The sequence below is a fragment of the Solanum dulcamara genome, chromosome 12 (genome assembly GCF_947179165.1).
Source record: "Solanum dulcamara chromosome 12, daSolDulc1.2, whole genome shotgun sequence".
Classification (NCBI taxonomy): domain Eukaryota; kingdom Viridiplantae; phylum Streptophyta; class Magnoliopsida; order Solanales; family Solanaceae; genus Solanum; species Solanum dulcamara.
The window spans coordinates 49,586,706-49,730,884 of NC_077248.1; the positions used below are offsets into that span (position 1 = coordinate 49,586,706).

The 144,179-nt window shown below is 36.8% G+C and overlaps 1 protein-coding gene and 1 non-coding gene across 4 annotated transcripts; both read right to left on the reverse strand.

The window, feature by feature from the left end:
• Positions 1–52,800: 52,800 nt before the first annotated feature.
• On the reverse strand, positions 52,801–97,354 carry LOC129875936 (uncharacterized). 3 transcript variants are annotated; one of them, XM_055951184.1, is made up of 20 exons: positions 97,237–97,354; positions 95,593–95,802; positions 95,439–95,520; positions 95,275–95,352; positions 95,105–95,164; positions 94,916–95,020; positions 94,553–94,663; positions 93,222–93,263; positions 87,092–87,205; positions 86,789–86,973; positions 84,854–84,990; positions 84,673–84,782; positions 84,526–84,568; positions 84,282–84,373; positions 73,726–73,774; positions 73,536–73,606; positions 68,923–69,042; positions 66,309–66,397; positions 56,355–56,400; positions 52,801–53,169 (listed from the first exon to the last, which is right to left on the reverse strand). In XM_055951184.1, exons 2-20 carry the CDS (start codon positions 95,667–95,669, stop codon positions 53,137–53,139), a joined length of 1,644 nt encoding a protein of 547 aa, XP_055807159.1. In that variant the 5' UTR covers positions 95,670–95,802; positions 97,237–97,354; the 3' UTR covers positions 52,801–53,136. The 3 variants fall into 3 exon arrangements, with proteins under 3 accessions (XP_055807159.1, XP_055807160.1, XP_055807161.1); XM_055951185.1 differs by lacking the exons at positions 52,801–53,169; positions 56,355–56,400; positions 66,309–66,397 and adding an exon at positions 68,140–68,242; XM_055951186.1 differs by lacking the exons at positions 52,801–53,169; positions 56,355–56,400; positions 66,309–66,397 and having other exon boundaries at positions 73,532–73,606.
• Positions 80,778–80,886, reverse strand: LOC129877988 (small nucleolar RNA R71). Its single transcript, XR_008763693.1, has one exon. It is a non-coding gene; the product is annotated as a small nucleolar RNA R71 (small nucleolar RNA).
• Positions 97,355–144,179: the final 46,825 nt, after the last annotated feature.

The window sequence follows — 144,179 nt, forward strand, 5'->3', positions numbered from 1 at the left end:
ATTGAGGAAGAATGGAAGCAAAAATAGTGATTCTGTGTAGGCAGGGAAGTCTCCCTCTGCGAACGCGGTCATCATACCTATGAACGTGGAGGTTGGTAAACAATGAGCTGTGAACGCGGTCAATTATTTTGCAAATACGAAGACCCGGTCAGTTAAGGTCCGCGAACGCAACCACCTCATCCGCGAACATGGAGTACAAACTGCAATGATACACGAACGCAGACAGGAAGGCCTCCATGAACTGGGAAATGAAATGTGTAAGGCGTCAGGGACTATTCTGAAACTTTACAAATAAATGTCAATTCATAATATATACTCATGCATAGCCATTTTGGAGATAGGCTGATTATGCTTGGATATTTTTTAGCAGGGGCATAGCTTTGAGAGAAAATTTCCACAACAAACACCATTAAAGTGAAGATTGAGAGCTTAATTTATAATTATTTTTCATCCTTTCTGCAACTTTTTGCTTTGTATTGCTTAAATTCTAAGTGTAGTTATTATGGTGATTTAGATTTTGTGTTAAAAATAAATAATTTATGGGTTATTGATTTTTCATCTTGTGCTATTGTAATTAGTTGAATATTTTCTCATTTATGAAATGGATTTTTGATTATCTAATCAATTTCATGCTTTAAATGCTTTCCTATGGATTTGATCACTCCTTGGACTTACTCATTTACTTTGATTGAGCTTGAAAAAGTTAATTGAGGTTGAAAAAATTATTTAGTGCATAATTTGAGGTGTAGCAACTCATTTATCAGATTTTAGTTAGAAATAGTGACTCCATGCAATGCCTATTATTGAATTAATTGTGTTGTCACTTAATTAGGTTCGAAAGAACTAGTTGAAAAATATTGGCCTATATTCGAGAGAAATAAGTGGATGAATTAAATTCGAAGGCATATATGATCTTACCCATGATTAATTGAGATTGCATGAAGCTAGTATACAATAGATCGTATAGGTGTTGATTGAATTTTCATTCCCAAATCTCATCAGTATCCTTGCTTGAAAAGATTTTGTTCCTTGTTCTTTCCTATTTCCCTTTCTTAAATCATTACCAATATCTTCATATTATAATTGTATCTTTTATTTCGAATTTAAACTAGTAGCTTGTAATTTGTTATTTCTTCAATAGCCTACACATTGTTTTTTGTGGGACTTGACCCTGACCTTATACGTTGGGTTTATATTGCTAACGACCGCCTACACTTCGATTCGTAAAGGTGTAGATGAGCGTTATCAATTTTTCTTTGCTAACAGTTATAGGATCATCTTCTAATCGCATATCAAATTCATGTTCTTGGAGTTAAACAACATAGTCATCCAAAATTGCATTTCTCCTTTCTCTGTTAGATCTTCTTATAGGCACTTCAACTTGAGGTTATTGAACATGGGGTGATATCATTATGCTTTCTACATAATCCTGATTTGCAGGTTGAAAAATATTTGGTAAAGTTACTAGATCATTCTCACTAGCAGAATGAATATTATCAGATTCCTCTTCAAACACAGTTTGTTTGTTTCGATTGCTCCCTCCATAATCAACATCCTCAATAAATTTGCCATTCTCTGTCTCGAAAAAGGATTTGTTTGAGGGGTTATAAAACTTAAAACTTATCTGCCTTTTTGAGTAACCTACAAAGTAGCAACTAACAGTTCTTGAATTCAGTTTCCTTTCATTCGGCTTGTAAGGTTCTACTAGACATCTCCATACATGTAAGTGCCTAATACTATGCTTCTTATCATTCCACAATTCGTATGAGGGCTTAGTTACTCTTTGCTTGAAACTCCGTTTAATATGTAAACTGCAGCTTTTAGTGTTTTCCCCAAAGCGATTCATATCCTTTAGTGTTATCATATCCTTTAGAGATATATTTTTTCTCTTTGATACATTATTTTGACGCGGAGTTCCTAGCATAGTGCATTGAGGTACGATTCCACACTCTATTAAATATTTTGCAAAAGGTCATTGACATTGTTCACCTGATCCATAATATCTACCATAGTATTTTTCTCCATGGTCAACTTTGACAACCTTAATTTTCTTGCCTAATTGAGTTTCAACTTCAATTTTGATAATTTTAAAAATATTCAATAATTGTGACTTCTCATGAATTAAATAGAGATATTCATAACGAGAGTTATCATTTATAATGTTAATAAAATATTGTTGACCATTTCAAGAAGCTGTATGGAAAGGATCGCAAATGTCTGTATGTATCAACTCTAAAGGTTTTTTACTCCTATAAGCTTCTATTTTTCTTACATTTGTTTTTTCCCTTAATTCGTTCTATACAAATTTCAAAATTGATAAATCAGGAAAATTAATAACTTCTTTTGACACAAGCCTTTGTATTTTTTATTTTGAAATATGATCTAATCACTTATGTGATAATTTTGATGAATTTTTATTTATTAATCTGCACTTAGTATCAAAATTACTTGAATGCAGGTCTTCATTGTTGCATTAGGCTTGACTGTCAAATTTATATAATCTATCAATCAGAGTACCAATTTAAATAATATTAGAATTTAGAGAAATATTGCAACTTCCATTTGCAATAGAACAAGTATATCCAGATTTATCCAAACAAGAAATAGAAATTAAGTTTCGTCTAATGACGGTACAACAAAAGTTTCCTCTTATTCTAAATAAAAGCCAGTATCTAATAAAATTCTAAAGACACCAATAGCCTCGATGACTGCTTTATTTCCATTGCCTATATATATGTATTTTTCAGCATCAATTAGCATTCAACTCCTTTGGCAATCCTGCAGAGTGACACTTACATGAGTAGTTGCACCCGATCTATCCACAAAATGTCACTAGGTACCATAGCCAAATTAACTTCTGAACAAACAAAATTGAGAAGTTTACCTTTCTTTTCACCCAAGCAGCATATTTGGAGGACTCTTTCTTTATGTGACCAAGTTTCTTACAGTAGAAACATGGCTTTCGATCCTTAGGCTCCAATGTTCTTTTGTCTGCAAATTCCTTATTCTTACTCCTTTTCTTCTTATGTGAAATGGTTTTACTTTCAGAAGTGGACGTCAAATGAGCACTTTCAATCCTCTCTTGTTTATGTTTGTCCTCTTCTTGCACACATTGAGCTATAAGCTCATTCGATGTCCATTTTTTTCTTTTGAGTATTATATGAAACTTTGAATTGACTAAATTGTGCAGAAAGAGAGATCAGAACAAAGTACACAAGTATGTCATCCTACAATTCAAGCTTAAAGGCCCTGAGTTTTGTCACAAGATTAGCCAACTCCATAATGTACTGTCTTATGTTTCCTTTGCCCTTATATCGCATTGAAACAATCTTATAAATAATAGTACTTTTTTCAACCTTTTCGTTTGTAGCAAATCAGTCTGCAATTTCTTTTAAAAATCCATTGTATCTTCATTCTCTATTATACCACCTCTTAAGGATTCTGGAATCGAGTGTTGCATCATCATCAAGCTCATACGATTTGATCGTTCTCACTTTCATGTGCAGACTTTTGTTATTAGTGCTAGTTTCTTTCAAGTCCGCATGACGATCAAATCTTAATTCATAGTCAAGATCTATGCAACCCGGCACAATCATGGTGTGCTCTTTCCATTTCTTAAAGTTTGTGCCATTAAGTATAGGAATGTTGTTCATATTGGCAGATATAGAAGACACTATAAGATAAAACAAGCAATGCTAACAATTAATCAATCAGATAAATTATGTTATTGTAAAGATAAAGTAAATTAAATAAAACTGAAGTAACAACAATAAAATATATTTATCAAACATACTCACATAAATAAAGGTAGGCCCATCTCAAGATACCTACCACAACATTATCATTTAGTCTTTGGACAGAAATAACAATTTGTAAGTAGTACTCTTATACAAAGTTCATAAATGTTGAATACTAACATGGCCTAGTTATATATCATCCCCGGGAGGGTACCCTAGACGTGACCGGCACTCAAAAGCCATTTCTGGCCTTCAAGCGAACCACCTGACTCAGTCACACTATCATTCAATCACATTCACTCAATGGAGGATTCAATTATAAACACATCATTCACATTATGGGGGCCGAAGGCCAAACACTATTAACTCAACAAAACAAATATAGTAAGACTCCTCAAAATAATAGTCCAACCTCCCCACACTCTAGTCTATGAAGCCTCTATCAAAGTCTAGGAGGTGCCAATGACAAGCCCATGGCTACCAATAATCAAATTAAAGGAAACGACGACAAAACTATACAAGAAAGCTCAACATCCTCCAGAAACTAGGAGGACTCACCAACTGGCTGTGAGTGTATATAGATCTTCAACGGAGCGCCGGTTGATGATCTCAAGTACCTATCACTGCATCATGAAACGATGTAGGCCAAATGACGTCAGTACATAGAATGTACGAGTATGTAAAATGGCCGAATGAAACAACATCAGAAGGAACCAAGTCAACTCGGAATCTCAACTCAAGAGAAATGACAACTCAATCAAGTGTCCTAAGTCTAAACAAGAATATGGTTTAGACAGGACCAACCACATACCATTCAACTCAATCCGACTCAGAGTACTATTAATACCTATATGGGAGTTTCTCTTATCCGACAACCATCACTTATGAGCCAGTAAAAGTATAATAAGCCGACGTTGTTGCCACGTCCGTTCATACTTTGCCAGAGTATGAACGAATCAATCAATCATGGATCCAATCCAACCAAGTCCTATAATGTCAGGACAATAAATTTGGGGAAACATCCGACTTTAATGGTTCAATCCCCTCCTACGTTTGGCTACGTAGTTATTGGGTTTGAGCATGGACTATACTCTTACCCAATTCGGTGCTCAATACTCCTCCCAAGACTCAATGCTCATGAAACTCCATCCAATCAACTCAATCAAAACATATCGACAAGTCTCATTACAACTTTGTCAACTCATCAACTCTATCACAATCAAACCACTCCCAATCATACGATCCGATCAATCTCAATCATATTTTTCAAAGTAAATTTAAATGCACATTTATAGCGACATGCAAACATAACCAAATATTTCCTCTATCCATTTAATCAATCTTTGATACTCAACACCATTTCAAGGCTTTAAATCAACAATTTAAGATAAGCAACGTTATTAGGAAAATAACATTTCTTTATCAAAATCAACATAGTTTGGAAATTTACAATATATGCTAGAAACCTCATCTCAATCAACTCATAACAACATGTAGCATATTACTTTCTTGACTCCACAACATCATCATATAGGGAATTAAAATAATAGATGAAAAAGGACATATTTGGACATACCTCTACAAACTAACTTCATTCTTATGGATAATAAATCAAAAGAAGATGTAGGGCACATAGGTGGACTCAACTCATGTTTTGGTTAGCCTTACATACCTTAGAATAGATTCTTGAACAAACCTTGTTGTTGGGTCTTCAATGGCAACTTGAATCTTGAAGTTTTTGGAACAACTCTTTGTTAGAAATGGAGAAGAAGAAGAAGAGAGAGAGAGACTTCTAGGGCTTTTAGAGAGAGAGAGAGAGGGGGCTGAAAATATGTTCCCAAAACTCAAGGATGATACATATATAATTTAGGACAAATTCCCAAATTGCCCCTTCTCAAAAGTTCTGAAAAATAGGCTAAAACGCTCCTTGTGAGATAGTGGCGCATCGCGTCACTGCAGCACCAAGTCGATTAGGCGTAAAAACCCTGCAACCCAATAGTGGCGCGTCGCGCCAGAGACCAAACTACTGAGGCAATTTTGTGGCGCAATAGTGGCGCGTCGCGCCCTTACAACGCCCAACCAATTTTTTGGGTTTTGGGAAAATTAGCCTAAAAGACCCTGCACACCTCGTAGTGGCGCGCTGCACCAGGGACCAAACTACTGAGGCTATTTTGTGGCACGATAATGGCGCGTTGCGCCCTTATAGTGCCCAGCCAATTTTCTAGGTTCTAGGAAAATTGGCCTGAAAAACCCTGCACACCTCGTAGTGGCGCGCTGCGCTAGGGACCAAACTACTAAGGCTGTTTTATGGCGCGATAGTGGCGCATCGTGCCACTGCGGTGCAAAGCCCAGATTCCCAGCAGTTGCGACCCAGGCCTAAAATTCCTGCCGTGCTAGTTCGTCTCAGGATCGTCATATCTTTTGACTTCAAACTCCAAAATTTACATTCTTGGTGGCGTTGGAAATAAGACTCGACGACCTTTAATTTAATAGGTTGTGGGCCACCCATATCGTCATATTTCAAATGATATGGCCGTTAGAAGTCGACCCTTATACAAACTCCCTCAACAACTTACCCAAGACGAATCCTTTTGGACTTAGCTTGGCTCTAAGGATCCCTTATGACCCCACATCACCTCTAACACTCTTTAATTACTTAGGAACTCATCTTAACTTGTGCATATACTTCAAAATAATTGAGTTCGACCCTACACGTATACAATAAAGGTCTGAATCTTAGGGAAACATTTTGAGGGGTGTTACATTATCTCCCTATTGGGATCATTCATCCTCAAATGACGAGTGACTAAGAATGGACTCGGGGTACAAATCAGAATTTAGTCAATCAACCAATAAATTTCTCAAACAAATTACCAATGAAACTCATAATGCGCAAACAAATTCAGGTCAAGGAAATGGACATTACCTTCAACATTCTCGTCGGTAGGCACGAATAGATGTGGAAATTTAGATTTCATGCCTTCCTTCACTTCCCATGTGGCTTTCTCAACAAATTGATTTCTCCATAGGACTATAACTGAGGCGATCTCTTTGTTCCTCAATTTGCGAATTTGGCGATCAAGAATTTGGACCGCAACCTCTTCATAGGATAAGCTATCCTTAACTCCAATACATTCAATGGGGACTACCAATGAGAGATCGCTTAAGCACTTCTTCAACATCGAAATGTAGAATACCGGATGAATAGAGGCTAGCTCTGAGGGTAACTCCAACTCATAGGCAACACTCCCAATCCGCCTCGCAATCTGGTAAGGACCAATATATTGAGGACTAAGTTTCTCCTTCCTTCCAAACCTCATGACGCCCTTCATGGGTGACACTTTCAAGTATACCCAATCACCCAATTCAAACTCTAAGTCTCTCCTCCTCACATCGGTGTAAGATTTTTGGCAGCTTTGGGCTGTTTTCAGCCTATCTTGAATAACTCTCACCTTCTCCATGGCTTGGTGAACAAAATCGGGCCCAATCAACTCAACTTCATCAACCTCAAACCATCCAATTGGTGATCTATACTTCCTCCCATACAAAACTTCATAAGGAGCCATTTGAATGCTTGCATGATAGCTATTATTATATGCAAACTCTATGAGAGGTAAATGATCATCCCAATTTCCTTTGAAGTCAAGCACACAAGCTATGAACATATCCTCCAATGTCTGAATGGTGCGCTCCACTTGGCCATCCGTTTGGGGATGAAAGGCCATACTAAGATTCAGCTTTGAACCCAGTCCCTTCTGAAAAAGATCTCCAGAATTGGAAAGTGAATTGAGCTCCTCTGTCTAAGATGATGGACAAGGGGACTCCGTGCAATCTGACAATCTCTTGAATATGTAACTTCGCATAATCTTCTGCGGTGTCAGTAGTCTTAACTGCCAAGAAGTGAGCTGATTTCTTCATTCTATCCATAATCTCCCAAATGGAATCGTGTTGCTTTCGAGACCTCGGCAAGCTGTAATAAAGTCCATGTTAATCATCTCCCACTTCCATTCCGGAATTTCTATGTTTTGAGCTAAACCATATGGCCTTTGATGCTCAATCTTCACCTGTTGGCAATTCGGGCACTTGGAAACAAATTCTGCAATGTCTCTCTTCATCCCACTCCACCAATAGATTTCCCTCAAGTCATGGCACATTTTTGTAGAGCCTGGATGAATAGAGTATCTAGAACTATGCGCTTCGGCCATAATCCTTTCTTGACCATCATCGACATCAGGCACACATAATCTATTTTGGTACCTCAACACACCATCTCCCCCTTTGGTAAAAACTATTACCTCTTATTTGTGAACAACTCCCTTCAATTGGAGTAGGACGAAATCTTGGTCTTGCTTCTCTTTTACCTCTGTCACAAGTGAGGATGCAGACCCATCCTGAACATTAACTCCACCTTCATTGTTCTCTTTAAGACGAACTCCCAATCGGGCTAATCTGTGCACCTCTCTAGCCAATTCTTTCCTTCCCTCCTCTATATGGGCAGTGCTACCCATAGACAACATGCTAAGAGCATCAGCAACATAATTAGCTTTACATGGATGGTAAAGGATGCTCATGTCATAGTCTTTGAGTAGCTCGAGCCATCTCCTCTGCCTCAAATTGAGTTCCTTCTGGCTGAAGATGTATTGTAAGCTCTTGTGATTGGTGAATACATCAACATGCACTCCATATAAGTAGTGGAGCCAAATTTTAAGGGCAAATACCACAGCTGCCAGTTCAATGTCATGAGTTGGATAATTCCTCTCATGAACCTTAAGCTGTCTTGAAGCATAGGCTATCACTTTCCCCTTCTGCATCAACACACAGCCCAAACAAACTCTAGATGCATCGCAATAGATCATAAAGCCCTCTGTTCCATCAGGTAAGGTTAGAACAGGAGCAGTGGTTAGCTTGGTCTTCAACTTCTGGAAACTCTCCTCACAAGCATCGGACCATTGGAACTTAGCCTTCTTTTGGGTAAGCTTGGTCAATGGTGATGATATGGATGAGAATCCCTCTACAAACCTTCGGTAGTAGCTAGCCAAACCAAAGAAGCTCTTTATCTTTATCAGGGATGTGGGTCTGGGCCAATTTTTCACTGCCTCAATCTTCTGAGCATCCACCTAAATACCGTCTCCAGATACAATATGGCCTAGAAAAGCCACTGATGCAAGACAAAATTCACATTTAGAGAACTTTGCATACAATACCTAGTCTTTTAAGGTTTGCAAGACGACTCTAAGATGATGGGCGTACTCCTCCTCATTCTTGGAATAAACCAAAATATCATCTATGAATACAATCACAAACATATCAAGATACGGTTTAAATACTCGGTTCATGAGATCCATAAAAACTGCGGGGGCATTAGTCAACCCAAAGGACATAACCAAGAATTCAAAGTGGCCATAATGGGTTCGAAAAGCTGTCTTTGGGATATCACACTCCTTCACCTTCAACTGATGGTAGCCCGATCTTAGATCTATCTTTGAGAAACAGGTGACACCCTGAAGTTGATCAAATAAGTCATCTATTTTGGGGAGAGGGTACTTGTTCTTTATGGTGACCTTGTTCAGCTGCTTGTAATCAATGCACATCCTAAGGGACCCATCTTTTTTCCGCACAAATAGGACTAGAGCACCCCACGGTGAGACACTCGGCCTAATGAATCCCTTATCTAACAAGTCCTTCAACTGTTCTTTCAACTCTTTCAACTTAGCCAGAGCCATTTTATATGGAGGGATTGAGATAGGCTAGGTATCAGGAAGAACATCAATCCCAAAGTCAATCTTCCTATCAGGAGGGACTCTGGGCAAGTCTTCAGGAAAGACTTTGGGAAACTCATTGACAATCAGGACCGACTCGAGGGATGGAGACTCAAGATTATCATTTTTCACTCAGACAATGTGATAGATACACCCTTTTGAGATTAGCTTCCTGGCCCTAAGGTAAGAAATAAACTTACCCCTAGGCATAATAGGACCACCCTTCCATTATATGACACCTTCATTCGGGAAGTTGAACTTAACAATTTGAGTCCTACAATCAATAGAGGAATAACAGACATAAAGCCAGTACATGCCAAGGATCACATCGAAATCGACCATATCTAACTCAATTAAGTCAGCCAAGGTATATCTGTGATAAATTGACACAGTGCAATCTCTATAGACTTTCTCAGCTATGACAGAATAATCGACAGGAATAGCTACACTAAAAGGTTCAAGAAGACATTCACGAATTTTATTGAATTTACTAGCCACGTAAGGAGTCACAAAATATAGGGTGGCACCCGGATCCATCAAAATATAACAGTCAAGAGAAGAGACTCAAATCATACCCGTCACAATGTTTGAAGAGTTCTCTTGATCTTGGCGACTACCCATGACATATAGGCGGTTTGTACCTCCACTCGTACCTGAAGTAGTGCCCCTCTAATTATCCCTAGCTGGCGGTTAGGTGGTAGAGAACTGAGCTCTATCTCCTCATGTTGGACACTTTCTCTGAAAATGGTCTCTTTGGCCACACTTGTAACAACCAGCCCTTCCCGCTCTGCACTCTCCCAAATAGAGCTTACCACACTTGACACATGGTGGCTTTCCTTGCGAACCTTGAGAACCCTAGGGTCGGAAATTCTGGCGACTCTGCCCCTGCCAATCATACTTGTTCTGCGGCATAGGTGCACTGGCGGTAGATGAGGCATAGTTGGAAGGCCTTTTCTGGAAGAAGGACCTGTTGCCCTTGATTTGCTTCTGTTCACTCTCCTACCCCGCTGATTTTGCCTTTTTGCTCAGATGCTCCTCTCTGTCTTTCCTCTTCTCTTCCTCCACCTGTTAAGCATACACCATCAATCTGGAAATATTCATGTCAGAGATCAACAATGCTGCCTTGCACTCCTTCTTCACATGTCTCCCCAATTCGGAGACAAACTTCCTCATCTTCGACCTCATATCTGGGATCATTTCTAAAGCATACCTGGATAACTGGATGAATTTCAGGCTGTACTCCTTAATAGTCATGCCTTCTTGTTTTAGATTTACAAACTCCTCCACTTTCGCTTTCCTCAATTCTCGGGGAAAGAAATGGTCAAGAAAGGCTCCCTCAAATTCATCCCACATAGCAGGTTCAGCATCCTCACCTCTACTTTGTTCCCATTGGTTATACCAGATGTTTGCCACATCCTTGAGCTGGTAGGACACCAACTCAACCCCCTCAACCTCCGTAGTATGCATAGCTTTTAGGATTTTCCACATCTCATCAATAAAATTTTGGGGGTCTTCATCAACTTTGGAACCAGTGAATGTCGGCTGATTCATTCTCAGAATGTCTCTGATTCTGGTAGCAGCAGATAGCTCTTGGGAACTAGAGCTAAGAGTTGGCAAACTTTGGTTACCATTTCGAGCGGCTACTAGTTGAGTGAGCATGGCAATCGCTCCTCTAAAGTCTGCTTCCAAAGTTGGTGCAGGTGGAGTAGTAGGTATTTGAGGTGCCTCCGCATACCTCACTGGTTGGCCTCTAGCCCTCGATGGGCGTACCTCTGACTGTGGCATCCCAGCATTATCAGCATTCCTCTGGCTAGCAGTACGTTTAGGAGGCATTATCTGTAACATATAAATGCATGAATTAGAAAGAAAGTTTATAGAGTTTAACTCTACTGCACGAATTTGGAGTATGAAAGAAGTGAAACAATTCCTAATATCTCATAGCCTCCTGATTATAAGTGTGTTGCACAACACACCCATAAGCAAGATTCTACTAGACACGACTTCATAGACTCCCTAGGACTCTTGAACTCTGGGCTCTGATACCATGTTTGTCACACCCCGGGAGGGTAACCTAGATGTGACTGGCACTCGAAAGCTATTTCTGGACTTCAAGCGAACCACCTGATTCAATAACACTATCATTCAATTACATTCACTCGATGGAGGATTTAATTATAAACACATCATTCACATTATGGGGGCCGAAGGCCAAACACTATTAACTCAACAAAACAAATATAGTAAGACTCTTCAAAATAATAGTCCAACCTCCCCACACTCTAGTCTATAAAGGCTCTATCAAAGTCTAGGAGGTGCCAATGACAAGCCCATGGCTACCAACAATCAAATTAAAGGAAACAACGACAAAACTATACAAGAAAGCTCAACATCCTCTGGAAACTAGGAGGACTCACCAACAGGCTGTGAGTATATGTAGATCTTCAATGGAGCGCCGGTTGATGATCTCTAGTACCTATCGCTGCATCATGAAACGATGCAGGCCAAATGGCGTCAGTACATGGAATGTACGAGTATGTAAAATGGCCGAATGAAACAACATCAGAAGGAACCAAGTCAACTCGGAATCTCAACTCAAGAGAAATGACAACTCAATCAAGTGTCCTAAGTCTAAACAAGAGTATGGTTTAGACAGTACCAACCACATACCATTCAACTCAATCCGACTTATAGTACTATTAATACCTATATGGGAGTTTTTCTTATCCGACAACCATCACTTATGAGCCAGTAAAAGTACAACAAGCCGACGTTGTTGCCGCGTCCGTTCATACTTTGCCAGGGTATGAACGAATCAACCAATCATGGATCCAATCAAACCAAGTCCTATAATGTCAGGACAATAAATTTAGGGAATCATCTGAATTTAACGGTTCAATCCCCTCCTACGTTTGGCAATGTAGTTATTGGGTTCGAGCATGGACTATACTCTTGCCCAATTCGGTGATCGATACTCCTCCCAAGACTCAATTCTCATAAAACTCCATCCAATCAACTCAATCAAAACATATCGACAAGTCTCATTACAACCTGATCAACTCATCAACTCTATCACAATCAAACCACTCCCAATCATACGATCCGATCAATCTCAATCATATTTTTCAAAGTAAATTTAAATGCACATTTATAGCGACATGCAAACATAACCAAATATTTCCTCTATCCATTTAATCAATTTTTGATACTCAACACCATTTCAAGGCTTTAAATCAACAATTTAAGATAAGCAACGTTATTAGGAAAATAACATTTCTTTATCAAAATCAACATAGTTTGGAAATTTACAATATATGCTAGATACCTCATCTCAATCAACTCATAACAACATGTAGCATATTACTTTCTTGACTCCACAACATCATCATAAAGGGAATTAGGATAATAGATGAAAAAGGACCTATTTGGACATACCTCTACCAACAAACTTTATTCTTATGGACAATAAATCAAAAGAAGATGTAGGGCACATGGGTAGACTCAACTCATGTTTTGGTTAGCCATACATACCTTAGAATAGATTCTTGAACAAACCTTGTTGTTGAGTCTTCAATGGCAACTTGAATCTTGAAGCTCTTGGAACAACTCTTTGTTAGAAATAGAGAAGAAGAAGAAGAAGAAGAGAGAGAGAGAGAGAGACTTCTAGGGCTTTTAGAGAGAGAGAGAGGGCTAAAAATATGTTCCCAAAATGCTCAAGGATGATACATATATAATTTAGGACAAATTTCCAAATTGCCCCTTCTCAAAAGTTCTAAAAAATAGGCTAAAACGCTCCTTGCGCGATAGTGGCGCATCACGCCATGGCAGCGCCAAGTCGATTAGGCGTAAAAACCCTGTAACCCAATAGTGGTGCGTCGCGCAAGGGATCAAACTACTAAGGCTATTTTATGGCGCGATAGTGGCGCATCGCACCCTTACAACGCCCAACCAATTTTCTGGGTTCTGGGAAAATTAGCCTGAAAATCCTGCACACCTCGTAGTGGCGCACCGTACCAGGGACCAAACTACTGAGGTTGTTTTGTGGTGCGATAGTGGTGCGTCGCGCCCTTACAGTGCCCAACTATTTTTTGGGTTCTGGGAAAATTAGCCTGAAAAACCCTGCACACCTCGTAGTGGCGCGCCGCGCTAGGGACCAAACTACTAAGGCTGTTTTGTGGTGCGATAGTGGCGCGTCATGCCACTGCAGCACCAAGCCCAGATTCCCAGCAGTTGCGATCCATGCCTAAAATTCCTGCCGTGCTAGTTCGTCTTAGGATCGTCATATCTTTTGACTCCAAACTCCAAAATTTACATTCTTGGTGGCGTTGGAAAGAAGACTCGACGACCTTTAATTTAATAGGTCATGGGCCACCCAGATCGCCATATTTCAAATAATATGTTCGTTATAAGTAGACCCTTATACAAACTCCCTCAACAACTTACCCAAGACGAATTCTTTTGGATTTAGCTTGGCTCTAAGGATCCCTTATGACCCCACATCACCTCTAACACTCTTTAATTACTTAGGAACTCATCTTAACTCGTACACATACTTCAAAATAATTGAGTTCGACCCTACACGTATACAAGAAAGGTCCGAATCTTAGGGAAACATTTTGAGGGGTGTTACATTATATGTCTTTATTTGGACTGACACATTACTAGCATGCATTACTAAATGTATCACATATTCATGACTATCTATAATCTGGCCAAAATAGTCTTCCTTTGAAATAATTTTGCATAGATAAAACATGTTTGCAAGTTCTAAGTAAATTAAATTTCAAACAATAGAGGTTACTTTGGCAGCATATTGATTTAATTTACTTACTTTCAAACAACAAACAAATTAGGATGTTCAAATTTAACAATCCCACTTTAATAACCTTTTATTTATAACCATTAAAAAATATGATTGAAAGGGCCTAAAAATTTGCAGATATCTTGCAATGAAGAGGAAACAACATAAGGGAAAAACTTTATTCAATTTATTGATGAAAGAAAAATAAATAAATATTCTTTTCCTCAATTTTGAAAACAAATAATGCAATCAATATAATGAAATTTAATTCACATATGTAAAATCTCAAAAGCTTTAAAAATAATACTTTACAAAAGCCATAATGGAGGATATCAAACCCCAACATTACACCCATTAAAATTGTTGAATTATGGATAAAGTTAAAATAATTATTATATTTTGACCTAACCTTGTACAATTGCAACATGCGACAATTCATGCAAAAAGTCTTGTTCCAATATAGAGAAAGAAGAAGAAGCAAGATAAAATAATACACAATCTCCAAAAAATAACTTTTATCCAAGGACAAAAAAATGGAAGGCTGCCTTCAAAGAAAAAACAAATTTAATGCCGATTCATGAAAAATAAGAACATAAGGTTTATGGCATTATTTAATCACCCAATCAGAAAAAAATATCTTGTCTAATAATTTAACAAGAGTGTGTGATGATACCACTTGTTAGAAAACTTTATAGAATTTCCCCAAGATCATAAGTAAATTATTAAACAGAGATAAATAATGAAAAGGAAATACTAACCTTTATTTATGGCAATAGCTTTATTGGTTAACTTGATCTTCTAAACATTGAAAATAATTATTTGTGCTATTCTTTATCTGACATGGAGAGAAAAAAAAAGAACATATATTTAAATTTAGAGACCATGTTTATTTATAGATTTTGAGGTGCCTTTTCATGTTGAAAATGTACCTTTACTTAGAATGTCTTTCCAGGAAAGATACATTTTCATAGATGTAATGACCCTGAAGGTCATTCTTGAAAACTTTTGCAAAATTACCATTTTACCCCTCTCATTAGTTGCTCTGTGTCACTTTTGGTTGTGTCTGAAAGTTGATTTTTCGAGATCTTATGAAAAATTGAGGTTTTGCTAAATAAATGAGTTTTAAAGGCTTAAGTTGTCCAATTTTGAGTTACGAAGTCATTTGGAGTTTCGAGTATCGGAATGGAATTCCATTGATTTCATTAGTTCCGAAATGTGGAAATTGATCCAAGAGAGATATCGAAATCAGATTTTTTTTTGAAATGTGGATTTTAGGTCTGAAGTTGGAAGATGAGTTAAAGTTTGATCTAAGTTTGACTTTGGTCAATATTTGGGTTTCGGATGCTCGGATTGGATTTCTAATGGTTCCAATGGTTTTGGGAGGTGATTCTAGTGCTAGAAATGACTTCGTTGTAATTTTTAGAGGTCCCAAGGGTAGTTTGGGTATTTAAAGTCCCAAAACTAGTTTAGTTGAGATTTGTCGGATTTCGGATCAAGGAGACTTCGAATTCAAATTATGATGATTCTATTGAGTCCAGATTGTCAAATTTAGTCAGAGTAGCGTATACGGTTTGTGTGTACGGGATTCCAAATAAATCCCGAGGGTCTTATCGGAGGCTTGAATTTTATCCTTGTTTAGTTTTTCTGGTGCTAGTGCAGGGTCCGCTTAAGCGGACCAGGTTCACTAGCAATGCCCATCGCTTAATCAAACAGGCTCACTTAAGAGAACCTTCGCTTTAGCGACCCCATGTCACTTTCGTGACACTTGAGAAACCCAAAAATGAATTTTGGGTCATTTCTTTCATTTTTTAATTTAAAGAGCTCGGCTAGGAAATTTGTGAAAGGATTTTTGCGAGAAAACTATTGGATAAGCTCATTTTAACCTATATCTTTGTTCTCCATTAATTAATTAGTGATTTTAATCTTAAATTTAGTGTTTTGAATTGGAAATTTTGGAGGTTTTTCATGAACTCGAATTTTTATCAAACATTGGGATTGTGAACTCATTTTAAGTCTTTTTTTAAATCGGTCTTCACCATTAGATTCCTAATTACTTGAGGAATACTTTCATTCAAGAGGTTTCAGATTTGAACCTTGATTTTCGATGTCTAATTTTTGGACTATTTTATCCTTTTCATCCGAATTAATTTATTTTTATGTCATTGGCTTCGAAATGTGATTGTGAGTCTATAATTGATTAGATTGTGATAATTTGGAGTATCGTTGGAGAGAAAAAGCATTGGATTTGAGTTTACTGTGACCTTGACTAAGGCAAGTAAATTTCTAACCTTTGTTAAGTATGTTGAGCCTTGTATCTTCCTATGTGAGTGTGCTATGGTGTATTGGGGTATTAAATTGAGTTTGATTTGTGTGATATGAAGTATGATAGTGAATTTGGATATGGGTAATTGTCTAATATTGTGAATTCATGGGATATTTACTAATGTGTGATTATGGACTATAATCATGTGAATATTCATTTTGTACTCACTCTTACTTGTGCATATACATATTTGCGATAGCTGAGAAAAGTGATATGAGTGAGATGCTGAATATTGGGACCGAGGTTTCTAACCGGTCAAGGTGATTTGCCGAGGTCTCTTCATGTGGCCTAGATCTTTTCCAGTGGATATTATGGGCTAGGTTCTTTTTTGATGGATATTATGGTTGTGGCCCTTTCGGCAATAATGATATATACATGGTTCATGTGCGGCCCTATGGATTTCGATTTGAGGTGATCAACGGATATATATCATAGGATAGACATGTATCACGATTATTTGATATTATATTTGCATTGATATCATCTATGGCTGTATATGATTGAGATTATCTATGTATGCTTGAGTATGGTGATGAGAACATATATGTACTTTCTACTTGTGGATTGTCTGGTATTTCTGTGATAATTGTTGTATAAATTGTATAGACTGGGTTATCTGAGTGTAGGTGTGTAGTTATGTGGTATGTGGTTGGGATGCCAAGAGTACTTGTGTTCCTCATTGCTTTAGTTAGGGTTTAGTTTTCATTTGTTGAGTACCGTGTTGTTTGGTTTTCACCCCTTGCTTCTACATCCGTGTAGGATCTGAGCCCGGTGCCTCCTATTCTTAGTATTCCTTGGACCGAGCTTCTGGACGTGTGAGAGGTAGCAACTTATCTTCTTCGGCAAACTCTCGCCGCCTATTTATATTATGTTTTGTTGGACTGTCTGGTATTTCTGAGATAATTGTTGTATAAACTGTATAGACTAGGTTGTCTGAGTGCAGGAGTGTAGTTATACAGTATATGGTTGGGATGTCAAGAGTGCTTGTGTTCCTCATTGCTTTACTTAGGATTTAGTTTCCATTTGTTGAGTACCGTGTTGTTTGGTGCTCACCCCTTGCTTCTACATCTGTGTAGGATCTGAGCCCGGTGCCTCTTATTCTTAGTATTCCTGTTGATTGGACCGAGTTTCTGGACGCGTGAGAGGTAGAAACTTGTCTTCTTCGGCACACTCTCGCCGCCCATTCATATTATGTTTTGTTCTATTTGAGGACTGAGACATTTGGACTTGTACCTTCTCCTTTCTGTCGAAACTAGTGGCTTGTACATATGACACCAAGTCTTTGGTGGTTTAGACTTATCTTTTGCTTACTCTTATTTATACTAGTCTTTGGGCACACGCTTTGCGCGTGTATCCCATATCATTGAGTATATAAGTTTAAAAAAATCATATGAATATTATTAAGTTCTATGTTTGAATAATGAAAACATTAATGTTGATCCTATTCAGTTGGGTCAATATAAGAAGAAAAAGTTCTTGACCCATGAAAGATCTCAAATACCTTATTGTAATTTTTGTCTTTGCCTCGATGCATTATTTTAATTTTTAACTTTGACTCTAATTTATCAAAGTAATTCCATTGTCTTCTTAATTACTTTTGATGGTGCATTCTTTATGATTTTATTAGCTTTCAGTAGAATATAACAAAATTATTGTACGTTCTCTTTTAGTGAACAAAAAATTATTTTTGAGATGACTTTATGCCTTTTTCATATATACATCATCAAAGTAGATATGGAGGAATTATCTTTAAGCTATAGAGAATTCTTTGATGATTTTTGATACACAAAACACTGAGCATGATTACAAAGAGCAGCAATATTGACAAACAAATACAAGGGACCATGAAATGCCAAAAAGATTTAATAAAGTCGAATATGGCCATGATTAGAATATAACGTTTAACACGATAATCTTATTTTGCATTGACATATACATTCATTATTGTAAGAAACCAATGAAAAATTCATACAAAGTAACAGAGAAAAATGAACAATCCTGATATATCCACTAATTTCATCAATTGTTTATTCTAAAGGTGAGGGTTATACATATTTCTATTTTATAAGTACATTAAAATTATACTTATTTCGTAAATATATTAAAATACTTTACATGTATAAAACAAACTTTAACAAAAACGGACAATCTTTATTTACTAAAGAAAATTATTATTTGACAATTAAGACCAATAACAAAAAAAATTATAACTCATAGAGACTCATAGAAAGTTTCATTTTATTTTGATAATAATTACAGTATTTTACTTAGAAATTCGATAAAAGTAAATGTCAAGAAATATTAGAGAGAAAAATTCTAATTCGTGGTTACAATTGTACGAAACACCAATATTTTTTTAAATATAAAAAAAAATTAATCAAAGAAGAGAACAACAAAATGAAGATGTTGATATAACCGCAGCAAGTGAAAGAATTTATTATCAATCGAACATTCAAATTTCTATTTTTTCTCCATCATCTACACTTCTTCTCCCCTTTTTCTCTTTATCCAACAATCCAACCAAGAGAATTCAAAATTGCGAAATAGTTTTTACCTTTCTCTTCTTTTGAAATTTTAGCCTTCTCTCTTCTTTGATTGTGTAAAATGTGAGATCTGCCTCATTGAATTTGCTTAAAGTACGATTCAGTAGCTTCTTTCTCTATCATATATTTATAGTACACCTATAAAAAAAAACACAAGATTACCATTTAGATTGAATCAATCAGAAGGATCTACACTTACTAAGAATGCAACAGAAAATGACATTATGCATATAAAAATTTATTTATAGAGATAAAATCACAATGAATAAAATATGAATGTATGTCTGCCATAGTTCTGATGTACCCATTTGTATTCCATACCATGGTGGATATAAGCCTATTTATAGTGATGTAACCGTTTAAATTTCATACAATATACATAACTGATTATAGCCTTTTAATTTTTCATGCATCCCTTCAAATTACATAATTAAGTGATAAAGTCTTTTCAGTTTTCAAATTAATTGACAGAATATGTTCAATTAAATTAATTGAATAATATGTTCAGCCGTTACTTTCTAAAAGATCAAACTTACGTTAATCCTAGGAAGAAATGGCTTAGTTTGTGGTAAAATATTTTTGCCAATTAACATGTCATTATAGCCATTATTTACCATTCAATAGGATTCCAATTTAATATCTTAACTTAGTTTCTTGTGCATTATTATGGCCAAATAATAATGACTACAGGCTAATGTGGTTTTCAACTTTTGAAGGGTAAGGAACCGTTGCACTATATTGCATTAAAATATTATTATTTAATTAAAACTTTAATTAATTACATTTTAATTTGTTGCAAGGAAAAAATGGTAATCCAACTTTGAAGTTGGCAGCTTCTCACTTTTAATAATATATGATGATATGATATGATATATCTTGTTAGATTTTACTCTTCCGCTTTTATTTTGGTTTATTGACTTATTTAGACTCTTAGGCTGACTTGCCTTTGGTGGATTAGGCAAGTGTCATCACACCCGATTTCGGGTCGTCACAATAGAATACCTTTTCATAAAAGATACATTTTCTTATAAGTTTGTCACGCCCCAGGAGGGTACCCTAGATGTGACCGGCACTCGAAAGTCATTTCTGACCTTCAAGCGAACCACCTGATTCAGTCACTTCATCATTCAGTCATATACACACAAAAGAGGGTTCAATCATAACATACTATTCACAATATGGGGGCCGAAGGCCAAACATGTTCAACTCAACAAAACAAGTAAAATAGGACTTCTCAAAAATAGCAGTCCAACCTTCCCACACTCTAGTCTATGAAGCCTCTATCAAAGTCTAGAAGGTGCCAATGACAAGCCCATGGCTACCAACAATCCAAAATAAAGGAAGCGACAACAAAACTATACAAGAAAGCTCAACATCCTCCAGAAAACTAGGAGGACTCACCAACTAGCTGGGAGTGTATGTGATCTTCAACGGAGAACCGGTTGATGACCCCTGGTACCTGTCTCTGCATCATGAAATGATGCAGGCCAAATGGCATCAGTACGTGGAATGTACGAGTATGTAATATGGCCGGATGAAACAAACATCAATAAGCATCAATATCAACTCAGGATCTCAACTCATTAATACATAACAACTCACTCAAGTATCCTAAGTCTAACAAGAAGTGATTTAGACCGGACCAAATCTCATGCCACTAAACTCAACTGACTCGGAGTACTATCAAGACCTAAATGAGAGTTTCTCTTATCCGACAACCATCACTTATGAGCCAGTGATAGTACAACAATTAGACGTCGTTACCACGTTCGTCCATACCTTGCCAGGGCATGAATGCCTCCCTAATCATGGATTCCATCGACTAGTCAAGTCCTATCATGTCACGCCCTGGGGGGGTACCCTAGACGTAATCGGCACTGAGAAACCATTTCTGGCTCCCAAACGAACCACATAGTCTGATCACACATCCGTCTATTCATTCAATCAGCAGAAGACAAAAGAATAAAGAGAATATTCGGTGGGAAACTCAAACATTAGTCTAACTCAAAGAATAAAGTCCATGGGCCAACATATCAACTCTAATATTTGTCATTATAAATAGTTTGACAAGAATAATTTAAGGAAAGAAATACTCAATCGACGCATCACTATTTAGTCTATGAAGCCTCTATCACTACTATCTAATTGGTGCCAATGACATGTTCATGGCTACCTCAAATCAAAATAGAGAGGGCTAACTCAACGCAAGAATACATAAGCGGTGTCCTCCGAATGTAGGGAAGGACTCACCAATACACTGAGTGTGTATAGATCCTCAATGGTGCTCCAAATGACGATCTCTTAAACCTGTCTCTGCATCATAAAACGATGCAGGTCCAAATAGACGTCAGTACATGGAATGTACGAGTATGTAAAATGGCAGAATGAAACATACCTCGAGGAAGAATAACATCGGTCCACATATCTCAAATCAGAAAGATAAGAGGGACTCAAATAAAGCGTCGTAAATCTAAAGTAAGGATACAGTTTAGACAGAGACCAATCATATACCATACAATCCAATCCAATTATGTATAATACAGTTCAATCAAATCATTTACAATTCGATCCGTTTCAATCATGTACAATCCAATTTATATACACTCAACTCAACAATCAAATCCAATCTAGTCACATACCATTCTATTCAATCCAATCACAATTCATCTATTCCAATCCGACTATATACAATCTACTCAACATTCAACTCAATAATCAGCTCAAAGGACTCAACTCAATAAATATGCAAATTAAATTATGCAACGTTTTACAATTCAACTCAAAGGACTCAACTCAATAAATATGTAACAACTCACTCAAGTGTCCTAAGTCTAACAGGAAATAATTTAGACAGGACTAACTCATGAGCATATAGCAACTCACTCAACTCAACTGACTCAGAGTACTATCAAGACCTAAATGGGAGTTTCTCTTATCCGACAACCATCACTTATGAACCAGTGATAGTACAACAATCAGACGTCGTTGCCACGTCCGTCCATACCTTACAAGGGCATGAACGCCTCCCTAATCATGGATACCATCGATTAGTCAAGTCCTATCATTTTAGGACAATAAAAATGGGAAACATTCGACTTTAACGGTTCGATCCCACGGGAAGCATCCGACTTTAACGGTTCCATCCCTACCTATGTTGGCGGCATAGTTTCTGGGGTTCGAGTATGGACTATACTCTCACCCTCTTTGGTGCTCGATACACCTCCCATGACTCCATGCTCATAAGACTCCCTTCAATCAGCTCAAACAAGCCCTCACGGCTAGTTTCATGTGGATCATTACCACCTCATTACCTCTGTTCTCATTTCAACTCAAATAAGTCATAATGGCAAGTCTCATTGGACTCTTTTCAAAACTCAACTCAAATCATCAAACTCTTCTCTTTAAAACTTGTACAATCTCAACTCGATGAATGCAAAAAATATTATGTACGTTAAAACATAATTTCAACTCCTCAACTCAAACTCAAACTCAAAATAGATACTTTAATGTAAAAATACTCAACTCATTGAAAGGTTCCTCATACTCAACTCATACTTAAACTCCTTTCTAAATCAAAGATGAAACTAATAATTTTTTAGACTCAAAATATTCCTAAGACTCCAATCAACTCAAATTATGCACAACACATACCACAAAATCACATTAGACTCCAATCCACTTCATCACATAACATCCTCATCAATATACCTCTTAATATATTATCATTTACATCATCATCAAACATTATCATCACATCATCATCAAATATCATCATCATATCAATCGTCAAACATCCACTCCAAAATCCTTATTTTAGTCCTATGTTCATTTTATAGAAGAAAAAAGACATTCTTAACTATTCAATCAATACATATATACACAAAACCATCCACCTCAACTCAAGACAAAATATGACCAAAGAAACCTCATCTTGGGTTCATGTGAATGAAACATGAATCCATACTCTCAACAAAACTCAACTCAAGAATATCGTCAATACCTATAAATCTATATACAAAGATACATTTGTAGTTAATAATATGAAAAATAACTATTTAGTAACTCAAGTCATTAAAAACATCAATTAACCATTTGTATCTAAAAACATTCCATAGTTTAGGGAAAACTTTTAAGAAAACCTTTCTAGAAGGTGCAACTCTTTCACAACTCCTAACCAACACATCTATGGGCATATGAAAGAACTCAATCCATATTTTAGGTTAGCCTTACATACTTTGTTTGAAGACTTTGAAGAAACCTTGATGTTAGGTCTTCAATGGAAGGCTTGAATTCTTGAAGCTCTTGAACCCTTCTTGTTGGAAATGGAGAAGAAGAAGAAGAGAGAGAGAGAAGCTCCTAGGTCTTTTAGAGAGAGAGTGGGGGCTGAAAACATGATCTCAAAATAGTCTAGGGTGATACATATATAATTTGGGTAATTTCCCAAATTACCCCTCCTCAAAAGTTCTGAAAATAGGCTAAAAATGCACCTGGCGCGATAGTGGTGCATCGCGCCCTTACAGCGCCAGGCTGATTACGCCTAAACCCTGCACACCTCGTAGTGGCGCGCCGCGCCAAGGACCAAACTACTGAGGCACATTCTTGGCGCGATAGTGGCGCGTCGCACCCTTACAACGCCAAGGCCAATATTTTCTGGGTTCTGGAAATTGGCTTGAAAAACCCTGCACACCTTTTAGTGGCGCGCCGCGCCAAAGCCCAAACTACTGAGGCATGTTTCTGGTGCGATAGTGGTGCATCGCGCCACTGCGGCGCCAAGCCCAGTTTTCCAGCAATTGCAACCCAGGCCTGAAAATCTCTACTGTGCTAGTTCATCTTAGGATCGTCATATCTTTTGACTCTGAACTCCAAAAATTACATTCTTAGTGGCGTTGGAAAGAAGACTCGACGACCTTTAATTTGGTAGGTCGTGGGCCACCCAGATCGTTATATTTCAAAAAATAGGGTCATTAGAAGCCAACCCTTCATGCGAACTCCTCCTCAAACTTAGCCACGACGAATCCTTTGGCTTGATTTGGTCCAAGGGTTCCTTCATGACCCCACATCACCACTAACTCTCTTCAATTACTTAGGAACTCATCCTAACTCATGTGAAAAATTTCAAGTCCTCCGGTCCAATTCTACACTCACGTGAAGAAATACTCGAGTCTTTGCAAAAAACATTCCGGGGTGTCACATTATCTCCTCCTTGGGATCATTCATCCTCGAATGATGAGTAAACCAATGGTGGACTCGAGGCACGAATAGAAATCGAAACTCAATCGAATCAACCAATTGAACAATTTTGACAATTGGCTATTCAAGATCAAGAATAGACAAATCATTTCAACTCAGGAATAGGGACATCACCTTCATCATTCTCATCATTTGGCACGAATAGAACATCGAAACTCGATCAACCGAATCATTCAAACATCTACATATTCAACCGTCGAATTCTAATTCACGAGCGACATTTCCAATCCTCTTCACCATTTCATGAGGTTAATATATCGGTGTCCAAACTTCCTCTCTTTTCCAAACCTCATAACACCCTTCACGTACCTCCAATCTTTCCCCTAAATGCTATCATTAGCCTACTACCATCCCTCTCATAGTGACAACCATACACTCAATCTTATCACTCTAACTACCTCACTCATATCTGAGAGTTCCCAAGCTTACTTCAACACTTATACCCTCATTATCGTATAAGCTCTTTCTCGGAGACACAATAACATACTCTTACCTATCTATTGCTCATCACAAGTTCTCATCTCGCTCCTCCTCCACACATTTATCCTCGACTAGACAAGTACAATACAACTAACACAATCGGGAAGCACTCACTCTCCCCCATCTACTCTCGCTCAACTCCGTCCACTATCATCTTGGCCAACTCATCACTATCGGAAGCTCAAGACTTACTTTGGCTCATTACTTTATCATCTCCCCCTTAGCTTAAAGGCATCAACTAAAGAATACTAACTAGTCACTTAGAGCAACTCACAATTTAGAACCTCGTATAACTCTATATTGTTTCAATATACACCTCTTAAGCCTCTTCTTACCATATGACTTAGACTCAATTCACTATTTACATCTGAGGGTGACATAACTCCTCCATTCGTAACACACACTCCTCGCAAGTTAATACCTTAATCTCTCGCATACGTCATGTCAAGCCTACTAAATGAAATCTTAAAACTAGAATTATCACAATCATTTATTACACCTCATTACTCACCCTATAGATACTCCACTCTAGTTGTAGGCCTCAATTAACCACCCTTCTTACTACTTCAGTTCTACTCCTCTAACTCCCTCTTTCTAACTCTACAATCATCCTATCAACCATAGCTCTCCATGCCTCGAATTACACTCCATCGGATGGTGACACTTATCACTTAGATACACAACTTCCCCCTCGAAGGTGACATTCGAATCAAGATGTAGGGATAAGATTCTAGGATACATCTCGCTCTGACTCAACGTACGATCCATACGAATGAGAGTACATCCTTCCAAATCAATAGAGTTAAGCACAGTAATCGGCTCTTCTCAAGCCTTGTGCCGTCTCTTCCCTTCCTCAAGACTTTATCTTAACTTATCAACAAGAATCTCATATCTACCGTTTCAACTACCTTGAGTATGAGGGGTAGTCAAATGGATTCGAGCAACGCACGAATTAGAAGGGAACATTCATAGAGTTAAACTCTATCGCACGAATTCAGAATATGAAAGAAGGGAAATAAATTCTTAATGTCCTATAGCCTTCTGATTATAACTGTGGTTCACAACACACCCATAAGCAAGACTCTACTAGACACGGCTTCATAGACTCCCTAGGACACTTGAACTCTGTGCTCTGATACCATGTTTGTCACGCCCCGGGAGGGTATCCTAGACGTAACCGACACTCAGAAACCATTTCTAGCTCCCAAATGAACCATATAGACTGATCACACATTCGTCCATTCATTCAATCAGCGAAAGACAAAAGAATAAATAGAATATTCGGTGGAAAACTCAAACATCAGTCTAACTCAAAGAATAAAGGCCATGGGCCAACAAATCAACTCTAATATTTGTCATTATAAATAGTTTGACAAGAATAATTTAAGGAAAGAAATACTCAATCGACGCATCACTATTTAGTCTATGAAGCCTCTATCAGTACTATCTAATTGGTGCCAATGACATGTTCATGGCTACCTCAAATCAAAATAGAAAGGGCTAACTCAACGTAAGAATACATAAGCGGTGTCCTCCGAATGTAGGGAAGGACTCACCAATACACTGAGTTTGTATAGATCCTCAATGGTTCTCCTAATGACGATCTCTTAAACCTGCCTCTGTATCATGAAATGATGTAGGTCCAAATGGATGTCTGTTCATGGAATGTACGAGTATGTAAAATGGCAGAATGAAACATACCTCGAGGAAGAATAACATCGGTCCACATATCTCAAATCAGAAAGATAAGAGGGACTCAAATAAAGCGTCGTAAATTTAAAGTAAGGATACAGTTTAGATAGAGACCAATCATATACCATACAATCCAATCCAATTATGTATAATACAGTTCAATCAAATCATTTACAATTCGATCCCTTTCAATCATGTACAATCCAATTTATATACACTAAACTCAATAATCAAATCCAATCTAGTCACATACCATTCTATTCAATCCAATCACAATTCATCTATTCCAATCCGACCATATACAATATACTCAACATTCAACTCAACAATCAGCTCAAAGGCCTCAACTCAATAAATATGCAAATTAAATTATGCAACGTTTTACAATTCAACTCAAAGGACTCAACTCAATAAATATGTAACAACTCACTCAAGTGTCCTAAGTCTAACAAGAAATAGTTTAGACAGGACTAACTCATGAGCATATAGCAACTCACTCAACTCAACTGACTCAGAGTACTATCAAGACCTAAATGGGAGGTTCTCTTATCCGACAACCATCCCTTATGAGCCAGTGATAGTACAATAATCAGACGTCGTTACCACGTCCGTCAATACCTTACCAGGGCATGAATGCCTCCCTAATCATGGATACCATCGATTAGTCAAGTCCTATCATTTTAGGACAATAAAAATGGGAAACATCCGACTTTAACGGTTTGATCCCACGGGAAGCATCCGACTTTAACGGTTCCATCCCTACCTACATTGGCGGTGTAGTTTCTGGGGTTCTAGTATGGACTATACTCTCACCCGCTTCGGTGCTCGATACACCTCCCATGACTCCATGCTCATAAGACTCCCTCCAATCATCTCAAACAAGCCCTCACGGCTAGTTTCATGTGGAACATTACCACCTCATCAACTCTGTTCTTATTTCAACTCAAATAAGTCATAATGACAAGTCTCATTGGACTCCTTTCAAAACTCAACTCAAATCATCAAACTCTTCTCTTTAAAACTTGTATAATCTCAACTCGATGAATGCAGAAAATATTATGTACGTTAAAACATAATTTCAACTCCTCAACTCAAACTCAAAATAGATACTTTAATGTAAAAATACTCAACTCATTTTAAGGCTCCTCATACTCAACTCATACTTAAACTCCTTTCTAAATCAAAGATGAAACTAATAATTTTTTAGACTCAAAATATTCCTAAGACTCCAATCAACTCAAATTATGCACATCACATACCACAAAATCATATTAGACTCCAATCCACTTCATCACATAACATCCTCATCAATATACCTCTTCATATATTATCATTTACATCATCATCAAACATTATCATCACATCATCATCAAATATCATCATCATATCAATCGTCAAACATCCACTCCGAAATCCTTATTTTAGTCCTATGTTCATTTTATAGAAAAAAAGGACATTTTTTACTATTCAATCAATACATATATACACAAAACCATCAACCTCAACTCAAGACAAAATATGACCAAAGAATCCTCATCTTGGGTTCATGTGAATGAAACATGAATCCATACTCTCAACAAAACTCAACTCAAGAATATCGTCAATACCTATAAATCTATATACAAACATACATTTGTAGTTAATAATATGAAAAATAACTATTTAGTAACTCAAGTCATTAAAATCATCAATCAACCATTTGTATCTAAAAACATTCCATAGTTTAGGGAAAACTTTTAAGAAAACCTTTCTAGAAGGTGCAACTCTTTCACAACTCCTAACCAACACATCTATGGGAATATGAAAGAACTCAATCCATATTTTAGGTTAGCCTTACATACCTTGTTTGAAGACTTTGAATAAACCTTGATGTTAGGTCTTCAATGGAAGGCTTGAATTCTTGAAGCTCTTGAACCCTTCTTGTTGGAAATGGAGAAGAAGAAAAAGAGAGAGAGAGAAGCTCCTAGGGATTTTAGAGAGAGAGTGGGGGCTGAAAATATGATCTCAAAATAGTCTTGGGTGATACATATATAATTTGGGTAAGTTCCCAAATTACCCCTCCTCAAAAGTTCTGAAAATAGGCTAAAAATACACCTGGCACGATAGTGGCGCATCGCGCCCTTGAAGCACCAGGCTGATTACGCCTAAAACCTGCATACCTCATAGTGGAGCTCCGCGCCAAGGACCAAACTACTGAGACACATTCTTGGCGCGATAGTGGCGCGTCGCGCCCTTACAACGCCAAGGCCAATATTTTCTGGGTTCTAGAAATTGGCTTGAAAAACCCTGCACACCTTTTAGTGGCGCACCGCGCCAAAGCCCAAACTACTGAGGCATATTTCTAGTGCGATAGTGGCGCATCGCGCCACTGTGGCGCCAAGCCCAGTTTTCCAGCAATTGCAACCCAGGCCTGAAAATCTCTATTGTACTAGTTATCTAAGGATCGTCATATCTTTTGACTCTGAACTCCAAAAATTATATTCCTGGTGGAGTTGGAAAGAAGACTCGACGACCTTTAATTTGGTAGGTTGTGGGCCACCCAGATCGTCATATTTCAAAAGATAAGGTCATTAGAAGCCAACCCCTCATGCGAACTCCTCCTTAAACTTAGCCACGACGCATCCTTTGGATTGATTTGGTCCTAGGGGTCCTTCATGACCCCACATCACCTCTAACGCTCTTCAATTACTTAGGAACTCATCCTAACTCATGTGAAAAATTTCAAGTCCTCTGGTCCGAGTCTACACTCATGTGAAGAAATACTCGAGTCTTTGCGAAAAAATTTCCGGGGTGTCACATATCATTTCAGGACAAATAAAGGGAAAACATCCGACTTTAATGGTTCGATCCCATGAGAAGCATCCGACTTTAATGGTTCCATCCCTACCTACGTTGGCGGCGTAGTTTCTGGGGTTTTAGTACGGACTAAACTCTCGCCCAACTCGGTGCTCGATACTCCTCCCATGACTCTATGATCATAAGACTCCCTCCAATCATCTCAAACAAGCCCTCACGGCTAGTTTCATGTGGGACATTGCCAACTCATCAACTCTATCCTCATTTCAACTCAATTAAGTCATAATGGCAAGTCCCATTTAGGACCTTGTCCACTCGTCAATTCCATCCTCCAATCAACTCAATTAAGCCTCATTTAGATAAGCATTTATGACATCTCCTCAAGACTCATCACAACTCTATGGCTTTAGCTCAACAATTCAAATAGAATTACACATTTAAGGAAATTGACTTATGCAACATAATCACATGGTTAAAGAGATCAACAAAACATATTAACAAGTCCTCTCCATCAACTCACACTAACATGAAGGTTTGGGAATCTCTTAGCTCAACAACATCAACACAAACAAAAATCAAATTTATGAGAGACAAAACTCATTCAAACATAAACCATACCAAAAAACTCCATTCTCATGGACCTTTAACCTCAAAGCAAGAGTAGGGCACATGGGTGGACTCAACCCATGTTTTGGATAGCCTTACATGCCTTAGTGGAGATGTGAAGAAGACCTTGGTGTTGGGTCTTCAATGGAGAACTCAAATCTTGAAGCTCTTGGAACTCTTCTTGTTGGAAATGGAGAAAAAGAAGAAGAGGAGTGAGAGAGAAGCTCCTAGGGCTTTTAGAGAGAGAGTGAGGCTGTAAAATGTGTTCCCAAAAGACCAAGGGTAATACATATATAATTTGGGTAAGTTCCCAAATTGCCCCTCCTCAAAAGTTCTGAAAATAGGCTAAAATGCTCCTGGCGCGTTGCGCCATTGCAGCGCCAGGCTGATTTCGCCTAAAAACCTGCACACCTCGTAGTGGCGCGCCGAGCCAGAGACCAAACGACTGAGGCATGTTTCGGGAGCGATAGTGGCGCGTCGCGCCCTTACAACGCCAAGGCCATTGTTCCTGGGTCCTTGAAATTTGGCTTGAAAAACCCTGCACACCTTTTAGTGGCGCACCACGCCAGAGCCCAAACTACTGAGGCATGTTTCTGGTGCGATAGTGGCGCATCGCGCCACTGCGGCGCCAAGCCCAGTTTTCCAGCAATTGCAACCCAGGCCTGAAAACTCTATTGTGCTAGTTCATCTTAGGATCGTCATATCTTTCGACTCCGAACTCAAAAAAGTACATTCTTGTTGGCGTTGGAAAGAAGACTTGACGACCTTTAATTTGATAGGTCGTGGGCCACCCAGATTATCGTCTTTCAAAAGATAGGGTCGTTAGAAGTCGATCCTTTTTACGAACTCATCCTAAAGCTTAGCCACGATGGATCTTTTGGACTTAGCTTGGTCCTAGGGGTCCTTCATGACCCCACATCACCTCTAACGCTGCTCAATTTCTCAAAGACTCATCTTACTTATGCAATTGATTTACAATACTCGAGTTCGACCTTACACGTGTATAAGAAAGGTCCGAATCTTAGGGAAAAATTTTGAGGGGTGTTACATTATCTCCCCCTTGGGATCATTCGTCCTCAAATGACGAGCAACCAAGAATGGACTCAGGGTACAAATCACAGTCAAAATTTCAGTCATTCAACCAATCAAATTCTCAAACAATTACCAATCAAAACTCAAAATGCACAAATAAATTCAAGTCAAGGAAATGGTCATTACCTTCAACATTCTCCTCGGTAGGCACGAATAGATGTGGATATTTAGATTTCATGGCTTCCTCCGCTTCCCATGTGGCTTCCTCAATAATTTGGTTCCTCCACAGGACTTTGACTGAGGCGATATCTTTATTTCTCTGTTTGCGAATTTGGCAATCAAGGATTTGGACCAGAATCTTCTCATAAGATAAGCTATCCTTAATTCTAATGCTATCAATGGGGACTACCAACGAGGGATCGCCCAAGCACTTTTTCAACATTGAAACATAGAACACCGGATGAATAAAGGCTAGCTCTGAGGGTAACTCCAATTCATAGGCAACACTCCCAATCTGCCTCGAAATCTGGTAAGGACCGATGTACTGAGGACTAAGTTTCCCCTTCATTCCAAACCTTATGACACCCTTCATGGGTGACACCTTCAAGTATACCCAATCACCCACCTCAAACTCCAAATCTCTCCTTCTCACGTCGGTGTAAGATTTTTGGCGTCTTTGGGCCATCTTTAGCCTCTCTTGAACGACTCTTACCTTTTCCATGGATTGGTGAACAAAGTCAGGCCCAATTAAGTCAACTTCACCAACTTTAAACCACCCAATGGGCGATCTACACCTCCTCCCATACAAAGCCTCATAAGGAGCCATTTGAATACTTGCATGATAGCTATTGTTATATGCAAACTCTATGAGAGGTAAGTGATCATCCCAATTTCCCTTGAAGTCAAGCACGCATGCCCTCAATATATCTTCCAATGTCTGGATGGTGCGCTCTGCCTGGCCATCTGTCTGGGGATGAAAGGTTGTACTCAAGTTCACCTTTGAACCCAGTCCCTTCTGAAAGGATTTCCAAAATTGGGAAGTGAATTGGGCTCCTCTGTCTGAGATGATAGACAAAGGAACCCCATGCAATCTGATGATCTCTTGTATGTATAACTTTGCATAATCTTCTGCAGTGTCCGTAGTCTTTACTGCCAAGAAGTGAGTTGATTTCGTCATTCTATCCACAATTACCCAAATCGAGTCATGTTGCCTTCGAGACCTCGGTAGACCTGTAACAAAGTCCATGTTGATCATCTCCCACTTTTATTTCAGAATTTCTATGGTTTGAGCTAAACCACATGGCCTTTGATGCTCAACCTTCACCTGTTGACAATTGGGGCACTTAGAAACGAATTCCGCAATATCTCTTTTCATCCCACTCCACCAATAGATTTCCCTCAAGTCATGGTACATCTTTGTGGAGCCCAGATGAATAGAGTATCTAGAGCTATGTTCTTCGGCCATAATCCTCTCTCAAATATCATCGACATCAGATACACACCATCTCCCCCTTTGGTGAAAACCATCACCCTTTATTTGTGAACAACTTCCTTCAATTGGAGAAGGACGGGATCTTGGTCTTGCTTTTCCTTTACCTCTACTACAAGTGAGGATGTAGCCCCATCTCGAACATTTACTCTACCTTTATCGTTCTCTTTGAGTTGAACTCCTAATCGGGCTAATCTATGTACCTCCTTTGCCAATTCCCTCCTTCCCTCCTCCACATGGGTAGTGCTACCCATAGACAATCTGCTAAGAGCATCAGCAACCATATTAGCTTTACCTAGATGGTAGAGGATGCTCATGTCATATTCCTTGAGTAGCTCGAGTCATCTCCTTTGACTCAGGTTGAGTTCCCTCTGGCTGAAGACATATTGTAAGCTCTTGTGATCGGTGAATATGTCAACTTGCACTCCATACAAGTAGTGGTGCCAGATTTTAAGCGCGAATACCACAGCTACCAGCTCAAGGTCATGAGTTGGGTAATTTCTCTCATGAACCTTAAGCTGTCTTGAAGCATAGGCTATCACCTTCCCTCTTTGCATCAACACATAGCCCAACCCAATTCTGGATGCATCACAGTAGATCACAAAGCCCTCTGTTCCGTCGGTCAAGGTCAAGACAAGAGCAGTGGTTAGCTTGGCCTTCAATTTCTGGAAACTCTCCTCACAAGCATCGGACCATTGGAACTCAGCCTTCTTTTGGGTCAGCTTAGTCAACGGTGATAATATAGATGAGAATCCCTCTACAAACCTTCGATAATAGCCGGCCAAACCCAAGAAACTTCTTATCTCTGTTGGGGATGTGCGTCTGGGCCAACTCTTCATAACTTCAATCTTCTGAGTGTTAACCTGAATACCATCTCTAGATATAATATGGCCTAGGAAGGCCACTGATGCAAGCCAAAACTCACATTTAGAGAACTTTGCATATAGTACCTGGTCCCTCAAAGTTTGTAAAATGACTCTAAGATGATAGGCGTGCTCCTCTTCATTCTTAAAGTAGACCAGAATATCATCTATGAATACAATCACAAACATATCAAGATATGGTTTAAATACTCTGTTCATGAGATCCATGAAAGCTGCGGGGGCATTAGTCAACTCGAAGGACATGACCAAAAATTCAAAATAGCCATAACGGGTCTGAAACACTGTCTTCGGAATATCACACTCCCTCACCTTCAACTAATGGTAGCCAGATCTCAGGTCTATCTTTGAGAAGCAAGTGGCACCCTGAAGTTGATCGAATAAGTCGTCTATTCTGGGGAGAGGGTATTTTTTCTTTACGGTGACCTTATTCAGCTGCTTGTAGTCAATACACATTCTAAGGAACCCATCTTTCTTCCGCACAAATAGGACCGGAGCTCCCCATGGTGAGACACTCGGCCTAATGAACCCCTTATCTAGTAAGTCCTTCAACTACTCTTTCAACTCTTTCAACTCAGCCAGAGCCATTCTATATGGAGGGATTGAGATAGGCTGGGTATCAGGAAGAATATCAATCCCGAAGTTGATCTCCCTATTAGGAGGGACTCTAGGCAGATCTTCAGGAAAGACATCTGGAAACTCATTGACGATCGGAACCGACTTGAGGGATGGAGACTCAGTATTGCCATCTTTCACTCGGACAATGTGATAGATACACCCTTTTGAGATTAGCTTCTTGGCCCTATGGTAAGAAATAAACTTACCCTTAGGCATAACAGGACTACCCCTCCACTCTATGACAGCTTCATTCGGAAATTTGAACTTGACAATCTGAGTTCTATAATCAATAGAGGCATAACAGACGTAAAGACAGTCCATGCCAAGGATCACATCAAAATCAACCATGTCCAACTCAACTAAGTCGGCCAAGGTATCCCTGTGATGAATTGACATAGTGCAATCTCTATAGACTCTCTCAGCTAAGACAGAATCACCGACAGGAGTAGCTACACTGAAAGGCTCAAGAAGATGTTTGGGAATTTTATTGAATTTACTAGCCACGTAAGGAGTCACAAAAGATAAGGTGGCACCCGGATCCATCAAAATATAACAATCAAGAGAAGAGACTCGTATCATACCCATCATGATGTTTGGAGAGTCCTCTTGATCTTAACGACTACCCATGGTATATAGGCGGTTTGTACCCCTACCCGTACCTAAAGTAGTGCCCCTCTGATTACCCCTAGCCAGTGGTGCGGTGGCAGAATGTTAGACTCTATTTCCCCCTGTTGGGCACTCCCTCTGAAAATGGTCCATTTGGCCTCATTTATAACAACCAACTCTTCCTACTCTGCATTCTCCCAAGTGGAGCCTACCACACTTGCCGCATGGTGGCTTCCCCCTCGAACCTTGACTTACACTGCCCTGGGATTGAGAACCGTGGGTTCTGAAATTCTGGTGACTCTGTCCTTGCCGGTCATACCTGTTCTGCGGCATAGGTACACTTGCGGTAGATGAGGCATAATTGGGAAGCCTCTACTGGAAGAAGGACTTGTTGCCCTTGTTTTCCCTCTGTTCATTCTCATGGCCCGCTGATTTTTCCTTCTTTCTCAGATGTTCCTCTCGGTCTTTTCTCTTCTCATCCTCCACCTATTGAGCGTACACCATTAGTCTTGAAATATCTATGTCCGAGATCAACAATGTTGCTTTGCACTCCTTCTTCACATGCCTCCCTAATCCGGAGATAAATTTCCTCATCTTTGACCTCATATCTGGGATCATTTTTGGAGCATAACTGGACAGCTAGATGAATTTCAGGCCATACTTCTTAACTGTCATACCCTCCTGTTTTAGATTCACAAATTCCTCCACTTTCGCTTCCCTCAACTCTCGGGGAAAGAAGTGGTCAAGAAAGGCTCTCTTAAATTCATCCCACATAGCAGGTTCAGCATCCTCACCTCTACCTTGCTCCCATTGGTTATACTAAATTTTTGCCACATCCTTGAGTTGAGAAGACACCAACTCAACCCCCTCAATTTACGTAGCATGCATAGCTTTTAGAATTTTCCACATCTCGTCAATAAAGTTTTGAGGATCTTCATCAACCTTAGAACCCGTGAATGCCGGCGGATTCATTCTCAAAAAGTCTCGAATTCTGGAGACAGCAGACGTCTCTTGGGAACTAAAGCTAAGAGTCGGTGAACTCTGATTACCATTTCGGGCAGCCATTAATTGAGTGAGCATTGCAATTGCCCCTTTAAATTCTGTCTCTGACGTGGGTGCAGGCGGGGTAGCAGGCACTTGGGGCGCCTCCGCATACCTCGCAGGTTGGCCTCTAGCCCTTGCCAGGCGTACCTCAGACTGGGGCATCTCTGCATTATCAGCATTCCTCTGGCTAGCAGTATATTTTGGAGGCATTATTTGTAACGTATAAATGCATGAATTAGAAGGGAAGTTTCATAGAGTTTAACTCCATCGCACGAATTCAGAGTATGAAACAGGGGAAACAATTCCTAATGTCCTATAGCCTCCTGCTTATAAGTGTGGTGCACAACATACCCATAAGAAAGACACTACTAGACACGGCTTCATAGACTCCCTAGGACTCTTGAACTCTGGGCTCTGATACCATGTTTATCACGCCCCGAGAGGGTACCCTAGACGTGACCGGCACTCGAAAGCTATTTCTGACCTTCAAGCGAACCACTTGATTCAGTCACTTCATCATTCAGTCATATACACACAAATGAGGGTTCAATCATAACATACTATTCACAATATGGGGGCCGAAGGCCAAACATGTTCAACTCAACAAAACAAGTAAAATAGGACTTCTCAAAAATAGCAGTCCAACCTTCCCACACTCTAGTCTATGAAGCCTCTATCAAAGTCTAGAAGGTGCCAATGACAAGCCCATGGCTACCAACAATCCAAAATAAAGAAAGCGACAACAAAACTATACAAGAAAGCTCAACATCCTTCGAAAAACTAGGAGGACTCACCAACTAGCTGAGAGTGTATGTGGATATTCAATGGAGTGCCGGTTGATGACCCCTGGTACCTGTCTCTTCATCATGAAATGATGCAGGCCAAATGGCGTCAGTACGTGGAATGTACGAGTATGTAATATAGTCGGATGAAACAAACATCAATAAGCATCAATATCAACTCAGGATCTCAACTCATTAATATATAACAACTCACTCAAGTATCCTAAGTCTAACAAGAAGTGATTTAGACCGGACCAAATCTCATGCCACTCAACTCAACTGACTCGAAGTACTATCAAGACCTAAATAGGAGTTTCTCTTATCTAATAACCATCACTTATGAGCCAGTCATAGTACAACAATCAGACGTCGTTGCCACGTACGTCCATACCTTTCCAGGGAATGAATGCCTCCCTAATCATGGATTCCATCGATTAGTCAAGTCCTATCATTTTAGGACAAATAAAGGGGAAACATCCGACTTTAACGCTTTAATCCCATGGGCAGCATCTGACTTTAACGGTTCCATCCCTACCTACATTGGCGGCGTAGTTTCTGGGGTTTGAGTATGGACTATACTCTCGCCCGACTCGGTGCTCGATACTCCTCCCATGACTCTATGCTCATAAGACTCCCTCCAATCATCTCAAATAAGCCCTCACGGCTAGTTTCATATGGGACATTGCCAACTCATCAACTCTATCCTCATTTTAACTTAATTAAGTCATAATGGCAAGTCCCATTTAGGACCTTGTCCACTCGTCAATTCCATCCTCCAATCAACTCAATTAAGCCTCATTTAGATAAGCATTTATGACATCTCCTCAAAACTCATCACAACTCTATGGCTTTAGCTCAACAATTCAAATAGAATTACACATTTAAGGAAATTGACTTATGCAACATAATCACATGGTTAAAGAGATCAACAAAACATATTAACAAGTCCTCTCCATCAACTCACACTAACATGAAGGTTTGGGAATCTCTTAGCTCAACAACATCAACACAAACAAAAATCAAATTTATGAGAGACAAAACTCATTCAAACATAAACCATACCAAGAAACTCCATTCTCATGAACCTTTAACCTCAAAGCAAGAGTAGGGCACATGGGTGGACTCAACCCATATTTTGGATAGCCTTACATACCTTAGTGAAGACTTGAAGAAGACCTTGGTGTTGGGTCTTCAATGGAGAACTCGAATCTTGAAGCTCTTGGAACTCTTCTTATTGGAAATGGAGAAGAAGAAGAAGAGGAGAAAGAGAGAGAAGCTCCTAGGTCTTTTAGAGAGAGAGTGAGGCTGTAAAATATGTTCCTAAAAGACCAAGGGTAATACATATATAATTTGGGTAAGTTCCCAAATTGCCCCTCCTCAAAAGTTCTGAAAATAGGCTAAAATGCTCTTGACGCGATAGTGGCGCGTTGCGCCATTGCAGCGCCAGGCTGATTTCGCCTAAAAACCTGCATACCTCATAGTGGCGTGCCTTGCCAGAGACCAAACTACTGAGGCATGTTTCTGGCGCGATAGTGGCGCGTCGCGCCTTTACAGCGCCAAGGCCATTGTTCTTGGGTCCTGGAAATTTGGCTTGAAAAACCCTGCACACCTTTTAGTGGCGCGCCGCGCCAGAGCCCAAACTACTGAGGCATGTTTCTGGCGCGATAGTGGTGCATCACGCCACTGCGGCGCCAAGCCCAGTTTTCCAGCAATTGCAACCCAGGCCTGAAAACTCTACTGTGCTAGTTCATCTTAGGATCATCATTTCTTTCGACTCCGAACTCTAAAAATTACATTCTTAGTGGCGTTGGAAAGAAGACTCGACGACCTTTAATTTGATAGGTAGTGGGACACCCAGATTGTCGTCTTTCAAAAGATAAGGTCATTAGAAGTCGATCCCTTTTACGAACTCATCCTAAAGCTTAGCCACGACGGATTTTTTGGACTTAGCTTGGTCCTAGGGGTCCTTCATGACCCCACATCACCTCTAACGCTGCTCAGTTTCTCAAAGACTCATCTTACTCATGCAATTGCTTCACAATACTTGAGTTCGACCTTACACGTGTACAAGAAAGGTCTGAATCATAGGGAAAAATTTTGAGGGGTGTTACAAAGTTTCCATCATGATTATAAGAAAAGGCTCATGAGATTTAACTCATCTATAATTACACCCATACTAATAGATATTTATATTTTAAGCCCATACATATAATATGTATTAGATCAAAATAATGGGTTACTTTAATGATAGCATACCTATGTACAAATCTATTAATATGTGAGTTCATAAAATAGAAATTATTAACATTATCACGATCAACATTTGATCGGCATGACCTCATATTGTTGATTTGATGATTTCAACAGGTTCAAAATACATTTTAAAAATGGTTTAAACTTTTGGTTTGTATTTGGAGAGGAGGGGGTTCCAGATGAGTTTTGAGTGTTAAAACCAAGTTTGGGAAATAGATGAAATTTATGATACCTAGTGCGAGAGCACTCGCTCTTAAGGAGCACATTTTTGGTCAATCGCTCAGTCTCACACAAGGGATGGACACGGTCAATACTATAGCCCATCGGGTGTTCAATCGCGCACTAGGGAAGGCATTCAATATTTTTCTGTTTCTGTTGTGACTGATTTTTGATAGTAGATGTTGGGAACATGATATTTGATCTCTTTAGTTATTAAATAAATTCTTGAATTGGATGACATTTATCACAGGTGATTATCTATATACTTTAGTTATTGAATTGATGGAAAGGTTTTTATATATGTACATGACATTTGTAATTGTATCCATAGCATCCATAAATGCTTTCATACGATATCACATCCATAGAATATTGGTGAATCATATGATTATTGCTCAATGTGGTCTAGGAACTTGGTTCCGAACAGGAAATGATATGATTTTCTCAAACTTATCAAAACAACAATATTTTTGCATTAAATAGGACTCCATAGTTATAGTTTGCTTAATTATGAATAATAGCAAAATGTTAGGGGAAGAGGGAGAAGAGAGGCGAGCGAGATTTGGAAGAGAGAGGAGAGAGTGTATTTTTTAGCTGATTTTGGAGCAAAAAAATACAAAAACAAACTGATTTGTATCAAAATGAATACATATTAGGAGAGGGGCGAGCGAGATCGATAGAGAGAGGGAAAAGGCGAGTGAGATCGGGAGAAGGAGGAGAGAGGCGAGTGAGATCGAGAGAGGAATGAGAGAGATGAGCGAGAGAGAGAGAGGGAGGAGAGAGGCTAGCAAAATCGAGAGAGGGAGGAGAGAGGCTAGCAAAATCGAGAGAGGGAGGAGAGAGGATGTATTTTGTATTTATTTTTATTAATAGTATTAAAAATACAACAAATTATATTTTGTCTTTATTTTGCATTGTATTCTGTATTTATTTTGTATCAATTGTACTCGAAATACAATGAATACAACAGTATCCATCCTCTCTTTGATTGGATACAAATCCATTTGACAGAGGATGAATGCATATTGTATTCGTATGAATACAAATATAATTGATACAAGAAATATAATATATAATTTTTTAAATACAATTGAAATAAAATATGAAACTCTCACCTATAAAATACAAATTAAATACAGTTTTTCGAATACAACTGAAATAAAATACAAAACTCTCACCTATATTTATTGAATATAATTGATACATCTATTTTACATTGTATTCTATATTTATTTTGTATAATTGTATTCAAAATATAATGAATACAACTGTATTCATCATCTCTTTGATTGGATACAAATGCATCCAGAGAGGATGAATGCATATTGTATTCATATGAATACAAATACAATTGATAAAAAAAAATACAAAATACAATATTTCGAATACAATTGAAATAAAATATAAAACTGTCATATATATTTATTGAATACAATTGATATATAATAAATTTGAATGCATTTCTTCTTCTTGGCAAGAGAGGGGGGGAGAAAGGAGAAGGAAGGAGAGAGAACGAGAGAGAGGAGAGGGCAGGAGAGAGAAGAAGGCAAGAAAGAGGAAAGAGATGCAGGGGAGAGAGGGGACAGAGAGAGAGAAGGGAGAGGGCAGGAGAGAGAGGAGAGATATCAAATTAGAATATCATTAATTTGCTATACAATCAAAATATTGCTTTTTTTAATAATCTTTTGAAACTATAACTATTTTTCATAAACAAGTTGATAATTTTGTCTAGTTCAATAATTTTCCCTTCCTTTTATATGGATTATTTATTGGACTACGGGATGGATCCGTATGGAGTGATTATTTTCTTAACACAATGGTCTGAGGACGGATCCGAGGGCAATATATGGACTCCCAAACAAACTTTTTGTTCAAAAACATGTATAATTTCGTGGCACCAAAATTCATCCTATCTTTTATTTTTGTTTTTTTTTCATTTCAGACTGTTATTATATCACTTTAAGAGGTCGTTTCATAGGGTGTATTAGGAGAAATAATTCATTATTATGTATGACATTGTTTAGTACTATGTTTGGCAGGAATTTTGGACCGATGTAATATATATTAGTTATACACCCTACATGGTATTATAGGGTGTATAACTAATACCTTCCATTTGATGGTATTAGTAATACATAGGATTTAATACCATGAGATTAAATATGTAAAGACAAAGATACACCTCAAATCGTTTAAATCATTTTTTTTATTTTTTGGATTTTATGTTTTATATGTGTAGTTTTGTACTAGTAAATTTATTTAAATAAATTAGCTTACAAATTTTATTTATTTCTGGGTTTATATTTACATAATATACATAAAAAATATTTTGCGATGTCAAATTTATTGACCCAATTACATGAAATAGAAAATCGCATAATAATTAAAGGGTATAATTGGATGAAACTTTCTGCAAAGTTTTAAACCAAACACAAAATTAAATGGGAAGTAATGAACGAAGCACTTGACAAAAAATAATCTCTACATTACTAAATTCTTCATTATTAATCTTTGTACCGAATGGCCCTAAAAAATTAATCTATTAGATCGTAGTAGTTTTGCATGTTAAAATTTCTTTTATGCTTTTCCCTTCACTCCACAAATGCTTTACACCATGCTTAGGGGAATCATGACATTAATGAAGCATGGCAAATATCATATGTTACCTTTGAGACGTTTTAAAAATCTATTCAACATGCAAAGTGAATAAATCATGTCTTAGTACCCCACCCCCAACCCTACCTCTCAAAGACTATTCACCAGTATTACTTTCAGCAAAAGTTAATTTTTCAGCTCTTAATTTCATCAAATAGTATGTATCCTTTCAATGTTGCAGTCAAAACAGAATTTTAACTCAGGCATTAGTTAGTTTGTCTCCACCAGATGCCCACCATAAATATTAAAATTATATTGGATTTAAATCCGTAAATTAATTTGGACTATATTAAATTCAAGAAAATAGTTCAAATGATGTAGCAATTCAAGTCAAATAAATGATCCACTAAAAGCACACCATGTGTCGAAGTCATGTGGCAGTCCAAGTCAAATTAAATGAGCCACTAAAATCACACCATGTGTCAAAGTTATATGGCAATCCAAGTCAAATTAAATGAGCAATTAGAATCATGTCATGTGCCAAAATTATGTGGCAATCCAAGTCAAATTAAATAATCCGCTAAAATCATGCCACATGTCGAAGTTATGTGACAATCTAAGTCAAATTAAATGAGCCACTAGAATAATGTCACGTGTATATGGGACATGTTTTGACCAATCAAATTAAAGCTCTACACCAAAGAAATTTGATTGGTCAGTTCAAACCAACCAATCAAATTACACCCTCATACCACTCCCTACAACTATAAATAGGGGTCCTCATTATTCTCAGAGGATGGAGTTTTCAAGAACAAAAAGCAAAAAGAGAGCTCGTGGATTAAAGGCCATAAATTTTTTACAAAGCTACAAAGTTCAAGTAATCAAATTCAAGCTCAAGATCAAGATCAAGAACGAAGAAAAATATCAAGAAGTTCAAGATCAAGTTACTTGTCATATTTATTATTCGTCATAACCATACAAGTGTTCGTGACGAATAATTCAAATCCAAATTTGAAGATGAAGATTCAAGATCAAGCTATTCAAGCCTTCGACTCTAAATCAATTTCAAGTTCAACATATTCCATATTATTTGAAGAATCAGAGGATTATCATAGAGATTGTAACACGCACTATATTTTGAAATTAAATATTACACTTTGTTACTCCAATTTTTTGTTCTTGATTATTTATTTTTCTCGGCTCAAAAATTTGTTGTTTACAAATTTTGGCACACCCAGTGGGACCATCTCTACCTCTCATCTCTTTACATCGATCATCAAACTTCAAGAATACTTAAATGGCATCTAAGAAGTTTGACTCCATGACTATTATTGCTAAGGCTACTGATTCCAAGTTTTTCTCTGAGGTGGAGAACATACTGGATGCGACTATGGGATGTTTGGGACCCATCACTAGGAACAGAGCAAACTTGCTAGGACAACAAGCACTCCAAGTGTCATCCTCATCAGTTTCTATTTTTGATCTTCCATCTTCAAAGGGGATAAGATTCCTTCTAAATGAATTGGAAGAAGGAGAGAATATAACTGATATTGTTGAAAAGACATTGGCTCGACTAAGTCATTTTAACACAAGAAATTGCACTATTCAAGATGAAAATGATGTCTTGATCACTAGAGCTGCCCCAGTTACTCTACGTAACTTGTTTCAGACAAATTTCAGTTTGAGGAAAAATCCATGCTTTGCTCCATTATCCATAACGGCCATCCAAGTGATGATGACTAACGCCTCAACTGTTGAAGAACAGCTGGCGAGTTTGACAAAGGCAATTGAAGGTCTAACAAAATATGTGCAAGATAGGGATAATTGAATTGCCAAGTTGATGGATAGAGTTGAAAATGTTATGGAGGGGAACTCAAGTCATGCACCTGGAAAACGTCAGATGATATAAGAAAAGGGAGATTCAGTTACAAAGCAAATAAATATGGGTGATAAGCTGCAAGTATCTGTTGAACGGGGAATTCCCATTCATCAACTGAAGGACTTCATTATGGGAACTATGAAAGATAAGTATGACATGTCTTCAAAGTCATTATTTATGTATGCAAAGCCATACACTTCAAGAATTGATGTTTTGAAGATGCCTGCAAGTTATCAAGCTCCAAAATTTCAACAATTTGACGGAAAGGGATTTCCAAAGCAACACATCCCATTTTGTTGAAACTTGCAATAATGTTGGAACATAGAGAATATCTGGTCAAATAATTTGTGCACTCCTTACAAGGAAATGCCTTTGGCTAGTATACGGATCTCGAGGATAGCTCTATTGATAGTTAGAAATGACTTGAGCATGAATTTCTCAATTGTTTCTATAGCACAAGGCATACTGTGAGCATAGTTGAACTCACAAATACACGTCAATGGGAGGATGAATATGTCATCGAGTTCATCAACCGATGGAGAAATGCAAGTCTCAATTGTAAGGATAGGCTTAGTGGAACTTCCAGAATAGAAATGTGTATTCAAGAAATGCATTGGGGACTTCGTTATATCCTACAGGGTATTAAACCCAAATCATTTGAGGAACTAGCCAAATGTTCTCATGATATGGAGTTGAGCATGTCTGCAAGCGAAATTGAAGGACCAATTATTTATGAGTCTCGCAAGGGAAAAGATAAAATAGAGGTAAAGAAAGGAGTAAAATCGGCACCAACATTTGTAAATAAGGAGTCGATGAATGTTAATGTCATGCCTTTGAAAGTGGCTACAAATCTAAGCAAGAATCAAAGGGTGAAGACCACCACTTTTCAGAATAACGCTGGTAGAAAACTGACTTTGAAGAAAATGTAGGCAAAAGAGTATCCTTTCTTGGACTCAGATGTCCCAGTAATTTTTGAAGAGCTTCTAGCATTAAAACTCTTTGAGCTACCTGAAATGAAGCATCCAGATGAGGCTGGGAGGACTAATGATCCAAATTACTACAAATATCACCATTTGATGGGCCATCCTATTGAAAAGTGTTTTATCTTTAAGGAAAAGATCATGGACTTGGCCCGTGAAGGAAAGATATTGCTTGAAGATGAGAAAGAGAGTTCAAATCAAGTCTCTATCACTTTTGGTTCACTCAATCCCATAGTTCTTTGCAACTTTGTCAAAATACATGATGGTGGCGATTTCCTAACCACATCGCCACAAAAATAATTAAATTTGGTGACTTTGAGCTGATAGATGTTAACACATCATCGCTCATTCCCTTGATGAATAAAGTAATAGGGGAAGATAAACCTCCAGGAAAATCAGTCTTGCGGTGCTTATACTGATGATGAGGGATGGATTTTAGTAACACGACGAAGACATTGTAAAATGAGCTCGCAAAGAGAGCCAAGTAAGCAAGTGATAAGAGCAAAAATGAAGAAACTACCTAAAACTCAAAGGGTAAAGAAGAATATGAAGAAGTCAAGAGTTAGGGGGAATTACTATCAAAAGCAACGTTCTCCGGTGACATTAGAGGAATTCTTGCCAAGTTGGTTCCGTGAAAAGATTTTTCATTATGACACCAAGGCTTTATGTTGTAACATTGATAAAGAAGAGACAACGGGAGAAGACTCATCGCCATCATTACTTCCATCACATGAAGGCCCTATTAAGTCTCACTTTGAAGAAATGGACACTTGTGATGCGAAGTTTACATTCACTAATGATGACCTTTTATTGGGTGAAGTGTTGCATAATCCTCCTTTATATATGGTAGGTTTTGTGCGTGGATATAAAGTAAATAGAATCATGGTGGATGACGAATCTAGGGTCAATATTCTCCCTATTCGCACTGTGAAGGAACTTGGAATCTCAATAAATGAACTATTTGAAAGTCGTCTAATGATTCAGGGATTTAACCAAGGGGGCAGAGAGCCATTGGCACTGTCAAATTAGATATAACAATGGAAGATATGCGTTCGAGTGCATGGATGCATGTTATTAACTCAAAGACTTCATATAATATCTTGTTAGGAAGACCATAGCTACATGAGCAAAAAGTGGTACCATCCACCTACCATCAATGTTTCAAATACTTTGAAGATGGAGTTCAAAAGAAGGTAGTTGCTGATGATGAACCTTTCACCAAGATAGAAGTGCACTTTGCTGATGCAAAATTCTACTTAAAGAATCATGTCTCAAAAGAAGTCAAAGTTGATAACGCGACACCAATCAGAAAGGTTGATATCATAAAAAAGGTTGATGTAGCACCTGATAATGCGAGGGTCATGATTGAAAAGAATAAAATGTCTTTAAATATGAGTAAAATACCTAAGGCAAGTGAGGCATCTTCAAGTAAGAGAGTGATTTCTATTTGTCACTATGTTCTAAAGACAAACAAGGTCAAGATCCAACCCTTTGAGTTGCAGAGTAGCAAGTTGACATTTCCTATCAAGCAAATTGATACAATCAAATCACCTTCAAAAATGATAGAAGGATTTATCATACCATCAAATCATGATTCATATGAATCACTTCCTAAAAAGCGTACAAATGAGGGTTTTGACCCAAATGCATATAAGTTGTTGGTGAAAGCAGGGTAAAATCCCAATGAAGCTTTTAGAGTATGGAAACTTCCAAATGAAGTTATTGAAAAGGAAAATCATGGCTTAAATCTAACTCAAAGGATGATGATAGAGAGAGGGTATGTTGTCAAACAATCACATGAAGGCTTGGGTTACAAACAACTGTCGCCAATTCGAATCTTTATAAAAAGGATGAGCATCAACTACATTACCCATGTGTAAGAATCTATGATGTTCAACAAGAAACCTTTTATGTTTGATCGACTTAATGGCATGATGCCTAATATTTCTGCATTTGATCGGATTATCGAATCAACTCCAAAAACTTTAGTGTTTGATCGGTTGGGACCAATGAAAAAGAAATACAAGCGCCAAGGAAATTATAGAACGATGAAAGAATGGGTACATGCTCGAGAGCATAATTCACCCAAGAATTGCCCCAGTTTGATTCCTTCTAGAATGAGGTGAGAAACAAAACTTGTAGTTTTATGTGAAAATGTCCTAAGAGCAAGAACTCACACCATAGTTCACACTAGGGAGCGAGATGAAGATGAAGAAAGTGTGGGATCATCAAATCACATCACAATTTGTGACGAGGAAAGTACTTTACTATATGCAAAAAATTGATGATGGATTTGTTGATATTTATGCATGCCATCACGTATCTTTTAATGATGGTGATCCTCAGGAAGACGAGGATGCTGAAGATGCGCCACCTAAACTCGAGGAAGGGGTAAAGAATACTGTTGATGCATTGAAGGAAGTAAATCTTGGAGTTGATGATAATATAAGGTCTACATATGTAAGTGCTTCACTAGATGACGATGAAGAGAAGAAATATATTGAGCTGCTTATGGAATTTAGGGACGTATTTGCTTGGAGTTACAAAGAGATGCCAGGATTAGACCCTAAAGTTGTAGTTCATCATCTTGCTGTAAAACGAGGGACTCGTCCTGTTAAACAAGCTCAACGTCACTTTAGACCTGAACTGGCTCCTTTGATCGAAACTAAAGTTAACAAGCTCATTGAAGCGGGTTTCATTCGTGAAGTCAAATATCCTACATGGATTTCGAGCATTGTACCTGTAAGACAGAAGAATGGCCAAATCCGAGTTTGTGTTGACTTTAGAGATCTTAATAATGCATGCCCTAAGGATGAATTTCCTCTTCCAATCCCTGAGCTTATAATTGATGCCACGATTGGATATGAGACAATGTCTTTCATGGATAGTTCATCTGGATATAATCAAATTCGCATGGCACCAAGGGATGAAGAACTTACTGCATTTCGCACTCTTAAAGGTATATATTACTACAAAAGTAATGCCTTTTCATTTAAAAAATGTTGGGGCCACTTATCAATGAGCCATGCAGAATATTTTTGATGACATGCTTCATAAAAATGTTGAGTGTTACGTCGATGACTTAATGGTGAAATAAAGGAAGAGTGATGACCACTTGCAAGATTTGAGAATGGTGTTCGAACGACTTCGAAGATACCAACTCAAAATGAACCCTTTAAAATGTGCCTTTGGAGTTACTTCGGGAAAGTTTTTCGATTTTATTATTCGACATCGAGGAATCGAAATTGACCAAGATAAGATAGATGTTATTTTGAAGATGCCTGAGCCAAAAATATTTATGAGTTAAAAAGCTTACAAGGAAAATTAGCATACCTTAGGAGGTTTATCTCAAATCTGGTTGGGAGATGTCAACAATTTAGTCGCCTTATGAAGAAAGATGTTCCTTTTGAATGGGAACAAGCTTGTACCAATGCTTTCGAGAACATAAAGTCTTATCTGATGAAGCCTCCAGTACTTGTAGCTCCTATACCTGGAAAACCATTGACTTTATACATTGCAGCACAAGAAAGGTCAGTAGGAGCACTTCTCGCACAAGAAAATAACGAAGGGAAAGAAAATGCCCTATATTACTTGAGTAGGATGATGACACAAAATGAGATCAAGTATTCACCTATTGAGAAGTTATGTCTGGCACTTATATTCTCGATTCAAAAGATGAAGCATTACTTCCAAGCTCATATTGTGCAATTTGTGTCTAAAGCGAATCCTATCAAGTTTGTCATATCCAAGCCTGTCTTAAGTGATCGACTAGCAAGGTGGTACCTCCAATTTCAACAATTTGAAATTGTGTATATATCTCAGAAGGCAGTAAAAGGACGAGTGCTGGCAGATTTCTTGGCCAATCATCCAATTTCGAATGATTGGGAGTTATCTGATGAATTACCTGATGAAGACGCAATGCTAGTGGAAATTCAACCACCTTGAAAGATGTATTTTAATGGTGCTGCACATAGTGAAGGAGCTGGTGCTGGAGTGGTATTTGTCACTTCCCAGGGAGAAGTTTTGTCATACTCCTTCACTCTAACACAGCACTGCTCCAATAATGTTGTTGAATATAAAGCACTCTTACTTGGGCTTGAAATGGCCATTGATATGAAACAATTGCAACTACAAGTTTTTGGGGATTCCAAGTTGGTGATCAATCAAGTCTTGGGTAATTATGAAGTAAAGATGTCTGAGTTAATCTCATACTGCAATTATGCTCAAAAGATGATAGGATGGCTTGGAGAGGTGACTATTCAACATGTCCCAATAAAGGAAAATAAAAAGGTTGATGCGTTGGCAACTTTAGCTTCTGCATTAGTATCGCCTGATGAAATGCAAGTTGTGGTTTGCCAAAGATGGATACCTCCGCCTCCAGATGAGCATGAAGAAGAATTTCGAAAGTTATTGCCACTTCAGAGGCTGAAATTGATGATTAACGACAACCAATAATAGATTATTTGTGTTATGGAATATTGCCAGAAAACCTTCAAAGAAGGACAAAAATCCAACGACGACCCCTCGTTTTCTTTATTATAAAAATACACTTTACAGGCGGTCGTTCGATGGAGTTCTGTTACGATGTTTGGGGGCAAATGAATCTACTCAAGCTATGCAAGAAGCACATTCTGGAGTATGTGGAGCGCATCAATATGGGCCAAAACTTCATTTTCACATAAAAAGGATGGATATTACTAGCAAACCATGATGAAAGATTGTCTGGATTACGTCCGAAGATATAAAACTTGTCAATTCCATGCGAATTTTATACATCAACCCCTAGAAGTATTACACCCAACGATTGCCTCATAGCCATTTGAAGCTTGGGGTTTGGATGCTGTTAGACCATTGCCTAAGTCCTCAGGTGGACATTTGTACATCCTGGCTGCAACTGACTACTTCTCAAAATAGGCAGTTGTTGTTTCTCTTAGAGAAGTGAAGAAAGAGAATGTCACTAACTTCATTCAAGTCAATATTATCTACCATTTTGATATTCCTCGATACATATTGATAGATAATGGCAAGCCATTTGATAATAAGTTAATGACGAAGATATGTGATCTTTTTGGCTTCAAGCAACGCAATTTCTATATGTATTATGCGGCTGCTAATGGTCTCGCTGAAGCATTTAACAAGACACTCTGTAATTTGTTGAAGAACGTTATTTCCAAGTCTAAGAGAGATTGGCATGAAAGAATATAAGAGGCTCTTTAGGCATATAGGACTACGTATCGCACGCCAACACAAGCGACTCCTTATTCTCTTGTTTATGGAGTTGAAGCAAATCTTCCACTTGAGTGTCAAATCCTGTCATTGCGCCTTTCCATTCAACAAGGACTCGCTAATGAAGAAAATGCTCGGTTACACCTTGAAGAATTGGAGGCTCTTGATGAAAAAAGACTAGAGGCCCAACAAAGTCTGGAATGTTATCAAGCTCGTCTAGCTCGATCATTTAATAATAAGGTTCGTCTGAGATATTTCAAAGTAGGTGATAAAGTTCTTGTTGTAAGAAGGCCTATTATTACTTCTCGTCGGTCTAGAAGCAAGTTCTCCGCTAGATGGGATAGACCATATGTGGTACAAGAAGTATACTTAAGTGGCGCTTAAAAACTAGTTGACTCAAAAGGATTGCGCATTGTCCCCATTAATGGAAAGTTCATAAAGAGATACTATCCTTGAAGAAAATAAACACACTCCTTAAGGTACGAGTATAAACTGCATGTTACTCTTGGACCGCAAGAGTATAAACTATGTACGGCATCAAAAAAAATGTCCGTTAGGTTGAAAATCTCGAAAGAGGCGACCTAGACAAAAGTTAGGACGCATAAAAAAAATTAAAAAAATCACTCTTTCAGAACTACGTTATGAATTGATCCTCTTCACTAAGGTACGTAGGGGCTTGGAATTACATTCTTAGTTCAGTCGCATGAGTATCCAAAAAAAACTCATAGTCTCTCTTGACCCTCTTCACTGTGGCTCGTGGTGCTTAGAGTTACATCCTAAGTTTAGTCTCATAAGTACAAAAGAAATGGGGCACGCTATTATTTGAGCATCACGATATTCTTGTAGATTGTCATATATAACGTGTGAATTAGAGAAGGCCAATCAAGACATAATTTGAATTGACTTCAAAGAAATATTCGTACAAATCCGTAAAGCTATTAGCTGTGATTATTGTACATGTTGCAGTTCTATACATCTTATTTTTGGCTTCCATATGCTAAGATATGACTATTTTTTAATAAGATCATACGAATATGAATCTGTCAGTTTTTCTGCATGTGAAATTCATTTTTGAAGTTTGTTTAGAACGATCCTGGGGGACTTGAGCTATAAATTTTGGATATGTTTTAAATTAAGAAGTTTGATTTCTGATAAATTAAGTCTCTCTTGGCTTTGTTGCTCTCATACAATGATATATCTCTCGTACTATCGAAACACACAAGGTATCGCAACTCTGAAGAAGAGGAAGTCAAATCTCTAAATTAAACCATGATTCAATCTGTAAAAAAATATATTTTATTAGCACTTAAATTAGTAATTCAATAATCATGGTCATGAATCTCAATAATGAACGATTATATTCTTTGAGCATGAACTATGCCTAATCTAAATGATGTAAAATCTTTATCGATCATGTAAAGTCTTTGCTTTAGACGGTGTAAAGTCTTTGGCTCGGACGACGCGATACTTTCAACTCAAAGCATGTAAAGTATTTGCCTTAAATGGTGTAAAATCTTTGGCTTGGACTATGGAATGCCTTTGACTCAGACGGTGTAAAGGCTTTACCACAAATCATGTAAAGTCTTTGCCTTATACGGTGTAAAGTCTTTAGCTTAGACTATGAAATGTCTTTGACTCAGACGGTATAAAGTCTTTGCCTTAGACGTATAAAGTCTTTAGCTCGGACTATGGAATGCCTTTGACTCAGACAGTGTAAAGTCTTTGTCACAAATCATGTAAAGTCTTTGCCTTAGATGGTGTAAAGTCTTTAGCTTAGACTATGAAATGTCTTTGACTCAAACGGTATAAAGTCTTTAGCTCGGACTATGAAATACCTTTGACTCAGACGGTGTAAAGTCTTTGCCACAAATCATGTAAAGTCTTTATCTTGGACTATGAAATGCCTTTGACTCAGACGGTGTAAAGTCTTTGCCACAAATTATGTAAAGTCTTTGCCTTAGACGGTGTAAAGTCTTTAGTTCGGCCCAGATAAAAAAAAAGAGGAGAAGAAATTACCTTATGTTGTGCGCCCTCGTTGTGGCTTGCAACACTATAATTGATGCAAAATATGAAGAGCATATGTCTATTTATAGAGATCTCTAAGGTTGTTGTGAAAGTATTTGTTTCCATGTGAAATACTTAAAACAATTATACTCCTAAAAGGACTTGAATTATTGGACTACTAATTGTAGTCATTGACCGACATTAACTATCCCTCTAAGTGGATTATGGTTTCAAGCATAAAGAATATAATAATTATTATTATTATAACTTCGATCATCATGCTTATATAAGGTCCTTCAATTTTTTGTCTTTATCCGATTATGGCGCGCGAGATTTACATGTATAATTTAATATTGATCTCAATTAAAATACTTCAAGTCCAGTCTTCAAAAAAATATATATATTTTTTGACAAGACTTGAAGTAGGAGGCATTTGTAAACATTAAAATTATATTGAATTTAAATCCGTAAATTAATTTGGACTATATTAAATTCAAGAAAATAGTCCAAATGATGTAGCAATCCAAGTCAAATAAATGATCCACTAAAAGTACACCATGTGTCGAAGTTATGTGGCAATCCAAGTCAAATTAAATGAGCAATTAGAATCATGTCATGTGCCAAAATTATGTGGCAATCCAAGTCAAATTAAATAAGCCACTAAAATCATGCCACATGTCGAAGTTATGTGGCAATCTAAGTCAAATTAAATGAGTCACTAAAATAATGCCACGTGTATATAGGACATGTTCTGACCAATCAAATTAAGGCCACTCCTACCTTGTCCCGAATAGCCTCATTTCTAATCCTGTCGCTCCTGGTATGCCCACACATTCATCTCAACATTCTCATCTCGACTACTTTAATCCTGTCGCTCCTACCTTGTCCCAAATAGCCTCATTGTTATTCCAATTTTTCGATCTTGATTATTTACTTTTTTCGGCTCGAAAATTTATTGTTTACACCCACTTTTACAGGTTAGGACCAATCTAAGAGAACAACATAATCATATTTTCTTGAACCAATAGCATAAAGCCTCTTGAGTGCTCACGGTGAGACTTACGGGTCAATTTTCAAATCTAGAGTGTTGTAGTTATTCAACATTATAGCATTTCAGTATTTCTGTATGCCATCACATTGGACATCTATTACATTGACATAATCAATTTAGTATCTAAATAAAGATATAGTAACTTTGACAAAAGATATTGGCACAACTATTGACTTTGATATGATTGATTTAATTAATAAAATCAATCAGCCACTGGTTCTGATTTCTCACAAGTACAGGGAGAAAAATAGACAATTCAAGCCAAAGGGGCAAAAAAGACGATCTAATACAATGATACAACACATGGTGCATAAGCACCGTATAAAGTTACAAGTTTACAACTACAAGATTTAGAAAGAAGAAAAAGAGTATCTTTCTCCTAGTAGCTCAAAACTCTTGATCAAAAGCCTGCTGCTTATTGTTAACTTTTTTATTGGTTCATATAAAGAATGACAATGGCCATAAATAATGCACCTATACAGAAAGTAAAGGTTTATATTTTCCCTTTTCTCTTCTCATCCAATGCCTGCACAAAAAGTGAGGGGTAGAATTTAGCCAGCATTTTCATGAATCTGTAGCACCCAATAGAAGTCACTAAGAAAGGTTTACCTCAACATAAATGTAAGAAAAATATCAGAGATCTTCTATTATAAAGTAATCAATATATAAAATTTTATTACTTCAAGCTGAATGATAAGAGTAAAATATGATGTCCACTCGATAAATCCTGGTCGGTCAATAATTTTTTTTGTGTATAGTAGTTTTGATGCACGTGTGTTGCAAGTGAATGTCAAACCATGTAGCACACTAATTTTTAAAATAGTGTCAATATTGTTAAACCAAAAATTTAAATAAATGATTATAAATGGAATAATAAAGTATAAGTTTCTTTGAATAATGGTTACTAACTGTGTGCATACTGAAAGTTGTGAAATCAATATCCTAAACCATCTATATCTGTTTATAACATACAACTTAGATATAGATAAGGTAATGTGACATCTCTCGGAACCTCTCTATTTATAGCCAACAAAGAATAGTATGAACATGTGCTTATTATGCCTTATCAAAAAAGTCACAACCTTCAGAAAAGTCATAACACTTTGGAAAGGTCACAACTCATCGAAAAAGTCACAACCCTTCCAAAAAGTTACAATTCTTTGAAAAAGTAATAACTCTTTAGAATAGTCACAATCCTTCAATGTGAAAAGGTGTCTACTTTTAGTATAATATAAATAAATTAATATAATATAATATAAAATATAAAAAAATATACTACATTGGGTGTTTTAAGTTGGGGTATTATAATAATTTAACATTCAAGTTTGGGAGTTCATACTTTTAAGATAGTATAGATAGATATGCAAGCTGTTATATAGTACTCCCTCCACTCCCTTTTACTAGTACAATATGCTAACTAAAAAATTTCCTTTTACTTGTCCATTTTAGCAAACCAAAAGACAACTAATTTTTGTTTCTCAATTTACCCTTGTCTTTTTTAAGTAACTATTTTCCAAACTTATTGGAGTACTAGTAGTCAAATTTAGATTTCCAAAGCGTAGTTAGTACTACCTCCGTCCCATATTAGATGAGTACTTTCAACTTTACACGGTGATTAAGAAATCATTAATATATTGGAAGACTTTACCATTTTGCCTTTGTTTACATAGAGTATAGAAATAGCTAGTATTGAAAATTGTTTACATTCAAAAGATCATATTAATTGTAGGAGTAAAATAGAAAAAAATTAATTAATTCTATGTTGATTTAGTAAGTGATCAAGTAATATGGAACAAACATTTTTAGTAAGATGCACATTTAATATGGGACGGAGGTAATAAAAGTTACTTAGTAAAATAAACATTTATAAATAATTTCTTTAAAGGAATGCAAAATGCAAAATGCAAACTGGAAAAGCAACACAGGACGGAGGAAGAACAATCTAATAGAAAAAACACTGAAAACATATAATACATGCTTTAGATAATTTATCAAAGTTTGTTGAATTGTGTGACCATTTGATCTAAAAGCTTAAATTGTTGAGAAAGAACATCTATATTTATGTAAGTCTTCATCACGTCTCCTCAGGTGCACACCTAATTTTTTTTCACAAGTCAAACATGTGAAACATTTTTTTGGTAATGAGTGACGGTGAAACCCGAATTCAAAATATTTGCCTGCTCTAAACCATGTTGAAGAGTGTGACCACTTAACTTTTTTTTATCAGTTGTGAACATCTCATTGAAAAAGTTTAAGCTGTTATAAAAATCACACTTTTATTTACTTATTTACATTTTCAACAAACTTTATGAAATTTTAGAAAGGTATTAAGATTAGTTGAGTGAATGGATTATTATCACCTTATATGCCGAGATTAGGTTAAAAATCCATTTTCTTAACATGGTATTAGAATTTAGACATATCACCCCAATTCTTGGTTACCAATTTTAGAAACCCATGTTATGTTTTCCATTGTCTAGCTCTCAAAATCTACTCATGGGATGGGGAAGGAAGGAGGAAGACGCGGGTATCAGAATCCTAAATTGGTTGAGGAAATGTGCTGTTGTCTACTTATATGATATCGGGCGATCCTTACCTCGTGAGCCAAATTTTGGAGTTGAAATAGGTCTAAGGTCCCTTTTTTTAACATACGAATAGATAAATGCAATGTAAGTTCGGCATAGCAGTTATAAGACTAGCAATATTATATGGGAGTTAATGTTGAGTTGTTAGCCCTACACATCCACAAGATCAGTTTAGAAAAATACAAATAAAAAGGACAGCCCGATGCACTAAAGCTCCCGCTATGCGCGGGGAGAATGTGCTAAGATGAATTAGAAAATTAGAAAAGATATTAAAAATGACCATAATGGTCAAAAAGTGCAAATAGCACAGATTGATGATAAAACAAGAGAAGACTGCTTGACATGATTGGATCATGTACTGCTTCTCCACTGGTCTGTAAATGTGATACTATGGTGAGTGAAGATGTTAAAAGGAGACAATGTAGACCTAAAATCACATGAAGAAAGTTATCTTGAAAGAGCTATAAGGCAGCCTTAGCAAAAGGCAGGCCACAATAAGAAAAGATCTATACAGGTGATACCAATTAGTTAGGAAAATGTTTTAGTCATGTCAGTACATTCACTTTAAGTGCTATGCTTTCTAGGAGGTTCTTTTAACCTTATCTCAGAACTTCATGGCGATAAGAAATATAGAACTTCAACTATTATGATTCTTTATTTTGTATCAAGTTGACCTGAGATGAATTTAAATGGAGAACATGGTCATTAGCATTCAATAGCCAACACCAACTTGTGTGGGATTGAAGTGTAATATTCTTGTATACATTAGAGAAAAAACTTTAGCAAATAATAAAAAGGGTAGTAGTTTAGTGCAGTCTAGGAAATCAACACAAGTGTCCATGGATGACAATTCTGTTTATTTGTGCTAAGAACTGTCCAATTTGTGTTAGCATCGGACTACAGTATGACTCAAATATGCTAACAAAGATTTCATGCGCACACTTTCTAGAATTTAGCTATGCATCAATATACAGAAAACTTCGTCGTTTAAATTCTATACAAATAAAGATGCGCAAAATGATTGGTAAACCCATAAATGGTAGCAAATCATATGAGATGGTTAATTAAAAAGGAAGAAAATAAGTGTCAAACCTCATATTTCAGAATATCGTAAGGGAAACAATACCTTGCTCTGGAAGATTCTCATCGTCAGCACAAGAGTATCACGCATTCTACAAAGCAATAAGATAGCAGCAATTTAGGGTTCAATAATCAAAACCTGATTCAACAGTAATATAGTAACTAAGGAAACAATATACTCCCAATACCAAATTCGTGGGTAACAAAAAAAAACCAAGAACACAAGCACCAAAAGAGATAACAGCTGAATCCTCTTTTTTAAAAGGGATAAGGCAGAAGTACCCCCTAAACTGTGACCGAAATCCCGACGAGACACCTTAACTTAACTAAGGTTCTATTACCTGTTACCTGATTGCAGGAACCATGAAGGATTCGAGGATCAAGTGACTGAGTTCAGGAGGATATTGTAATTTCCACATATGATTTTAAAGGAATGTATACACTATATATTGAATAGGAATGGACCGAACTTCTAACTAATTATGTTATCCTAGAGTACTGTGCCTAACAGCTTGTAACTACTTCTGTAACAAACATTTGAACTAATAACTGTCTATTGGAAATGGCTAACTAATTTCTGGGAAAGCTAACTAATAAATGGAATTTGGCTCTCATCTCTTATTTCATGTAACAGTACTCCCCTCCAATAGAAAATCCTTGTCTTCAAGGATCAAACAAGGGAAATCTAGTCTTCAGAACATTAGTAAATTCCCAAGTGGCAACATCAGCAGGAAAACCAGACCAACTTGACTAGTACTTGAGCAACAACTTTATTACCTCACTTGACCATCCAGGTTCTGGGCAATGAGGACTAGCAAAATCAATAGTAGGAAGATAAGATATCTGGGAGGGCACTGCATAACACTTCTTTAAGAGGGAAACATGCACAGTAGAATGTATTTTGACAGAACTAGGCAATAGGAGAGTGTAAGCAACTGGACTGGCCCATAGTACTTTGCAACCAACTTATGGGAAGTATGGCTGAAGATAGTGGTCTGCTTATATGGTTGGATTTTGAAATAAACCCAATCACCTACCTCAAAATTTCTGTCACTTCTATGAAAATCAGCTTGTGGTTTCATCCTCAGTTGAGCTCTACAAAGAAGACGTTTAAGAAGTTGTAACTTTAGCTCTCTCCTAACCAGTGAACAATCAACCTCAGCTGAAGATGATTCTCCTGGAAGGTAAGACAAGTGGAGAGGAGGTGGTCTCCCATATAAGGCCTCATAGGGGGTGGTTTGAATGGCTGAGTGGTATGAAGTATTGTACCAATACTCGGCCATAGCTGAGGCATCCTCAAAACAGTAGCATCTCAAATATGTCTCTAAACATCTATTCAACACTTAAGTCTGTCCATCTGATTGAGGATGATAGGCAGTAGAAATATTAAGTAGTACCCCTTGGATTGTGAATATCTCTTGCCAGAAGGAACTCAAGAAAACAGCATCTCTATCACTAGTAATGGTATCAGGTAAGCCATGTAGTTTAACAACAGTATCAAAGAACACCTTAGCAACTGCTTGAGCAGTATAAGGATGCTTAAGAGGAAGGAAATGCCCATACTTATTGAGCCTGTCAACCACCACCAAGATCACTTCGTACCCATTGGATTTAGGCAAGCCATCAACAAAATCCATGCTAATTTGGGACCAAACCACATCTGGAATAGGGAGAGGCTGTAATAAGCCAGGCTAGGCAGTAAGATCAGACTTAACCTTTTGACAAACATCACACCTATGAATAAACTGCTTTACTTAAGGTCTCATATGTTTCCAATAAAACAAAGTGAGGAGCCTCTTCAGTGTAGCTTCAACAACTGAATGACCTCCTTAGGAACCTGCATGCCATAGTTTCATAATCTCAGTTCGGAGATTTTGATCCTTCCCAATAACTAGCTTGCCTTTCCTTCTCAGTTGACCTTGGGACCAAGTAAACTGTTTATTAGTAGGATCTGCCTGTAAGTCTGTAATGAGCTGGTGAAGTTCAGTATCTGAAGAGCAGCTATCTACTATAGCCTAGAATAAATCAGGATCAGTGGGGGACACCACCAAAGCCAATAGTTCAGCACCAGAAACTCTAGAGAGGGCATCATCAACCTTATTGTCAACTCCTCTTTTATATTCTATGGCATAATCAAAAGGCATCAATTTGGTTAGCCATAACAGCTGAGAGTTAGTGTGCAACATCTGCTCCATAAGAAACTTAAAAGCCTTCTGATCAGTTCTTATGATGAACTTCTGTCCTATCAAGTACTGAGACACTTAGTAACAGCCTGGACAATAGCTAAGAGTTCTCTATCATATACAGATAAGGCAACATGCCTAGGAGATAAAGTTTTACTGATGAAAGCTATAGGATGTCCTTCCTGCATAAGAACAGCCCCTATTCCATACCCACTAGTATCAGTTTCCACCACAAAGATCTTGTTGACATCAGGTAATGCTAAGACGGGGGCCTCTGTCAAGGCAGTCTTTAACTTATCAAAAGTTGTCTGAGCTTTACTTGACCACCTGAAGCTATTTTTCTTAGTTAAGTCAGTCAAAGGCTTACATATCATGCCAAAACCTTGGATGAATCTTCTATAATATCCAGCTAAACGCAAGAACCCTCTTAGTTTCTTAAGAGTGGTTGGTATAGGTCATTTCCTTACAGCTTCTACCTTTTGTGGATACTCCTTCTGCTGTAATAAAATGACCAAGGTACTCAATTCTATGAACCCCAAAGAAGCACTTGCTCCTCTTTGGCAATAGTTGATGCTTCACCATCTCTACAAAAACAGACCTCAAGTGCATATCAGAATATCATCAAAGAAAACAAGTACATGTTTCCTGAGATATTTATGGAATACAGAATTCATTAGACCTGGAAGGTAGCTGGGGCATTTGAAAGGCCAAAAAGGCATCACCAAATATTCAAAATGGCCGGAGTGAGTTCTGAAAGCAGTCTTAGGTACATCCTCTGATGCCATTCTCAATTGATGATATCCAGACCTCAGGTCTATCTTGGAAAATATCTTGGATCCTTCCAATTCATCTAACAGATTCTCAACAATAGGAATGGGAAACAAATCTCTGTAGCCTACACACAGTCTCCATGAACCATCCTTTTTGTTAACTAATACAACTAGAGATGCAAAAGGGTTGCAACTAGGCTGAATAATCCCCTGATCTAGCATCTGTTGAACTAACCCCTCAATGACATCCTTTTTAACTGAAGGATATCTATAAGGTCTCCTGTTCATAGGCTCAGTCCCAGCTTGCAACACAATTCTATGAGCAAAAACACCACTTGAAGGTGGTAAACTAGCAGGTTCTTTAAATAGTTTATTAAACTCAGACAACAATGCCACGAGACTATGATCACCCTCAGTGCCCTTCACATTAACTGTTTCATGTGTTTTAACTTCTACACTTCCTACTGGCATTACTTGAATCATACAGAGTTGAGATTGATCAGCACCAGCAGGTATTACCTTATTGCCAGGTCCCCTGAGTAAATGCTTCCTTCCTTTGTACCAGAATTCCATGGTGAGATTACTGAAATTCATCTTGATATCTCCCAAAGTTCGTAACCATTGGACCCCATAACTACTCCACAACACCCATGGGGTAAGAGTAAGAAATCAACTGAAAATTCAGCTCCTTGCAATAACCAAGTAATAGTGGTCATCTTGTCCACTTTCATGTTGCACTGCAGCAACCAACTGAGGTGGAGTAGACCTGATCTCACATCCTAGTTGACTGACCAACTCAGGATCAATGAAGTTGTGAGAACTCCAGTGTCTATCAAGATGTTTAACCCCTTCTTTGAGTGATAACCAGTCACTTTCAAGGTTTTGTACCCTAATGATCCATTTAGTGCATGCATAGAGATCTCCATATGTTCTACAGGTTGGACCAATTCCAATTGATTACTGCACTCTTCATGTAACTGTCTGTCTGTTCCTCCCTTAGGAGTCGTTTGGTAGAGTGTATAAAAATAATGATAAATAGAGTGTATAAGTAATTCTTGTATTAGTTATGCTTGCATTAATTATAGATAGAATATTTCTTATGCATTGTTTGATTTAGTGTATTAAAAATAGCATGCATTGCATAAAAATATTTATTTACAAAAATATCCTCAAGAATTATGGTGGAAAAGATGTAAAAAGGATTTTGAGGGGTAATTGAGTCTTTAAACATGTTAATGCATGCATTAAATCTCCTTGCATTACTAATACCTAGAAATTCATGGTATTAGTAATACACAATAGAGTGTATAACTAATTCACCCTTGTCAAGTTCCTTTCAAACACAACTTGGTATTCCTTCACACTACTCATCTGTTTAACTGTCTTGATCTCTTCCATAGGGTCATCAAAGTCATTCCCAAACCTTTCCACCATAAAGGACAGGTGCCACTGAATAGCTTCACCCTCAATATTAAAGCAACTACTCCTACCTTCTCATCTGCTGGAACTCCTTCCATAGAAAAAAACTGTTCAATTTTAAATAACCATGATCTTAGATTTTCCCCATTAAACCTCAACAACTCCATCCTTGACCATCGATTGAAATTAGAATGGTGGGAGTGGAAATTTCTCTCCCTTTCCTTGCATATCATTTCCTCTAATTGTTCCCCTCGAGAAGGATCAGCCTCCATCGCTAATGGTGATTTCTCCAACCTGACTCCCCTAGCTGTAACCTGATTCGTCAAGTCGACCACTGCTTGATCCTTTCCGGAGAAGAAACCTTCCCAGCCAAAGTGCCTACTTCTGTAATCAATTATTGCATCATCTCACGTAATTCAATTGTATCTGGTGCTTCATTACTTGGATTTCCACTGGATCGAGTACCCTTTGCCACTTCTACCAAGAAAAGAATAGCTTTGATACCAATGTTACCTGATTGCAGGAACACGAAGGATTTGAGGATTAAGTGACTAAGTTCAGGAAGATCAATTAGAGAAGAATAGTTGAGAGAGAAGAGAAATAAAATCTAAGAGAAGAAGATTGTAATTTCCATATATGATTGTAAAGGAATGTATGCAACTATATATTGAATAGGAATGGACTGAACTTCTAACTAATTCGGTTATCCTCGAGTGTTGTGCTTAACTGCTTGTAACTATTTCTGTAAGAAACATTTGAACTAATAACTATCAATTGGAAATGACTAACTAATTTCTGGGAAAGCTAACTAATAAATGGAGTTTGGCTCTCATCTCTTATTTCATGTAACATTACCCCTCTAAACTATTTTAAAATAAAATAAATACACCCTAAATGTTGATGTGGCATAGAGAGTGTCCACGCTCTTTTGAAGGCAAGTGATGAGCGAAAAAATTGGACAGATGTCCTTTTTTAATTGATCATTTTATATTTAGTTAGTACACATAATTATTGATATTAAAACTTATATATACTTAATTATTTTCATTTCTTTCTTTGTAAAATATTTATTTTAATTTCTTCATCATTTCAAACTTTTTTTTCACTTTCATTAATTTCTTATTTTTTCAATCATTTTTTTAAAAAACAATTATGTGTATTTTTTAATTAAAAAAATATTTAACAAGTGTCCTTTAATTTAACGTTTTAATTTTTTTATGTTTTATTTGATTTTTTCACTTATTTTGATATCAGTCCAAAATCAACTAAAATACAAGGCATTTGGAATTAAACTTGAAATCAAATCAAAAGGAAAGGAAAAGAATTTTTTTAAAAAAATAAATAGAAATAAAACGAGAATAAACAATGAATGAAAGTAAAAAAAATGAATTTTTTTTAATACAAGGCTTAATATTTTTATAAAAATTATGTGTATTAACTTAATCAAAATATAAGATAAAGAAAATAAGAAGACTTAAAAAAACTAAAAAATAAAAAAATATATATTTACACACGTGGCGGCGTGTGTTGCACAAACGCACCAACTTACCTGGTTGAAAGTGTCACATCAACACAAAAGGTGCATGAAAATACAGAAAAAATGAGTTCGGGAAGGGGGGTGGGGTAATAGGATCCTAGTTAAGATGTGTCGGCTAGAATTTCGATCAGAATTTCGATCATAGTTTAGGGGGTACCTATGCATTATCCCTTTTAAAATGAAAAATGAAAAGCTACCTCCCCATAAGAAGTTTACAATTTAATACTTTATCCAAAAATAAAAAATAAAGTACACAACATATCATGAAAGGTGTTTCAAATTCTCTAGCTACAGATTATAAGAGATGGAATAATTAGGTAAAGTATTATACATATAGTTGCTGACAAACAACTTACAACCGGAACAAACATTGCAAAGAACCATATCTGGAAAAGCACTTGCAGAATAATTAATAAATGATTCTATGCTAGGAATATGTGGATTTTTTCAATCATTTACATTATACAGAACATATAGGGGGTTTCATTTACTTGCATAATATGTGACCCTAACACACTTTTAGAAAAGTAATTTAAAGAGAGATGAGATGATAAAATCCTAATCTCTTCAACATAATCTATCACTGTTTACTTGTGTTATTAATGTGGATATCACCCCTAAATTAGATATTCTCCTAAACCAAGAATTTACGATTCAATACCATTTCAATGGCTTGCTTACAACTTTAGTTTTGCGTGACTGAGTTGAACCTATTAAGCAAAAAATTCACAAGAAGTTATATGCCCTGTACATGATTGTGACACCCCGGAAATTTTTTCGCAAAGACTCGAACATTTCTTCACGTGTGGGTAGACTCGGACCGGAGGACTTGTAATTCTACACATGAGTTAAGATTAATTCCTAAGTATTTGAAGTGTGTTAGATGTGTTTAGGGGTCATAAGGGATCTCTAACACCAAGTAGAGTCCAAAGAACTCCAATCGATTAAGTTTTCGGAGGAGTTAGTATAAGGGTCAACTTCAAACGACCATATCTCCTAGGATATAAAGAACTGGGTGGCCCACGACCTACCAAATTAAAGGTATTTGAGTCTTCTTTCCAACGCCACCAAGATTGCAATTTTTGGAGTTTGGAGTCAAAAGTTATGGCCATTTTACTACAGACTAGTACTGCAGGAATTTCAGGCCTGGGCGAAATTTAGGCTTGGCGCTCCAGTGGCGCCCCATGCCACTATAGCGCCAGAAAACAGCCTCAGTAGTTTGGGGCTTGGCGCGACGCGCCACTATTAGATGTGCAGGGTTTTAAGCCTATTTTGGCTTGGCGCTGCAGTGGCGTGACGCGCCACTATAGCGCCAGCAAGACTTTTGCCCAATTTTCCAGATATTTGAAGGGGGCAACTTGGACTTTTTCCAAATTATATATACACCATCCTTGAGCATTTTGGACCATTATTTTCAGCTTCTCTCTCTCTCTAAAAATTCCTAGAAATTTTCCCTCTCTTCTTCTTCTTCTTCCCCAAATCCATCTCCAACAAAGGGTGCCTTCAAGAGTTTCAAGGATTCAAGTCTCCCATTGAAGACCCAACAACTAGGTCTCTTCAAAGTCTTCACAAGGTATGTAAGGTTAACCTAAAATATGGATTGAGTTCTTCCATATGCCCATAGATGTGTTGGATAGGAGTTGTGAAAGAGTTGAACCTTCTAAGAAGGTTTTTCTTGAAAGTTTTCCTAAACCATAGAATGTTTTTAGCTACTTTTGGTTGATTGATGTTTTTAATGACTTGAGTTACTAAATAGTTATCTTTCATAATTATTGACTACAAATGTACCTTTGTATATAGATTTATAGATGTTGACGATATTCTTGAGTTGAGTTTTGTTGAGAGTATGGATTCATGTTTCATTCACATGAACCCAAGATGAGATTTCTTTGATCATAATTTTTCTTGAGTTGAGATGGATGGTTGTGTGTATATGTGTATTGATTGGAATGAAAAGAATGAATTGGATAGTTAAGAATGCCCCTTTGCTTCCATAAATTGAACATAGGACTAAAATAAGGATTTTGGAATAGATGTTTGACGATTGATGTGATGATAATGTTTGATGATGATGATGATGTGATGATGATGTTTGATGACGATGTGAATAATAGTATTTGACCATGATGTGAATGGAGAGGTTATGTTGATGAGGATGTTGTGTGATGAAGTGGATTGGAGTCTAATGTGATTTTGTGGTATGTGATGTGCATAATTTGAGTTGATTGGAGTCTTAGGAATATTTTGAAAATAAATGATCTTTTGAGGAGGAGCTTTAAATAAATTATTTGTGAACCTTTTTGCATAAACTATTTACACACTATTTTGAGTCTAAAGAATTATTAGTTTCATCTATGATTTAAAAAGAGTTTAAGCATGAGTTGAGTTTGAAAAGTCTTTTAATTATTTTGAACATGAGTATTTTGAGTATAAATGAGTTGAACATTTTTACATAAAAATGTCTATTTTGAGGTAGAGTTGAGGAGTTGGAATTATATTTTAAATGCATATAATATTTTCTACATCCATTGAGTTGAGATGGTATCAATTTAAAGAGAAGAGTTTGATGATTTGAGATGAGTCGATTTGAAAGAAGGTCCAATGAGACTAAATGAGTTGATTTGAAAGAGTCCAATGAGACTAAATGAGTATTTTGAGTATTTTACTCACTTGATAGATATGAGCATATTGAGTCTTGGGAGGAGTATCGAGCACCGAATTGGGTAAGAGTATAGTCCATACTCGAGCCAATAAACTACGTCGCCAAACGTAGGAGGGGATGGAACCGTTAAAGTCGGATGCTTCCCATTTTATTGTTCTGGCATTATAGGACTTGCTTGGATTGGATCCATGATTGGTTGATTCGTTCATACCCTGGCAAGGTATGAACGGACGTGGCAACAACGTCGGCTTGTTGTACTATCACTCGCTCATATGGTGATGGTTGTCGGTTAGAGAAACTCCCAATTGAATGGATTGTACTTGATATGATTGGTTTGAATGTGATTGTAGATGATTGAGTTGAATTGTAAGACATTGCATAACTTAATTTGCATATTTATTGAGTTGAGTCCCGTTGAGTTGATTGTGAGTTGATTGCATTGATCGGATTGGATTAGATGAATTGTGATTTGATAGTGTACGATTGGACTGGATTGGATTAGATGATATGTTGATTGGGTTGAATGGAAGGATATACGATTGGATTGGATCGGATCGTATATGACCGGGTTGAACCGATTGTATACGATTGGATTGAATCGGATGATATATGATTTGATTGAACTGTATTGTGTATGATTGGATTGGATTGTATGATGTGTGATTGGTCTTTGTCTAGAAATGTATTCTTACTTTAGACTTATGACGTCTTATGTGAGTCTCTCCTACCTTTCTGATTTGAGATAGTTGATTCGATGTTACTCTTCCTTGAGGTATGTTTCATTCTGCCATATTACATACTCGTACATTCCACGTACTGACGTCCATTTGGACCTGCATCGTTTCATGATGCAGAGACAGGTTTAAGAGATCGTCAATAGGAGCACCATTGAGGATCTATGCACACTCAGCGTATTGGTGAGGCCTTCCCTACATTCGGAGGACACCGCTTATGTTATTCTTGCGTCGAGTTAGCCCTTTCCATTTTTACTTGAGGTAGCCATGAGCATGTCATTGGCACCAATTAGATAGTAGTGATAGAGGCTTCATAGACTAGATAGTGAAGGGTCGATTGAGTATTTATTTCCTTACATTACTCTTGTCAAACTATTTTTAATGACAAATATTAGAGTTGATTTGTTGGCCCATGACCTTTATTCTTTGAGTTAGATTGATGTTTTGAGTTGCCCACCGAATATTCTCTTTATTTTTTTTTGTCTTCCGCTGATTGAATGAATGAACGGATGTGTGATCAGGCTATGTGGTTCGCTTGGGAGCCAGAAATGGTTTCTGAGTGTCGGTTACGTCTAGGGTACCCTCCCGGGGCGTGACAATGATTACAGCATTATAGGACAACTGACGACTTTTCAACCTCACATGATTTTAACCCAAAAGCCAAAATGCTAAGCTAAAAGGGATAGGTATAGTACCTTATATCGTTGTTTGTACTGAAGGGATGTGAAGACCCATCAGAACATGTGATAACAAACTGCGTTGATAGCCCACTTGGAATTTTGATCTGCACAGAGAATATTTAGAATAACACTCAAATGTTTGACAATCAGATAAATAGTACAAATTTCTATTCTGTAGATTCATGAACTTTACCGCCATACAGTTAAAGCCTGTATTCTATATATTTACTTCAATTTGCGAGTATTGACCCCCCTCACACCCACCTGCCCTAAGTACAAGAAACTTACTCATCCTTTGATCAATAATGGTATCTTCAACATTTTTAAATTACTAATTTTTGCCTCATATGATTGTCATTAGGAAATTCAAGAACAATGTGACTAAACCTCCATAAAATGAGCTTCTTTTGCTTGCTGCTACTATATTATTATAGATTTTTCCTTTCCTTTTTTTAGGTATAAGCCATAAGAACCTATCAATTGTTAGTTAATGTGCCCACAGAACACAGTTAGTTGGTTACATTCTCTTCCTCCCTACAACAAGAAATCATAAACTAATGTGTTAATTGCTCCAACTAATGGACTACTACGACAAAACACAGCTAGTTGGTTACATCCTCTTCCTCACTACAACAAGAAATCATATACTAATGAGTTGATCGCTCCAACTAATGTACTGTCACGACAATCAACATCATTAAGCCCCAGCAGTTGATGATTCAATTAATAAAATCGTGTATAATTGTGTTATTATGTTTTTTTTTAAAATAATGAAAGAGAATAAAATCCAGGATGCAACCAACAGCTTCTTTCCAATGGAAATTTGGTGAACTAACATCAAATCAAATGTCAAGACAACAGTCTACCAAGTCTAGAGCTCCACATCTTTAGCCAGTCCCTTTTTTTCTCTGGGAAAGAATAAGCCCATTTTTTCTTCCAAAGCTAATGGTGATCACTTCAACAGTATTTGTAAATCTCACTTAGATGTGGCAAAATTAACCCATGAAAATATAACCCGTCTGACCTGCCCAATAATGGGCTGATTATTGACCCGACAATTTATTAGCCAAGCTGAACACATTTAAGCCCATAAAAAATTAGGTTGATATGTAGCCCGAATTGACCCATGAGAGATCTTGTAAAAATATTTCAAAAAGAATTTTTTAAATTTGATATGTTATATACAATCATAACAAAGAAAAAAATAGTTTTATTAGATATTAAAAAATTACAAATGAACAAAGTAAGAAAGATGCGGGTTGGGTTAGACATGCATTTTAGCCCATTTCAGCCCAAGTAACTTTTGGGCAGATTAATAACCCGCTCATTTATTAACTCAACCCATTTTGACCTGTTCAAATTCAGCCCAACCCACCCATTTGACACTTAATCTCACCGGGATGATTTTTCTAATAAAAGTGCTACTGAATGTAAACCTGCAGACATACTGGCATTGTATCTCAATGGAATCTAGAAAAAGGAAGAAGAATTTTGGGCATGTTCATCATGGTTATTCCTCAAACTATGGGACTCAGATAGTGCACATGTTATCATTAAGGAAAAAATGCATATTTAAAGAATTCTATCACATTCGTATTTTTAATTATATAACATTCTTAACATTGCATTATTTTATAATATCATAATAATCTTCTCTAAAATAAAGTAACAATCTCTTAACACTCTACATAATTTCATAATTTCGTAACACTCTTCTCTGAGTTCTCTCAGATAAATTAACAAATTATCTCTGTTAGTTTCATTCTTTCGCGAATCATGGGATTGCACTATATAGTGCACCTTTACTATCACAAATTAGTTTCATCAGTTCTTTGCCATCAAATTTCAATTCTTGAATAAAACTTTTCCGGCACCGGCATCTTCCTCCTAGGTCCAAGTTGGCCATGCTAAAGCTTCCTTGAAAGACATATTCTCCCTCTTCCTACAATCTACAGAGAAGTAGGATCATCTCTCTCTAGAAGCCATATTTATAATCTCATGTAGGGGTCATTTGGTAAGGTATATAAGAATAATGCTGAATAGAATGTATTAGTAATGTTTGCATTAGTAATGCTTGCATTAGTTATGCTAAGATTATTTCTTATGCAGTGTTTGGTTTGGTGTATTAAAAATAAAATGCATTACATAACTTATATCAAAAAAAGTTCATTTACACAAATACCTTCCACACTCTTTAGCTTTGGGAAATGGGAAATGTCTTGAGAGGGATTTGAGGGGTAGTTATGTCATTTATCAATCTAATGCATGTGTCAAAACTCGTTGTATTACTAATACATGAAAATCCATAGTATTAGTAATAAACATCTCAATACACAATAGAGTGTATAACTAATGCAAGCATTAGCTATACATAGACTAAAAAAGTGTACCAAACAATGTATTAATACTACACAAAGCCTAATGCATGCATTATTTTTTCTAATACACTCTACTAAACGACCCCCTAGTGTTTAAGACTATGGATGCATATCTTCACATTATCATACATTCGTAGGTAAATGATGAACTCAGCTTCTCAAGACCCATGCTAGATCAGTACCAATTAGTAAATTCTATTAATAAATAATCCAGATTTTAAGTAATTAATCCGTCAAAGGAAAACACATACCGACAATTCTTTGGAAATTTTTTCCACTATTACAACATCTTGTGTTCTATGAACCTTTACTTGGAAGCTTGATCGCCGCAAAAATATAGTAGCTGGTTCCCAGTTCTCAGAAGAGTCCACCTGTTAAGCAGAACCAAAGAAATAGAAGAGATTGTCCTGAGAAATCTCACATCATATTGACAACCATGATATCTAAGCAAAATGATAACATAGTTGACTCAAAATAAAACACTGAACAACACATGCATGAATTCCATTCTAACCAAACATTTTATGAATTCAAGTATATGAAAAAAGTCCAAAACAAATTAAAAGAGTTAAGGCTAACAAGTGTAAGTCCTAACCAATGAATTATCATCTCTGTACTCATTTCTCTAATTTGTTCTGTTCTTTTTTTAGTAACTAACGGTTGTATTTAATTACTAGTAGCAATCATTACAATTCAAGCAACTAACACAGCATGCTTAGTTCTCAAAATTGAATCTCATCACACAAGATCTCTAACACAATCATATTGCTCAGAATTTAAGGTTATTCAGGACATTCCTTATGCTAGGCTGAGATCTAACAATAGTGATGTAGGCATCTCTTTGGCCACACACACTACAGATCTACTCTTCTTCACAAAAAAATTCTGTTGTTCCTTTCAATCCATAGACCATACACACATTCTGTCATGATGATCTTAAAGATTTGAGCTTTTAAGGACTTCCCCTTCCAATGCTGGATACTCCATCCATGTAAGCAATCTGTTCCATAAGAAAATGGAAAATTGGCAGTGGACAAACAAGTGCTCTATGGTCTCATATGCATTTTGGCACAATATACAGGTTTTGGACACTTCCATACCCCATTTAGATAATCTCTCTTCAGTTGTCAATCTCTTGTGAAGCATGAGCCACATAGTGAAATTTGTTCTGTTCGATAGGGCTTATTATCCAAGTAGCTTAAGAAATATTTTCCCAATAGCCGTTGATGTATCTATAACACTAGCTTCAACAGAAAGGATACCTGGTACCTAAGCTATCCAGAAAATGAATTGAGCGTCAGCAACTGCGAGAGAGGCTATAGGTGGAAAAAGAGGTGAAAATGAACATCTCTTTGCCTATCCAGGGAAAGGTAATGTCATCAATAAAATATTTTGAATAGCCTGTCTGAACTCTCAAGCACTTGAGCAATAAAAGAGGAGGAGACTCATTTAATTGCCTGCTGAGTGCAATCTGGCTAACGGAATCTGTTAAGCCTGAGTAGAAGTTAATAAGTTTTCTTAATGCACATTCGAAACGAATGCTCCCTTTATTCCAATTTATATGATATAGTTTGAATCAGTACAAAATTTAAGAAAGAAATGAATGAAGACTTTTGAACTATTAGTATTAAGCATGCTGGAACATTTGTGCCTATAAAACTTTTGAAACTTGTTACCTTAAACATACCAGACAATTGTTTTTTTATAAGGTGGTGAGGGGTATACCGCATTCCGAGAAGCTATTCACTGGAGCCTGGAGGAGATTTCAATGGTCACATTGGGTATGACAGTCTGCATGGCAGTTTTGATTTGGGTTTAGAAACGGAGGAGGAGCATCGCTATTGGATTTTCCTAAAGCTTTTGAGGTAGTGGTATCTAATTCATGCTTTCCAAAAAAGGATTGGAAATAGGGTAGCACAGTGGCCAAAACTCAGATTGACTACCTACTCATTCGGAAGCATGATAGAGGCCTTCGTTAGGGTTGTTCACAGTTTTGGTTAAAACCAAAACCAAACCGAATAAAAAAATCGACATTTGGTTTGGTTTGGTTTGGTTTTAAATTTGAAAAACCGATAATATTTGGTTTGGTTATGATTATAGTAAAAAATAACCGAATAAATAACCGAACCAAACCGATAATTATATACATAAAATTTATAATTATTTATATTATGAATTCTCTAGTTAGTTTAGTTTAAATATGTAATTTTTTCATTTTAATGGACAAAGTTGTTTGTATTTTGGAACCTCTGTTTCACTTGTTCTTTTAAATCTAAATTGCATTGCAAGTTTGGTCCACCTGATTTGCCATCAGCATGTCTTTCCCTCAATATGCAGCAAAGTTCGCCCTTGTGGGCGTGCGCCGTGAGGAAAAAAGAGCTTCATAAGAAATTTGAAGAATGTAGAGAGAGAATATTTGAATTGTCCCGGCTAGTCATAAACCGAAAAATCGAACCAAACCGACAATAACCAAACTGGTGGTTATTATTTTACTTGATTTCGTTATGGTTTTAGACATTTAAAAATCGATTAAATTGATTTGGTTATAATTTTAATCAATAACCGACTCAAATCAAACCATGAACACCCCTAGCCTTCGTAAGGATTGCAAGGTTATCGCGATTGAGAATCTTACTGCCCAACCTAAACTCTTGGTGATGGACTTGGGGATGAAGACAAAGGGAAAAAGAAGATTTTGTATGATCGACCGAGGATCAAATAGGGTAGCTTAACCCTTGCATGAGCTTGGGAGATGTGGAAGAAGTTAGAAGCGATGGAGGCTTGGGGGAGTAATGGTGATGCAAATGGCATGCGGGATAAGACAACCAGTTGCATTAGGAAAGCAACTAGAGAGGTGTTAGGGGTATCGAGGAGCAATTTTTGTGGCCATCGAGGGGATTGGTGGTGGTATGGCGACATTCAAGGCAAAGTTGACACTATGAAGGCTGCCTATGCTAAGTTGGTGGAGAGCAAAAACGAGGACGAGAGGTGGATGAACATGGCAAGGTATAAGGCGAAGAAAAAAGACGTGAAGTTAGCAGTCACAACGGCAAAAACGACAGCTTTCGAATGCTTGTATGTTGAATTAGGGGACAAAGAAGGTGATAACAAGTTGTTCAAGCTTGCCAAGGCGAGAGAGAGGAAGGCTCGAGACCTAGGTCAAGTGAAATGCATCAAAGATGAGGACGGTAGAGTGCTAATGGAAGATCCCGTATACAAGTTGTATACCAATAAAAGTAGAAAACCTACACCAAAATATGGTTCTCTACAAACGAAACTCAATCTTCTATACCAAAGGGGAACCTCATGGGAGCACCAAAAGAACAAAAGATTGTTTTGCAATTTTATGATATCTTATTCAACCCTTTCAAATACTATCCCATTTCCCTATTTCCGTGTAACCAACATAATGGCTAATGGAGCAACAATCCATGCCTGTGGACTCCTCTTCCGTGACCTACGAGCCCAGTTTTGCAATGCCTCCTTCACTATGCCGGCATCACCATTATACTCCAAATCAGCTAAGGGCCACAAACCACAATTGACTAGCCACTTTATAGTGCAATAGGAGATGGTTAACATCTCCGCCTGAACTCCCAATGAAAAAACAACTAATACAGGTGATCCTCCAATTCCTTAGATTTTCTACATCCAAATTGCTCCCATAGTTGCCAACCACTCAAAGAAACACACCTTCCTAGGCACCTTGGAGATCCAATAGAGCAATGAGAAAAAGAAGATTCCTCCCTCCCTAGTACCCTTGGCAATTGGGCTTAATAATGAATAATTCATCCTATTCTCGAGCAAGCTCTACTATTCCCCCTTCTCCTAATCCCGAAGGCTTCTTCTAAGTCTCAAATCCCAATGGACCTCCCTTTCATGATACCTCCAATTGGACTATCAATTTCTTTTGGAATAAGACTTTGTATAAATTGGGAAAAGTTTTCCTCAACTCGCTCTATCCATACCACTTGTGTCCCCAAAAACTAATCCTTCTACCATCTTCAATCCTAAAGGAAATATATCCCCTTAAGTCTTCCCACCCCTTCTAATACTCCTCTATAAACCACATTTGTACAAGGCTATAATGTTAATGGTCCTCCATTCCCCTTCAAGACACCATATTTCTCTGCTATCACTCCCTTCCATAGAGCATCCCCCCCCCACAATGTTGTGAAAAAGCGCCGAAGCGCTTGCTTTAAGCGTGAAGCGAAGCGAGGCGAGGCCCTAGCACTTCAATATTTAGAACTTTGGCTCCACTCCTGATTCTCATGACCACTTTCTTGATGGTGACAATTAATGAAGTACATTATTCTACCAATTTAGTATGTTGTTAGCCTTTTGATCAAAAAGAATATTAATTTAGTATGTTCTCTATCAAGGTAGGGTAAGGTCTGCGTACACTTCTTCACTTTGCATCAAATTAAACCACATGCTACCCTCCCCACTATACTATGGGATGTTGTGTTTGTCTGTCAAAAATATCTCTTTTTTTATAACTGCGGTGTCCTGGTTAGCTTGCACGCACCTCAACTAATTCCACTGGATACCTTCTACCTCTCACTAGCAATAGGTACCAAGTAACTTTATCCACCAAGACTGGACGGATGGAAAAAAATCACCTAATGTTTTTGTCTCTGCTGGAATTTGAACCTGAGACCACATGGTTCTAAACTCACTTGATTCACCCCTAGGTCACACCCTTGGGTGTCTATCAAATCCTTTTTTCAGTACAGGAAACCCAAAAAGTTGATTCCTGAGCATTATTCTGTAACAATTGTAAAAGGAAAATTTGGAATAAATAGAAAAAAGCATGTAAGTTCATGTCCATTAGCAAATAGAAATTTACATAAAATCAACCTACAAGCATGAGAACATTAAACGTGGCCTGGCCTTCAGTAATATGGGTATCGATCTCTAATTGCATGTCTGGGTCTGCAAATATCAAAACATTCATCAAAAGGAGTTGAAGAGCACACAGCAAGCAAGAAGAGAAAAATGTTATTGCTCAAAGTGGACAATGGAATCACATATTGACAATGAAAGTTAATTACCACATGTTATTTTGTTTTGATCATTGGCAAAAAGCCTGACAAGCTCCCCCTGACAATAACAAAAATTAGTACAAAGATCTACAAGATAATATGCATTAAAAATTATCATACAAACACTATACAATAATACAAACACTCAAAACTAAGAAGAATAGATGGAAAATAACTAAGATCAATAACAAGATCACTGTTGCAAAAGGAATTTGCAACTCAGAGAAAATCAATGGAACAGTAACTTAGAGCTAAGAAGAAGAAAGAAAAGAAGAACTGAATATAATAGAAACTAGGTTAACTAATTATATTTTCATTCATAATTCTCATAATGCAGTGGTAGGTACAGATATAGGCCTTGGCCAAGCCTCTCCACCAGGAATCTGACACATCTTACTATCCTAACTGCTCCAAAATAAGGGCTAAAATGAAATAAATAAACTACAACTAATGACTAAACTGTAAAATGTCCTTGCCTAACTAACCTTTTCATCAGTTGTTAAGCACCACTTCATCAGCTCAGAGTACAACCACTTCACTATCAGCAATGTCAAAAGTGCAACATTTCTCCCTCCTTAAAAATCTTCCTTGTCCTCAAGGAAGAAAAGTTGGAAACCTGAGCTTCATTTTAGCAAAATCTTCCGAAGTAGCTTGTTCAGATGGCATGTCCTTCCATTGCACTAAGATTTGAGCTACAGCCTTATTGCCCCATTTTATCATCCTTCTAAGACCTTATCTGGATCAACACAATAGTGACTTGCAATGTCTACTAAAGGAGGGTGGTTAAGTACTTCTGGAACTGCATAGCAGGGTTTCAACTGAGAAACATGAAAAGTAGGATGTATGGCCACATGCACAGGTAAGGAAAGTTTGTAAGCCACCTTTCCTATCCTCTGTATCGCCTGGTAAGACCCATAATACTTCACTGAAAGTTTGTTGAAAGTCTGATTAGACAAATTAGTTTGTCTGTATGGCTGAATCTTGAGGTAAACCCAATCTCCTTCTTGAAACTGCCTATCACTTGTGTGTTTGTTAGCCATGTCTGTCATTCTATGTTGTGCCCTGACTAAATGAATCCTTAACAATTGAGTTTTAAACTCTCTGGCAGTCAAGCTTCCATCAGCTTCTTTATCCACAGCCTCACCAAGTAAGTAAGGCAAGTGTGTAGAGGGTTGTTGTCCATAAAGAGCCTCATATGGACTGGTATGTTTTGCTGAATGTAAAGTGGTGTTGTACCACCACTCGGTCAAAGAGAGGCACATGCTCCAGTCCTTCTGACTATCAGCACAATAGCAACTTAAAAAAGTCTCCAATGTTCTGCTAACTACCTCAGTTTGCCCATCATACTGAGGGTGATAAGCTGTTGAAGTACTCAAGTCTGCCCCTTGCATAGTAAACAGATCCTGCCAAAACATGCTAATAAAAATAGGGTCCCTATTACAAACCACATTCTCAGGCATTCCATGCAACTTGAATACCTGATCCATGAAAGTTTGAGCCACAGTTGATGCAGTGTAGGGATGTGTTAATACCATGAAATGAGCGTATTTGGTTAGCCTATCAACCACCACCAAAATGGTGGTCTTTCCGTGAGACTTAAGCAGCCCATCAATAAAATCCATGCTTATACTTGCGCATGCTGTGTAAGGGATCTACAGTGTTTGCAACAAACCAGGATAAGCTGCATGATCACTCTTACTTCTTTGACATATTACACATTGTCTGATATAAGATACCACTTCATCCTTAAGGCCTTTCCAATAGAACAACCCTGCCAGCTCCATATAAGTATTGTCCATTCCAGAGTGTTCCCCAATAGGTGAATCGTGCCAAACTTTGATAAGATCTTGCCTCAACTGAGAATCAGCCCCTATCATTAACTTCCCATGCTTCATGAGTTGCTGGTGAATGTAAGAGTAGCCCTTGTATTCTCCTGTGTGACTCTGAATCTTGTCAAATAACTCAGCTAATTACCCATCTTTGATCCAACTCTCTTTAATTCTTTGAAAGAGAGTAGAATCTACAGGTGTTATGGCTAGAAGGAACACCTCGATCATAGGCAACCTGGACAAAGCATCAGCTGCCTTGTTCTCCCTTCCCTTCTTGTACTCAATCTCAAAATCATACTGCATGAGTTTGGCCACCCATTTCATTTGGAACCCCATTATGTTGTTTCTGATCCAAAAGGTATTTGAGGGCCCTCTGATCAGTTCTTACAATAAAGAGTCTTCCCAGTAAATAATGTGACCATTTAGTAATAGCCATAACCAAAGCCAACAACTCCTTATCATATACTGACAAAGTCAAACGTTTGCTCCTTTGCTGATGAAAGCTATTGGATGACCATCTTGCATCAACACAGCTCCTACCCCCAAATCACAAGCATCAGTTTCAACAATGAACTGGATAGAACTAACAGGCAATGCTAACACTGGAGCAGAAGTGAGGGGGGTTTTGAGATCCTCAAGGGCCTTGGTAGCTTTGTCGGACCAATGAAACCCTTCCTTCTTAAGCAAGTCTGTCAGAGGCTTACTTATGATCCCATAATGTCTGATAAATCTCCTATAATATCCAGCCAAGCCAAGAAAACATCACAATTCCTTGATATTCCTAGGGATGGGCCATTGTTGCACAACAGCCACCTTCTTAGGATCAGTCTCCACCAGTGTTATCAAAGGTGAAAAGCGCAAAAAAGCTCTAAGGTCCGTTTGGGCTTTAAGCTCAAAGTGCAAATAAAGCGTGGGCTTTAATAAAAAAAAGGCGCAAAGGGAGAAAAAAATACAAATATATATGTTTAGTCCAAGATTAATAATTATAAACATGAACGACAAATATATGACCAAAGAAATTGAAAACAAATTATGATAAAGTGAAATATCAATTGTTTAGTGTCACTTCCTAAGAAGAGGCTCATTGGCAAGGAAAAGTTTGCCTTAGAACCTTGATGACGACACTGAAGCGCACATAAAGCGACGCGAAGCGCTCAACACATTTCGAGCCTCGCTTCAGGGCTTAAGCGCGTTTAAAGCACGCCTTTGACTACAGTAGTCTCCACCCCTTCAGCAGAAATGAAGTGAGCTAAGTATTCCACCTTATAAGCTCCAAATATACATTTATCCTTCCTTGCCACTAGGTTATGTTGTAGTAATAGTTCAAAAGTGATCCTCAAGTGTATTAAATGCTCCTCCAAGCTGCTAATATATACTAAGATATCATCAAAGAATACCAACACAAATTTTCTAAGGTACTCTTTGAAAACATGATTCATCAAACTCTAAAAACTAGATGGGGCATTAGTGAGACCAAATGGCATCACTAAGTATTCATACTGCCCAGAGTGGTCCTGAATGCTGTTTTGTGAATGTCTTCACTGGCCATTCTGATCTGGTGGTATCCAGACCTCAAATCTATCTTGGAATATATCTTGGAACCTCCTAGTTTCTTCCAACAATTCCTCAATTATTGGAATTGGAAACTTGTCCTTTATAGTAGCTTTGTTCAAGGCTCTAAAATCCACACATAGCCTCCATGAACCATCCTTCTTCCCTACCAACACCACTGGGGAACCATAAGGGCTATAGCTTGGTTGAACAATACCTTGATCCAATAATTCTTGCACAAGTTTCTCAATGACATCCTTCTGCTTAGATGAATATCTATAGGGTCTGAGGTTGACTGGGTTGTTGTTGTTCTCCAAAGGAATCCTATGGTCATACTCCTTAGTCAGTGCTAAAATCTCAGGAATTTCCTCCCCACTGTCCACTATTTCATTGGTCGTTGGCATAACATTGGTCATGAATAATTGAGCTCCACTCTCAGCCATCTTGCCTATGTTTTTAACATCTACTGTCTTGATATTATCCCTAATTCCCGACAAGATAGACTCCTTTCCTTGGTATTGGAATTTCATGGTCAGTGTCTAAAAGTTCATAAACAAATCACCCAGGGTTTAAGCCATTGGATCCCTAAAATGATGTCACAAGACCCTAAAGGAATGAGGAGGAAGTTATCCTCAAAAGAAGCACCTCCCATCAGCCAATTGAACCCTTTACATGCTTCCACAGTCTGCCTAATGCCTCCATCAGCTACCTTGATCAATTGTGGATTCACAGTTTGAATCACAAGACCCCACTTTTTTACTAACTCCTCCATGAAATTATGTGTGCTACCTGGATCAATGAGGATGTTGAGTGGCCCTTGATCACAATAGCCAGTGACCCTCAGAGTTTGGTAGCCAGATACCCCCTGAATGACTTGTAAAGAAATTTCACAGACTTCTTTTTCCCCTTCTTGCTCAAAAGTGGGTTGTGTCTGCTGTGGCTCATCCACTACAATCACCTCATGCTCTTCATCCACCTCCAACAAATGGAGTCTGTTGGATGTAGCACATTTATGGTTGGGAACAAATTTTTCATCACAGAAACAACACAAACCCTTCTGTCTCTTTTCACTCAATTCAGCCTGTGTCAATCTTCTACTCCTTTCTCTATTGAAATTTGCCACTGGTTCTTTCCTGATCCCTGTATTTTTATTAAAAGCAGGGTTGTAACCATTCTTCTGGAAAGAACCACCCCATCTGGACATGATGTTTCTAGTCAACCTCATTTGAGCCTGCAACTGTGACTCGGTGTTCCTAGCCAACTGGTAAGCTTGAGGAAGTGTAAAAGGGCTATGGTTTTCACAGGAAATCCAATTTCTGGTTTCAACCCCGTAATGAACCCACTGATAGCATGTTCAGGCAAAATAGTTAGCCGAGTCATAATCCTATCAAACTCCTTCTGATAGTCCTTCACAGACCCATGCTGTTTTACCAACTTAAACTCAGACATTGGGTCTTCATAATCACCCCCAAATCTATGCATCAAGGCATAGACATACTCATCCCAAGTTCGATAAGGTAAGTGAAATATTCTCTTAAGGTAAGAAAGATGTCATTCTATGGTTGTGTCATCGAAGTGTAAGGAAGCTCTCTGACCTTCAGACCAACTGGAGTATCATCGTACAAGAAGAATTGATCTGCCTTAAACATCCATGTTCTAAGATTGGTACCATCAAATCGAGGGAAATCTACCTTTGTTAGGCGAGTCATGGATACACTGTTGTGAGTCATCGGAGATTGGTTGGCAGTGGCATTGAATCCTCCCCCTCCTTGGCATGTGGCTGGAATTTGGCCTGGATGAGCAAAGAACTGTTAACCCCTGCTATAACCTTGTTGCTGATGGTATTGTTCTCCTACTGGTGTTTGGTACTGCTAGTACTGTGAAGTACCATACTGGCAGCCTCCTGGAGAGAGAAATCCTGGTGGAATTCCCGCAGAAACAGAAGTAGCCCAAACCATGAGGTTACCAGATAGGGTGTAAATCTCACTTGGTCCTTCACTGATATTGGTTCCTTTACCTCGATCCACCTTCTGTATGGTGGTTAGAGATATACGCAGGCCAGCAATGGCCTTCTCATGCTGCTCTTCAATCCGATTCTGCCTAACTGTAAAGTTAGCCATTTCCAATGTCATGCGATCGAACACATCCTTAATCTCCTTCATGTTGTTAGCCATGGTTCCCACAGTGCTCAGGACAGTGCTCTGATACCAAATGTTGCAAAAGGAATTTGCAACTCGGAGAAAATCAATGGAATAGTAACGTAGAGCTAAGAAGAAGAAAGAAAAGAAGAACTGAATAAAATAGAAACTAGGTTAACTAATTGTATTTTCATTCATAATTCTCATAATGCAGTGATAGGTACAGATATAGGCCTTGGCCAAGCCTCTCTACCAGGAATCTAGCTGACGCATCGTACTATCCTAACTGCTCCAAAATAAGGGCTAAAATGCAATAAATAAACTACAACTGGACTAAACTGCAAAATGTCCTTCTTGCCTAACTAACTTCTCCATCAGTTGTCAAGTACCACTTCATCAACTCAGTGTACAACCACTTCCTATCAGCAATGTCAAAATTGCAACAATCATCTTTGAATTAGAAATAACCAAATTGACAGGATACTCAACAAAGGCCACAAATTCAATAGGATAACAGCTTAATGGTTAAATATTTATGGCGTTATGTCATTTGTAGAATCCCTGGTCATATCCCTTTCGGGTCTTAAAAGACAAAGATGTAATGTAAAATAAAATATATCAACCCGTCTGGCTTAATCAGTCAGGTACCACGAATGAAAAGAGTAGATCAAAACAGCTTGTGTGCTCATTCAGGAAACACTAAATGAAGAAGGGTATAACATCATTTTCTTGGAAGGAAAATCCATCTAATTTGACATATATTTGGGAAGCTAATTCAAGAGATGGACCAAAAGTGGATAACCTCACAGGTTCAAGGCATGAAATTGAAGGTGAATTGGGTGCCTGTATGAACCTGGTCTGGATATGGGGGTTGAGCAGTAAAAAGCAATGTAGAAAATAAGGAGAGTGCAATGCAAAATTTTGCAATATTCTTCACATTGACAGTAAGTCTCATCAGATCTGCTTTGGTCAACAACACAGTTATCTGAAGAGCCAAGCAGTCAGGAGAACCTACGACAACTTACGAACTGCAGATGATCGTACGTTTGCTTGTTTTGGCTGAGAAACAGGCCAATCATTGCACAAGCAGCAATACAATCACCACAAGCTGCACAGGTTGCTGCAAAAGCGGCAGCTACTGCTGGTCAAGCAGCTCTGCAGCAAATCAAAGAAGAAGAAGAGGTCAGCATGTTTGCCGACCTACATCAGTAAATTTACTATGCTTATGTCATAGTGCCACCCAGAGTGAATGCTCCAGCTTTCAAGGTGGATGCTAATATTTATACGATGCTCAAGGCTGAAGGGCTATTTCGTAACTCTATAGACGATGACCCCCACAAGCACGTGAAGAATTTCATTGGGATGTGTGAAATGCATAAGCAACCTAATGTACCTGATGACATCATTAGACTGGGGGGGTATTTGAATACCCCCTCACTAAAGAAGCACAAACTTGGCTCCATAGCTTGCCACTGAACTCCATCACCACATGGGCAGAGTTAGTGAATGTATTGCTAAAGAAGTGGTTCCCTCCAAGAAAGCTGAGTTGAGAGACAAAATCTTTCATTTTAAATAGGTACCTGGGGAACAACTCTATGAAGCGTGGGAGCGGTTCGAACAATATAGTCAAAGGTGGCCAAAAATCATGGGTTTCCAGAGAACATTCTTCTGAAAAAGCTCTATATGGGTGTTGATGCTTTGAACGAATTTGTAGCCAATAATGCGGCTGGCGTTTATTTCATGGACAAGTCTTATTCTTGTGACAAGGCACAACCAAGCATGGTACTCATTAGACAACAGTGGCAATATTTCTTATGGTAATCCTTTAATCACCATAATAGCTAAGGAAAACCAGGAAAAAGATCAAGTAATCTCAAATATGGCCACAAACATAGACATGCTGACCAAGAGGTTAGCGGAAAGCGATCTAACGTAGGTTAAAGCAGTTGAAGACATGCAGGTTATGTCACAGGTAAATTATGCCCAGTAGAAGATGCAATATTGCAGTTCGAGGAAGCTAACTATGTGAACAACACTCAGAATGGATATCAACGCAAAAACTACCAATGTCAGAACTACCAGAACCAATAAAGACCACAGCCACAAGGTCAAGGTAACCAAGGGGTCAGGTATCAAAACCAAGGTAATCAAGGTCAAGGTAGCTGGGGAAACAGCAAGAATTTCGGAAATAGGAGTGCAAATCCATAAGTCCCTCCCAGAGGGTGGACATTAAACTCGCAGCAATGGAGAGACGGTCCTTCTCATGAGCAAACAACGCTAAATTGGAAAGTATTCTTGAGAAAGTTTTGCAGAATCAAGGATGGACAAATGCTAAAATTCACACCATGTCTGAGACAAGCTTCCATACTGCCTCTATCCAGAAACTTGAAATACAAATGAGAGGCATCTCAAGAGAGCAAAACCCGCATAAATGGGGCAACTTCCATGCAACACTATTGATCCAAAAAGCAATGGAAGTGGGTCTCTATATCATTGTATGACAATTACCACTCGGAGCAGCAGATTGCTCCCAAAAGAGGTAGAGAAGTTTGAAGTTGTTGAACCCACAGTAAGTGCTAAAGAGAGAGTTGTTCCAGCTGATGTGCAAGAAGACAGTAGTTCCATGGTTGAGGAAGTTGTGGAGTTACCAAAACCTCTACCACCTCTTCCAAAAACCTGTTCCACCCTTCTCTCAATGAATAGTCACTATTTTCAAAAATATATTTCCTACCAATCCCGAATCCTACATTACAAGCTTAGAAAAGTCCTTATGTGATCTCAACAGAGTCTTATGAAGATAGTGGCAATAGAAAATAAGGGCAAGTCTATGGTATCTGCATGTATAAGATATGATTTTTTTTTAGTGTTTTCTCTTCTCTCTAGTCTTTTTATCCCATTGTTCATGTATATATCTATGTTATATTTAGGACATTTCTTTGGTCTATTTGTGAGGGGACTCAGATGAAAATGGCTGAATAAACTTCCAGAACTATGTCTCTTGTACACATTGAATCTAACTGGGGTTCGCATTGGTGGAGGTATAGCTAACAAAGTATAATGTCGCAGATTGAGGTTGCATTGTTAGTTATATCAATCCAGAGAAGTCAATGTGTTTTGAAAATGTTGTTAAATTGAGGGCCAAAACTTATTTTGAAAGTGATTATTGGTAGCAACATATTAAAACCATGGTAGATAACTTTCCTGTTATACTTAGACATAGTCCTCATAGAGAGTACTGTGTTACTTGCTTGAGGATAAGCAAAGGCTTTACGTTGTGGGTGTTAATGTGCCTTGAAATTAGAGCACATCTTATGTCTTTTACTTAAAGTATTACTTGTTGTTATGCTCATTTTTATGTACTTTAATGTTAAATGTTGTTTTGTAGATTTAGTATGGCAAATGTCCAAAAGGAGGAAAATCTAACAAACTGCCAGAAATTGGGTGGTTGACAGTTGTACTTACAGTTGCGGACTAAAAGATGGACCACAAAGCATATCGTGAAAAGATTCAGAGAAGACGCATAAGTGAAAGTGCAAAGTTGGCCAAAGTACAAAGAAGAATACGGCTGAACTTGCGAACCACAGATGAACATATGGTCCATAAAGGCAATTCACAACGCGAGTCCAGAAGCCCTAGAAGGCAATCGACGACTAGTTTAAAGACAATCTACAGACCGCAAGTTAATCAACTGCTGTGGATTGGGTCACAGATCACGTCGACGGAACAGTTTGTTGCTTTTAGGATTCCAACTTTGTAGGTCATTATAAATAGGCATATTAGGTTTCTTTTGAAAAGAGTTGACAGTTTAGTTTAGTTTTAGTTTTTGTTGCATGTTTTGAGACATGTTCCAAGAGTTCTCTTTCTAGTTTGTTGAAGGAAGAACATCTTTATTCTTTCAAGCTTTATATTCAAAGTAAGTTTATGAATTATTTTTACTTATATTCTTGTTGTTTTACTTTCAATATGAGTAGCCAAATCATCTATTGAGGTTGTGAACCCAATGCGGTTGTAAAACTCATAAGATTTTTGTGTATTGCATGATATTACCGCTGTAACATATCAAATTTCTTCTCGATCTTAATTAATTGGTTGGTGGTTGCAAACATTATCCTATGCCATAATATCTTAGTTTTGCTTGGGAAAGCTGATTAGGATTTGGTAGAAGAAGTTTTGCATGAACTTGAGGTACTAAAACTCGATTGATAAATTCTAATTAGGGATAATAGAATTTACTTGGCATAATCAGTCGCGCTTATTTAAATAACTCATATAGTTGTGGCAACATCATATGGAGATAAATTGTTCAACTCTTGGGAAAGATTGAGTGATGGTGCAAGGACTGAGTGCATATCTAGAACCCGAATATCTATAATTGCATGAAAACCGACGAACAAAGTTGCTCATTGTAGGGACACAACCATAGTGTATAATTATCATAATTTTACAATCTTAGTGCAATTTTAGCTTTAGTTATACAAAATCTCTTCTTATTTAAGGAATAGAAATCGACTCGAAATCCGGTATTCGTCCCAGTAGTAAACTGCTTTCTCCCTATTCCTTGTGGATTCTACCCCAACCTTGTTTGGGTTACACTATATTTGCATACAACTGCATTACATCATCTAAAGGTGTATCTTGAGCGTATCAAAAAACATCCCACATTAATACTGCACAATGGAATCACTGCTCTTTACTGTTACAAGTATACCAGCATACCATAGATCAGATATTCTTCTAAACTAGATACAGAAAGCTTGAAAATCATTTAGTGGGCCACAATCCTATGAAAGTGTGCTAGAATGGACACATAAGATGCAGCCTAAGATTTTGGTTGAATAGCTTAGTGAAAAGTAACTAACTTTCAAATTCAAAGCAACTTGAGATCTTGGATCAAGCAATTTCAACAGTCAATGTTTTCTAGAGAGATATATATTATAGCAAAGAGGTTGCAGGATTTCTCCATTTTAAGTTGGCAGCGTACAATGTGTTTTTAGTATAAATCACAGTAGAAAAGAATTTTAAGGACAGGAAGAGCAAGATCAACTACCTGATGTCCCTGATCATCCATCGGTATGCATTCGACAGCTATAAGCTTATCAATATCATCAGCAGTAACTACATATTCAGGATTTGTGGCACCTGAAGATTATGAAAGATGCCAGTCAAGAGTAGATGTTGAAGCTAAACAAGGGTGGTGTTTAAGGCAATCTCTTTAATGTTGTACAATAAGACACGTAAAATAAATAATGAAAACGAGACATGAGAACCTCTGCATAAAGGTTTAGACTTACCCTCAATATACTGCCTTGTACCATCAGGATAATGACGCACCCACTGACATTTGGAACCAAAAGATTGGAAAAATCTACTTTAGATATCAATGGGTAAAGTTCTCTTAGGAATTAAATTGCATACTCAATAGCATTTAGACTTGCTACCTGGAACATGCAAAGAGAAGTTCCACGTACAGGAAACCCACAACCCAAAAGTTTACATCCTGGTTTAGCTTCTCCGACTATTTGAAATACTTCTATTCCAGGACTTTCCCCTGTGATAGGATTTCCCATTAGGATCCCTACAAGTTTATGTACCAAGTTTAGAGACAGATAAATATATTACCTTCCGAACTAAAAGAACCACCAATCTCATTTCCCACTGTAGGAGGATTATGACGGTTTTCATTGTTGCTCTCTTCAAATCTCTCATTCACCCCATTTCTGGCAAACAAGTTATCTTTAGCGGGACCTGGAACATCCCTGCAGTGTCAAACTGTCAGAGCAAGAAGAAATTCTGAACTGTGGTAATAACAAATACTGAGTCACAAACTCATCAACCCTCACTTAGCCATTGATCAACTAAAGTTCATCCCAGCTTGTCACTTCAACCATAAAGAGGGAGGTTGTCTGGGTACTAGTTAATAGGTAGGGCTGAGGGAACTGGTACATGGATACCTCTAGATTCACATGCCGGTTTCTTTGGGCCAACCAGTTATTGAGAAGCAGCACAGAGTTGTTACTTGCAAGAACTGGGTATATAAGAAAGTTCAATTAGCAATGAAAGAGAAGACCCTTCTTTTCCTTATTATAATTTTTATAAGTGCGGACCCTCATATGATGCCTATATGGAGATTGCTAGTAAAGGATAGCATTCTTTCGAGAATTATCTGCTTCATCATAGATTATAGCAGAAAAATAGAATTTAGGAAACACCAATTTTAGATGTGCAGGCCACCAGAGTTTACAAAGAATGCTCATGATCTAAAACTGGACCAAGTGACTTAATTCTTTTCATTGCTTTATTTCCTTGATTTAAAACTGGAGGGAATATTATTGTTTTGCAGCATGGAGCAGTTGGTTTTTCATGTGATCACTAGTACCAGACTAACAGTTATCCATTAAAAATGAGTTACTATTTCGAACAAAATGGCCTGGAACTGAAAAATGATCACCCTGGTGAACCAAATAATTTTTTGTCCTACTCTCTCCGTCACATTTTATGTGGCACCCAAGATCCATTTCTTTACATGGTATCAGAGCCGGGGGCCCGGATATGGGCCACCGGATAGATTGTCCACGCCATGCAGGGAACGGAAGTGTCCGGGCGTGCATGCTCTGGAGACCGGACAGAGTCGGGCATGCGGGGGGTTGATGAAATAAGAATGCCACATCGATGATGCATGTGCTTCCTTAAATGGCTTGTGCAATTCTTCTCCCTTTGAGCTAGCTTTTGGGGTTGAACTAGGCGCAAAGTCCATTTAACAAAAATATTTGAAGAATTTAAACCCGAATGTATAGTCAAAATTAAGTGTATTGACCCTCATACTCCGAACCCCTCCACATAAACTGGGACAAAGGGAGTAGGAGACTACATGCATAGTAGAAACACATTTTAATGGCTAATTGCCTGAAGTAAAAAGGAGAAGCGTAGTACTTATCAAAAGAGAAAGAGATAGAGAGGGGGAGAGAGAGGAGCATAGGCTTGAAAGGTAATAAAAAAGTGGTGGCTCGAAACTCATTCTTTCTCAAAATATAGGAAATATAATTTTAATAAAATAAGCCAGAAGTTCTGTGTTAACACTTGTAGTTCAGTCACAAGCGTACATCTACTGGTCCTACATCCCCAACCCATATCATGGATGTCCTCACTTGAGGCATGACATGCTGTCCTCCAACATTTCCACACCAATAAGATCAGAAGAACTACCATCTTAAACTAGTAATAGCAGAATAGTTGATAACTGCAGCAGGTAAATATTTCCCTTCATATTAAGAAATGTCTCCATCTTTATCCAAAGGATGTTGAAAAGAAGTAAATTTTCAGATCAGATATCTTATGACAAGTTTTATTGAAATATGTAACCCTTGGAGTGACAAAATTCCACAAATAAGTTGGAAAGACCAGTTTTTTCTATATTTGTGAATTTACATCCTAGTAGTGGGTTTGGCAAACATTCTGTGATTTTAGTTCATACATAGCGAAGAACTTCCACATATATACGGACATGGAAAGCAACATGAAACAACCATGAAAAGTTCGTCAATTTTGCAGCCTGACCTATCAGTATTAGATGAGATTTCCAAATGACTCCCAATATTTGCTTGTTGATGCCTCTCACGATTGAACCGCAAACTTTCAGTTGGCAAATGTTTACTGGCTTGCACATCTCCTGATCCAGTAGCAACTGCTTCATTATGTTGTCCATCAATGTACTGTTTAAAGGCTGGATATTCATTCATACCCTGAGAGAAGAAAACAAGACAATTCTTTTACCAAGAGGATAGAAAAAAAACGACTGCTTATTGTGGAATAAGAAGCAAATCCAAGCATCAAAAAGATGAAACAGATTGTAAGCAATACCATAGAACCACTTGGAAGTTGATTGTTTATGGAACTAGAATGAGGTAACTCCATATCAAAAGATCCACCTCTAGCATGATTTGTCGCCATGGAATTTAATTGTGCAATTTTCGCCTGTTAAACAACATTGACTCCTTGTCATTGTACTTGAAAATAGAATCTCCAAGACTCCAACATGTAAGTATTAAACTTCATAACAGATAAACAAAGTCAATAACCAAAGCAAGCCTTTCAGGAAAGTACTATAGCAGTAAGGCGTCCTACCAAAACCTTAACAGAATAAAGCTCCCACATCTACAAGAGCAGCTTTTAAAAGTGCTAGATTCAAAAATTTAGGGTATTTGGGCAGTCGACTACTGAAGCAATCCATCTTATGCGGAGACTGGTGGAGAAATTTAGAGAAAGAAAAAGGGATTTTCATATGGTATTCATTGATCTTGAAAAGGCTTATGACAAAGTTCCAAGGGATGTTCTCTGGAGGTGTCTGGAGGCTAAAGGTATCCCGACAGTGTATATTAAGGCGATAAAGGACATGTATGCTGGAGCCAAGACTCGAGTTAGGACCGTGGGAGGTGACTCAGAGCATTTTCCTGTTGAGATGGGACTACATCAGGGATCGGTGTTGAGTCCGTTTCTTTTTTCCTTGGTGATGGATGAGCTGACACAGTCTATTCTAGAGGAGGTTCCATGGTGTATGCTATTTGCGGATGATATAGTGTTGATTGATGAGACTCGGGACAGAGTTAATGATAGGTTGGAGGTTTGGAGACAAACTCTGGAGTCCAAAGAGTTCAAATTAAGAAGGACCAAAACAGAATACTTGGAGTATTTTGGTGACTTGGGATGTAAGCTACAACAATTGTGGAGGACTCCACCAAGCTTGTTTGTCACTTCACTTCAATTAGTATCAAATTTTCTTACCCAATATGAGCTCAACCTATATTTTTGTTTTTTATGCTTTACCATGAGTAGCTAGACTCATATCTAGGATTGTGATCCAAATCTATGTTTGATTAATTAGAGTTCAATTATTAGCTTTATTTTGATTAGGTCTATTATTTTCTAATTGAATTCATGCTTATGTACAAATTTGCGTGGAAGTATACACTTGATCACTCCCTATTCACTTGATCTCACTCAAGGAAGTAGGTTTAAGTTTGGGTTTGATTCAATCAACGGATTGATCTAGTTACCCTAGGAATAGGTGTGTCAGATCAATAGAGATTGATAGGAATTGTCAATCTCATCTCATATTTTCTCTAGATTCATTCTTAAATGTTTTCTCATTAGCTAAGAATAGCAATTGGGAGTGAACCCATTAATATCGAGATGTATTAGTGGGTCATTACAGTTGGACAATAATAATTACCATAAACAAGTAGGCTAATTAGGCAAAAACACATTAATTAGGAACGTAGAGGCGATGAACAATCTAGGTTTTTCATATTTGAAGTAAATCGTTCAAGTACTTCATTTAGTATTCTCTAGTTTAATCATTAGTTTCCTCCTCTTTTTTTTTGAAATTAATACTATTATATTCCTTAGCATTAAGGGTATGTTGGTCACCTCCAAAAAGTTTCATAGAAAGGTATGGACTCTAGATTTACAAAGCACCTATAAAAACTATAAGATTATCTACTTCCTCTATACAGTTCTTTTTACACCAAAATATAGAGAAGCTATGCAATTCCATTTCACATCATGAATGGACTTAATTTTATCTTCAAAGCATCTCCTATTCACTTGATCTCACTTAGGTAGTTATATCCTTCTTAAAAAGATATTTGGCATTGTATAAGACTCTAGTATATAAACTTAGAGCCTGTTTGGATTAGCTTATAAGCTGTTTTCAGCTTTTTTGAATGTTTGGCTGGCTAACTTAAAGTCATTTTGTGCTTAAAATAAGCCCCAAAAGATAATTGGGTTTGCTTGACTTAGCTTATCTAAAACAGCTTATAAGCCAAAAAAATAAGTTGGGTTACCCCAACTTTTTTTTTAGCTTATAATAAGCAGTTTTCAACTTATAAGCAGCTTAAAAAAAACATATCCAAACAGGCTCTTAGACTTAACTACCTCATACTTACTCATTTTGGCTTATGACTTGGACATTCTGCGGGTATTGTGATGACCGACCACTTTGTTCTATAATTGGTTGGGCTTTATCACAATTTGTCATCATTGTGGGAGCAATAGGTAACTTAGACTATTACTTTAGTTGCATATTTGGACTGTTTATTACTTTGGTTGCATATTTGAACTATTTATTTTGTGTTCCTGTGTTTCAAGTACAATGGCTGAAGATTTAAATCATTTTGGTATTTTCGCAGAAGAGAATTTGATTACCGTTAACTATGGCTATGCAAATGTCATGGTGGGCTATTGGGGCCACAACTTTCTCCATGACACCATTGATGTTTCAATTGATTGCAAACAAAGGCCTTTTTAGCGAGCTTGAGCACAAAGATCCTCAAGTTAATGTGAAGAAGGTGCCCCAAATTTGTACATTGTCCAAGCAAAACACTGTCTCAGATGATGGTATTAGGTTAAGGTTATTTTCATTTTCCCTTACAGGTGAGGCGACATGGTTGAATGATCTACCTCCTAGGTCCATTTGAACTTGGCATGAACTGCTTGAGAAGTCCTAATCGATAACCTTACTCTAATAGTAATACCAGGTGAGAAATTAGACAAAGAATACAAAATTGAGAGAAACCTCAAATGATTGTTTCTCTCAAGCTACTGCATATAAATAGTTAATGTGCAAGTGCTAAAACAGAAAAGAAGATTATCTGACGGCCTAACTACAAGGACGAATCAATCTAATTAATTCTGAAAATCCTAATTGATACAAAGTATCATTTACAATATTCTTTAAAAAATCCCAAATCATATTACCATGAATTCAGTAGATCATTCTATTGTTCCTTTCACAAGAAAGTTAGGGGTGATTTGGTAGTGTATACATGCATTCTTTGGGTATTACTAGTACCTTGTTTGGTACACGTTTTCAGCCTATGTACAACTAATGATTACATTACTAATACACTCTATTGTGTATTGAGGTATGTATTAATAATACCATGGATTTCTATGCATTAGTAATGCAATGGGTTCTAATGCATGCATTAATATGGTTAAAGACACAATTGTTCTTCAAAACCTTTTCTACACCCTTTTTACCATATTTGTGGAGGGTATTTTTGTAAACAAATATTTTTTAAAAAATATTATACAATGCATGTTATTTTTAATACACCAAATCAAACACTGCATACGAAAAATCTCAGCATAACTAATGCAAGCTAACTAATACCAGCATTACTAATGCAAGCATTATTAATACATTATATTCTATATTATTCTTATACACTCTACCAAACGACCCTTTAGTACACTGGCTTTAAACTTTGCTGACCTTTTCCTTTTGAGCAGCAAAAAGGGATATTTGCAAAAGATACTAAAAGCACTTGCATGCGAAAATTTTAGGCCGATTAAATTATTTCACTTGATACATGCTCAGTAAATGATCTTTTTATATTTGCAAAAGTCAAGCCATCGTGGCGCCCAAGGGTGTAGCCTAGTGGCCAATGAAGTGGTTAAGGGTCATGAGGTCTCAGGTTCAAATCCCAAAGAAAACCAAAAAACACTAGGAGATTCTTCTCATCTGTTCTAGCCTTGTTGGAGTTGGACCTGTTACATGTTGCTGCTGAGAGGTGGGAGGTACCCCATGGAATTAGTCGAAGTGCGCGAAAGCTAGCTGCTAGCCCGAACACCACGGTCATAAAAAATAAAAAATAAAAAAATAAGAAACATCGTGATAAAACCACCAAACAATGCATTTATGTCTGGTTAGAGGTGCATTTATTGCAGTTAAGAGATGCAATAAATGCACACACTTTAAAATCAAATTCACACACATCTAAAGATTTTAAAAGTGCATTTATTTATCATCGTAACTCAATCAACCTCTTTTCCCAACAAAAAAAGCTAGGTACAATAGAACCGAGTACACATGTTAAAATGCAGCACGCCAAATAAGATTGGTATCTCCAAACAAGGAGAAACCTGGCTCGGCTTGTAAAATTTATCTAAAGCTCAATCTAGCCTTTTCAAGCAGTTGTAGTTGATTAAGCAGCCATCCTCTTATGAGCCTCTTCAATGATGGATAACTGATACTTTTGCCCTTAAGTAGAGGCACCCAATCATTGAGCAATCTTCTGAATGTAAGGTTCCAGCCTTGAGCTGTCCAGACTTCTGCTAGAGTCTTCTGTTGCTGAAGAACTAGATTAAATATGTCAGGAAAGAGCATTTTCAGATTCCCAATATCATGCCAGTTGTCCTTGTAGAAACTAATTTTATTCCCATCATGGACTTTGATCTTTGTATTGCTCTTCAATATACTCTAGAAGGTCCTTATGGACCTCCATAAGCTGATATGTTGTAGTAAAAGCCTTGGTCATCTATTTGTCTTCCTCCACGTGTTTTGCTTTAATGACTTTACCCCACAGAAGCTGGCTTTCAGTGGTTAGTCTCAAAAGTTATTTCATCTTGAGTTGCTTTGTTGTGGACCTTCAAGTTCCTAGTACCCAATCCCCATATTTCTTTCCAAAGGTAAGAGATTTTCATTTGACTAAATGAAACCCTCTTCTCTTTGTTACCTTGCCACAGGGATGCTCTCCTAATACTATCCAACCTATTGATGACCCATAATGGAATTGGGAACAAGGACATCCTATATGTTGGAAAATATTTTCTTTAGGAAAACAAGTTCCTTCAAGAATCAAGAAAATGACTTATCCGATGGAAACAGAGAAAACAAGTTTGATGCATTCCATGCTTATTGTTTCCTCCCACCCCCAATACTCACCCATCTCATGGGGCCCCCTCACCCAGCACCCCTGATCCCTCACTCCCAACTCAACTTCATCCCCACCTACCCCACCTTCATCCACATAGTATTTGTCTAATTATATATAAATACTTTTGGGACAATATTTTCTATTTATTTACCAAACACTAGAAAAAGTAAGAAAACCACTTATTTTCCAGAAAAACATTTTTCGTTCATAGCAAAGACACCCTTTGTTTGCAATATGTTCTAGTAGTATCCAAGCATTTGTAAGAAATAAATTTTAGTTCTCTCGCTATGCACTTCTCAGAGACTTGTTGAATTTAGTGGTTTTTCCCATCAATTGTTAGTGTTACCATTTTGCCTGGTGAGGATCCAACTTCAGCTTCCATTATTACTTTCTTTCTCACTTCTCTCTAGTAACTATTCACACTACCATGTACTATCCTGAAAACTATTTTAGTGATGTAGATTTTCCTTGGCGCACCTTATTTTTTTGTTGAGAATGTAAATGTAAGAAATTCTAAATTTGGCAAGAATCTTGAAATATCTAAAGATTTAGATAATAGTGTTTGAGAAATATGATTACTTTATTTTCTATTTTGTTAGTACTAGTAGACATTATTTAAACCACAACATGCTTGAGGGACGATTCATATCATTTTTTCCAATATCTCTTTCTTTTCTCATTCTTCAAATGGTATCAGAGCCAAAGTTTTAGTCCCTCCTCTAAATCACTTAATTCTTCCTGCTTTGAGCTCCTTCTATCGTATCCGGGGAAAAAAATAGAAGTCCAAATTAGGGGAAAATTCCACAGGCCAAAACCTAGGGTTTCAATTTGTTTCCAACTCCCCATCCACTTCAACTCTACTCCACACAACTTTGACCAAAACTCTCGCTTGTTAATTAAGCTATTTCTAGTCAATGCAATCCAATTACTTTGTATTTCCTTTCTAATCTAATGTATATTCATAGATATCTCAGCTCAGAAACTGAGTACATAAAATGGTTCCTCAAACCTGAACTCGTGATGCTGGTCATTCTTTGCATTAATAGAATTCTGAATTTCTGAAATCCTACTAAAGTAAACATACCGGCAATTTGCAAAAGAACCCATATAATGCTTTTTTCCATTTATATTAATCTGATAACCTACTGCAGGAAACATCCCGCAATTTGTCCAAACAAAAGTATAAAGCATGATTGAAAAGGCTGTGCTCCTTATATACAAAATCGTAACTAATAAGGTTGTAAATGATTCAGACAATGTCAAAACCTTACATGTGAAGTTCTGATCTTCATCTCCAATTGATCATGTAAGTGCTGCAAAAGATTAAGGAGAAAAAAGTTGTATCAGAAGTGATACTCTAGGAAGAAAGACTATGATGTAATATTCATTAATGCTATAAGATTAGATTCGAAGTGGAAGGAAAAGGAGAAATTTGTTTAATTCAGACTAACAATGATGGTCCTTTGAATGTTGACTAGAAAGGAAGAGACACAAAGGATTCATAAAATTTCCTCAACGTCTAACTATGATGATCCTCTGAATATTGATAATAGCATAATGACTACAAAGGATAAAGGTTCCCTCAATTAGTTGGGACAAAGAAAAGTTGATTGATTCATCCATTTGTAGATTTTGCAACAACCAGACCACCATAGTATAATAAGCTCATTTAGCAGGAAAAAGTTCTATTAACATCAAACTCTGAACCAGGCAGATTCTAATAGCACAGAAGTCAAAAGATTACGAATGATGTAAGTCTAGTTTTTCTCAAAGCACAGAAAAGCATACTGAGAATACAACATTCAGCCAAACTTTCAGATTAGTCGTGCATAATAAGACCTCAAGCAATGACCCACATCAACATATAGCAGTACTGCTAGCATGTCAAGCATGATTTACAGCAAAAAGAATAGATAATGATGTTTTACAGAATGCCTTTGGGATTAGATATGTTTAAGCGTTTATTGCATGCACGACTTAAATAATTTTTCAGGATAATGATAACATTCTTGTGGGCAGCAATCTTGCCAACGCGATGTTTTTCCGACCAGAGCAATGTGTCCAACACAAGTGCTGTACCGTGTGCTTTACGGTTTTACTTTAGTCAGGCTAGTGAAAACTGTTCCAGCATGATCAAATAGACAAGTTTGCAAAAATAGCAAATATGATATGTTTTGCCAATCAAGATCCGGAAGAGCGATAAAGTTTTACATCATTAAAACTTGTCATAAAAAGATGTGGAGCAATTGAATATCTTCTCTTCAAATGTATATCCATTAAATTAATGCCTAGTTGCTGGTCCAGATGGTCAATGTGAATATAATCCATGTTAGAATGACAGAGAAGAAACTAAGCAAGGAGACCTAGTAAAGAGCTCAACAAGTTTCCTAAAGAACAGGGGAAAGAAGAAGAACAAACTCATATGATACTAAAGATCCAAACAACTGCATGTAAATATTAAGATCGGTTAATATATGAAAAGCATACTGGACCTTTTAACTCCTCAGAGTTTATTATATACCTCAAGGACTGTAAACAATATGATCTAGAGAGACTCAGTACTTCTTACTAAAGCACTACTATAATCCTTTGTAATCAATACCTTCACATTGTTGGTCAGACTAGAGGCGCTAGCCACACGAGGAAAGACGCCATATTCGGCCAATAATCCAAGCATGGATGACATAAAAATATATTTGTCATCCTCTGTATCCTGAAAAAAGAGTAAAACTTCCAATAAACAAGATCCGAGAGAAGATGCAGATGGAGATACAACTACTATTTCTCAATCACAAGCTAGATGGGGTGAGCAGTATATACAGTTCTCCTAAGAAATATATTTCTCAGAGAAGCAACCAATATTGTGCAGTTACATCGAGAACCACAAGTACAGAAATAATTTTATAAAATTGAGGCTTATACACCCAAAAAAGGGACAAGAATTCACAGTCAGCCTATTGCTAACCTTTAACTCATTCACCAATCTTAAGTTTTCTTCAAGATCACCTTTCCTGCGGGTCAGTTCGTTTGAGGCGGATATTATAGCTTCGTTCTGCTTCTCATCTAGTGCCTATGACAACAAAAATAATAACTCTAAAAGAATGTATAGAACAAAAAGATTAAACAAGTAAATTCAGTAACAAGAAAGACAAACCATGCGTAGTTCAGAAAATTTCTTCTCAAGTCCATATTTCTCATTCAAGAGCTGTGATTCCTGATAACACAGTAACAATGAAATGTGCTTAAGGTAAAAGTTGAACCATAAGTATATTATCTCTGAAGCGAAAAGCAAAAATGTGCAAAGGCCAAAGGAAAATGGCACACCCGAACACTGGCAAGAGCAATCTGTTCCCGAAGATATAGAATTTCTTCTTCTTGTGCTTTAGCACGTGAATATAGTTCCTGGACACAGATTTATTCAGCAATTCAGTAAATGTAGTCTCCCTTAATACTGAAAGCTATATTCTGTACAAATTGAGAAAAGCTACCATAGCTTCACAATCCTGAGAGTCATTGATGGTGTCATTTCCCTTCAAATTCTTCGGTAAAGAACTCATCCCAAAATTTTTCCTGCAAGTGTATGAATTAATGGCCCTACACACTCGACCAAAAATTCCCAACATGATCTAGCTCATGGATTACCTGTTTGCCAAATCAGAGCTTTGCCCCTGAACTCTTACATCTTTTTGCCCATTAATAGAGCTACTAGCAGAATACATGTTAGCCAACTATTCTCAAGAGAGGAAGTCAAATGAAAAGTAGTCAACTAGATCCGACATCATCGACCAGTTCCTTGCATATCACAACTTATTCTGATCCACAAAATGCTGAAGCACTTCCTCTCTTCCAAAACTAATGAGGACCAGCAACATATTAGTCAGATATAAAAGTCAGCAACTAAACTAAAAGGATACATAACTGAGACATCTGATGAGTTGGGAGGGAAAAAAGAAAGCAGCAATCGCTTAATCAATAGCAACGAGAACAGGAATAGGGAATAGATCAAGTAATCAGCTAGCTTCGTCAAAGGAAACTTAAAACATCAACAGACTTAGAAAGAGCTAAAGACAACACTATTTTATCAAAGTAAAATATTAGCACAGTTGATCCACAGAGATGTTTCCAACAATAAAAATGCAATTCAATTTTCCGAAAGAGAAAAAAAGAGGAAGACAAATAGCAACAGTTGTTGATCTTCATTTGCTTTATGGAAATAAAATCTCATTAAGGTATTTTACAGAAGTACAAGATGGGAAAATGCAAATCAACAAAGGCATAACAATCATCCACATACATGCAAATCTAATGGCACCAACTCTGGGTAGCTCCTGATGCCTTAGAACACAACAAAATCAATAAGTAGCTTAATGCAATATTAAGTGAGGATCTCTTGTTCTCAAAACATTAGTGCATAACACACATGGAGATAAAATATAGCTTGATAAGCAAATATCTGTAGCCTCTTTTTGCTCCACCCAAAAGCCAAAAATTATTGAAAAAATTTCATATTGAAGAATCTGATCCTCACATGGGCAATGCATGCTTGACATTGTCCAAAGAAATACACGCGGTTGTGCATAAGAGTTATACTTGACAATTCATGCTTAATTCTTAGGTGAATAGCCTGAAGCTTTGATCATAACATCTTATAACTTTTCTTGAAAAAGATATGATTTAGATGGTAAAAAATGTAGTGTTCATAAGACGAAAAAGTGCATATAAGCGACTAGGTCCTTGGGGCTTTAAGCAAAAGGCGAGAAGCGCACAATTCAAGGAACTTACAAAATAAAATACACATAAAATGTTAGTACTATAATGATCAAATTTCAATTAAAATAACTAATTTCAACATCTCAAATACAATAATGTGCAATGATCCTTCCCATCGCTTCATCCTTTAAAAACCCGTAGAAAATGTGAGTACTGCAGCTTTAGATTTTCTGTCACATTCCAAAGCCATTTCCAGTGAATCAATTTTATTTTATTTTTCTTTTGTGCATAATTAATCTCAAATCTGGACTTATCTCTAAGAGCATGATCAAACCTGGATGAAGTTAACTACCACAAATAAAACTTTTTTTAATAAAAAAAAAAAGGTTAAACTACCACAGACAACAGTGAAGTTTAAGGAAAGTGGCGCAAACTAAAAGAATTATTAGTAAAAACCTTGAAATAGGTATATACACAACTGTGCTCGACCAAAAATTGACGCAGAATTAAGAATAAAATAGATTCAGAATCCCTTATAAATCACAACAAACTGAAATAGCAATTGGGTATGCTAACCTTTTTATGTGGAAGAACAAGTCGTCAAGGCTTTGAATCTCCGATCAATCACTGGGAACGAAAGAGAGAAGAAGGTGCCCAACGTGTCGTTGGAAAAACTCTTTTTGCAGCTCAGCTCAAGAAGAATTTTTTAACTAATCCAAATTCACATTTATAAAGAAACCGTGTGAACATGAGACCCCCTTCATTTCTCTTTTTTGACCAAAATAAAAAATTAAAAAGGGTCTTGGAAATGCAAATTAATTGTGGAAAATAATAAAATCCAAAGATTGACAATGGAAAATAATTAAACGAAAAATTACGTAATTACACTTTTTTAGTTATCATATTTTTCATTATTTCCATTTATTTCAAAAAAATTTAAAAATCCCTTCTTTTCATCCATCCGAATACATTAATTCAGTAATCTGGATACATTAAATCTAATTCATAAATTATGTTTATGTTCAATGTATTATGCTTTAAATTTTACATACTGACACATAAAACACTAATTAATGTATTCGAATTACTGAATTAATGTATTCCGATTACTGAATTAATATATCTGGATTAGCATGTTTTTAAGGAATTTCTTTAAATTGAAAAAGGGTAGGGGAAAATGATGAAAAACCCAAAAATACCCCTAAATTATAAGAAAAGATTTAAAATATATATCATTCATCCACTTTTTAGTCTAAAAATACTTTTTTACTCATCTTTTGATCTAAAAATAATCTTTCATTCAACTTTTTGGCTCACTTATACCATTGAAACTAACAACCATTTCTTTATTTTGTTTTTTAAAAATATTTATTATCTGTCATTTTCTTATTGGGTGAAATAAAAATCACACTTCTACTAGACTTTTTCTCATAATTTATCCAAGTCAAAATGATATACATTTTCAAGAGTTCGATTTTTTTAAAAAAATAAAAATAAAAAAAGTCTAGTAGCTTTTTGTATTTGTTGTAGCTTTTTATAATTATTATTTTTTGGACCCGGCTCTTCTCCATTTTTTTCAAATTCTTGCTTGAATTGAAGACATATGGCATAAGAAAAAATTAACTACTAAGATTTAATTAATTAAATCAAAATTTTAATCATGATTTAGGTAATTAATATTTCATAAACAAATTAATAATAGCATAATCATGGCAATATATTATCTTATTCATAAATGCATTATAAATTTTTCTCTTTTCCAACTTTTCTTATCCCTACGAGCATCTGTCTTCTTTTTTTTTCTTTAACCGAGTTAATCTTTAATTACAACTTTTTGTGGAATTTTTCTTTGAAATTAGTTATCCTAGAGAATTATTAGCAAAAAAAACTTATGTTATCAAATTTTTCTTTAAAAATGGAAGATAGATATTGCTTAGAATTCTTAAATAACATAATATGTTGTTAGAATTATGGTATTACTTTTATTTTTTAATAATATATTAATTATCTAAAACAAACTTTTCTTAAAATAAAAAAGCCATGGAAAATACAAAAAATCACTTGATCTTTTTTTTAAAAAAAGGGGTCTTGAAGAGGTATATGTTTTGATTTGAATAAATTATGGGAAAAAATCAAGAGAGGTGTGGCTTTTATTTAATCCATAAAAAAATGACACATAATACATATTTTTTTAAAAATAAAATAAAGAGAGGGTTATTAGTTTCAAGAATATAATTGACACGATATAGAATATTCATAACTACACACTAAGAGTCAAAAATATCAAAAACAAAAGATCTATATACAATCACAACTCATAATTAATTCCACCATCATTATCAGTCAAATATTATCTTCTTTTGAAATTATTCTTATTTAAAACCAACTTTTCAAGCAAAATTCAGGGACAATATTTCATTCAAGCATCTTAAGTCGGTGGCACCAACCTTCAATGTTTGCCTAAGAGTTTACACAAATTTATCACATTCAGACAACTCAATCAAAATAAAGACCTCACCATTCACTTAAAGGATGCAATATCACTCACATAAGAGAAAGAATCCCACTCATAATCATGAATATCATATCAAGAGATTATAGATCATGACAAAGAAATTCAAGCAGGCACACATTAAACCATGGGCTTGATCGGTATGTAAATTGCTACTAATGTAGATTGACAAAGTTCAGAGTTATCAAGGACTTGCGGGTTAAATTTAGGCTTGTACTAAAGTGACTTAGAAACTTGCTAATGCTATCAAATCTCATTTTGAGCACATTGCTTACATTATTGACTTATTTTCATCTTATTTCTCCTATTCATAACATCAATTATTTTATTCAAACACCCATTTTTCTTTTCACATTAGGCATGTGCACAACACGAGCTAACACCAAAAAAATTTGTTGTTATTGTTGTTATTTCATTTATGAGTTCACTAAGCACTTTCTAATTGAAGTTGATGGTGCTCTAAACACTTTTAGCTCATTCTTCTTTCTTTTCTTGGTGCACACACCCTCAAACTTTGGCCTTTGCCTACATCATATTTTCATTCTTGTCTACTTCCCAAAACTTAGGCTCTTAGCCTATAATTTTATCGTTAACAATTAGAGAGATGAAGGTGCCAAAGTAGAGGATTCAAAAGGGGCAAGGTGTGCAACATGGTGACCAAAGAAATCGGTTAACGCTCAATGGGGTTGACTAAGATCAATATCAAGGGAAGAAAAAGTTGGGTAAAATGTCTAGCCAATGAGGGTCTCGATTCATCTTTCAAGCCAAGCCATATCAAGAATTCTACAAGAATTTAGCTGAGTCATCCAAAGAACTTCACGGATGCAACTTCTTTGTTTCTTAACTTCTGGACTTGACAATCCAAAATCTCAACCAGGACCTTTTCGTAAGAGAGACTTCCTTTCACGCCAACACTCTTTAATGGCACAACTGAAGTAAGATCACACATACATTTTTTCAATAAGGAAACATGAAACATCAGATACATTGAGGCCAATTTTTAATGCAGATCCAACTCATATGCCACATTATCGAAACAACTCAAGTTTGATATGGGCCTACATAGTGGGGACTGAGCTTCCCATTCTTATCAAACCTCATCACATTTTTCATAAGTGAGATTTTCAAATAAACTCAATCATCAACAACAAATTCAAGCTCTCTCCTCCTCACATCCACATTGGATTTCTATCTAGTTTGAGCCGTTCTTAGCCAATTCTTGATAATTTTTACTTTTTCGGTAGCCTCATGAACAGAATCAAGCCTTATCAAAGCTACCTCACCAACTTCAAATCAACCAATAGGAGACCTACATCTCTCACCATAGAGAACCCTAAACGGATCCATCTGAGTACTTGAGTAATAACTATTATTATAAGCAAGCTCAATCAATGACAAATGATCATCCCAATTATCCTTAAAGTCAATCACATATGCTCTGAATATATCGTCCAAAGTCTGAATAGTTCACTGGCCTGACCATCAGTCTGAGGGTGAAAAGTTGTGCTAAGACTAACTTGAATACTAAGACTCTTCTGGAATGATCTCCAAAATTGAGAAGTGACATTAGTACCCCTATCCGAAATGATAGACAATAGAACATCATGCAACTTGACCAACTTCTGAATGTAAAGTCTAGCATAATCCTCGGATGAATAGGAATTCTTTACAGGAAGAAATTATGTTGTCTTAGTCATTTAGTCCACAACCACCCAAATAGAGTCATACTATCGATGAGGGCGAGGTAAACCGATAATGAAGTCTATATTCAAATATTCCCACTTCCAAATAGACATATTAATATCCTGAGTCATACTGCTTGATTTCTGATGTTCAACTTTCACTTGTTGGCAATTTAGACACTTAGACTTAAATTCCACAATGTCCTTCTTCTTTCCATTCCAAAAAAGACTTCTCGTGGATCACAGTACATCTTAGAGGATCTAGGGTGAAGAGAATACTGAGAACGGTTAGCTTTTGATAATATCATTACCTTAAATCATCAACATCTGAATCACACAAATGACCTTGATAACGAAGCACACCATCTCCCCTTAGGAGAAAGCCTCAATATCTTTTTTGGAAACCGCTTTCTTCAACTCAACCAAAGTCGAGTCATTATCCTCTTTTTCCTTAACATCCGACACAAAAGATGATTCTGACCCATTTTAAACAATAACTCCTCCATCATCTAAATCAACCAAGAAAACTCCCAAATGAGCTAGACTATACACATCATGAACTAACTTTTATTTATCATCCTCAATATCAACAATATTATTTATGGATAATCTACTAGAGAATCGACATCTACATTTTCCTTATCCAGATTGTAAAAAACACTCATGTCATAATTCTTCAACAACTCAAGTCATCTTCTTTGGCGAAGATTCAAATGCTTTTACTTAAATACATATTGCAAACTCTTATGATCAGTGAAAGATCTACATGAACACCATAAAGATAGTGTCTCCATATCTTCAAGGCAAAAACCACCTCCGCCAACTTCAAGTCGTTAGTTGGGTAATTCTTCTCATGAACTTTAAGTTTGCTAGAAGCATATCCAATCACTTTACCATGCTGCATCAAAACAAAATCAAGACCAATTTTGGAGGCAATCACAATACACAACAAAACCATCTCAACCTACCAATAAAGTCAAAATTAGAGTCGTTGTAATTTGAGTCTCCAACTCTTGAAAACTCTTCTCACAAGCTTTAGAACATTGTAATTTCACTTTTTTCTGAGTCAAGGTAGTTAAAGGAGAAGCAATAGAGGAAAATCCTTCCAGAAACCGTCTATAGTAGCTGGCTAAATTCAAGAAACTCTTAATATCTGAAGGGGAAAGAGGCCTAGGTCAGTTCTAAACTACCTCATTCTTCTTAGGATTAACTTAAATACCTTCACTAAAAATAACATGGCAATAAACACAACCGATCTCAATCAAAACTTGCAGTTGCTAAACTTAGAAAATAACTGACGATCCTTGAGAACTTGCAATATAATCTTCAAATGATTGGCATGCTCATCATTATTCCGAGAATAGATCAGGATATCATCGATAAGCATAATGACGAACATATCCACATATTTCTTGAACAACCCATTCATCAAATTTATAGAAGCTGTAAGAGCATTTGTTAGTCCAAAAGACATAACCAAAAATTCATAGTGACCATATCGAGTTCTAAAGGTTGTCTTTGAAATGTCAAATTCTCTTACTCTAGGTTAATGATAGTCTGATATGAGGTCTATCTTCGAAAAGAAACTAGCACCTTGAAGCTAATCGAATAAGTCATCAATTCTCGAGATGGGATACTTATTCTTGATTGTGACTTTGTTCAACTATCAATAATCAATGCACATTCATAGAGCACCATCTTTCTTATGAATAATGAGAACTAGAGCACTCCATAGAAAAATACTCGGTCTGATGAAACCCTTATCTAAAAGGTCCTTTAACTAATCCTTTAACTCTTTAAGCTCTATCAGAGCCTATCTATAAGAAGGAATAAAGATAAGCTGAGTATCTGGAAGGATGTTAATTCAAAAGTCGATTTTCCTTTTAGGAGGAACTCTGGGAAGATCATTTGGAAACACTTCTAGAAACTCATTCACAATAGGAACTAACTTAAGAGTAGGGACTTGAGAATTCGTATCCCTAACCCAAATTAGATGATAGAAAACCCTTAGAAATCATCTTTCTAGCTCTAAGGCACAAGATAAACTGACCTAAAGGTGCTAAATTACTACCCTTCCACTCTATGATTGGCTCATTTGGGAAATGAAACTTAACCAATCGGGTTCTATAGTCAATAAAGGCATAACAAGCTTGAAGGCAATCCATACCAAGAATAATATCAAAATTAATTATATCTAACTCTAGTAGATCAATTGAGGTGATTTTCAAAAAATATGAGACTAGGCAATTTCTACAAACCAATTTAGCTAAACTGAATCATCGACGAGAATGGAGATTGAGAAAGGTACTTATAGGATTTTAGGACTGACATCAAACTTCATAGAAAAATAAGTATTCATGAAAGAATTATTTTCTCCTGGATCTAGCAAAGCATAAATATCAAACTGAAAGACTCGTAACATACTAGTGACTACACCAGGGGAAGCTTCCTTATCCTGTCAAGTCTAATGTCATGGCCCAGACTAGGGCCTATCCATGACACGGTGATTAAAATTTTTGAAGAAACCCCAGCTAAACTTCTTAGCATATCATAAGTATACATAAGGTAAACAATAAGCGAAAACTCATAAAACTCCAAAAGATATAGCATAAACTCAAAAGAATCAAGACAACATAGACTTTTACATTTGTGTACAACAAACCTTTACATAGTCAATATGGGTGGTGACTAAGACATGTCCCTAGATCACCCTCAATGTAACATAACCAAAGTCTTTGAAATTAAAAGAAGAAATAATAATCCAACCCTCGATAGATGATGACTCACCAATAGCAAAAGTAGGAACTCAACTCTTATCACGTGGAAGGTGGATGTGCTCGTCAACCCCTACATTAGGTACAATGTAGGTAAAAACATGCCTTAGTACATTTAAATGTACTAAGTATGTGAGCATTTTATGCAATATAAAAGATGAGATGCAATAATCAAATAATGTACATGCTATATAAGATGATAAGTAAAGTCATGATAAAACCATAGTTGATTAAATCATTTGAAAGACATAAGTGAAATCATAAGGAGTAAATAAAATGAGTATACATATGTGGGATAGAATCATAACTGACAATAATATCATGCGAGCTATATCATGGAATCCCAATGTCTACCCGTACATCGGGGAAATAAGAGACTTACTTGCCAAGGTAGAACTCTACCCCACTAGGTAGGTCATGAACATGTGCTATATGTAGATTCACTAGCTAGGCCATAAGGCAAACCTACGGTGGCACATATTATGAGATAAGAGACTTTATATAAGACCCCGTAGGTCGATCCCCCACTACAAACTTCATTCAGTGCTAAGTCAAATCCCACATAATACATATCATAAATCATACTTAACATATATTCATAAGCTTGTTCATAAAGTTCATAATTTATAGAATAACTCAATTTCTTACATCATATCGTCATAAGAAATATCATTAGGATCTTAGTTCACCATTTAAGGATCCTAGGTCATCCATTTTCTGTAATAAGCTTGCATGAAAAATAGCATTAGGTCCCTAGGTCACCATTTAAGGATCCTAAGTTACATCTTGTCATAAAATAACTTTATTTCTTAAAATTCATGATCATAGCTTATAATTGAAATTAGGGTTAAACATGAAGACATGATCAATTGACTTCGAAATCAAGAAATTTAATTGAAAACATGTATGATCATATACTTGCTATCAACCCATACATAATCCATAAAGATAATATCAATTGGAAGTATAATTGAAAATACCCATAATCCATATCATGAACCCCAAAGATCAATGTAGTAAAATATATAGAAAAACTCTTCAATTCCATGCAAAAAACACCACTTTATATTAAAATAGATTCATAATCATAAATAGAATCAGAATTTATGCAATTGAAATAGAGATAATAAAACCCATAATTCATACATACTTTAATTTATCAAAAAGAGGAGAATTGGTTGGGATCCATCGGTGAAAGTATCCTTGGATCAAATACCCACATACCTTGAGTGAGAAGACCAAAGAAATTGGAAGAAAGTTGTACCTTTGATGGAGAGCTTGAGAGAATTCATTGAAGTTCTTAAATGGAGTTTTTGAGAGCCTTTGTAGAAAGAGAATTATTTTGAATAGAAGGATTGTGGTATGATTACGCTCAATTATACCTCTCGAAAGAGATATAGATGATCGTTAGCAGTATATTTTACCTAACTAAGAGTCGGGGTCGAACCTATAGGGAATAGATTGAAATAAGTTCTATTAACTATCACTTATTCAGTTGTAGTTGCTACTTCCCGAAAATAAACTTGCATAAAGTAAAAGTGGGGGGTTTCGTTTATGATTTAAGAACAAACGTCAAAGTAATAACAAGTAAACAAGATTTAGGTTGTAAACAATATGAAGACTAGACTAGGATTGTGTTCCCCATGACTTGTAAGTTAATAGGCTAATCGTATTCATGATATCGTTCAATGTATTGCATGCAAAATCTAGCGAGTTGGATAACATCTAATTCACCTCCCGGTCCTTCTTAGACGTATCTCATTCATTTTTTCCTGGTCTCAGAATGTATACTATACTAACCCTCGCCCTGGATCCCAGAGTACTATCTCCTTCCAGTCTCAAGTAACTTAGATGGAGTTTATCCCTTCTTTCAAAGCCATACTCTTCAAATTTCTGTTGTGAAGTCTTTTCCTAATCACTATCTCTCTCCTGGGAAAGCAATAAATATGGGCAAGTTCTTAATGTGTGCACTTACTAAGAAAGACTTTTGAATGAAGAAATCACAATACATGCAAAAAAAATCATGAATATCAATTCTACTTTCACCTATTTTCGTTAAGTCGTCATGGTTCTCAGAACCCTAGTTGTGGGTTTAGCTACTCATACTTGTAAGTGAAAGAACAAAAATTTGTGAAGAATTCATAAATTAATACCTACGCAGATGAAGAAGTCAATCTTGAATCAATCACACGAATCACAAAGAAAGAATGAAAATTGGAATGATATATCAAGAATCAATCTCCAAAAGTAACTAAGTATAGCTTAACAATGTTCACAAAGTACTCAAAAACTAGTAAAAACACTGAACCCTAAAGCCAAAATAAATTCGAGTATTTATAGAAATACAAAACCAAATCCTAAACCAACTAGGAAAACTGAAGTCGGCACCCATCACGCTCACTCACCACAGTCTGTACTGAACTTTACAGTCCGTGGTCCTGTTCCATGGTGTTTAACTTGGATCTTGATGCGTAGCTTTCATATCTTCACAGGCACCCATCACGCCCCGTGGTGATGACTACGACCTGTACTGGGTTCCGTAGTGATAGCCTTTGATAATTTTCCACTTGCCTTCATCAACCTGTACGAGCAATTACCATGGTACGTATTGGGCACCACGGGATGTGATGGGTTCCGTTGAGTTACACTTGGAAAAATTTATCCCATCAGCACCTTCACAAAATTGACAGTACGACACCCACCATGGCTTGTGTATTACACTACGGTCTGTGGTAGGTTCCGTAGGGTTGTACTTAGCACTTCCAACCAGCTTGCTTCTCTTATCACCTCCACGACCACCACTATGGCCCATGCAAGGCACTACGGTCCGTGGTGAGGCTAGTACTCCTCACACTCAGTAAAATAGTGCTCAAACCCATAGAATTATCCAAACTTGTGCGCGACTTAGTTTTCCTACAAAACAAATAAAACCCACATCATATCCACAGAAACATGCTTGCAACTCACAATAATTCCCCATTTTGAGCGTCAAAAATGTTGTAAATACGCGACATATCAACACCCTCAACTTAAAACCATTGTTTGTCCTCAAGCAATGACACAAAACAAAATAGCACGACGTGCAAATACAAAAGACTGTAGTATAGATATATAGCAACCCATCTTATTAACCATGACTTATTTCCAACTATGCAATACATTGACAGTCCAACTAACTCACAAGGATCTATCTACGACATAGCACTCCTCACAGTCAACCAAACAGATGCAACTGACAGTGTAGCAAGCAATATAGCAACTCTACAATATAATATAGTGCCCTCACCACAAAGAAGTCTCTCTCACAGTGTATAGAGAAAAAATGGAGACTGGAACAAAACTCTCGCACTCTCAAAAAACATTCAAACAATGCAGAAGTAAAGATCATAGGCTTGTCCTTATTTTCAATACTTCAACTCTTGAATAACCTTGTTGGAATCACAATAGAACTTTTTTGGCTTGTAACGTAGGCTCGGGGTTAGGGAAGGATTTATTTAGGATAAAAGTGACTACTTTGCCCATCCAAATGCTACTTTGGCTTAGCTTACTAGTTTTCAACCCTCCAAACTCATGTTGTTCCCTTATTTCCTCCTTCTTCCTTTTTGGGTGTGGTTTTCGCTTTTGTTCACTCTTTTTTTTTCATTATTTTTTTTTTATTTACGGACACAACCCATGATATTATTTCCCTCTCACTCCACCATTCCTTTTATGCCCTAAATTTTCTGCTTTCCTTATGGTAACCACCCTCAACTTAGGCTTTTTGGCTGAGTTGAAGTATATAATCATCTAAGAGGACCAAAATAAAGGTTTACAAAATTGATTCTCGTTATAATAGCCATCCTCAAATTAGGCTTTTGGCTTGAGTTGGGGTCCACAAGGTCTTTGGAGGGACCATGGCCAAAAATTGGATTCAATTACAGCAAAGGGAAGACGAATTTCGGTTATTCAAAGAAAAGGTTCATTAAAGCTCTAATTTTTGGTTCAAAGGATACAATTTCATTTGGTTGGTTTAATTTAGGCTAATTGACTCATTATCAACAATGACCTATGATCAAGTCCTAATAAGGTTATTCAATTATTTCAGTAAGACAAACTAGGCAAGTTCTAGCTTACAGGTGTACTATTCAAACTAAGTAGTTAAGCTCACATGCACATGGCACATATGTTATACTATTTAGCACTAATCAACCCAGTCATGACCTAGCTAGAATTTGATCGAAAATTCAATATGTACTATGTTCTACACAGATCCTAACAAGTCAGTTTTCAAAAACTAGATCAATCACATAGTTTTTCACAAAAATTTCAGTTGGGAGTCATTTTAGTTCAATTCAACTTCTTTCTTTCACAGGCCATTATATCCATATACAAACTCTTGTATTTACACAATAACAATCCTAAACATGCCAGTTTTACTAGATATACATTTGAGAGAAAAGAAATATTACAACAAAAAATCCATGCGTCAGGGATGCCCCACCCCCTATCGAAAAAGTGTGCATTGTCCTCAATTGCACATCAACAGACTTAATAATAGGTACAAAGGGGAGTGATCATACCTGCAACGCCCTAGGCATCGGGCGGTGGTGGTGTAGGCTCTCCCAAAGGGTCATTGCCCGTAGCAGGAGTAAGTGCGCTAGGAGGCACTACATTCACAAGCTTAAAGGCCGAAAAGTGTAGCACTACTGGATAATGCTCTGGCCTTAGGAGCCTCAAGATACTGCTTCTCAAGCTCCCGTTGCTCTTGAAATCCTCTTCTAGAAGAGCGTCGAGCCCTTTTTTCCTCTTTTCTTTGTGATATCTTGGCTCTTTCTGCATTATCTGAGGAATTATCTTCCTGTCATCGCTTCTTTCCCTTGCCCTTTTTATCAGGCTCGTGGTGCATGGTCATGCCATGGTACCTGCAAAAGCTCCAAGTGGTGAGTAATTGAAAAAATTAATGCGATGAATTAAAATGGCTACCTAGACTTTCCCGTGATTCATACACGTATGAAAATAACCCTTAAAAAATGACGTCGCTCAATATATCATGGGGTGATTGCAAGCAGAAACTTAAAATAAAAATATTTTTGTATTTTGTAGAATTTTAGAAAAATGTCCAAATGTGGTAGTACGGGAGACCATCACGGGTTGTGAAGTTCATCACAGACCGTGAAGTCTTCCGTATTGCCTTCCAGTGGCTATGTATCAGTAGGTTCTTGGAAAATTTCTAAGTGTAGGAACCATGGAATAGCACCACGGTTCGTAATGCTTTCCATAATTCTATACTTGGAAATTTCCATTAAGGAGAACAACGGGCCTCCACCACGGATCGTGAAGTGTAATATGGTCCGTGGTGTAGGTCGTCGTCCCCAATCTCTCAGTTCAGCCATTAAAAACCAAACTTTGCACCCTTTGAAACAACTTTAGTCCATGTAGACATACAAAATACAAGTACGCTTACATTGGCAAACTAATATCATTATGAACTTGAATCCTCTATCACATAATCACAAAATTCGAATTCAACAACCACAATGAATTTCACCATCACAGAGAAAAACAAAAATTTGAACCTATCCCAATCAATTCATTCACAATGTGCCTCACAGTCATAACAAAATCACCACAACAATACAAGAAAGTAAAAAGAATACTTACTTAATTTTGTTTTCTAAGTTAACTGAATCGATCAAAGTAGTAGGGCACATAGTCTACACTCACAAAACACTATATGCAATTTTGAAATCCTAGGGAGTTGGATGGTTTTTAACAAAGGGATTTGGAAGGTGGTGGTTGTGGTGTTTCTACGTAGTAGGAAAGAGTGGGAAATGTCCAAATTTTGTGGCGGAAAATGGGCAATAACCAAAAGCCCTAATTAATTTGGACCCGAGTCAAAATCGGGTCAACTAAACTTAATATAGCCAACTAGGCTTCATGATCCATGATGAGTACTAGTGAAGAGGACCACAGATAGTATGCCTTTTTCATGACATGGAAGTTGAACAAAATAGAAGTGGACTTACCTGGTTGCACGGAGGGCAAAACGGTTCGTGAAGTTCGTCACGGGCCGTAATGCCTACCATATTGATGGACTTGAAAAAAAATGTGGGGCCTTGCTTGGGATTCTCGGAAGGCAAAATGGCTCATGAAATGATACACAGATCGTAATCCCTCCCATAATCTTAAAGGTACTGGAGACTGTGTTCATCACGCTACTCCACCACGAGGCGTGGTGACCTATATGGTCCGTATATGTTACCGTAGTAGGGAGCTTATGCCAATTTACTTTATGTTTTTCTCCTCCTCTAAGACCCTGCATTCACTGAACATACCATGACACTATAAAACATCAAATAACAGAATTTAACCTATCTAATGCTAATACAATCCGTGGGTTGCCTCCAAGCAGCGCTTGATTTAAGGTTACAGCATGATGCAGGTCCCTTTACTACTCAGAGTTCATCAAATTGGAATTCTTCAACCACTTTAACATCGTTCGGAGTTACCAAGTACCATTTTACTCGCTTTTCATTCACTTTGAACCTATGTCTATCTTGAGCTTCAAGTTCCACTGCTCTATAAGCAAATACTTGTGTGATGGTGAAAGGTCCAGCCCACGTTGACCTCAGCTTGCCTAGAAACAACTTTAGCCTTGAATTGAACAGTAACACTTTGTCTCTACTACTAAATTGGTGTTCCTCAATATGCCTATCATGGTATAGTTTCATCCTCTCTTTGTAAAGAGCAGCACTCTCATACACACACCAACGAAAGTCATCCATTTCATTGATTTGATCCAGCCTCATATGTGCTGCTTCACTTCAATTTAATTTCAACTTTTTCAAGGACCACAATGCCTTATGTTCTGGCTCCACAGGAAAATGACAATCCTTTCCAAACACTAACTAGTATAGGGAAATACCAATGGGTGTTTTGAAAGCTGTCAGATATGCCCATAGAGCATCATCAAGCTTCCTCGCCCAATCAGTTCTATTGGCATTTACAGACTTCGCTAGAATCTCCTTGATTTCTCGGTTTGAAACCTCAACCTACCCACTAGACTGGGGATGATATGGAGTAGCTACCTTGTGTTATCGTACACCGTATTTTTCCAGTAGAGTCTGAAAGATCTTATTACAGAAATGGGAGCCCCTATCACTGATGATAGCCCTAGGAGTCCCAAACTTAGAAAAGATTATTCTTTGTAGAAAATCAGCAACACTCTTGCTCTCATTAGATGGTAATGCGACAATTTTCACCCATTTGGATACATAATCAACTGCTACAAGAATGTAATTCATCCCATATAAACTCACGAATGGCCTCATGAAATCGATGCCCCATACATCAAACAACTCCACCTCTAGGATTGATGTCATAGGTAGCTCTTGATGCATAGATATGTTTCCCTACCTTTGACACTGGTCACAGCTCTTCACCAAGTCATGTGCATCTTTATAGATAGTAGGCCAGTAGTATCCACATTGCAGTATCTTTTGTGCTGTTCGTCTCCCACTGTGGTGTCCACCTACTTGTGATGAGTGACAGGCCTCCAAAATGCTCAACATTTCTGCTTATGGGATGCACCTCCTGATGACATTGTTAGCACACATCCTGAATAGGTAAGGATCATTCCAGAAGTACCTGCAAATATCATGCAAAAACCTTTTTCGTTGTTAGAAAGTAAGATCTTCAGGCATAAGATCACTAACAAGATAATTAGGATAATCAGCAAACCAAGTAATGAGATCAAGAGTGGCAGCTAAAACCTGTTCGTCTAGGAAGGAATCATCAATGTCAAGCTCAACCTTACCTCTCTTTTCATCTTCCAGCCTGGACAAGTTGTCAGCTACTTGGTTTTCACTCCCTTTATGGTCCTTCACCTCAAAATCAAATTTCTGGAGCAACAGGACCTATCTGATCAACCTTGTCTTAGCATCCTTCTGGTCATTAAATATCATAAGGTTGCATGGTCAGTGTGCACAATCACTTTGGTACCCAAAAGGTACGCTCTGAATTTTACAAATGCGTATACTACCGCCAACAGTTTCTTCATCATGTCCACTTCCCCTTTCCGTGTAGCACTATCTACTTGTTATTCCTCCACAACACCTTGACGACAACAACCTCTTTGTTTCTTAACCACTTCACTTGTCGGTCTAAAATTTTCATGGGAACCTCTCCATAAGTCACATTTTCTTCAACATACATATATTCCAATGGTAAAATGGAATTTGGATCACCCACAAACTTTCTTAACATCGATACATGGAACATCGGATGAACCATAGCCAACTTCAGTGTCAAGTCTAACTCATATGCCACCTTGCCCATATGCTTTAAGATTTTATAGGATCCCACATACCTATGACTCAATTTTCCTTTTTTACCAAAATGCATTACACCCTTCATGGGTGAAACCTTCAAATAGACCCAATCATCCTTATCAAATTCAAGGTCTCCTCATCTTACGTCTAAATATGCATTTTGGCGACTTTGAGCCATCTTCATTCTTTCTCTTATGAGCCTTAGTTTATCCATTGTATCCAATACCAAATCAGAACCAATCAATGCCATCTCACCCACTTCAAACTATCCCACCAAAGATCTATGTCTTCTCCCATACAAAGCTTCAAAATGAGCCATTTAGATGCTAGAATGATAACCATTACTGTAACCAAATTGAATCAATGACAGATGCTCATCCAAATTTCCTTTGAAATCAATAACACATGCCCTCAACATATCTTTCAAAGTTTGATCATTCTTTTATCTTGACCGTCGGTTTGAGGGGGAAAAATGGTACTTAACTTAATCTTTGTACCAAGTCCATTTTGGAATGACTTCTAAAAATGTGAAGTGAATTAAGTACCTTGATGATATAATAGAAAAGGGAACACCATGAATCTTTACTTATTCACTTATGTACAACTTAGCATAATCTTCGGCACTATAAGAAGTCTTTAATCTATAGGAAATGTCCCGACTTAGTCATTTGATCCATAACAACCCAAATAGAATCATGTTGCCTTCTAGTATGAGGCAAGCCCGTCACAAAATCCATATTCACATCTTCCCACTTCCAAGTAGCAATCTCAATGTCTTGAGCTAAACCTCTCATTTTTTGATGCTTAACCTTTACTTGTTAAAAATTAGGACACTTAGCCACAAATTTTGTTGTCCTTCTTCATTCTATTTCACCAATACATTTCTCTTAAATAACGATTCATCTTAGTGGATCCTGGATGAATCGAATACCAAGAAATATAGGCCTCATCCAGTATCAATTCCTTTAGATTATCTATATTAGGCACACACAAATGACCTTGGTAATGAAGTACTCCATCTCCCTCTTGGGAGAAATCCTTAATGGCTTTTTTGGCAACCGACCTCGTCTTGTTTGGACTTAACATACTCCACAAGAGATGATTTCGAGCCATTATGAACAAGAATACCACCATCATTAGAATCAACCAAGTGAACACCTAAATAAGCCAATCTATGCACATCCTTCACCAACTCTTTCTTATCATCTTTAACATGGCTAACACTACTCATGGACAACTAACTAAGAGCATCGGCCACAACATTAGCTTTATTCGGATGGTACAACACACTCATATCATAGTCCTTTCGTAGCTCAAGCCACCTCCTTTGCCTAAGGTTCAAGTCCCTTTGGCTAAACACATATTGCAATCTTTTGTGGTCAGTGAACACATCAACATGCACCCCGTAAAGATAATGATGCCAAATTTTCATTGAAAATACAATCGCTGCAAGTTCAAGTTTATGAGTTGGATAGTTTTGTTCATGCACATTTCGTTGCATTGAGGCATATGCTATAAACTTTCTATATTGCATCAACACACAACCAAGTACGATCATTGAGGCATCACAATTCACAACAAAACCATCAAATCCCTCTGATAAAGTCAAGAGAGGAGCCGACGTAAGATGGTCCTTCAATATTTGAAATCTCTTCTCATATTCATCCGACCATTGAAACTTCACTTTCTTTTGGGTCAACCTAGTCAAGGGCGAAGCAATAGAAAAAAACCCTTCAACAACCTTCTATAGTATCCCGCTAATTCCAAAAAGCTCCTAATATCCGAAGGAGACAATGGTCTAGGCCAATTCTTCACTGCTTCCATTTTCTTTGGATCAACCTTAATTCCATCACCGAACACCACATGTCCAAGGAATGCAACTTTTCTTATCCAAAATTTGCACTTACTAAACTTGGCAAATAGTTACTTATACCTTAGAGTTTGCAACACAATCATTAGGTGACCCACATGTTCTTCCTTATTTAGGGAGTAAATCAAGATATCAACAATACATACTACCACAAACATATCTAAGTACGGTTTAAAGATTCAATTCAGCAAATCCATGAAGATAACGGGAGAATTAGTCAACCCAAATGACATACTAAGAATTCGAAATGGCCATACCTTGTTCGAAATGCTATCTTGAGAATATCACACTCCTTTACCCTTAATTGGTGGTAATCGGAATGGAGATTAATTTTAGAGAAGTAACTTGCCCCTTGTAATTGGTCAAACAAATCATCTATTCTCGGAATTAGATACTTGTTCTTTAATGTAACCTTATTCAATTGACGGTAGTCTATACACATTCATAGAAAGCCATACTTCTTCCTAACAAATAATACGGGAGCACCCCATGGTAAAATAGTTGACCTTATGAAACCCTTATCCAACAAGTCCTTCAATTTCTCTTTCAGCTCCTTAAGTTCCGCCGGAGCCATATGTTAAGGAGGAATAGAAATAAATTAGGTATCGAGAAGGAGAAATATGCCAAAATTTTACTTTCAGAAGGAATATCAGGCAAATAATTAGGAAACACATCAGAGAGTTCATTGATAATAGAAACCGACTAAAGAGTAGGAGTTTCGGAATCACATCCCTAACCCACACTAGATGTTCAATACACCCTTAGAAATCATTTTCTTAGCTTTCAAACATGAGATGAATCCTCCCTTAAACACTGAATCATTACCCTTCCATTATAGAACTAGCTCATTAGGAAATTGGAATTTCCCCTTACGAGTCTATAATCAATCAACGCATATGAGGGAATGCAATCAATCCATCCAAAGAATAATGCCAAAATCGGTTATGTCAAGTTCAACAAGATTGGAAAGAATAACTTTATGCAAAACTGACATAGGTCAATTTCTATAAACCCTCTTGGCTAACACTGAATCACTAACGGGAGTATAAATCAAAAAAGGCTCTAACAAAATTTTGGGACACATATCAAATCTCATAGTAAGGTAAGGAGTAATAAAAAACAAATTGGCACCCAGATCAAGCAAAGCATAAACGTCAAAGTCAAAGACCTGCAATATACCCAAAACAACATCGGGAGTTTCCTCCATATCTTGCCTAGCATGAAGGGCATAGAACCAGTTATTACGTTGAATGCTTGGTCACCTTGTTGCACATGCCCTTCTTGAGGAACTTGGCCTTGAGGAAGACCTTCTCTATATCTATTAGCAATATTTGGACATTTGAATTATTTGTGGCCCATCTTACCACATCCATAGCAAGCACCCATTCCAACCAAACACCTTCATCCAAGATTTTTTCCACACTTAACACACTTAGAAAAAGTAGTACCACTAGCATTTACACCTCTACCTTGAACCTTAGGGTATGGAACCCTATCCTTATCAAACCTTTGGATTTGGAATCTTTGGCCTTGTTAAAAACCACCACTACCACCACCGGTCTTAGTATTTGAGAATCCACCTTCAAACTGAGCCTTCTTGGAGTCTTCATCCTTATCTTCTTAAGTTTCTCTCCTTCAATTTATTTGACAAATGTCATGAGATGAGATATGTCTATTTCTCTCACAAACATAGCGTTTAATCATTCTTTAGCAACCAAGTCAGACACACCCGACATGAATTGGCCATTTGATCACAAGGATCAATAACCAAAGAAGTAACATAGTTGGATAGGTTGGTGAACTTGAGGGCATACTCCCTCACACTCATGTTTCCTTGCTTGAGATTAATGAACTCCTCATCCTTTCTTCCCTTAACTCAAGTGGGAGAAAGCGATTAAGAAATGCAAGTTTGAAATCTTCCCAACTTATGAGACCCCCATCAATCCTCTCAGACTTCCATTAAGTATATCACACAAGGGCAACCCCTTTGAGTTGGTAGGCTGCCAACTCCACTTTTTCTTCTGAAGTCTCTCCCATAATAGCCACCACCTTATACACCTCATCAATAAAAGCTTGAGGGTCTTTATCCACCTTTGAACCATGGAATTTGGGAGAGTTCATCCTTGGAAAATCCCTCACTCTAGAAGCCAAAGTAGGGGGAATTAGGAGGAGAAACAACCCCATGGCTGGCCACAACATGAGCTAGCATAGTGATAGCAGTTTAAAACTCCGTATTAGTCCCTTGGTCAGGAAAAGGACCATTGTCTTGGGGGACCGGAGAAGCTTGGTCTCCATTAGCATTGACCCCTCTTAGCATAGGTTCTCTTCTTGGAGGTATTTTTCTAAATATTGCGAAGAACAATTGTTAGGGAGAGGAAGTCTTAAAGTACACTTTATGAAATGACATAGATCATGAAAGAAGCAAAGATTTCTGAGAATGCCTTATAGACTCCTATTCATAGATGTGGCGCGCTTCACATTCCTGAATAAGACTCTACTTGATGCGGCATATTGGAATCTCTAGGACACTCATAAAATCTTATTCTCTAATACTAAGTTTGTCACGACCTGGACTAGGGCTTAGCCGTGACACTACAATTATAATTTCCTAAGAAACTCCAACCAAGCATCTTAGCATATCATAAGCATATATAAGGTAAACAATAAGCGCAAACTCATAAAAGTCCAAAAGATATAGCATAAAATCAAAAGAATCAAGACAATATAGAATTCTACAAAAATGTCCAACAAGCCTCTACATAGTCAATATAGGCGTGCGCTAAGACATGTCCCTAGATCACCCTCAATATAACATAACCAAAGTCCTTGAAATGAAAGTAAGAAACCATAATCCTTCCCTCAACAAATAAGGACTCACTAATAGAAAAAGTAGGAACTCAACTCTAACCATGTGAAGGGTGGATGTGCTCATCAACCCCTATATTATGATATAATGTAGGCAAAACTATACGTTAGTGTGTTTGAATGCACTAAGTATATAGGCATGCTATGCAATATAGAACATGAGATGCAATGATCAAATAACGTACATGCTATATTAGATGATAAGTAGAGTCATGATAAAACCATAGTTGATCAAAGCATTTGAAAGACATAAGTGAAATCATAAGGAGTACCTAAAGATAGTATACATATGTGGGATAGAATCATAATCGACAATAAGACCATGCAAGCTATATCATGAAATCCCAATGTCTACCCGTACAATAGGGAAAAGAGAGCCCTACTTGCTAAGGTAGGACTCTACCCCACTAGGTGGGTTGTGAACATGTGCTATATGCAAATCCACTAGCTAGGCCATAAGACAAACCTATGGTGGCACATAGCTATGAGACAAGAGACTTTATCTAAGGACCCTGTAGGTCAATCCCCCACCTCAAGCCTCATTCGAAGCTAAGTCAAATCCCATGAAATACATATCAAAAATCATACTTGACATATATTCATAAGATAGTTCATAAAGTTCATAATTCATAGAATAGCTCAATTTCATACATCATTTCATCATAAGAAATATCATTAGGATCTTAGTTCACCATTTAAGGATCCTAAGTCATCCCTTTTCTTTCATAAGCTTGCCTGAAAAATAGCATTAGGTCCCTAGGTAACCATTTAAGGATTCTAAGTTACCTCTTGTCATAAAATAACTTTCATACTTGAAATTAATGATAATAGCTTATACTTGAAATTAGAGAAAAACATGACGACATGATAAATTGACTTGGAAATCATGAAATTTAATTGAAAACATGCATGAACATATACTTTGCTATCAACCCATACATAATTCATAAAGATAATACCGATTGAAAGTATAATTGAAAATACCCATAATCCATATCATGAACCCAAAGATTAATATAGTAAAATTCATAGAAAAACTCTTCAATTCCATGCAAAATGTCAGGACCCAAACTCATGGGGCACAACTGGAATCTAATGCCAAAAATTTGGGTCTAGCTAATCCTTCTGAGCCATTTGCTACTAGCGCATGACAGCTACACACAATCAAGAAAACAAATAAGTATATCTCGACTTAAAAATAAGCCCTTGGCCAGCAAGGCCCCTGCTAACAGATCTATAAAAGAAACAGCTACTCCTAATAAATCATATAAAGAAATAACAACCTAGCACACAAGTCCTAATTGGGCCGTCAAAGCCACCATGATGCCTATACCAAAACTGAATTAGGTATATATCAAGAAAATACATCGAATAACTAACAAGCCTCAATAACCCAACAAACTAGACCGACCTAGTGATAACGTAGCTATATAATCCATACCCTACTCTACAAGCCTCTAAGAGTAGTAAAGATTGGCGGGATAGGGCCCCAGCCTACCCAAAAGAATATATACAACAAAAGCTAACAAACCTCCAAAATCTAGGCAACTTTGGAAGAAAAAGGCTAGCCAACCTGATAGAAGTCAACCCTGCTGCTGAGGAGGTCTATCCGATTGTCTGTCGGGACCTGTAGGCATGAATGTAGTACCCCAAGAAAATGGGGTATCAATATAAAATAATGTATTGAGTATGAACGACGATTGACTAAATGAACATGTATCATAATATACTAAAAGTAATTAGGTAAGGAAATCAAGAATAAGATAAGTGTACTGATCTGAACTTGAATCTAAACATACAAAATATAATCAAACAAATACCTAATCAAGCCCCATAAGCTCGGTAGGTACTAATAACACACCTGCCTAGGCCCTCATAAGCCCAGAAGGTGCCGATTCAGTCTATATACCCCTATCAGTAGTCCCCTAGTCATGTAGGCAGCCATATAGCCCTCTTAGGTAGTAATATAGTCCCGTAGGTAGCATATAGCTCCATCAATATTACCTCATAGTCAATTCATAGCCCTCTTTGCAACAACATAGCCCCATAGGCCATACATAACATTCTTATGCATCAATATAACCCTATATGCAACTCATAGCCCTCTTAGGCAACCCCATAGCTTTGTAGGTATCACATACAATTAAGCTATAAGAAACCTATACGAATAGATTCCAAGTCGTGCCCAATATTGGGCTGCTACTAACAGAATATGAATCCTAACAAGGGAGTATTACTACAACTCGGACAGTCAACAACCAACAATCTTGGCTAAAATATAACAACGATAACTACGACCTTCTTGTAGCTTCTAAGTGTTATAGAAACCTGCCGAAAAAGGTACTAGCCTTAATATACTTTTTAATGACTTCATATGGCCTATTGAATTCTTTTAAAATCCCTCCCTAATACTACAACATGACATATTTAAAATCAGCCCACGAGTACAAAGTACCATGACAATTTGAGGCTATAGAGGCTAAAATTAATGAAAAGAGGGTCATATCTTGATATTAAGCTCATAATTTATGCTAAACCTTAAAATATAGCCAAAAACCAGCTGCTTCAACCAAAATGGAGGCACGTTACAAAATAGATGGAACTAATTATACCTCAATGACGAGCTCAACGTGTACAACAATTTCTGCCAAGGTCTTAGGTCGACAAAATTGGTAAATAAGGGTGATTTAGGGGTCAAAATATGCTGGTTTATATTATAGAATATTTTTTGCCTAAAATATAGTGAAGATGATATTAGATAAAGGTTCCACCAACTTGGGCCCACTTGATGGGCCTGCTTGCATCCTCTCGCGAAAACATAAATATCTCTATGTTCTGAATTTGTATTGACAGACGATTTGATACATTAAAACTAGACTTGTAAACCTTTGATTCAATAGGTCATGGGCCCCATAAATCTCTATGTATAAGGAGAAAATCTTCGAGACATTTGACCCAAATTTCAGTGAATGTTTTATAAAGGAACTTACGATAATTTTCGCAAACTTTTATTTTGCAACCAGCTAAACTTCAAAACTTAAAATATGAACCTTGAACACTTAAAATGAGACATACCACATAATTCTTAATTTATTAATCACTCTCTTGTCTTTTTGCAAATGTACGAGCTAATTTAGTCATTTCAAAAAGTCAGGGTGTTACATCCTCCCCCCTAGAAATATTCATGCTTGAATGAAAATTTTGAGTCACGCAGTTAAGTCCTTAGGAGTTTCCAATATTTTGGAAGAGTCCTTTATAAATATGACTATCTGTGAACCAAAATGCAAAAATTCTAACCCAGGTGTCTCGCAGGATTACATAATAGCCAAGCACTATAGCTTCGCAATAATAATGTGAGCAAAAATACAACATCAACAACCATAATAATAAGCAAAAATATAATGATCAAATATGTAGCTTACCTTACAACACTACTATAACTTGAGATGCCATCACCGTGGGGTAGGAAACAAGTATGATTATTTAGACTTCATGCCATCCTCAGCTTCCCACGTCACCTCTTCTCTATTTCTATTTCTCCATAATACTTTAACCAAAGCCACAACTTTGGTCCTTAATTTTTGGACCCGTCGATCCAATATGGCATATGGAGTTTCCCCATAAGACAAATCCTCTGTGATATGAACATCCTCAATTGGGAGAACACGAGAAGGGTCTCCTATGAACTTTCATAGAATCGATAGATGGGAAACTGGATGAACATATTTTAACCCCGAAGGAAACTCTAACTCATAATCTACTCGTCCTACCCTTCGTAGGATCCGATATGTCCCAATGAATCTTGGGCTAATTTTTCCCTTCTTTCCAAATCTCATAACACCCTTTATAGGTGAGACCTTCAAGAATACCTAGTCATCAACACAAAATTGAATTCCCTTCGCTGCATATCTGAGTATGACTTCTACCGATTTTGAGTTGTCAACAACTACTTCCGAATAAGCTTAAACTACTCTACTATATTCACTGTACTAAGTCTGATCCAATCAACCCTGACTCACCTACCTCGAACCTTCCAATGGGGGATCTATATTTTCTCCCATACAAAGCTTCATAAGGTGCCATCTTGATGCTTGAATGATAATTATTATTGTATGCGAACTCAATAAGAGGTAAATGGTCATCCCAACTTTCCTTAAAATCAAGCACACATGTCCGTAACATATCCTCGAGCATTTGAATTGTGCACTTAGCCTGGCCATTTGTCTGAGGGTGAAAGGCTATACTTAGATTAACTTGTGTCTGCAGTCCTTTCTAGAAAGAATTCCAGAAGTTAGCAGTAAATTGCTCTCCTCTATCAGAGATAATAGATATTGGGATACCGTGTAACCTAAAAATCTCTCTAATATAAAGCCTTGCATAGTCTTTGGCTGTAAAAGTTGTCTTGACTGGTATGAATTGAGTTGATTTTGTTAGACTATCAATAATTACCCAAATAGAGTCAAACTTACGACATGACCAGGGTGACCTTATAATAAAATCCATATTAATTGCTTCCTACTTCCATAAAGGAATGGCTATCTCGTGGACTAGACGAGTGAGCTTTTGATGCTCAACCTTCACCTGTTGGCAGTTAGGACACTGTCCCAAAAACTCAACAATGTCCTTCTTTATTCTGTACCACCAATAAATATCCTTAATATCATGGTACATCTTCGTTGAACCTAGATGAATAGAATAATGGGAATGATGTGTATCTGCCATAATCTGATGTCGAAACCCTGCAACATTTAAAACACACAATCGACCCCTATATTTATGTCATGACCCGGACTAGGTCCTAGATGCAACACAGTAATTAGAACTCCAAAGGATTCAAACCAAGCCTTTTGGCATATCATAGACATGCATAAACTAAATTAAAGTGGAAATAACATAAGAAAGTGTCTCAAAGATGATTCATAAACGTATAGGAGTACGCAAAAATAGACTCTACATCTTTTGTCCAATGAATGCCTCTACTAATCAAGAAGGGTGGGGGCTAAGACATGACCCTAAATCTCCCTCAATATGAATATAATAAGTTCTTTTAAAAGAATAAAACTTATACTCTCCCTCAATAGAGGAGGACTCACCAAAACTCCGCTGGATGGAAACTCAACTAGCCATGTGTGGAAGGAATGTGATCCTCGACCCCTACATTATGCTATAATGTAGGTAAAAAAATATGCGTTAGTACATTTGAATGTTCTAAGTATGTTGGCACTCCATGCAATATAAAACATACGATGCAATGATCGATAACGATCATGATGTAAAAGAAAATAATTAAAAAAATGAGAAAATATGATTCGACCCAATCATTAATGGATATAAATGGGATCATAAGAAGTACATAAAAGAGATTATACATATGTGGTATAGAACCATAACTGATAATAATATCATGCCATCTATAACATAGAATCTCGTTGTCTCCCAATTCAACGGAAGAAAGGAGAATCTACTTGCCAAGCTAGACTCTACCCCGCTAAGTGGGTCATGTACATACACTTTATGTGGATCCACTAACTAGGCCAAAAGGATAATCCTACGATGGTACATAGTTATGAGATAAGAGACTTTATATAAGGACCCCATAGGTCGAGCCCCTTCCTCAAGTTATTATTTGGTGCTTAGTGAACTTCCACGGAACACATAAAATAATAATCGTACTTAACATATAACTATAAACTTGTTCATAAGTTTCAAAAATTCATAGAATAGCTCATTTTCATATTTACAATATGAGTAAAAGCCTTTCATCATCGCAATATCATACTTGCTTAATATATGTCATTAGGTTCCTAGTTCACCAATTAAGGATCCTAAGTCACCTCTTACCATAATTTGTATGAAATTCATATCTTGATCATAATTGAAAGTCCTAATCATAGCTTATACTTGAAATTAGGATGAAACTTGAATATATAAACTGTAGCGATCCTCTTGGAAGGATTCTACTACTTAAAAAGAGAGCTATATAATGCTCGTAACATTAAAAAAGCTTCACATAAAATATATTTATATAATCTAGTAGTGAAATTTGGCTCATTTACCATAGTTAAAGGTGTAAGATTTTTCCATTTAAAATTTCTTTGATGTCACTTTAACCAAATAAAAGTACCAATTTATGATGGGGTGTTTCAATATAAGCTAAGAAGATGCCTTATGAGACATCCATGTATCATTTTATATCACTACAGTTCATGTTATACACTATTACCAACTTATAAGTACCAAGGTTAACTAATTCATGCTTCATACAAATATCTAACACAAATGTAAATTTAGTACATTACAAGACTTAGATTTACACGCCTCAAAATGATAAAATAAGCAACCAAATTTACCCATGGTGTCAGGAATGGATCAACTTCTCAAAAATAAATACATAATTACATGCACAAGCACCCCATGGATCATATACATGTCCCAAACTACTACACAATATAGATGCCTATATGCAAATGTGATCTTCCTTAAAGCTGCCGAAAACTTTGTCTCTAATGGTCAACTTCAAGTATCTTCCTCGATATTTCCTACGATAGAAATAACTATCGCTAAGCATAAAGCTTAGTGGTGTAAAACTACAAGTTTGAAGCCTTTAGATTCTGCAATTTTTCTTTTCAGATCATGAGTAGCATAAATGTAAGCATAATAAATAAATCAAGTAAGCAAATATATCATGAGTATCAAGTTCGATATTTAAAAGTCTAACTGTCAAGAGTGCATAGAACCACATTTACAAGAGATTTAATAACACATTTTACCCAGTAAAAATGATCAAGTATAAAGAAGGATCGGAGCCCTATATCAAAAAGGATAAAGACCCAATAATCAAGAGAACTAAGAACCATATTAAAAATGGCTTTCTAGTTCATACTCAAAATGGACAACTTCCATCCTTAAGATGAACCAAAAATCCACAATCAAGATCGAAAAGGGTCCGAATCAAGAGGCATGCCAATAGTGACAAAATCACAGCGAAAAGAAGGCCAAAGTCCACAAGAATGTCAAGTGATCGAGTAATCTGTACAAGTGGGTGAGTTGAAAAAGTGTCTTGCAAGTCACCAAGTTACCAACATGATAATACAAAGTAACAAGAAATAACCAACCCAAAAAGATAGACTTCCAAATATACCGGCAGGTAAAAAGACTAAGAGTAAAAGTTGTACAAAAACCTCAGTCTTTTAGCATACAACAACCCAACACGACTTCAAGAGTTCAACAATATCTCAAGTTTCTAAACTTGTACACGAGTATAAACAACCTTTATTTGTACAATTACATATCCTATTTAATTTCCAAAATATCCACAATGTTGAATAAAATAAGATTTATGATAAAAAGTAAGCCTAGAATGTGTAAATAGGACTATGCTACCAAAATAGTAAATATGGCCAGCCAAGTACCTCATCTCGCAACTAAATTTTGAAAATGCTAATGGCAAAAATGGACTTTATGTCCTTCATGAAAGTTGTATATATATGTCTTAAGTTTGTAAAAAATCAATAATAACTACAAAATACATTTTGTACAAAATGATATAAGCAAAACACTAACAATTGTACATATGGGATTTTAAAATGAAGAATCTGGACAGAACTTGTCCTATGTTGCATCCTATATTTCGACTCAATAATAGATGAATTAGACTCCAACATAAACTTAAAGTTGTAGGCATGTGTGTTAGATTTCAAAAACATATTTATTTACTAAAACAAATCTCTACACAATGAGATATGCCAAATTTACTAACAGCTACACAGTTTCAAAACAGATTTGAACACAGCTAAAGAGAGTAGGTTGTTCTTGAGATTTTTATGAACTAGATGGTTGTGACTAGGTTATAAATGATCCTTAGCCTTAAAAACCGACCTTCCTTTGAGATAGGAGTTATATACCTTTAAAATAAAAATATAGCAAAGCTACCCAAAAGAAAATGTGGCTGCCCAAATTTGTTTTTGTAAAAAAGGGACTAATCACACCTTGCTTATCATTATCTAGAAGGGTATGTTTTTATATATAATTTCATGGAAAATTACTAAACTACCCTAAGACAATTCTTCACTATATCATCACGATTTAATGAAACCATATTTTTCTCAGTAACAAAATTTGAATCAAGTAATCGTGAAGTAGGAGTTGATCCTATCATCAATAAAAATCCACTTGAAATGCGAATATTTGATTAAATAATTAGGGGAGTTACAACTCTATCCCCCTTAAGAAATTTTCTCTAGAAATTTACCTTGTGTTAGTCCTGGAACTAGTATGGATATTGAGTCCTCATATCTTCTTCTCGCTCCCAGGTGGTTTCTTTTCCAGAATGATTCCTCCCAAGTACCTTTACTAAGGAGATTCTCTTGTTTCTAAATTTCTTTATTTCACGAGCTTGAATCAGAATAGGTTCTTCTTTATACGTCAAGTCTGGATTAACTTCAAGTGTTGCAGCAAATATCTGGTGCAAAGAAAAAAATACCTTCATGATCGTGAGGCCCCTGGCCGTGATCTCGAAGAGTTTCTTTTGGTCATTTACCCTAGGTATCGCGATCGCGACCCAATCCCCGTGATCGTGAAGGCTAATTTCACTTGGTCTTTAAGTTAAAGACAGACGCGAACTACCCCCAACACTCATTTCTTTTCTTCAATTTTGGGAGTTAGGAAGCTCAAAATTGGGCAATTCTAAGTCCGATGGGTTCGTATTGATCATAGATACATGTTGGCATTTTCAGGGAGCATGCAAGGCGATGATTTGAGGTAAATTCCACCCCTTAAAAGGGCTATCCATGCTTTGTTAGGGCTTTAATGGTAAAATAATTTGTATGGTTGTTTTCTCACGTTTTGAGCATCGATTCGTGCCCCATTTTAGGGTACAAGTTCAATAATACGTTTAGAACATTTTCACGCAGTCATTTTTGAGATTCTCATGGCGGGTCCCACAATCCCGTTTTTGACCCAATTTTAGGTTTGTCTCTAAAAAAAGTAATTTTAGTGTCTAAACATTTGTATTGATGAGGTGATCAAAATTTTGATAGCGTAGAGCCATTTGGAGTCCTTTTTTGAGCAAAAAGCTACCGAATAGTGGACTTGTAGCGCGCGTGTTCGGCTTCAAGGTTGGCTACGGTCTTCATTCATTTGATTGAGATTCATAAGGTATTTTTTAGTATAAATTACTTGTGGTTTATACTATATATGTCAGGTTAGGTTTGATTCCTAGTTTCTCGATTCCTTGTCCCAATGTGAGCCTTAGGCTATGTTGTCTTTATGAAACCCTCTGTGTAATTGAAAAGATTAATGTATATGCCTTAGTTTAGCCTTAGTTATCCTATTTTAGGTGGCTTGATTTATTTTTATGATTATTTTTATTTCTTAATGACCCTTGAGGGGGTCACGAGTTGAGCAACACCCCAGGTCTTAACATAAATAAAATAAATATCAAAATACAAGGAGGGAGACATAAATCTTACCTCCGATCCTATGTTGGTTCCTAAGTCGATCATCCTACTATGCATAAACAACTTAGTCCCTATACTACAAAGGAGATTGATTTTTATGATGGTTGACGAATTTGTGCCTTAGACTTGAGATGTGGTTGATCCTTAGTTCTGGTAGCCATTGATGGAGGGAGTCATGAGACTCAGTGGTCTTCATTATTGTAGCACACTTATGTTGGAGCCTCGGTGTATTAATTTCCATATGGTTTAGCTTGTGAATTACTATTCGATTCCATTTCTGGCTTTAGAGCTAGAATCCCCTATGTTTTCTTATTGTCATTTGGTAGGGCTAGCTGTGGTTGTATATCTCGAGATTATATTTCTAGCTGGACCAGGAGGTATTTATTTACTAGCTGAGCACCTATTTCTCATATCCTCCTCTTTGTTACCCAGTTAGGGTTGAGTTCCCTTTTGGGATTTGTGGTTAGAGGAGTAGATTTTAGCTTTAGGACATGATTAGAGATCGATTGTATTTGTGAGCCCTATTTGTATGCTCTAGAGGATAAGGTGGTTATGGCGTCATTATTATATGTGATTGTGCATTTTGTTCGGTTGCGATGGCATGATTGCATTGGATCATTGTTTTCTCACAGATGTAGTCGACCCCGGTGTGTGTATTGGTTCTTGGCAATAATTTGAAAAGCTAGGTTGTAACCCAAACTATTTTATGTCAATTTTCTAAGAGGGGTCATACTACCTTTATTACTATAATATTTAGTGGACTAGAGTTATCGAGGATGCACTCATTTTCCTTATATCGATGAACGGCATCGAGGTTACACTCATTTTTATGATACTGATTCGAGGCATCAAGAATGCACTCATTTTATGATTTTGATTCGATCGGAGGGAAATTCCTGACCCTTTTTATACTAATTTGACTATTTATCTCTAGTCATCGCAAAAGGGAAAATTTTATGATGGGATATAGATTGATATAAGACCTGGATCGGGACCAGGAAGGTATATAAAGGCATTCCCGATCCCCCCATAGTGATCCCATAGAGGCACATGGTTTCTACTTCCTGGCCGAGACTAGAAGTAGGTGTATATATCTTGGTATGAGGTACTTGGCACTGGTGGTACTTCTGGTTTTATTGCATAACTCGCATTCATATATGCATTGCCTATCACTGGCATAGTTGTTTGTACCTGTCGGTAGTATGGAATGTTGTGTGGGTTTACCTATTTGTAAGTGTACTTCCTTGAAACACAGGGGCTTGGGAGGTATTGTCTTACTATTTGCGAAATTGTGGCAGTATAAATGGTGGTCTTTTGTTTTAAGGTAGTTACTGCCCTTGTTCTTAATTATCTAATCTTTTGTGTAGGGATTTAGTTTATACGATCCTTTGGACCTTTATGTGATATCTGTGTTTACTTTTGTCAATAGCTTATCACTTAGTTGTCCCCTCTTCATAGTGTGTTGTCATGTTTAGGTCTTGGTCTAGCACCACTAGGTATGTCCTTTGTTTTCTTGGTTTCTTGTCCTCTTCTTTCTTTATATCAGATGTTCTTAGTCGAGGATTCCCTAATATTCTTGATAGTTACTTGTCATATATATACTCGTTTCTTACATGTTCTTTATACTTGCTTTATCTTTGGAGCTTAGTCGGCTAATGCATACTGAGTGCCACTTGTTGGTACTCATACTACACTTCTGCACCCTGCAGATCATACTACGGGTTTTCACTACTAACTTGGATATCGTGCGGAGCAACTCTTGAATTTGGGAGACTTTGGTGAGCTCTTGGCATTCAGAGTTTCTTATCTCCTTCTATTTTGTCTTGACTAGTCTTTATTAGGTATTCAAAGACAGTTTATATTATTATTACTATTATTGTATATGTATAAACCTTGTACTTCCTTATTTAGTTTAGTAGCTCAACTACCGACTAATACCAGGTCTTGGGGGTTATCTTGTTCTTTTGTTATTATTCTTCTTTTCTTCTTCTTCTTCTTCTAATTATTATTTGTTTCTCACCTTCCACGTGTGATAGTCCGTTGCCTATGGTTCTGGACTTTGGGGTTAGGCTTACCTACTGGTGAGGTGATAGTAAGTGCCATCATAACTTGAGAAATTGGGTTGTGATATTTCTTCTCTATAGTACATCACCTAATATTATATTCTCTGTCTATAAGTTTTAACATAAATTAAAGACAAGTCAATTATTAAAATTTTTTGGTCAAAGTGCGTCACCACATCCTTGAACCTTTTTAAGGTGCCTAAAAAAGATATGCAACCACATTCATCGAAATAGACTTTCACTTTTACATGAACTAACAAATAATAGAAAAAATATTTTTTCTAGCATACAAGGAATTATTCTTATAATAATTACCAACATACTACATTAAAAATATTTTGGTAAATATTAGAATAAACAGTTTCAATATTGTAAAAATCTTCCTTGTGATGACAACAAAATAACTAATATATTTTTATAAGATATAATTATCATAAAGTAAATGATATGTGTTTCTATTCTCAATGAAATGATGGTAAAATTGGCATGACATTGCCTATTAAAAAGATCAGGGGCAGATTTAGGTATATCAGAAGGGGTGCCATGCCACCCCGTGGTATTGATCGAAAATTTATATATACATATATATATATATATATATATTTGTATATCTATATTTATAAGTAAAGTATAAATATTACACATGGCATCGTTAGAAATTGTAAGACCCCAAAAGTCAGAAAGTTGGAACCAAAGAGAAAATTCTCAAAATTTTGAACTGACTCATGTTTACGAGTCACTCTACGACTTGTAGAGTTTTCTACGACCCGTAAGAGTGAGTCGTAGAGTTACCATTTGAGAATTATATAGAGTTACCCTTAGTATAGGTTCTACGACTCAACAAGATGAGTCGTCGTCCAGTTGACGAGTCGTAAGAACCACTCGTTCCAAAACTTCAAAAGCCATATTTTAAAAGTTCCTCAAGGTCGAGTCTACGACTTGATAGGACGATTCGTAGAAATTGTTATGAGTCATAGACATGACTCGTAACCAAAGTTCAGAGACCTTCAAGTTTGCAGGATTTGAAACTTGCAGAATGAGTCCAAATGACGATTCGTAGTCAAGAAGATGAGTTATAGAGATGACTCATATGAAAACTTCAGAGACTTGAAAATAGGACCTTTTCACAGACGTGTAGGATGACTTGTCTTGACGACTCTTCATCTTTTCTGCGACTCATAGAGTCGTCTCATATGGTCGAAATTCCAATTTTAATGAAGGGTAGTTATGTCATTTCCCAAGTTTGGTAAAATGAACCTAGACACAATTAGGGATAAGTTCAAGCCTATATCTACCCAATCCTTTGAAATTTCCCTCATTCTAAATCATTCTTCTAAAATTCTCTAAGGCAAGGAACTAAATTTTCTCAAGGATTCTTCTTCGAGTTTCAATCTAGATTTTTAGATTTCACTAAGGTTTCTTCTTCAATTTTGAGTAATCTCAACCAAGTTATGTGGGGAGTGATTCATGGGTTCCTTTCACCCATGCTGTCCCAAAGTTTTCTCAAATTTTCCTTCAATCTTCAATGGTTTATAAATCCTAGTTTTGATGAATTGCATTGGGTTGTTTCAATTTTACTTTAAATTATTATCAATGATTATCCTAAGCATGTATCTACGTGAATTGTGTGAATTTAAGTTGAATTATGAATTCCTATGCATAAAGCTAACTCAATTATGATTTTAAGGTTCAAAGATGATTTTCATGAGTTGATTATGAGTTCAATGATTCTCAAAAAAAGTTTTATGATCTAAAGTTGAGATTACAATTTAATGATGATGATCAATTATGATATAAGTAAGTTATTATGGTGTGATAAGTACAATTATCACACAATTATGTTAAAGATAGTGATAAGGACAATTCTCACCAAAGTTATGGATTCCTATGAATCACTAAAGTTAACGAGCTATTTCTGATATATTTTACAAAGATGGATTAATATGTAGTTACTATCTTTCCCTATTATGCTATAATCATGTTTTTGTGAGTTTCCATTGGGATCTTGACTAAGCACCAAGAGGAATTTTAGGTGGGGCTCGGTCTGGTAACGCAGTTAGTTACCCAAGGGAATTTTAGTAGCAACCTAAAGTCCCAAACTGCGTTGCCCGCGTAGGATTGCCTTCATGTCCTAGATAGTGGGTCCACATATAACACAATTGAGTTGAGTTGAGTTGAGTACCATGAAGGAGTATACCCTGCAAAGGTAGCCTCCCCATTCTCGATGAAGGTTCCATGAAATTCCATATTATAGCTCGCATGCTCTTAATATGTTGGTTAACGGTCTTATCCCACACAAGTTAAATGTTAAAGCTATGAGTTTATGATGAAGTTTTATGATATGTATTAACCATGAGTTTTTATATGTTTTCAAATGCTTCTAAGCCTTACTCATGTTCATTATGATTGGTCGTGCATTTTATGACATATTGTTCACGTTTCTTTACTTGTTCATGCATATCTCACATATTTAGTACCTTCTACGTACTAATGCATATTATTCGTACATTGTCTCATAATGTAGGGATGGACGACACTTATGACCATCTTTTTCGTGGCTAGAGTTGCTTTAGATATCAAGAAGTTGGTGAGTCCTCATTCTATCGAGGACATGAATTTCATTCTCATTGTTTACTTGATTTTCTTCTTATGTTTCAGGTGAGCTAGGAGATTTTCCTAAGCCCCCATCAAAGAATAGACTAGAGGCATGTTTAGACGATGTTTGATGAAGTTCACTCGGACGTCGAATCGAATATTTCTATCCCTTAGACCCATTCCCTCGAGCTTTTACTTCTGCTTATATTATTATGTTTATTTACCTTATGTATGCGATGTATGCTAAGATATCTTGGTTGGGGTCCCTCGCATCCTGATCGCCGTGTCAAGACTTGGCCCTAGTTTGGGTCATGATAGAAATAATGAGCCTTGTGGTGCCAGTGGTTAAATTTCAAGTTTACCATTGTAGGGATGCAAGTTCGAGTCTTGCCGTGGAGTGTATTTTGTTAAAACTCTTTTTAATCATGAAAGACATCAGTAGCGAATTTATTGTAAAACGAATTATGAATAAGTGTATTAGAACCCTAGACCTCTTGTATGTAAAATATTAACTAAACCAACAAAACAAGTTTAAATTTTGTATACATATTGCTAATTAATACTAAGTATTATCTTGCTCTACACTGGAGTTTTTTTCATAGGTTGCTGTTCAAAGTAGCGTGGTACCTAGAAATTCAAAATTCTATAGCTGCATCTAAAGGAGATCATCCCTTCTCACTTGAGAGCAAGAGTAAATTGTCATAAATTTAAATATTAATATTTATGATTATGAGTGTTAAAGATATTAAACTATGAGGATATAGGAAGGAGATAAATATGTATGAGTTATGGAAATTAAGCACTCTAATAGAAGAAAAAAATATTTTTTTAAAAAAACCTTCGTCCAAAAGATATTCACTAATTTTACTGTTACTAAATTTATAGAACAATTAAATTCATAGTATTGAGTTTATGAACTAATTTGATTAGTGAAAATCATAATATTAAGTTTGTGAAAACATTGCAGGAAAAATAAATGAGTCATGTCACCTAAACAAGCAACTTTAATACGATACAATATACGAAACCCACGAAATAATTTCTTCGTGCTTTAATCCACACAAAACAACAAAATAAATAAATAAAAAAACCGAATAAAATCCTATACGACAAACTATGTGACATATCATGTACGACAAATTATGTGACAATAATAATAGATAAGTCATTACCCAAAACTCAAATCTGGACCAAAACTTGATTTGCGATAGCTTTTTTTTGGTTCGTTCCCTCTCGCTTTTTTTTTGTACGTGTGTTCTTATTTTTTTAGTTGTTCGATGCTCTCTGTATTAGGTGTATTATATAATAATAATGTGTGGTGTGGAAAAAGAGAAAAAAAGGGAGAAAAATAGGGCGTATGGGAGTTGGAGTTGGGGTTTTGTTGAGAATTTTAAGGGTTGGGGGAGTATGGGATGTGAGGGGTAAGTTTTTTTTTGTAGTTTAGTTTGGGCTTTTAGGTTATATATTTTTTCTTTTATGAAATAAATATATATGATATCTAATTATTTTATATTAATAAAATATAAAAAAGTTAAATGGCTAGTCTAAAAATAAAATGTAACAAAATATTAAAATAACTAATTTATTTATTAAATCTAAATGAAAAGAAGACATATATATATATGTCAATTTTCTTTTCTTTTGAAATAATTGAAAAATAAAACTTACAATAAAATGTAACAATAAAACTTACTAAAATAAGGTAAAATCAAAATATTTAATTTAGATATAAAAGAAATATTTAAGAACTAAAAATTGTGTAAAATCTCAAATTCAATCAAAAATTATGTGTCTACACTTGCAACTTATCTTCCCTCAACTCCAATGGAAATAAATGATCAAGGAAAGCTCTCTTAAACTCTTCCCAATCAATGGTACCATCATCTCTATCCCTTTCACTCTTCCATTGGTCAAACTAAACATGTGCAACCCCCTTGAGTTGTTGCGATGCCAAATCCCCCTTCTCTACCGGACTAATGCCTATGATATCCACAATCTTGCCAATACCCTTAACAAACTCTTATGGATCCTCGTCCACCTTAGAATGATGAAATTTAGGAGGGTTCATGTGGGTAAAATCCCAAAATCGGCTAGCCGTCGTACCCACATTTGGGTTCTTGGGAGAAACCACTTCCTTATTAGCTTGAGTAGCTACAACTTAGGCAAGCACTAGGATCGTGGTCCGAAACTCCGCATGAGAGATTTCTTCGCTCAAAGGGTCATTTGGAACTTGGGGAGCTTGTTTCTCCTTATAGACATTCCTTCTCATGGGAGATCTTCTTGGAGGCGTGATTCTATAATCGCAAAAATAAAGCATTAGAGGGAAAAACCTTAGAGTGCAACTCTATCGCACAACATAAGAGTGATGAAAGAAGTGAAGTTTTCTAAACACCTTATAGCTCTTATCCATATATTTGGCGTGCTTCACTCCCATGAACAAGACTCTACTCGATGGGGCATATTAGATACTCTAAGACACTTAAACCTTGTGCTTTGATACCAAGTTTGTCACGACCAAAGCTAGGCCTTAGGCATGACACAGTGTTTCAAATCTCAAAGAACTCCAACCAAGCCTCTTAGTATATCATACATGATCATACATAAGGTAAATAAGATACAAGAATGTAAATCATGAGTGTATCAAAATACAGATGCAAAATAATTTTAGTTGAGAATTGGAACACCACATACAACATTTTAGGGGGTGTTACAATGTATTCTGGTGACAAGTCTGATGCTTCATCCACTACAGATGAAGAGGTTGTTCTGATGTCAAGAGGTGGAGGATATAAACCAATACTTGTGAAGTTGTTTGGATGTGTGTCTCCCTTTAAAGATGCAAAACATTAGCCAGGAGTCTATTCAGCAAAGGTTGTTTCCTTTTTCACTATCAAACTTTTGTCTCGCACTTTCTAAGCTTAGCAAAAAACTGACGATCCTTGAGAACTTGCAAGAAAATCCTCAAATAATCAACATGTTCATCCTCACTCTGGGAATAGATCGATATATCATCGATAAACACAATGACAAACATATATAAATATTACTTGAATATCCTATTCATCAAGTCCATAAAAGTTACAGTAGCGTTATTTAGTCCAGAGGATATAACCAAAAACTCATAGTGACCATACCGAGTCCTAAAGACCATCTACAGAATGTCACATTCTCTTACTCTAAGCTAATGATAATTCGATCGAAGATCAATCTTTGAAAAGTAACCATCACCCCGATGGAGATATATTCGGTCTAATAAAACCTTTATCCAAAAGGTCCTTTAACTGGTCCTTCAACTCCTTAAGTTCTACTGGAGCCATTCTATAAGGAGGAATAGAGATAGGTTGGGTATTGTCATGACCCAAGCTAGGTCCTAGGTGTGACACAACAATTAGAATATCGAAGGACTCCAACCAAGCCTCTTATCATATCATTCATGAGTATACATAAGGTAGATAAAGAAATAAAGCTAAAACATAGATGTGAGATTAATGTCTCAACATGAATATCTCGATAAAAGAGAATAAATCTCAAATTGAAAGACAACATAGACTCCATGAACACCTAACATGCCTTTACTAGTCTAGATGGAGGCATAAGACAAGCTCTTAACTTACACAAAACCAAAAGATAAAGTCATAATGAATAATATAAAGGTAAATTTCTCATCCTCGAATCATGGGAACTCACAACCAATGGGAAAATAAAGGTCAACGCTAGCCACAAATAGGAGGTACAAGATGATCGCCGGTCCCTATATTATTATACAATATAAGCAAAAAGTATGCGTTAACATATGGAATGAACTAAGTATGTGAGAATCATGCATGAATAATAATAATAGGACATAATAATATGAACATGGGATGCATGACCAATATCTTAAAAACATGAGTAAAACTTGAGAATATTTGAAAATCATAATCATGTGGTCAATGCATCATAAACATCAAAATAATTTAAACCATATCATAAACCTTTGTATGGGATAGGACCTTTAACCAACATATAATACCATGTGAACTATAACATGAAATCCAATGTAGCTCCCACATCGACAAGAGAGAGGCTACTTTGCAAAGATAGACTCCGTGAGAACCTTTTTAACATTGAGCTACTTTTTGATCCACTAGCTAGACCATATTGGCAAACCTACATGGGCAACATAGTTTGAGACTAATGGTTCCTACTAGGATTCCCTTGGGTCTCTACTTGAGCTTCCGTACCTAAGCCCACCTTAAAGCCCTCTTGGTGCTTAGTCTTTATTCCAATGGAATTTATGAATATATAGTCATTAGAATCATTAGGAAATGATATAATATATACCAATCCAACATTATAAAATAATTATAAGAATAACTCATTAACATGATAGATGTGTACAAGAATGAGAAAACTTTTCAATCCTTATGGGTCCTTGATTAGGTGAGAAAACCTTTCATCATATTTAATATGAATGTGTGAGGAAAACCTATCACAACCTTAATGCCTTGCTTGGAAAATCATTGAAACATCATTGAAATCATAATTTATCATCATTCATAACTTTCAGGTGTCATTCATAAGTCCTTGATAATCATACATAAATCATTCATAAAAATACTTTATAAATCATGATCATAATTCCTTAAACTCATACTTGAAAATAGAATATGGCATGGGTCCATGAAAATCAACTGAAAATCATGCAATGCAATTTTAATTATGCATAATTAGATCAATAATAATAAAATAGACCAAAATTGAGATGACCCAATGCAATTCCATGAAAATTTGGGCTAGAAGATAATTATAGAAGAAGATTAAAGAGAAAACCTTTGGGACTCCATAGATGGAAGGATCCATGGATGAATTCCCACATACCTAAGACAATTAGAGTCCTAAATTCACTTCAATTTGAGACTTTATCTTGAAACCCTTGAAACTTGCTTCAAGAAGAAGATGACCTTTGGGGGGAAACTTTGAAGAGATAATTTTGTGTTTAGGGTGATTGGGAGTGAATGAGGGAGTTAGGAGGTTTAGGGTAGTTAATAGAATAGTATTTGTACTCAAAAATCAACCAAGTAAATTAATGAGATAATAGGAAAAAGACTACAACACCTTCATTAAAAATTTAAACGGTCACCTAGACGGGAGGTCACCACAGCCCGTGAAGCTCTCCACGGTCTGTGGTGATGGTCGTAGACAGTAGGGTTGAGATGGGCTTGGAAGGGATTGCTTCCATGGAGACCACCATAGACCGTGGTGTTCTCTACGGGTCATAGACCCAATCGTGGTCCTCAATCAAATTTGGGGTCCTGGGGAGTCAAGCTCACAAATGAGTCTATGGTCCGTGGATTCCACCACGACCTGTAAACCCTATCGTGGACATTCAACCAATTTTCTCATCTTTCCAGATTACCCCCACAGTGCCTTTCACAGCCTGTGGTAAGTTACATGGCATGTGAAGCCCAAGTGGTGCAAAAAATTAAGATTTTCTTTTAAACTCCATTTTTCAGACTTTGCAACTTTCAGAGTCATACAATATCCTACCCTTGAGAACATTCATCCTTGAATGGGATTCAAACTTGCATGAATGAAATAGAAATGAGGCATAGTAGCCCATCATGAATGCAATACATATCGAAAATGCATAAAAACATGGAATACACAATCCCCAAGATAAAACATGAATTTAAAACTCATTTCATGAACATGAATGCATATGTAAACATGAGAATGACTGAAACACATGAATTTGATGGAGTGAATCATGAAGGAACTCAATACCTCAACTAGGAATGAAAGGAAAGAGATGAGGATATCACGACATCATATCGACTTCAACCTCCCATGTAGCACCTTCAACCTCTTAGTTCCTTCATAACACCTTAATTGAAGTTACTTCCTTGTTCCTCAACCTACTAACTTGCCGGTCTAGAATCTCAATTGGAACCTTCTCATAGGATAGACTCTCTTTCACACCAATGCTATCAAAATGCTCAATGGATCTAGGATCACCAACAATATTTCTCAACAAAAACACATGGAATAGTGGATGCACCGATGCCAACTCAAAAGGTAAATCCAACTCATATGCCACCTTGCCAAAATCTGATATGGACCTACATAGCAGGGACTAAGCTTCCCTTTTCTGCCAAAAATACACACCCTTCATGGGTAAAATTTTCAAGTAAACCCAATCATTGACTTCAAATTCAAGTTCCCTTCTTCTCACATATAAATAGGACTTTTGTTGACTCGGGTCAGTCTTCAATCTCTCTCTAATGAGTCTAACCTTATCCATGGTCTCACGTACCAACTCATGCCCAATCAAGCCTAGTTCACCAACTTCAAACCAACGAATAAGAAACCTACACCTCCTATTATATAGGGCCTCAAATAGAGTCATTTGAATACTAGAATAGTAGCTATTGTTATAAGCAAACTCGATGAATGGCAAATGATCATCCCAATTACCCTTAAAGTCAATAACACAAGCTCTAAAAACATCTTCCAAGGTTTGAATAGTACGCTCATCTTGACCAGCTGTCTAAGGGTAAAAAGTTATGCTAAGCTTAACTTGACTACTAAGACCCCTTTTGGAAAAAACTCCAAAACTGATATATGAATTGAGTATATCAGTTTGAAATGATAGATAGTGGAACACCGTGAAGCTTAACCAACTCACGAATTTAAAGTTTAGCATAGTCCTCGGCTGAATAGGAAGTTTAAATAGGAAGAAAATGAGCTGACTTTGTCATTCGATCAACAACTACCCATATCAAATCATGTTGCTTTTGGGTACGAGGCAAACTTATAATGAAATCCATATTTAAGTCCTCTTACTTCCAAGTAGGAATATCAATATATTGAGATAAATCTCCCTATTCTTTTGCTCAACCTTTACTTGTTGACAATTAGAACATTTGGACACAAACTTCAAAATATCTTTCTTCATTCCATTCCACTAATACACTTCCTTCAAATCCTGATACATCTTTGTGGAGCTTGGATGAATAGAATACCACGGACAATGAGGTTCCAACAATATCATTTTTCTTAATCCATCAACATTAGGAACATACAAACGACCTTGATATCAAAGCACACCATCTTCCCCTTAGGAAAGAGCCTTAATGGATTTTTCGTCAATCTCTTTCTTCAACTCAACCAAATTAAGATCACTATCTTGTTTTGCCTTAACATCCATCACGAGAGATAATTCAGAACCATTTTCCACCACTACACAACCATCCTCTGAATTAATCAAGCGAACGCCTAAAAAAGCTAGTCTATGAACATCACAAACTAACTCCTTCATTTGATCCTTATTATGGGAGACATTATTCATGGATAATCTACTAAGAGCATCAGTAACCAGATGGGATAACACGCTCATATCATAATCCTTCAATAATTCATGTCATCTTCTTTGTCGAAGATTCAAGTCCTTTTGGTTGAACACATATTGCAGACTCTTATAGTCGATGAATACATCAACATGGACACCATATAGATATTGTCTCCAAATCTTTAAAGTAAACACAACTGCGGCTAACTCCAAATCATGAGTTGGATAGTCCCTTTCATGTTACTTGAGTTTCCTAGAATAATAATATATCACCTTAGAATTTTGCATCAAAATGCAACCAAGACAACCCTTAAAGCATCACAACAAACAACAAATAAAAAACCCATCGAATCCTTCCGATAAAGTCAACATCGGAGAGGAGGTAATTCTATCTTTCAACTCCTGGAAACCTTTCTCACATACTTTTAGCTATTGGGAATTCACTTGCCTTTAGGTCAACGTAGTCAAGAACAAAACAATAAATACAAACCCTTGTCCAACCAATCCTTTCCCTGATGTGTCAATTCTTTAAGTCCTATGACCATTCGATAAGGGGGAATAAACATAGGTTGGGTATCATAGGGAAGATCAATGCCGAAGTCTAACATTCTTTCGGGAGGGATACCTGGGAAGTCATTGGGGAAAAACTTCTGGAAACTCATTAACAACCTAAACTAACTCAAAAGTAGGAGCTTTAGAATTTGTATCCCTAACCCGAACTAGATGATATATGCACCTCTTGAAAATCATTTTCTGAACTTTAAGGCATAAGGTAAATTGACCTTTAAGCACAAAGTTACTACTCTTCCATTCTAGGACTGGCTCATCAGTAAACTAAAACTTAACCACATGGGTTCTACAATATATAGAAGCATAAGATCCATGAAGTCAATCCATACCAAGAATAATATCAAAATCTGTCATATTAAGCTCTACAAGATCAACTGAGATAATTTCATCAAAAACTAAGATTGGACAATTTTGATAGACCTTTTTAGCCATAACTGAATCACCAAAAAGAGTATAGGCCGAAAAAGGCTTCTAATGAGATATTGGGACTATCAACACTTTTCATAACAAGATAAGGAGTAACAAATGACAGAATAGCACCTAGATCTAATAATGCATTAACATCAAACTCAAAGACTTTTAACATACCAGATAAAGTACCATGTCGGGTCAGGCAATCTGAAGGAGCACTAGGCTGAACCTAGTGATGAATCTCCCTTCCTTTCCTAGAATCTGCTAGATAGTCCCTCCTCTTTTGTCTTCTCTACCACAACCATAACAACCATTTGTACCGTTCATCCACTCCCTTGATGGTTCTCACTACACTTGTAAAAAAAATGGTAGGATTTTTCCTTTTCATCACTTTTCCTCGAATACAAGCCAGATGTTTCCCCTTTTGACATCTTCTAACTTTTGCTCGCCTATTTCCATTTCTTAACACTCGTGTTCACAGGAGTTACCACTTTTTGATTCAATTGAGTGGTCACCACCTGAGCCAATAACAAGATATCATCATGAAACTCTACATTATAGATATTGGCACTAGAAGGTGGGTTAACTAGGGCAGAAAGGACACCATCTTGATCAATCTTCTAACTGCTCTCTTCTTGATGAGATATAATTTGAAATACATAGGACACGAGTTAGAAGGAAAACTTATAATGTTTAACCCTATCACACGACTTCTGAGTGATGAAAGAAGTAAAGTATTTCCTAAAATATCTCATGGCCTCCTATTCATAGATGTAGTGCTACTTGATGAAGCATGTTAGACTCCCTAGGACACTTTAAACCTTGTTCTATGATACCAAGTTTGTCATGACCCAAGCTAGGCCCTAGGAGTGACACGATAATTAGAATCCCGAAGGACTCCAACCAAGCCTCTTAGAATAACATTCATGAACATACATGAGGCAGATAAAGTAATAAATCTAAAACATAGATGCGAGAGTATAGTCTCAATATGAATATCTCGATAAAAGAGAATAAATCTCAAATTGAAAGGCAACATAGACTTCATGAACATCTACATGCCTCTTGTAGTCTAGATGGGGCATAAGAGATGCTTCTAGCTCACCGAAAACTAAAAGATAAAGTCATTTGAATAATATAACAGTAAATGTCTCTTTCTCAAATCATGAGAACTCACTAACAATGAAAAAATAAAGCTCAACTCTAGCCACGAATGGGAGGTGCATGATGATCGTCGGTTCTTATATTATGATATAATGTAGGCAAAAATTATGCGTTAGTTCATGGAATGCGCTAAGTATGAAAGAAGCATGCATGGAAAATAATAATAGGACATAACAATAGGAACATGAGATGCATGGCCAATATCTTAAAAATATGAGTAAATTTTGAAAACATTTGAATATCATAATCATGTGGTCAATGTATCATAAAAATCAAAAGAACTTAAAACATATCATAAAATGTTTTGTGGGATGGAACCTTTAACTGACATATAAGGTCATGCGAGCTATAATATGGAATCCAATATAATCCCACATCGAGAAGAGAGAGGCTACTTTGCCAAGGTAGAATCCGTGAGAACCTTCTTTAACATTGATGTCTTTGTGGATCCGCTAGCTAGGCTATATTAGCAAACCTACGTGGGAAGCATAGTTAGGGACTAAAGGTTGCTACTAGGATTTCCTTGGGTTGCTCCTTGAGCTTTCGGACTGAACCCTACCTTAAAGTCCTCTCATTGCTTAGTCTTTATCCCAATGAAATTTATGAATATATTGTCATTAACATCATTAGGAAATGCTATAATAGATATCAATCCAATGCTATAAAATAATCATAAGAATATCTCATTAACATGATTGATTAATACAAGAATCATAAAACTTTTCAGTCATTATGGATCCTTGATTAGGTGAGAAAACCTTTCACCATCTTTAACATGAATGTGTGAGGAAAACCCATCACAACCTCTATACCTTGCATAGAACATCATTGAAATCAAAATTTATCATCATTCATAACTTTCATGAGTTATTCATAAGTTCTTCATAATCATACATAAATCATTCATAAAAATCCTTTATAAATCATGATAATAATTCTAAAATCATACTTGAAATTAGCATATGGCATGGGTCCATGAAAATAAACTTGAAATCATGCAATGCAACTTAAATTGTGCATAATTAGATCAATAATAGTGAAATAGACCATAATTTAGATGAGCCAATGTTATTCCATGAAAATTAGGGCTAGAAGATAATTATAGAAGAAGAATTTAAGAGAAAAGCTTTGGGACTCCATGGATGGAACGATCCACGGATGAATTTCCACATACCTTTGAGAATTAGATCCCTAAATGCACTTCAATTGGAAACTTGAGCTTGAAACCCCTGAAACTTCCTTGAGGAAGAAGATGAACTTTAAGAACTTTAGAGAGAGAATTTTGTGTTTAGCGTGATTGGGAGTGAATGAGGGAGTTAGGAGGGTTTAGGGTAGTTCATAGAATAGGATTTGTACCCAAAATTGTCCAAGTACATTAATGAGATAATAGGAAAAAAACAAAAACACCCTCAATAAAAATATAAACAATCACTAGGGCGGGAGATCACCATGGCCCATGAAGCTGTCCAGGGTCTGTGGTGATGGTCGTGGACAGTAGGGTTGAGCTAGGTTTGGAAAGGATTACTTCCACAGAGAACACTATGGTTCGTGGTGCGCTCCATAGGTTGTACACCCAATCGTGGTCCTCAATCAACTTTGGGTTCTTGGAAAGTCAAGTTCACAGGATGAGAATAAGGTTCGTGGAGTCTACCAGGACCCGTAAACCCTATCGTGGACTTTCACCCAATATTCACAACTTTCCATCTTACTCCCACAATGCTTTTCACGGCCCGTGGTGAATTACACGGTCCGTGCACATGGCCCATGAAGCCCATTTGGTGCAAAACCCCGAGATTTACTCAGATCTTCTTTTAACCTTCATTTTTTCAAATTTTTCAACTTCTGGGTCTTAAAGGTATTTGGAAGAAGGTCTATGCCCAAGTCAATTTTCCTTTCAGGAGGAACAGTTGGAAGATCATCGGGAAACACTTCTAGAAACACATTCAAAATAAGAACTAACTCAAGAGTAGGGGCTTCGAAATTCGTATCTCTAACCCCAAAAAAATGATATACAAAACTTTTGAAAATTATCTTTCCAGATTTAAGGCATGAGATAAAATGACCCTTATACGATAAATTTCTAACTTTCCACTCTATGACTAGTTCTTTTGGAAACTTGAAGGTAACTACTCGGGTTCTATAGTCAATAGAGGCAACAAGCAGAAAGCCAAGCCATACCAAGAATAACATTGAAACTAGTCATTTCTAGCTCTTCTAGATCAATTGAGGTGATTTTCTGAAAAACTATGACCGAGCAATTTCTAAAAATTCATTTAGTTAAAACTGAATCATCGACATGAGTAGAGACTGAGAAAGGTTCTAATAGGATTTCAAGAATGGCATCAAATTTCATAGGAACATAAGGAGTCACAAAATACAAGGTAATACCAGGGTCAAGCAATGCATAAACATCAAGATGAAAGACTTGCAATATACCAGTGACTACATCAAGGGAATCCTCTTGAGCCTGTCGAGTCTGAAGAGCATAAAACCTATTTGATGTTGATACACCACCAAAACCAGATGAAGTAAATTGCTGAGCTAGGCTACCTGAAGAAGTAGATTCAGTCTTCTGATGATTATCCCTACCCTCGCCTGCAAGCGAAGGGCAAACCCTCAATTTGTGACCACTGTTACCACAACCATAGAACCCATCAATACCGGCTAAGCATCTCCATATATGGATCTTGCTATACTTTAGGCAAGCGGGGAATGATGATACACTAGAACCACTTTATTGAGGCTTAGGGTTAGACATCCTATCATTTTCAAACCTTTGTCTCAGTGCATTAAGTGGATTCAGACTGGAGAACTTTTGCCAAAACTGAGAATGCCTATTTCCATCGAACCTCGAGTGAGAGAAATCACCACTATCTGTCCGAGCCCTTTTAGTCTGTCTAGCCCTATCCTTAAGCTTCTCTTCTTCAATTTATTGACCATGATTAATCAACTTAGAAATATCCATCTCCTTGATCAATATACCAGTTTCTATACTCTTTGACCACAATTTTTAAAATACCCAAAACAAACTTGCTCATCCGAGCTCTAGAATCGGCAACCATAACTAGAGCATACTTGGAAAATTGAGTGAAATTCAAAGCATATTCCTTCACACTCATATTTTCTTACTTCAAGTTAATGAATTGTTGAACCTTAGCCTCTCTCATCCCAAAGGAAAAGAATTTATCTAGAAAAGCACCCTTGAACTTATCCCAATCCAAAGGACCCACATTAATAACCCTTTCTTTCTTCCATTGAGAAAACCACACTTGGGAAACTCCACCTTTTTCCACTAGAGTCACACCTATGATATCCACAATCTTTTCAATCCTCTCAACAAACACTTCTTTATCCACCTTAGAACCATGGATTTTCAGAGGTATCATCCTTGTGAATTCTCAAATCCTTGTCATTATTGTACCCATATTTGGGTTCACGGGAGCTATAACCTCACAATTATGTTGAGCCATCATGGCTTGGGAAAATATTTGGAAAGCATCCCTAAACTCGGCATGAGTGACTTGCTCATCCGCATTCACATCTCTTCTCAATAGATTTCTTCTTGGAGGCATAGTGCTAAAACACATAGAACATGAGTTAGAAAGAAACATTATAGAGTTTAAATTTATTGCACGACTTAAAGTGATGAAAGAAGTGAATTATTTCCTAAACTCCTCATACCCTCTCATTCATAAATGTGGCATGCTTCACACTCATGAACAAAACTCAACTATATGCAGCATGTCAGACTCATAGGATTCTTTAAAAACAAACTGATGCTCTGAATACCAAGTTTATCACGAGCCAAATTACCCCCTAGGTGTGACATGGAGAATAGGATGTCGAAAGACCCTAAAAAGCTACTTGACATAAACATGTCATTAAGATAATCAACACAAGCAATTATATCGAAAAG

Coding starts and splice junctions, on each gene's coding strand:
- LOC129875936 (XM_055951184.1), bottom strand. CDS start 95,669: ATGTATTCTGCTAGTAGCTCTATTAATGGGCAAAAAGATGTAAGAGTT. Junction 93,264..94,552: donor GTCTGACCAACAATGTGAAG/GTATTGATTACA, acceptor AATCTTTTGCAG/CACTTACATGATCAATTGGA. Junction 56,401..66,308: donor AGTACAAACAACGATATAAG/GTACTATACCTA, acceptor ATTGCTTTGTAG/AATGCGTGATACTCTTGTGC.